The following is a 144179-nucleotide window of genomic DNA, read 5'->3' on the forward strand; positions in this document are numbered from 1 at the left end:
ATGGTGGGACAGAAGGTGAGAAAGAGAGAAGAACGAAAATTCTGACAGTTGTTGCTTCCACTCCCACCGCAACATTGTGGCATAGACAGTGGGGGCCAAGAGATGGTGGTGTGTTTGTGTCTCCCATACCATCCTGCCAAGTCCTTGCTGGGGAGGCTGTTTTCACGTCTGTATGGCATCCCAATACATTACAGGCTGGGATGCAAGACAGGGTCTTCTTTGTGGACATACCTAGACTGAACTCTCTAAGTCACATGATCCTTTGGCTCCTCCCACTTAAAAATCCCACTCTGTGTGTGTGTGTGTGTGTGTGTGTAAAAGAGAGAGAGAGAGAGAGAGAGAGAGAGAGAGAGAATGCACACACACATATATACACACAGAGACAGGCATCCAGCAGGCATTTGACTTTTCAAGCTGAGGAGCTTTTGTGGTTTGATCCATTTTCTTTATGCTACTTCTACTGGATGCTTCCAGACAGAGGGTTCCTGGTGCTACTGATCAAAAGCCATTCTTCACTTATTCTGTCTTTTCCTCCTCAATTGATTTCCCCCCCCTTGCAAAGAAAAAAAGAGAAATTAAGTGGTGGGAAAAATGGGAGGGTTACAAATTGAAGATGGTGGTGTGTGGGCCCCCTGTAAAATTCCATGAATGAGGCAGTTCAGTTTCATGAGAAAAGCCTCACTTGGATGCGCTGGCTCTCTCTGTGAATGTGTATGCTTATTGCTTTTTATTTGTAACTGTTTTGTTGTGTTAGGTTCCCCCCTAAAATACACACACACACACACACACGTACACACACATCTATCTATCTGTCATCTTTTAACGTGCCCTGAGTACAGTCACCACAGCGGAAGGATGGGATATAAATCCTCACAAATATGTACATGCATGTGTACTGATTTAAGCCATCCAGCCAATTCTGTGGCACAAGCCTTGTCTAGTATATCATCACAATTATATGACTCAGCTCTCAAATTACATAGCAAATCCATCCACACAGCACCTCTCTCCTTCTCTCTCTCTCTCTCTCTCTCTCTCTCTCTCTCTCACACACACACACACACACACACACACTTAACACCCCTCCCCTTTCTCTGTGCTAGGCTAAAGCAAAGTGAACTAGAATGAATGTTGCAAACATCCCTAAGAAAAACACTTGAGGGGTCAAAGAACTGCTGGAGAACCATTTTAAAGTGGCTGAGAGAATAACTGTTCGAGAACAGCATAAATTCTAGCCTTGTTTTCCCACAAATGGACCTTTCTGCTGGTGCCCAACCTAAGGGAAGCTTTTGAAGTTCCTTCCCAACCAGTGCAGTTAAACTAATCTCCCTTTAGCAAACAGCATCCCCTGCTAAAATAAACTTGGATTAGGCAGACAGTGGGGATCTTGTGTACTCAACACCAACAGAATCAAGCCTCAAACTTCTTGTAAGCTTTCCCTGCCAGGTTTGTGCTAGTTTTATGTCAGATTTGAATTATTTATGTCAGGAAATCAAAGACAGAGAACTGGCTGCTGCCATTCATGCTCATGCTGATGAAGTGGTTCCAGTTCTCTCTACTTGGGGATGCTCATGAGCATGGTTTGGAAACATCAGCTGCTACAGAATGCCTTTGCTCAAGAACTGATGACCATCATGTAGGGTTGTAGATGCTGAGGCCTGGGACTAAATCTGGCCCTCTGGGTTTTTTTTTTTGGGGGGGGGGATGTATTTCATTTCTATATCTCCCAATAGCTGAAGATCTTTGGGCAGTTCACCACAATTAAAACCATAAAATACAACATGATAAAATGCAATATAAATATTTAAAAGTTTAAAACTACATTATAAGATAAAAATAAAAACCCAAATAAAACCTAGCAGAAATACAAAGATTTAAAATATAGTAACAGATTTAAAGCAGCAGAAACTGAAAGACTAAAATGCCTGGGGAAATAAGAAGGTCTTCACCTGGCATTGAAAGAGCACAACATAGGTGCCAGGCGAGCCTCTCTGGGAAGCTCATTCCACAACTGGTGTTGCACAAAATGCTAGTTTTGCCCCCTGGAGGCTAGTCCAATTTGCCCCAAAGAGGAGAGTCAACTTCAGGCTGGGTTCAACTCGATTTTATTGTTTGCAAACAGTTCGACAAAGGAGCTCACGCTCAAAAGCAGAGTCGACCCTGGGCAACCCCGCGTTACAGTTTTATCACCTCAGCTTGCATTCCTCAGCCAGCGTGTCACTTTGATTGGTTGCTAGCAGTTTGCTTGGCAACCTTATCTTAGGGTTACTGTCTGCTCATTCCAGGCATGCGCAGCTCTTACAATACTACGTGCTGCTTAAGACACATACAATGGCTTTTAGGTTACATTTTTACTACAATTCCCCCCTCAAAAGGCTTTTCTCAAATTTATACTCTCTTTGGTCCCGTGGTGGACTATGCACTTAAAGGCGCAAACTATTATCGCTGTGGCATTGACGGTTTTCTCTAAACAGCAAGTGAGGCCTAGGACACCTTTGTTCTAGCTACTAGAATGTTGACAACAAAAACACTTTTTTTTTGAACTTTTGGAACTCAGTTTTGTTCCGTTCATCAGGAACCCTTGAAACGAGAGTGCCTTCTTTCTGTAGACCTACTTGGGTCCTTTCAGGGGTTCATTATTCTAACGATGACCTTCAGGTGGGTCAGCTTCTGGTGTGACCCTCTCTGGTGCAGGTGATGCCTTTATTCAGTGTGATGAATCCACTTCTTTTCTTTGGCAACTTTCATAGCAATGGGAGTGGTAAGTAGGATCTGAAACAGACCCTTCTGCTTCTTGGTAGGTGGTTCATCTTTCTAGGACTGGATTAGCACCCAATCGCTGGGATTGAGATTATGCACTGGAGTATCTAAAGGCCAGGATTGGTGCGGTGTCGCAAACCTGTGAAAACAAAACAGACTGCAAGGCAGTAACACAATCTTGAATCTTAAAACTCTTACTTCTAAATTTACATTTAAGCTGTCAGCCATAGGTAATATCCGGGGTGGGCGCTTATGGAACGTTTAAAGGGTGTCAATTTAATACTTCCCTTGGGGGTGCACCGTACTCGAGTCAAGGTGATTGGCAAGGCCTGTGGCCTTTCAACTTAATCTTTAAACAAATTCTAATGAGCATTGTCTTTAAGGTGCGGTTCATCTTCTCAACTTGACTTGTAGATTGAGGTTTCTAAGGGGGGTGTAGCTTCTAGTTAGTTTGTTATGCCTGGGCCACTACTTGCGTCACTTGTCCAACAAAATGGGGCCCCTGATTTGATTCACTCTCTTTAGGTAACAAGACCTTAGGGATTACTTTTTAACAGGATCTTGGCTACTGTCTGTGCAGTGCAGTCAATTGCTTTTATCATTACTAGCAGGTACCGATAGCCATGAGCCTGGGGCAACTCTGAAAAGTCAATTTGAAATCTCTGAAAAGGATAGTAAGCGCATGGGTGACTTCTCATTTGAGCTGGGGGCTCAAACATCTTTGAATCATTTTTGAGGCACAAAGGGCAGTCAGCCACTGTTCTCAGGTCTTGGTCTAACCTGAAGGAGGTGCTATCTGCCTCGGGCACACCCAAAATCAGGGTGTTAAAGGGGGATGATCCCTTTATTAGCTAACCATAATTTTTGAATTTCTCAATGAGCGGCTTCAAGCCTGCACAGGTGGCTTTTTTCAGAGGATACTGCCTTACGCACACAGGGCTCTCCCTTTTTAAAGAAGATTTTAACTGGTGTTATGCATTTGCTCGGGCAGGGGTTCTGTCTGCCCACACACATGGATTAACATTCTCTAAAATCTCAGTCTCTTTGGCCTCTGACACAATCTCGATTGCTTGAAGGGCTATCTGCTAATTTGAGCCCTGCATTGCTGACAGCTGTACTACAATCTGATTATCAGGGAAGAAGATTTTAGCGTGCAGTTTTGTTAACAAGTCCTGCTCCAAGAGGGCAACCAGGTATGCAGATGAAACTACAAAGGCATGTTCCAGTATGTTATTTCCAATCTTTGTGAGGAAGGGCTTACAAATGGGCAATTTAGTTTTTTTTTTCCCTTTAATTCTTTTTACAGTTACATGCTTTCCACTTTTTCTCACCGGGGGGCTTCATAGGGATCATAGAAAATGTGGCTCTAGTATCTTACTAGGGCTTTACAGTCCTTGCCACCAACCCTTACTTTTACCTTGGGATTCTCCCGAGCGTTTGTTCGTAGGGTGGTGGCCCTTCAGCTAGACTCCCCCCCACTGGAGGACCCTGCCAGCATTTGGCAGCCTTCAGGGTGAGTCTCTTTTCTCTTTTCTTTCAGCTCTGGACAATCTTTCTTCCAATGTCTCTTCTCTCGGCAATACGCACATTTATTGAGCCCCGGTCGGCCCTTTTCTTTTTTGCCCCCCTCCTCTGGTCGCTTCTGTGCTCTCAAGCTGCGGTTTATATCTCCGCCCATGGTGGCTGCCAGCATTGCCTTTTCTTTTTTCTAGGAATGGCACTCTTTTCATGTGCTCTCATGTGCACCATAGCTCTAAAAACTTCATGATCTGGGGTCTGATAAGGCTAAAGCAGGCGGTGATATTAAGGCTTGCTTCAATTTAAGAAAAGCCTTTTTTATTTTAATTGTCCACTTCTAGTGGGTAATATTTTTGTTAAAGCTTCATACGGGGGCTTCACCCCTTTTTATGGCTACTATAGCCTCCCTCTTGTAACAGGCACACTTATCTTTTGGCTTGCCTGTTCTGCAGATCATGTTTTAAATTTTCTGTGCCATGCACCAGTTTTAACTCTTTGTCTTCTCTGCAAGTTAGGCTGTTTGCCATTGCTTCGACAGAGACTCGCTTGCTTAGATCTTCTTACTAATCTCAATGACACACATTTGGGATAAGCTTTCTTTCTTTTTTAAGCCTTTTTGTCTGCTACTTTCTTCTGCCTTCTTTTATACCTTTTTTATATAATTAAAATCTAACACCATGACTGGAAAACATTTGTTTTGTATAGTAGGGCATGGTGGAGCAGATCTAACCATTATACTGCTCCTCTGACTGCATGGTCAGGGACCATCAAAATTAAGGGAAGGGTGTTCTCATACATGCAAAGAGTTCCAAGCCACCATTTTTGCATTGGCAACTCTACACTGCATGAGTTTTGGCAGAGTGTCAGGTTTGCCTCTGAGCAAATGGAACGTCAGAACAGTTCAGATTTTGAGAAAGAGCTGGAACACATGGGGCAGGAACTTTCTTAGGCTTCAGAAACACAGCTGGGCTTAGAAGTATCACGGGAGAGTGGGGGACTCTTTCCCTCTCATCTCTTAAGTTAAGAGAATTTGCTGCCCCCCTTTTTAAAGGGAAACTAACTTTCGTAGTTTCTCTTTGAACTTTTTGAAGGCTGTTCCTTTTGTAGTCTGTAAATCTCTAGCAATTGTATCTGTATGCTTCATTAGGGTAAATGAAATCAAAGCCTTGGAAATCATAGAATCATAGAATAGTAGGGTTGGAAGGGGCTTACAAGGCCATCGAGTCCAACCCCCTGCTCAGTGCAGGAATCAAAATCAGAGCATCCCTGACAGATGGCTGTCTAGCCTCGTCTCCAGTGTGGGAGAGCCCACCACCTCCCTAGGTAATGGGTTTCATTGTCATATTGCTGTAACAGTTAGGACGTTTCTCTTGATGTTCAGCTGGAATCCAGCTTCTTGTCACTTGAGCCTATTATTCCATGTCCTGCACTCTGGGATGCTCGAGAAAAGATCCTGGCCTTCCTCTCTGGGACAACCTTTTAAGTACTTGAAGAGTGCTATCAGATCTCCTCTCAGTCTTCTCTTCTCAAGGCTAAATATACCCATTTATTTCAGTCAAATGCAGCTTTTTATCTGAGTGTTGAAATCACAAATTAAACTGTACACTGAGCTGATCACAAACAAACACACAATTTACAACAACGGGAGTTTAAGGCTATGACAAGCCTCACAGTACTTTTTATGGCAAGTCTTTAACTGTCCAAAGTTCCAGTCTATGTGCAGAGTGCCTCTAACAAAGAAGGCTTTGGGCCATAAAGAAGGGATGTTTTTAACAAAAGCTCTGTGTCTCTTCATCAGTTCGAATGGGTAAGGTGTAACCTTACACCTCTTCTAGATTCCTCCACAGATAAGAACAGAGCAGTGCTGCTCAGCTTTTCAGCTGTGATGCTTTTCTTGTTTTTTTTTACAAATCTCACTCTTTTGTCAGGTCCTCACAGACACCTTCCAGCCTCTCTGCTTGCTAAGGCTAAACCAGCCACGGTGAAGGGGGGTTAGGCAAGTCCCCCTTGGCTCTGCTCTGAGTAGGCTGACAGAGATAAGCTTACACAGACCCTGATATTTTAAGAACTTGTTCTGTCTTTGTTTCTTGATTTTGCCACAGTCTTTAAGACGTCAAACAAATCTCTTTCTTCAGAAGTTGCAACGTTTTTCAACTGCTTTTGCTTCTTCTAACAAACTTGGATACGGTGGCAGACAAACTGTCTCTGGAGGGCCCCCTCCCAATCCCAACAACCTCTCCTCCCAACCTAACAGACCGAATAAGACCGGGGGGGAGCTCAGGGCACCTTGGGCAGGGTCTCCCAGTCTTCAAGCTCCTTCCGTGGGGCTTGAATCAGGGAGAACAGGGGCTTTGGGCTTCACCTCGGAGCATACCATCATGACTTTACAATATTGAACTTTATATTCAACCTTTTCTCGCCTTCAGTGGATTTTGGTTGGCACTCATCCAAATGCTGATAACCTCACTTTCCCTGAGGCAAATTTATTTCTTACTACTTGATTCAGACACCACCCGGGGTCTCTTGCCCCTGTGGTCCTTTGCCAGTAACACATTTACACATTTACACTTCTGTAACTAAGGGGGATTCTTTCCGCACCAATTCAACCAACCATCAATATAGGCGAATTGATCTCATTGCCCATTATTCACCACATTTTTAATATACAGCTTTTACAAGATTTACACCAAAGGATCCTATGTCTGGCCAACTAATTCCAAATGCTGGCCATTCCAATTGACAGAGTGTAACCAGCTTGCCTTTCGACATCTTAGTACACGGAGTCTGACAAACCTCAGACGCTTGACTTTGCTAAAGTTCTTTAGCATGCATCCCAAGGGAGTGGCAGAGCTTTCTAAACAGGAGCTACCCGCCCCCATTGTGCCTACCTCTGTTTGAAACCATACACGGAGCCTGACAAACCTCTGACACTTACACGGAGTCTGACAAACCTCAGACGTTTACACAGAGTCTGACAAACCTCAGACGCTCCGAAGGCAACTCAAACAGAAAGACAGAAGGGAAATCAAGTACTTACTCTGCCCAACACCCTAGTGCTGTCTCTTCAGACCCGTTCAGCCTGGTTGACTCAATCAATGGAGTCCACGCCTTTAACCTCCTGGGTGTCCCTGTTCTCTGGTGCCGTGGCAGACCTCAAAGGCGGTCCGGCGCGCCCCACAGGCACCTTTGCCGGTTCTGTCGTTTGACCCCAGGGTGGTCCAAGGGACTCCTGACTGCTCGCCAGTTTGTTGCACAAAATGCTAGTTTCACCCCCTGGAGGCTAGTCCAATTTGCCCCAAAGAGGAGAGTCAACTTCAGGCTGGGTCCAACTCGATTTTATTGTTTGCAAACAGTTCGACAAAGGAGCTCACGCTCAAAAGCAGAGTCGACCCTGGGCAACCCCCGCGTTACAGTTTTATCACCTCAGCTTGCATTCCTCAGCCAGCGTGTCACTTTGATTGGTTGCTAGCAGTTTGCTTGGCAACCTTATCTTAGGGTTACTGTCTGCTCATTCCAGGCATGCGCAGCTCTTACAATACTATGTGCTGCTTAAGACACATACAATGGCTTTTAGGTTACATTTTTACTACACTGGGGTACCAAAACAGAAAAGAACCTCTTCCTAGTAGCCACCCAGCTGGGTTGCCAGAAGGCCATGCCCCCTCCTCCTGGCCCCACCCCCTTTTCCCCAAACACTGATAATTTGGAGATTGTTTTCCTCCATTCTAAAAGGTTGAAGTTTCTCTCCTAAAGCTTAGTTGCTGCCAGTAATTGCTGGAAGCTAAAATATGCTGGCATTTTTTACCTCATCCTTTTGCCTTTAGCCCTGCCCACCACTGGTTTCTTGCAAGGGGGGGGGGAGGTGGGATATAAATGAAACAAATAAATAAGTGAGGATCGTATCTTCTCATCATCTTTCCCCCTGTACTTGGCTATGCACACCACCGCAAGACAGACATCCCCTTTTCTACCCTTTCTGCTAAAACATCTGAACAGGCACTGATGAATCATAGACAGACAGACAGACAAGTATCTTACAACTGATTCAGATATTATTGGGGGGGGGAGAGAGTGCAAGGCCCCAGGGCATGAAGGCACATGAGGCAGCCACCTTGCTGAAGCTAAGCAGGTTTGGATCTGGTCAGTGCTTGGAGGGGAGACCACCTGGGAACCACATGTAGCCACCTTGAGTTCCATGATGGAAGAAAGGTGGGATATAAATGTAATAAGTAAATAAATAAATAAATAAATAAATAAGATCTTCCTCTTGCCACACTTCTCCTGAATGCCTGAAGTGAAACCCTTCCTCCTCCCCAGGGCATGGACATGCCTCTTGGGGGTAGTAGGGAGAAGCAAGAGCTTCCACAAAAATGGGCCTTTAGGGTGAAAGAGGTTCAACACTCCTGACATAAGGATACTTCAAAGAATGCCTGCTCCCTTATGACTTCAGTCTCCCAAACCTCCAGAGCAGATTTTGAAGGGTGAGTGGGGGTACAGGGGGAGGAGAAGTTGCTGGGAATCATGCCTCTCCCATGTTCCCCTGACAGTGAATTAGTCTGATTCAGCCCAATAGTTTGTCGGGGGGGGGGGGGCTTGATGATAGGCCATAACAAAAGTCAAGATAATTAAATATGCAAAAAGGATCTGTGCTAAAAATAAAACATACATTTCACGTTCGACACAGTGTGCCAGCTTTCAACTATGCATGCAAGTTGTTAAACCTGCACACAGCTGTATGCACATCTAAACAACTCTGGTGAGACGTAGCCGCTGCCAATGCACAGGAGGCTATCTGCACTATGCCCTCTCTATTTCCATCATGCTTATGTGGTCCTAGGTGGATTTCACATCTAGGCCATCTTTGGGACCCAAAATGGTGTGGAAAGACAGGATAAATATAACATGAAATAAAATCAAAGGCATTCACTAGCAAATAAAATATTTGCAGCTAATGTGAGCAGTTTGGGCACTGAAGTCAATAATATCAAAGCCCACAAAGCAGTGCCATCTAGCTATTATGACTGATGATTGTTGATAAATGTCTCTGCCATTCATGTGTCTAATTCTGCTCCCACCAACAGAGGGCATCAGGGAAGGCCTGCTCTTGAGAACATTTCAGCCAGATCCCATCCTCAGGGACAAAACTTGGGGAAGGGAGACATCGTGCTGGCAGTCTTCCACACTATGGTGAGATGTACTATATTTTTATTTAAATTATAACAATTATTTCTATGTCTGTCTGTCTGTCTGTCTGTCTGCAAACCAGTGTCTTCCTTTGTCCTCTTTTTGGGTGATGCTTTACCTTCTTTTTGGCAATTCAGAAGTGGCTACATTTTAACTCTTCCACCTTCTAATGGTGGCTTCTGTCAGCATTCACTGACATCTTTGTTCTTCGGATTCCAGGGGGTGATTGTGTGGGGTCCTGTAATATAGGGGGAGTGCAGGCATGTAGCGAGCAGCCTACATCTGAGTCTATAGATTCAGCAGAGTTGATGGGTGGTGTGTCCTTAATACTGGCTGTACCAGAATCCTTTCCTAGGGGAAACAACTACTCCTGGCCCCTGTATGTACTGGGAGTTGGGGAGGGCGTTCCCCTTCCTGTTCCGAGGAAGTCAGGGAGAGCATCTTCTCCCTTATCAACCTGCCTGGTCACTGAGACCATCAGAGGGCTTGCTTCTGGTGGTTCCATGAGGACCTATGGCCCAACTGGAGGGCACCAACATTGTGTTGCTTCCGGTGGCTCCTGAAAACATGTTTATTTCAGGAAGCCTTCCTTGTCTGATCAGACCTGTTTTTTGTTTTTGTTTTTATCAGAATTATGTTTTTCTAAAAATAAAAAAATAAAAAATACTGCTGCTGCTACTACTACTACTAATTTTAACATGGGGCTTTATTTGTTTATATATTATCTTAGAGAGATCATGGAGGACGGGTGAAGTACCGGATGACTGGAGGAGGGCTAATGTTGCCCCTACCTTCCAAAGGGGCAAAAAGGAGGAACCTGGGAACTACAGACCAGTCAGTCTGACATCAATCCCTGGAAAATTCTGGAGCAGATGATAAAGCAATCCATCTGTAAGCACCTTGAAAACAATGCAGTGATTACTCCAAGCCAACATGGATGTGTCAAGAACAAATCTTGCCATATGAATCTGATCTCATTATTTGATGAAGTAGCCTCCCTTGTGGACCGTGGGAATGCTGCGGACATCATATACCTCGACTTCAACAAAGCTTTCGACAAAGTGCCCCATGATATCCTGATGAGCAAACTAGCTCAAAGTGGGCTAGATGATACAACGATCCGGTGGATCCATAGTTGGCTACAGAATCGGACTCAAAGAGTGCTTCTCAATGGGACCTTCTCAAACTGGGGAGAGGTAACGAGTGGGGTACCGCAGGGCTCAGTCCTGGGCCCAGTTCTTGTCAACATTATTATTAATGACTTGGAGGAGGAGGTGCAGGGAATGCTGATCAAATGTGCAGATGACACCAAATTGGGTGGGATAGCTAATACCTTGGAAGACAGAAACAAAATTCAAAGTGATCTGGATAGACTGGAGTGCTGGGCAGAAAACAACAGAATGACATTGAATAGGGATAAATGCCAAGTTCTGCACCTAGGAAAGAGAAACCAAATGCACAGTTACAAGACGGGGGATCTGTGGCTCAACAATACTACAAGTGAGAAGGATCTTGGAATTGTTGTCGATCACAAGCTGAATATGAGCCAATGGCGTGATGTGGCTGCAAAAAAGGCAAATGCTCTTTTGGGCTGCATTAATAGAAGTATAGCTTCCAAATCACATGAAGTACTAGTTCCCCTCTACTCAGCATTGGTTAGGTCTCATCTGGAGTATTGTGTCCAGTTCTGGGCACCACACTTTAAGAAGAATGCAGACAAAGTGGAGAGGGTTCAGAGGAGGGCAGCAAAGATGATCAGGGGACTTGAAACAAAGCCCTATGAGGAGAGATTGAAAGAACTGGGCCTGTTTAGCCTTGAGAAGATTGGACTGAGGGGAGATAGGATAGCGCTCTTCAAGTACTTGAAAGGTTGTCACAGAGAGGAAGGCCAGGATCTCTTCCTGATCATCCCAGAGTGCAGGACACGGAACAATGGGCTCAAGGTACAGGCAGCCATATTCTGGCTGAACATCAGGAAAAACTTCCTGACTGTTAGAACAATACGACAATGGAACCAATTCCCTAGGGAGGTGGTGGGTTCTCCCACACTGGAGGCATTCAAGACAAGGCTGGACAGCCAGCTGTCAGGGATACTTTGACTTAAATTCCTGCACTGAACAGGAGGTTGGACTCAGTGGTCTTATAGGCCCCTTCCAACACTACGATTCTGTGATTCTCTCTTATATTTGTATATTTTATTGTTCACTGCCCTGGAATCTGTCTAGATGTGGAGCAGTATATAAATTTTGCAAACAAACAAACAAGCAACACGACTAGCACTGGATGTACCCGATCTCGTCTGATCTCAGAAGTTAAGCAGGGTCAGCCATGGTTAGTACTTGGATGGTAGATCGCCTGGGAATCAGGCTTCCTGCTGTCAGGGTGGACACTGAGCCCATAGAATCCCAGAGTAGTTCTGATTCTGAGGAAGAGGAGTCGCTCCTGGGAGAGGAGCGCGCTCCTCTTTCCCAGGGCCAACAGCTGACGGAGATTCCTCCCACCAGCATTCCTAGCTTAGATAGTAGTCCTGGGAGTGACAGAGTGCAGGAAGCAGACTTGTTGGACGTGCGATGCTGATGCAGAGAGCGGCGCCAAATGGAGGGCGCAGAAAGGCTGCATAGTGCCCGGTTGGCGCGCAAACAACGGCTGCGCCCAGAGGATCCAAGGGAAAAGGGGAGGGACTCTCCCTAGTCCTTAAGTTCAGGGGTCTGCCAGTAATTTCCTTTCAAACGGGGACCAACTGTTCCAATGTAGGGCATAGGTACTTTGCTGCTCATATCTAGTTGCTAACAGTAGAGTTGTTAAGTTGTAAAAGAGGAATAAAGCTCTGAAAAGAATCCATTTGTCTATGTCTGGACTTGGCTACTGGATTAGACTGAGAGAGGCCTCCAAGGAGCCCTTGACACCTGCATTGAGCAGGGGGTTCGACTTGATGGTCTTGTAGGCCCCTTCCAGCCCCATGATTCTATGTTTCTAACTCAGGCCCTGATAGCTGGCAGGTCCCGAGTCCAATTTTTAATTTAAAAAGCCTTACATGACACTGACAGTTACCACATCTTGTGGCAGTGCGCCCCACAAGACAGTGATAAATTCTGAGGGTCTGCAGAACTATAATCCACTTGGTAGACATGTGTTTTAGTGTAATCCCTTTGGGTATTAGGTTGGCCCTTTCTGCTGTGCATTCATCTTTCAAATGCTGAGATTCAGTCTAGCAAGGCTTGCACAGACAAATGCCAAGATGGATGGTGAATCCAGTTTGGCCTTTGGGATGCTGTGCTCATAATTTCTCAGCCCGATCCAGGAGCCATTGTTGTGCACATACCTCTATGAAATAAGCTTCCATCATGACACCCAGGTGTTTGGGAGAACCAGGTGCTGGTATTCAGCAAACAGGGGTGGGTGGTGATGGTGGTGGTTGCATTTAGTCACGTGAATGGTATGAAATCCACATATTTCTTAGGTTTGCACATGAGCAGGCGCAGAGACTGTGAAGGCACACTCCTGGATTGTGGCCAGTCTGTAATGGTAGAAAATAACAGGAATGTGTCCAGTAGCTGCTGAGAAACAAAGGCATTAAAATTCTAACACACCCTTTCTTTTTCACAACTCAAAAGTTATAATCCACTTGAAGGTGGATAAATGGATGTAAACATTTTGAGTCACTTCTGCCTTAGCATGTTATGTAATTCAATTTAATGGAAGATAGTTGCCTTTCCATTCAATTAGTGTGGCTGTTCTTCTAATGTGCTGCTATTTTCCTTTCTAGAACACATACCAAAGACTGCCTGAGTGGCGAATGTTGTTTTTTTCCCCTTCAGTGCCAGGAGTCAATTTCGAGCAATTGCTGTGTGGTGTGTGCGTTTTTAACTTGTTTCGAAGTAACATTGCTTAATTTAGTTCTTAGTAACTCCTTTTTTCTTCTCACAACTGTTCTCATCTCCCTTCCAAGGAGCAGAGAAAAATGATAATTTTCTACCTGAAAGAAAATTGAAACAAAAATAGAGGTTGAAAAGGATCTAATTATGAGATACAGAAATAGGAATGCTCTCTAAATCTTACTCTTAGAAATCTTACTCTCTAAATCTTACTCTTTTTCGTGTGTGTGTGTGTATATATATATATATATATATATATATATATATATATAACATGTTAAGTGTTTTTAACTTGTAAGATAAAGGATAAAGGCTAGATCTCAAAACTCTTATAGGAATTAAATTCTACAAGCTAGATCAGGGATTCTTAGGGTGCAATCCCATGGCCGCTAGTCAGTGGCTAGACAGCCATAGACCCCCACCCCTCCCGCGCTGCCTTGTAGGCAGCACAGAACATCCCTGCACTCTGCACTCGTAAGAGCAGCGCAGAGCAGCAGATACGGGGCGTTCCTGTGGGTGGTGTGGGAAAGTCGGAAATCTGATATGACACATCTCTGTATTGTCCAGCTGCCACTTCCCACACTACAAGGTCCCATGGTTAGACAGCCGAAATTGGCTGTCTGGTCGCGAAAACAGGGCTGGAGGAGCAAGGAGCAGATCCGCTCCTCACCACTCCTCCTGCCCTGCACTGGATAGGTGGTCACCCCTAAGGTTGGAGGCGACCGCTGATCTTCATAGGGTTGCTCCCTCCATCTTTTCTTTGGGGGGGGGGATGGTACCTGAGAATCATAGAGTCGGAAGTGACCTCAGAGGTCATCTAGTCCAACTCCAATCAAGGAAATTTACCACTTTCTGAACTGCTCATACCATCAGGAAGTTCTTGTTTTCTGATTTAAAATTCAATGTACCATTTTTTTAACACCCACACATATTTTCTTTTCTTTTTTATTATCACAATTATATCCTGCCTTTTCCCCATCCTGCAAGTAACCCAAGGAGGCTCATATAGTCCTCCTCCTTCTCTCCATTTTATCCTCACAACAACCCTATGAGGTAGGCTAGTCAGCAACTGGTCCGAAGTCACCCAGTGAGCTTCATGGATTAGAACCCAAATTTCCCAAATCACAGTCCAACACTCTAACTGTACACCACACTGGCTCCCAGAACAATGGGTAAGAGTACCATTTGCACCTGTGAGATAGTCCCATCGATAATGCCTCCAGGCACCTCATTTTCTCCTTTGCCCAGCCAGCCAGGGCCTAGAGGTGAGATCTTGCTTTATAGGCAATGGATATACTTTTGGGACACCCACCACCACATCTGTCAGCTGTAGCACATCCTACGTCCCACTACAGGATGTCACTACCTATAGTGGTAGAGGGCATCGGTGATGAATGGTGTCTTCATCTCCAGTGGGTATGGAATAGGGCAAATGAGACCTGCAACTAAATGTTGTAGCAGGGAGTGCTCCTGATCACTATAACCAGCTAGTTATGCATATCATGTTTTATTATACTCTATTCCGTTTCCTGTCCCACACAATTTTCTGTTTCTTTTTTCTCCTCCCTAAAGTCACTCAACATTACATGGCCACTGAGCATACTCAGTTCTCATTGGGCTATTTTAGAGGTCCTCGCTCCTTAGGATTTTGACCTAAAAATGTTGTTGTTGTTGTTGTTGCTGTTGTTGTTGAACTGCAAACCTTAAGGGTCTCCCAAGTCTATTGATACCTCCCTCTTTTGTGTGGGTGGCGCCATCTCGGCTGCATAAAAAACAATGCTCACAACTAGAACACTGAAAATAGAGGAAATGGTTCTAGAAATGTGTTATGCCAAACAATTATGTGTGTGTGTGTGTGTGTGTGTGTGTGTGCACGCAAGAGATAAAAGAGGGGTTTCAATTAGATGCATGGTATTATTACTTTTCCCTATTGCATTGGGTTTTGAAGTAAATGTTAGTCATGCATTTGTTATTTGTACTTTTCAAAAATCAGTGGCACTTACATCTAAACATTGGAAATGAAAGGAATAATACATCCAACAGAGAGTTTAAAATCATTCCAGACCATTCTCCTTATCCAAAGGTTATACAACTCAGTTTGCCACTTGATCTGCTACAACTTCTCCAGTTGTCACTTTTTTAATGTTTTAGAGGGACATCTGTCAATTTTTATGTGAGCACCACTCAGACTTGCTGAAAGGCTTATGTATTTTGTTCAAATAAGAAATATGAAGTGAGAAGTTGAACAATTTGTCTTCAAGAAAAGGACTTCCAAGAAAAAAACTCCAATGTGAGACTGGTGAATTAGAACTTATCAACACATGCAATTCTTCATTTAGGACTCAGATGGAACTTCTTCTCTTTTTTTTTTCTCCCACTGAAAGAATTAAACTAGCCCAGTAAAGATAGGAAGAGTGTGTTATGGCCAATTACTGCTCTTCTGATGAAAAGAAGAAGAAGGAAGAATAATGATATATTTTAAAAAAGATTTATTAGCTAATAACCCTGTTGCTAATAACACTCAGGGTGATGTACAATAAAATATGAATAAAATCCCAAACCCATATGAACTGAATAAAAAGCAGCATAATAAAACAATCAACCAAAAGTAGCATAGGCTGAAATAACAGGCATCGCTACAAGATCTGAAAATATCACAGAGGTAAAAGTATTTAAGAAATTCAGCTGGAAACATATAGAGCAGAAATCTTCAGAGAACTAAAAGGCAAATAAAGAGGTATTTGCCAGGTGTCAAAGATAACAAAATAGGCATCAGCAGACCTCTCCATGGAGCAGATTCCATAATGGGGTATGTGTGTGTATTACTGAAAAGTGGTGCTAGAGAAGACTCTTACGAGTCCCCTGGACTGCAAGGAAGTCAAATCAGTCAATTCTAAAGGAAATCAACCCTGACTGCTCATTGGAAGGACAGATACTGAAGCTGAAGCTCAAATATTTTGGCCACCTAATGTGAAGAGAAAACTCTCTGGAAAAGACCCTGGTGCTGGGAAAGATTGAAGGCAAAAGGAGAAGGGGACGGCAGAGGATGAGATGGCTAGATAGCATCACTGATGCAATGAATATGAACTTGAGCATGCTCCAGAAAAGAGTGGAGGACAGGAAGGCCTGGTGTTCTATGGTCCATGGGGTCACGAAGAGTCGGACACGACTGAACGACTGAACAACAACAAAAATTACTGAAAATATCTGCTCTCAAGTAGCTACCTGATATACCTCAGTATGCCAGGGCACAGTCATGTTCTTAGGCTTTGATCTTGCCTCTGGTTCATGGGAGGACTTCTGAGATTGTAAGCCCTTTAGGGGCAAGAAACTGCTCTCTTGCAGTATGTGTGTGTGTGTGCATGCATGCGCGTCCTTGAATCATATAAATTGTTACCCTGTAAAGCAAGGGTTCCCAGTGCAATTCCCATGAGCACCATGGCACCCATGGGCACCTTCAACAGCATTTACAGAGCTCTTCACTCCCTGCCACCCTTCAATTCGAAAAATGGAAAAATGTTAGGACACCAGATTCTCCTTCCTGTTCTTGAACCTGCCACTGATCAGCTGTTCAGTGGGCAGGAAGAGAAAGCAAGGCAAAGAGGTAGAAGGGAGAGAAAGAGCAAGGCTAGGGGCTGGGGGGGGCATCAAGGTAAAGAGGTGGGGGGAGAAAGAGTGAGGCTAGAGGATAGGAGGGGGAGAAACAACAAGATAAAGGGGTGTGTGAGAGAGAAAGAGCAAGGCTAGGGGCTGGGGGGCATCAAGGTAAAGAGGTGGGGGGAGAAAGAGTGAGGCTAGAGGTTAGGAGGGGGAGAAACAACAAGATAAAGGGGTGTGTGAGAGAGAAAGAGCAAGGCTAGGGGCTAGGAAGGGAGAGAAAGAAGAAGGCTAGGGATGCGGAAGGGAGATAAATAGTGAGGAAAGGGGTTGGGGGAAAGGAATAGCAGACATTGTGTGCTGGCCCTTACAGCAGTTTCTCAAATTCCCAAATGTGCCCATGGGTCCAAAAAGGTTGGGAACCCCTGCTGTAAAATGTCATTTATATCAATGACAATATGTTTATTTATTGATGTAAGTATCTGCTTTTCTGCCCACCAATGCCTGCAAAGTGGTGTGCAATTTAAAACAATGGAATACCCTAAAAAATTAAAATAAGCAACAATAAAATCGACAAATGTTAACAGCAAAATAAAAGCAGAAATGGAGCCATGGTAGTGAGGCATGTCTCAGGGCCTCTGATGGAGATCACCAGTTAAGGGTAGACTTATAGAGGGGGAGGCAGCCTTTTGAATATCCCAGCCCCAGGAAATGTAGGGTATAGGTCAAAACCAACCAGCCATTTGAATTCATCTGGAAACAAATAGGAAGTCAGTGTGATTGCTTTAATATCAGTGATATAAGTTCTACAAATCAGATGCCAGACAATAGATGTGTGCTAAATTTTGCACTAAAATTTAAAATTGGTTATCTCCCCTCCCACAAACAAGCTGATTCTTGCTAAAATTACTGAGTCGTATATCAAGTGGCTATGTACAAGTTAATGCTATGGATGTGCAGGCGGTAGGGCTTGTTCTCCAGGTACCATTACACTGAGTCAGCTAGTGTGGCTAGTACAGATTTATCAGGAGTGAAAAATGCAGGCATCTCCATTTAAGGCTGTCACGTACACAACATTACAGGTGAAAATGGTCCCAAGCCATTTAAAACACTGTTACATTGTTTGATTTCTTGTGAGCCAAGAGATTGTTGTGAGAACTTTATTACAGGATGCCCCATAAATGCTGTTAATAAACAAACTAATAAACAAACAGATAATGGGACCTGAGTCTTGCGGCTGTCAGCTGAATTCCACTCTATAGAGCTTCTAGTATCCCTGCTATGTAGCACAGTGTCATTTCTGTCAACAGATGAGGAATATGGGAAGCTTACTGTCTTGTGCCTAGATTAGCTTTAAAAATAAATAAATACCAACTACACAACACAGTGAAGAGAGATAAATACCAAACACACCCAAAGCTTATTCGTATAAATCCCCTTAAATAAAAGCAAAGGGAATACAGTGTAATCAAGCCTTGGAAGGTGTTTGACCATGTAATTCGGCTGCATTATCATCTTGCATCCAAGTTGAATTATAGTTATTTCACAGTCACATCACTGCCACATTAGGAACTGCACAGCACAGCCCCATATGTCATGTGAGTGCTTATTTTCTGGTCTGATCTCCAAGCTGCTGGCATACACTGTGTTGCCCTTATTAATGTATCTGAAAGGACACAAACAATTCTTGAATGCCTTTGCAGATAGTCACATGGGGAAAATGTGTTATATATATGAGACAGACAGACAGACATGCATGTGTGGTTGTATTAAATGAACAGGTGGTGAACTCTAGGAAGCTGCTTCCAGTAATTGGCATAATTCATGAATGCGGGAACGGTAATAGAAGAAAGAATGGGTTGACATGTTGTTTACAGATGCTAAACGTGCCGTGTGCCTACATGTATCTCAGTGTAGTTCAAACGTCTGTCTTTTCATCACTGAGACTGATTATACAAAAGGGCAAACCACAAACAAGTCCTGAAGAAAAGAGGAGTCATGGCCCCCAAACCCACCCTTTGTGCTGCTCCAAGGAAGACCTAGATGAGGAAGAGATACAGACTGCTCCTCTCAGCAGCAGGGGGGAGGGGGTTCCTAGCCTTCCTCAGACTCCGAAGTCCCCAGTATGCTCTTCTGCTCTTCTGTTTTGCAGAAGCCAATGGTCAACCAGACTCAGGCCCCTTAAGAAGCACAGCCAGCTCCTCCAGAGACATGGGATGAACTGCTGAACAGGTCTTGTTAGACTGTATCAGGATTTACCCACTTGCTGAGACAACATCTCTCTATTGCTTACAGTAACAGGGAGAATGATAGCCAGTGGAGCACACTTGGAGCTTTCTGTGGTTCATTTGCTGAGACAACAATCTCAGCATCAGTCATCTATTTTTCAATTATCTTCAGCTCGAGCAGTGTGTGGATTAAGAACATAAAGGCCCTGCTGCATTAGATCAAGTTGCACCCATTCTTGCTCAGAAATGAGCTTTCTAGTCTCCCCAGGGAAGGAGCTGAGCCCTAAAGAACCGCAACTTTAGTAACTCCTGCTGACCACCTTTTAATGTGGTTGGTGTCTCCTAATAGGGATGGTGATGTCCCTTTGGGAGGCATGGGGGAAACTACAGACCATGTCTTGACTACAGCCTGCAAGGGTTCCAAGTCTGGCCTGACAGTCTTCTTCCCCAGCCCCTGTCCTTTATTTCCCACATGTCCCAGAGCCAAAAGAGGGGACATAGCTTATCTCCACTCTGCATCAGGTTGGAGATTCGCCCTTTCCCAGCAAAGAGAAGGGGTTAGTTCTTCTGGGGCAGAGAAAATGCCTCCGCTCAGCTGATCTGCATGGATCAGCTGGAAGAGGCATTTTCTCTGCCCTGGCAGAGAAATATACGTATGTGTACAACGTGTGCAAGTGTGTGTGGGTGTGCAAGGATGGTGTGGTCTGTGTGAGTGTGTGAATGGAGTATGTTTGTCCGTGTGTGAAAATGTGTGTGGGGTCGCATGCCAATAGTGTCCCCATCCACTTTGGTGGGTGGCTCCACCCACTGCAGGAATGCCGTCTCCGACGTCCCAGCCCAGGGCTGAAAATGGTTCCCCACCTCTGCCCTACAGTAAATGGGGAGAGTTGGATCATAGGAGTTTCTTAAAACATATTTGGGTGGTAGCAGTGCTAGAGGGAGTGTTGTTATGGTAAAGGATTCACTCTTACTTAAGTTCAGGGCTGCACTCTGGATCTTGAGGTCTCCATGGGGGAGGACAGGTGTCGTCTCTCTCTCCATTGTGCTTTGTGTTAAATACTTTCTCAAACAATGGCAAAGATGGTGGGGTGTGAGAAGTATAATTTTGCAAGAAACAGCAGCTCTCTACATGCATTAGCCTTTCACTGCTGACAGAAGAGTTCAGAAGGTCCTTCACAGACTGGATTCTGAGCAGTTGATAAAGGTTAATAAAGCAGATGGTTGGGTTTTGAAATGCTTTACGTTCTGGAAGGTTAGTTCTCTACTTGTTGCATTGACCTAGCCAGTGGATTCCACTCACATTCAATGGACTGGTTATTATCTCATCAAGACTTGCCATAGAAGAGTAAATGGCGACCTTTCTTGTTATTATTGACCAGTGATATAAAACACACTTTCTAAAATAAGCTGATGTTGGTAAATATTTTAATGAGGAATGCACAGGCCTCCCAAGGTTTGACTGAAAAGGGTCACGCTTCTGGGAACTCCTGATCCAAGAGCTTACAAAAGGGTCAGAAGTAGTCACGGAGTGCCTGCCTCTGCAACACTGTTTCCCCCTGCTCTGGCTCCTGGGGGGCCAGCAAATCACCTGTGGTTCCAAGGAACAGTGTAGCAGTGGGTGCTCACAGATCTCTGGCAGAGTGTCTTCTAATGAGCTTGAAACTTCTGGTGGCCAAATGATGCTATTTGCAACATGTCTACCAGGAAAAAGGCTCTCTGAGGGAATTCTACAAGTCAGAAATGGCACTAATAGCATAACCTTCCTGCCAGGTATTCTGGAACTGGTAATCCCAGCAGGGCTGGCATCAAGGGTAGGAATGTTGGGCACCTGCTGGGGGCCCACCACTGAGAAGAGCCCCCTGCACTTGCTCCTCATCTTCACAATTGCAACCTGCTTGTCCACTTGTCTCTTTCTCTGGCTCAAACAGGTGAGAAGAAGGAGCAGTAGATGCCACTGCCTACTTGCTCACTGCCTGCCTGCCTGCCAAGCAAGTAAGTGGTAGCAATGATGGGAAAGGGGATGAGTAATGGAAGTGAGAACTTGACTCACTGAGGGAGGGGGCCCTTGGAGGGTGTCTTGCCCAAGAGCCCTCAAAATGCTGGAGCATACTCCGGTATGCTCTTCCAGGGTCCACAGAATGCCTGCCCGTGTCTCAGCCTTCTTGTTTGCCCAGGTAAGTTACTGTACTGAGAGCCAGCGTGGTGTAGTGGCAAGAGTGTTGGACTAGGATCTGGGAGATCTGGGTTCTAGCCCCTACTCAGCCATGGACCCCTTCATGGATCACTGCCTTGTTGTGGCGAAGGGGCTTGCGTAACTCAGTGAAGCCATAAGCTATGCCGTGCAGGGCCACCCAAGATGGACAGGTCATGGCAGAGAGTTCTGACAAAATGTGGTCCACTGGAGAAGGAAATGGCAACCCACTCCAGTATTCTTGCCAAGAAAACCCCATGGAACTTATCACAAGGCTAAAAGATATGACGCTGGAAGATGAGCCCCTCAGGTCGGAAGGTGTCCAATATACTACAGGGGAAGAGCAGAGGGTATTTCCAAGTAGCGCCAGAAAGAGTGAAACGGCTGGGCCAAAGCCGAAAGGACACTCAGCTGTGGATATGTCTGGTGGTGAAAAGAAAATCCGATGCTGTAAAGAACAATATTGTTTAGGAACCTGGAATGTAAGATCAATGAATCAAGGTAAGCTGGAGGTGGTCAAACATGAGATGGCAAGACTGAACATCGACATCTTGGGAATCAGCGAACTAAAATGGACAGGCATGGGCGAATTTAATTCAGGTGACCATCATATCTACTATTGTGGGCAAGAATCCCTTAGAAGAAATGGAGTAGCACTCATAGTCAACAAAAGGGTGGGAAAAGCAGTACTGGGGTACAATCTTAAAAATGATAGAATGATCTCAGTACAAATCCAAGGCAAACCATTCAACATCACAGTTATTCAAGTCTATGCCCCAACCACTGAGGCCGAAGAAGCTGAGGTTGAACGGTTCTATGAAGACCTACAACACCTTCTAGAACTAACACCAAACAAAGATGTCCTCTTCATCATAGGGGATTGGAATGCTAAAGTAGGAAGTCAAGAAATCACCGGGATAACAGGCAGGCATGGCCTTGGTGTACAAAATGAAGCAGGACAAAAGCTAATAGAGTTTTGCCAAGAGAACACGCTGATTATAGCAAACACTCTTTTCCAACAGCACAAGAGACGACTCTACACATGGACATCACCAGATGGTCAATATTGAAATCAGATTGATTATGTCCTTTGCAGCCAAAGATGGAGAAGCTCTATACAGTCAGTCAAAACAAGACCTGGAGCTGACTGTGGCTCAGATCATGAGCTTCTTGTTGCAAAATTTTGGCTTAAATTGAAGAACGTCGGGAAAACCACTAAACCGTTCAGGTATGACCTAAATCATATCCCTGATGAATATATAGTGGAGGTGAGGAATAGATTTCAGGGATTAGACTTGATAGACAGAGTGCCTGAGGAACTATGGACGGAGGTCCGTAACATTGTTCAGGAGGCAGCAACTCAATCCATCCCAAAGAAAAAGAAAGCCAAAAAAGCAAAGTGGCTGTCTGATGAGGCTTTACAAGTAGCTGAGGAAAGAAGGGCAGCGAAAAGCAAGGGAGAAAGGGGAAGATATATCCAACTGAATGCAGAGTTCCAGAGAATAGCAAGGAGAGACAAGAAGGCCTTCTTAAATGAACAATGCAAAGAAATCGAGGAAAACAACAGAATGGGAAAGATTAGAGATCTCTTCAAGAAAATTGGAGATCTCAAGGGAACGTTTTGTGCAAAGACGGGCATGATAAAGGACAAAGAAGGCAGAGACCTAACAGAAGCAGATGAGATGAAGAAGAGGTGGCAAGAATACACAGAAGAACTATACAGGAAAGATCTGAATGTCCCTGATAGCCATGATAGTGTGGTCACTGAACTTGAGCCGGACATCCTCGAGAGTGAAGTCAAGTGGGCCTTCGGAAGCATTAGTAACAACAAAGCTAGCGGAGATGACAGTATTCCAGCTGAGCTATTTAAAATCCTAAAAGATGATGCTGTTAAAGTGCTGCATTCAATATGCCAACAAATTTGGAACACTCAACAATGGCCGCAAGAATGGAAAAGGTCAGTTTACATTCCAATTCCAAAGAAGGGCAACACCAAAGAGTGTTCAAACTACCGCACAACTGCGCTCATTTCACATGCCACCAAAGTGATGCTCAAAATCCTACAAGCTAGGCTTCAGCAGTATGCGAACCGAGAACTACCGGAAGTACAAGCTGGGTTTCGAAGAGGCAGAGGAACTAAAGATCAAATCACCAACATTCGCTGCATCATGGAGAAAGCAAGAGAATTCCAGAAAAACGTCTATTTCTGCTTCATTGACTACGCTAAAGCCTTTGATTGTGTGGATCACAACAAACTGTGGCAAATTCTGAAAGAGATGGGAGTACCAGACCACCTTACCTGTCTCCTGAGAAACCTGTACAAGGGTCAAGAAGCAACAGTAAGAACCAGACATGGAACAACCGAGTGGTTCAAAATTGGGAAAGGAGTACGACAAGGCTGCATATTGTCACCCTGCTTATTTAACTTATATGCAGAGTACATCATGAGAAACGCCGGGTTGGATGAATCACAGGTCGGAATTAAGATTGCTGGGAGAATTATCAACAACCTCCGATATGCAGACGATACCACCCTAATGGCAGAAAGCGAAGAGGATCTCAAGAGCCTCTTGTTGAGGGTGAAAGAGGAGAGTGCAAAAGCTGGTTTGAAACTCAACATTAAAAAAACTAAGATCATGGCATCTGGCCCCATCACTTCTTGGCATATAGAAGGGGAAGAAATGGAAGCAGTGACAGATTTTACTTCCTTGGGCTCCAAGATCACTGCAGACGGTGACTGTAGCCATGAAATTAAAAGATGCTTGCTCCTTGGGAGGAAAGCTATGGCAAACGTAGAGAGCATTTAATTTAATTTTTTTAAAAAATTAAATTTTTAAATTTTAAATTTTAAAAAATTAAATTAAATTAAATTCAATTAATTTTTTTTTTAAAAAATAAAAAACCGTGCATATGCAAATGGCGGCGCCCATGGGTGCCACCATTTGCATTCCTTATTTTGGCACGTCTAGTCTATGTAAACATTTACGTAGACTACGGCGAAAATAAGGGGAACGCAAATAGCGTAGACGCTACGCTATTTGCGTTCCCCTTATTTTCGCCGTAGTCTACGTAAATGTTTATATAGACTAGACGTGCCAAAATAAGGAATGCAAATGGTGGCACCCATGGGCGCCGCCATTTGCATATGCACGGTTTTTAAATTTTTTTTACTCAGCCGTGATAGGCTACGTAAACATTTACGTAGCCTATCACGGCTGACTGCAGGGACGCAAATGGCGGCGGCCATTTGCGGGCCCGGCCAGCCAGGATTCGGGGGTGGAGGGACAGAGCGCCTCCTCCCTGGCCAGAATTTCGGGGGGGAGGGACGGGGCGCCTCCCCCCACCTCGAATCACATTTCGTTAAAAGGTGAGTGACTGTCGTACATCCCTAGGTTGGATGAATCACGGAATGATTAAGAATGCCAGGAGAATTATCAACAACCTCAGATATGCAGATGATACCACCCTAATGGAAGAAAGCGAAGAGGATCTCAAGAGCCTCTTGTTGAGGGTGAAAGAGGAGAGTGCAAAAGCTGGTTTGAAACTCAACATTAAAAAAATGAAGATCATCGCATCTGGCCCCATCACTTCCTGGCATATAGAAGGGGAAGAAATGGAAGCAGTGACAGATTTTACTTTCTTGGGCTTCAAGATCACCGCAGATGGTGACTGTAGCCATGAAATTACAAGACACTTGCTCCTTGGGAGGAAAGCTATGGCAAACCTAGACAGCATAGTGAGAAGCAGAGACATCACCTTCCTGACAAATGTCCGCATAATCAAAGCTATGGATTTCCCCGTAGCAACGTATGGCTGTGAGAGCTGGACTATAAGGAAGGCTGAGCGCCGAAGAATTGATGCTTTCAAACTGTGGTGCTGGAGAAGACTCCTACGAGTCCCATGGACTGCAAGGAGATCAAATCAGTCAATCCTAAAGGAAATCAACCCTGAGTGCTCATTGGAAGGACAGATACTGGAATCTGGCTTCCTGTAACTTGAGCCCATTATTCCGTGTCCTGCACTCTGGGATGATCAAGAAGAGATCCTGGCCTTCCTCTCTGTGACAGACTTTTAAGACTTGAAGAGTGCTATCATATCTCCCCTCAGTCTTCTCTTCTCAAGGCTAAACATGCCCAGTTCTTTCAGTCTCTCTTCTTCACAGGGCTTTGTTTCCAGTCCCCTGATCATCTTTGTTGTCCTCCTCTGAACCCTCTCCACTTTGTCTGCATCCTTCTTAAAGTGTGGTGCCCAGAACTGGACACAGTACTCCAGATGAGGCCTAACCAGTGCTGAGTAGAGGGGAACTAGTACTTCCCAGGATTTGGAAGCTATGCTTCTATGAATGCAGCCCAAAATGGTATTTGCCTTTTTTTCAGCCACATCACATTGTTGGCTCATAGTCAGCTTGTGATCGACAACAATTCCAAGATCCCTCTTGCTTGTAGTGTTGTTGAGCCACGTATCCCCCAACTTGTAACTGTGCATTTGGTTTCTTTTTCCTAGGTACAGAACTTGGCATTTATCCCTATTAAATTTCATTCTGTTGTTTTCTGCCCAGCATTCCAGTCTATCAAGATCACTTTTCTGTCTTCCAACGTATTAGCTATCCTGCCCAATTTCGTGTCATCTGCAGATTTGATCAGCATTCCCTGCACCTCCTCCTCCAAGTCATTAATAACAATGTTGAAGAGCACTGGGCCCAGGACTGAGCCCTGCGGTACCCCACTCATTACCTCTCCCCAGTTTGAGAAGGTCCCATTGATAAGCACTCTTTGAGTCTGATTCTGTAGCCAACTGTAGATCCACCGGATCATTGTCATCAAGCCCACTTTGAGCTAGTTTGCTCATCAGGAGATCATGCGGCACTTTGTCGAAAGCTTTGCTGAAGTTGAGGTATATGATGTCTACAGCATTCCCACAGTCTACAAGGGAGGTTACCTCATCAAAAAATGAGATCAGATTTGTCTGGCAGGACTTGTTTTTGACAAATCCATGTTGGCTTGGAGTAATCACTGCATTGTTTTCAAGGTGCTTACAGATGGATTGCTTTATCATCTGCTCCAGAATTTTCCAGGGATTGATGTCCGACTGACTGGTCTATAATTCCCAGGTTCCTCCTTTTGCCCTTTTGGAAGATAGGGACAACATTAGCCCTCCTCCAGTCATCTGGCACTTCACCCGTCCTCCATGATTTCTCAAAGAGAATAGACAGCGGTTCTGAGAGTTCTTCTGCCAGTTCCTTTATTACTCTAGGATGCATTTCATGTGGCCCTGGAGACTTGAACTCATTCAAAGTAATTAGGTGTTCCTTGACCATATGCCTATCGATCTCAAGCTGCAATCCTGCCCCTTCAGCCTGTACTAAGCCTTTGCCAGGGGGGTCATAGACCCCCTTTTGGGAGAAGACTGAGCCAAAGTAGGAATTGAGCACCTCTGCCTTTTCTTTGTCATCTGTTATCATTTTGCCATCCTTCTTTAATAGCTGAACAACCATTTCTTTCCTCTTTTTTTTTGGTATGCATGTAGCTTTTGTTGCTTTTAGCATCCCTCGCTAACCTCAGCTCATTCTCAGCTTTAGCCTTCCAGATGCCATCACTGCAATTCTGTGCTACCTTCCTGTACTCTTCCTTTGTTACTTGGCCTTCTTTCCACTTCCTATATGTGTCCTTTTTTGTTTTCAGGTCCTCTCTAAGCTTTTTGTGAAGCCACATTGGCTTCTTCTGTTGTCTTCCACCTTTTCTTCTTGTTGGAATTGTTTGTAACTGTGCCTTGAGAATTTCCTTTTTTAAAAGCTCCCACCCGTCTTGGACTCCTTTTCTCATTACAGTTGCTTGCCATGGGACCTTAGTGATCATTGTTCTAAGTTTATTAAAATCGTATTTCCTAAAATCCAGGGTACACGTTCGACTATACTTGGCTTTTGCTTCCCTTAGAACTAAGAACTGAAGTACAACATGGTCACTTTCCTCCAGAGTTCCTGTAACTGCTACTTTATCCACTAAGTCATCTCTGTTGGTTAGGATCAAGTCAAGGGTAGCCAATCCTCTAGTTCCTTCTTCTACTTTCTGTAGGAGGAAGTTATCTGCCACACAAGTCAGGAATTTCCTGGAGGAGCCATGTTTTGCAGAATTTGTCTCCCAACAAATATTGGGGAAATTGAAGTCCCCCATTACTACTACATCATGCTTCCTTGAAACATTGGCTATTTGCTTTCAAAAGTTTCATCCTTGTCTTCTCCTTGATTGGGTGGCCATGGTAGACCCTGACCATCAGGTTCCTTTTATTCTTTGCTCCATTTATTTTGATCCAGATGCTCTCGATGGGGTACCAAGCTCATCCTCCTGCATCTCTGTGCAGAGATAGGTATTTTTCACATACAGTGCAACCCCACCTCCCTTTCTGTTCCTCCTGTTCTTTTTGAACAAGTTATATCCTTCAATTGGTGTATTCCAGTCATGAGAGTCATCCCACCAAGTCTCAGTTATACCTATCAAGTCATAATTTCCCTCTTGTATTAAGAGTTCAAGTTTATTCTGTTTGTTTCCCATACTCTGGGCATTAGTATATAGACAACGAAGACCATGTGCTTCATGGTCTGGCTTTCTTCCTGCATGTATCTGAAGACTATTATTGGGAGCTATTACAGCTGTTCTCTCTGTTGAGGTGCATGAGCCTTCATCCATTGTTACTCCCGACTTTACATCTCCCTTCCCCGTAGGATTCAGTTTAAAGCCCTCCTGATGAAGTTATTCACGCTGTGGCCAAACACATTCTTCCCATCCTTTGTGAGCTGAAACCCGTCCCTTGCCAACAGCCCATCTTCCAGGAAATATAGCCCGTGGTCCCAGAATCCAAATCTCTCATGTCAGCACCACCTTCGTAGCCAGTCATTCACCCGGAGTATTTTTCTTTCCCTTTCTAGCCCTCTTCTCACTACTGGAAGGATGGTTGAGAAAACTACCTGGGCCCCAAAGTTCTTGAGATTCCTTCCCAAAGCTTCAAAGTCTGACGTGATTTCTTTGTAACCCTGCTTGGCTGTATCATTTGTTCTCACATGGATGAGAAGAAAGGGATACCTGTCAGTGGGCTTTATGAGTGCAGGCAACCTTTCAGTCACGTCTCTAATCCATCCTCCCGGGACGGGAGACAACATACCTGGCGAGTTCATGGGTCTTTGCAACATACTTGGGTTTTGATCCCATGCAGCAAGGAGTCTCCCACTACTACTACTCTTCTCTTCTTGTTGTTGTAGGCCTGGGTTTCATTGCCTCTGCTTGACTGACTTTCAGCCTCTTGCTCACTCTCATGCAGGTCCCCTGTGATTCTTCCTCTGCAGGCTGTCCTCCAGTCTCATCCTCAAGTACCTGGAATTGGTTCCACAGCTCCACTGCTTCCATTGGTGCAGAGTGGCGTCTAGTTCTCCTCCTCCTAACTGTCACCCTTCTCCAAGGAGTATCCTCTATTCCATTTTTCTTCACCTCAGCATTTCCCACTGCCTCATCTTGCTGTTGTTCTTCAAGCTTCTGGTCTGCCCTTTGCTGCTGTAGTTCCCCCATTCTGTCCAAGAACTCTTCATGTTCTCTTATTCCCCGGAGGGTCAACAGTTGCCGCTCCAGTCCACTTTTTCTTCCAGCAGCTTGATCAACTTGCACTTGTTGCAGGTGTAGGCCATGTTGTTCTCAGGCAAGAAAACAAACATTGCACACACCTTGCAGGTCACCACCACTGGAGAGTCTTGTCCTTCCATAGCCTCTATTCCCTTTTTGTGTCTAGCTTTCTGATCGTTCTAGACTAGCCTGTGCCTGCTCCTCTATTCAGTAGAGGTTAAAAACGGAGTCCCACTGGTGTGGAAGTGTGTGTTACAAGACAAATAAATGAAAAAAAAGTTTGTTAAAAAAGAAAATAAATGTTAGGGGCCTCCCCCTTGTCCTTCCCTGCCCAACTCCTGTTTGCTCCCCCTGTTCACTCACTCTGGTCGCTTGCTCTCTGGGAGCTTGCTTGCTTCTGTAGTCCCTGGACCAGCTGGAGCAGGCGTATGTAGGTTTGGAGTTTTATTTCTTAGTAAATGTGCTCAGAGCTGCAAACTGTCTTATCCACCCTGAAGTTAGTTCCAATATCTGGATCTAGAGAGAAACCTGGCAATTGGCGACTTTGGATTTTTATTTTTTTTTTAAAGTAGCCTGTTAGTCCATGAGAAATAAAAACCCAGAATGTTGGGGAATATCTTTATTAGCAGTTTTGGTTGGTCCTAATAACGGTATCCAACTATACATTTTGATATTTTAAGGGCACAGTCTTATGGCCGTAGTCAGCAGCTATATGGCCATAGGATAGGTCGGTTCCCAGGAACCAACCTCGGAGCCCATGCTCTGAGGTTGGTTCCTTGAGAACCAACCTTCACCCCCTCCAGCGCTGCCTCGTAAGCAGTGTGGAATGGCCCTGCACTCTATGCTCAGAAGAGGAGTGCAGAGCAGCAAAAACGAAGCGTTCTTGGGGGCGTGTTGGGGCGGGGAACTCAGAAATGCCAGTGCATCACATCCAATGTGTTATCTGGCCTCCACTTCCCCCATGCTGACTTCCTGCACCTAGACAGCCTAAGTTGGCCATCTAGGCACAAAGACAGGGCAGCTGAAGTGCAGAGGGGATGATCCCCTCTGCACTTCTCCTGCCCTGCACTGGATAGGCCTCCGAGTTTGGAGGTGGCCACCTATCCTGGTAAGATTGCTCCCTCTGAGTCCTATGATGATGAGGTTGCTAGAAACTTAATATTGCAATGTTTGGTGTAGATTTTAGGATTGCAAGAAGTTGGAACCTTATCTATCTATCTATCTATCTATCATCCATCCATCTTGGTGGCTCTTTCTACTTCCGTGCCTGGTTTAAGGGCCAGGAGCAGCAACACAACATCCTCCAGTCCTGAAGTCTCTATCAGGCTCAGTTGTGCTTGCTGGTGATGGGTATGGGAGGCAAGTGAGAATTTACTAAGAAGTAAATCCCACTATATTTAATGGTTGTTACTCTCTAGTAATTGTGTAAGTTTGCAGCCAGAGAGCATCGTTTATTATAGTCTGCAATACATTGCCACAATACATTGCCTAGCCTGTGTACTAGGGGCTGATGGACTCACCTTCATTTGTGCCATGTGCACCATGCCGAACCCCTACCAGCTGGCAGGCCCTGTTCACTGTGCCGTGCGAACCTCCACATAGCCACCCAATCCCTTGCCGAGCTTCCATTTTGCAAAAAAATGGTGGCTCATGTTTTTGTGTAAATATAAAGTTGCAGAAATGGTGGCCATAAAGGGGACATTTATGCAACATTACGTTTACGGAAAAAACAGGAGCTACCATTTTTTGGCAAAATGGTAGCTTGGCAGACCAGTGGGGAGTGCTGCGCTTGCCCGACTAGGCACGCATCAAGTTATGCAAGCACGGCGGTCCATGGATTGGAGTCCGGGACACTGAGTGTGTGTGTGGGGATTCCAACAGACTTCTCTGACTCCCACAACATCTCTACCGTATGCCATTTTCATTTTGCAATTAATTGGCAAATGTTTAAGGTGCCATACAGCTCTTTGCTTGTTTGTTTGTTTGGTCCTAGGGCTTCTCCACAGAGCGGCTTTTTATCTCACAATTTTACTGGGCTTCTGCTTTGAGATTCTTTGTGGGATTAGGATTGGCCCTTTACATGTGATTGCCTTCCCCACCTTTTATTCCCTTTATCTGTGAGTTATATATGCTCCATTATACAGCCACTAGATGGCACTGTTGTTATAGTGCCACTTCCTCTTTTAATGGACAAATTCAAACTGATTCAAACCAGTCCTTTTTATTAGCTCATTATTTCCATTTTAAATTAAGCTGCAGAAATGGTTGAAAACTACGGGAGAGATGCTGGAGATTGACAATGTCATGTAAAGGAAGTGCAAACTTCCATGAGTAACTAATCTCAGTTGCAGGACAAAAGCCCAATGTGGAGAAATTTGTATTCATCCACACTTGGTGAACCACAGCATGGAGGGGAGGACACAGACTTTTTTCTTCTCAGAGGCAGATTCAATTGGAGGGCACATCTTACACATTTACTGATAAGCCCTTATACTTGGAAAAAATGGGATTTTAAAACCGCCTTTGAAAAAGTGGAGATGCTGTGCCATAATAAAAAAAAAAACTTATATCTGAGGCATGCTCCAGAATCTCCCCCTTATAGTTCCATGATGATTAGTTTGTAATTCATTTGCAAATGTTTAAGGTGTCATACAGCTCTTTGCTGGTCTCAGGCACTCCATCCTCCCCATCTGGATTTGGGCCTGAAAGACCAAGGAAAAGTGTGGGTGCTTCAAGTTGTAAGCAAGCATGATTTGTGACATCACACCATTCTGTCCTGAAAGCAAGCAAGAGGTGAATTAACTTGCCTTCAGTACAATTTAATTACAGTAATCATTTCTAATTATGCAGGTACATTTGCATATGTAAATTAGCATGTCCACATTTGTGCAATTTTGCATCATATGGGCCTGTGCCCCAGATCTTCTAGGTACCTAACACCACCCATATTCAGTGGTATTTACTCCCAGGTAAGTGTGTATCGGAATACAGCCATAGGCATAAGAAGCATCTTGCTAGGTCAGGCCAAACTCTATTGTTTAGACGTTCTGCTTCTCACATTCTGGTCCCTGCTGAAAAATTCTAAAGACTTTGAAATCCTAAATCTGGAAATTGGTGAGGGCAAATCATGAAACTCTGTGCAACAGTGAATCTCTGTTTACCCTTAGCCATCACAAACTGAATTCCATGGGCACCAACATTTAATTGACATTTTGCAATAATTGCTAACTTTGTACGCTAAATGAGCAATTAACTGAAATGTCAGGTCTTCCCGTTACTTGCCTATACCTCATGAACAACAAAAAAGAAGGTAAAATGTCAGCTCTCTGTAAAGCTTGTACAGATATAGTGATTATGTTCATTTGCAAGAATTGGTAACATCTTTATTATAATTATGTTTCCTAAGACACAGAGTTGAAAAGTTCTCTCCCCAGTGAAAACAAATTAGAACACATAGCTGTACAAAGCATAATAGCCAGGGTGGGTTTAATGAATGGATGTTCTTTCTGCACTGGAAAACTCACAATGAAAAAGTCCCAGAATGTTAACTTTGGACAAACAGGCAAATATTTTCTTGTGGTTATTAAGATAAGATCACAATTAATTAATGGCTGACAGTAACTGTTGGGAAATAAATGGTATGGGCATTGTTTATAAAGTAAAGTTGATTGCTGATTTTATGTTATGTGTATGTATGTTTATTGGGATCATCATAATCATTTCTATACCACCCCATAGCCAAAGTTATCTAGGAGGTTTACCATGAATAAAACATGCAGCAGCAATATTACTCCCCCCCCCCATGACATTATGATAAAAACAGTCTAAGAGTTTTTAACACAAGATTATTTAAACAATTTAAACAGCTAAAAAAAAAAATAAAAAAATTGGTAAACATTTTCCCCATAACAGCTGTTCAAGATAGCAGACAGAAATGCCCCATCTTATGCCATTAAATGCCTTGGAGTATTTCTGTTTATTAGTGGTTCTGTTTATTTTATATATCTTACTTCATCCTTGTTTTATTTGTTCATCTTTTGTTTATTTTTAATAACTGTTTTATGTACCAACTTGTGACAATATCAATGGACCAAATAAACACAAGTTCGGAGTTCGGTTTTATTCATTCATTTATTTATTTAGGTTCAGCTGATTGTCAGTGACTGGCCCAAATGTCACCCAGTGAGCTTCATGATGGAATGGGGACTTGAACCTGGGTCTTCCCAGTCCAACAGTCTAACTACTATGCCACACTGGCTCTCCAGTTATCAGCCTTATATCATCTAGCTCAGTGTTCTCTTTGCTGACCGGCAGTGACTCTCCAGGGTTTCAGACAGGAGTCTTTCCTAGCACTACCTGGAGATGACGAGGACTGAATCTGTAACCTTCTGCATGCAAAGCAGGGGCTCTACCACCGAGCTATGGCCCCTCAAACTGGGAATGTCCAGTGTGAAGGTCAGAGGACCACAGAGGCAAAGCGGGTGAGAAGGTCAGGCTTAGAGGCCTAGAGTTTTCTGTTGGGAGGTGGTAATCCTCAGAGTAGTTTCATTTCTCTGGTTAAGTGTCAGTTTCATTTCCTCACCTAAGTTTCAGTTCTTCAGGTTTGAAGCGGTACTTTTGATTTTGAGGGAGGAGGGTATATAAACAGAGCAAGAGAGCCAGTAAGACTCAGAAAGACCAGGCTGCAGCCAGAGCAAGAGAGACACAGACAGAGCCTGTGTCTGTATTAGATTCAGGCTAATCAGAGCCTGAAGTGAGAGCAGAGTCTGAAGAGTGAGCAGGAGAAAGAGCCTAGAAAGGTCTAAAGACAGCTAGTATAAAAGAACTCACATTTTTCAACTTTTATTTTCTTTTATGCCTTTTGTATCACTCAAACTCTATTGTGTAAATACCTTAGTTGCAATTTGTTTGCTTAAAATCTACTAGTAAACTGTTGTGGCAAAACCCTGTGTCTTTGTCTGTGACATGTGTCAATCATGTCATGTATACAGCCTAAAGCCCGCATTACTGGGAAGGTGAAAGAAGGTGGGACTTTAAGGAGACAAGAGATACTTAAGGGGCTGCTCAGGGGGTCCAGGTCATAAGTGGAACCTTGACAGCCAGAAAACTCATTTAGGGCAAAGGAGTAAAGGAGGTGAACAGTTCAGGGTTTGGGGGTGGCAGTGGGAAGATGAAAAGGCGGAGAATGTGGGAAGTAGGGCAAGAAAGGGTTGGGGCTGAGAAACTGGTGATGCAGGAAGTGCTTGGGGAAAAACCTCACACAGGGCCAAGGGACAGGTGACTCTTCATCAAGAAATCAGTGCAGCTGCATTTCAAACATCCAGTTATACCTTTGCCTGTAGGCCTCTAGCTTTTAAAATTAATTTCTAATCACAGAGTTTAGCAGAGGTTCTGGAACTTTAGCCCTGAATACTAACTGCTCTAAGTGGGGGTGGAAGGAAGGGGGAGGGGAATGGCAATATTTAACTGTTCATCTTTGGAAGAGTATTGGGGGCATTCTTGACAGTCTGCATCCCCTTGCCTAATCTGCAAATGCACTGGCATCATTTTGTTTAACACCCAGCATGTGTGACACTTGTTCTTGTCGGTTTGTACCACAACACGTCTTGATGCGATTCATTATCTGGGAAATAAATTGTAAAGCAAATGTTCAAGCCCTCTCCATTTAGCTGTCAAAAGGATTTCCAAAACCGCCAACGTCATCCATATAAATACAAACAAATGACATTTATAAGCCTATAACTTCTCAAATGCCCGATTATCATGTGCTATTTAGCATGCTCTCAGACAGTTGGGTAATTAGTTCACCACAGAGATTGGGAATAAAATATTTTCCAATCAATTTCCAGCCTGTTGTTATCAAAATGATAAATCATTTGTCATAAATCCAGATGGCTCCAAAACAAACCTCCCCCCACAACCCCCTCCAATATTAATGTGTACAAATTCCTTTCCTATGACCTCCAAATGGGTAGCTCACACAGATTGGAGGAGAAAGGGGAAGGAGACAAGGCTTACTGTGATACCCTGACTGTGGGATCCTTGCCCAGGAAATACACTCAAATAACTCAAGCAAACAGGCCAAATCATATGCTGAAGGAGGGCTCTTCAAGTCACTAGCCCATATGATCTAACGGAAGATTATTTCCAAACTGCAATCAGGCAGAACCCAAGTACAAGTGTGCGCGCGTGTGCGCACGCACGCGCGCGCACACACACACACACACACACACACATTTAAGAACAACAACAATAACGACTAAGGGTAGATACACACTACGCAGTTTTGATTTAATTATCATGGTTACTGTACCAAAGGGATTCTGGTAATGATAGTTTGGTAGAGTTGTTGAGAATTCTCTGAGATCCCTGGCTACCCTCTTCAAGTAACTACAGATCCCAGAGTTCTCTGGGGAAAAGAATTGATGCTTAAACCACCTTAGGTTGGTGGAGTAGTCATTACTGATTACATTTATGTCTCACTTTCCTCCAAGGAAGACAAATCAGCACATAACTTTCTTTGTTCAGTTTTAGGTTGACTGTTAAAATTTTGCTGTTGTTGTTGTTGTTCCATATGGCTTCTTAGGGCGCAATCCTATCTAGATAGGCGGCCGCCTCCAAACTCAGAGGCGACCACCTATGCAAAGCAAGGCAGGAAAAGCATGGAGGAGATCATTCCCTCCACGCTCCTCCTGCCCTGCTTTCTCTGCTAGACAGCCAATTGCGGTTGTCTAGCTGCAGGAGCACGGAGTGGGGAAAGAGGCTGCTATGCTCTCCCCGCCCCGGAACGCCCCCAGCCACGCTCCTTTCCAGCCACTCTGCACTCCCCTTGCGTGTGCGGAGAACAGGGCTGTTCTGCGCTGCCTCCGAGGCAGCATGGAAGTGGGGTGAGGTCGGTTCCCAGATAACAGCATATCCTAAGGCCATCTAGCTGCTGTCTAGCAGCCATAGGATTGCTCTCTCTGTATATTAAATCTCTTAACCCCACACTCTATTTTGAAGGGTTTTTTTTAAAGTTTTCAATTGTTTTTAAAGTTTCCAAATCATATTTAGGTTTTATTTTATTGTATTTGTATAACTATTGTACATTCTAACTGTCAGTCGCTTTGGAGGCCCAATTTGGACCACAAGGCAACTCATGCATTTATAAGAAATAATAATACAAACATTTTTCTCCCCACCCATCATTTTATCCTCGCAAGACCCCTGTGAGGGAGATAATGTCAGGCCTTAGGTGACCCAGTGAGCTTCATGGCTGAGAGGGAATTTGAATCTCAGTCTCTATGTCTATTCCCAACTTAATATTTTATTGGAACACAATTGTGTTCACTCAATATTCCATTTGGAGTTTTGCTAGTCCCTTTTCCCTTAGCTGAAATTAGATAGTAAGATAGTCTAGCTGGTTACCTATTCCTAGAGATAATGTATCAAATCTCAGCACTGTACATTAATGTTGGGCAGAACAGCATTGAATGAGGTCCAAGAGAATCAATAGGGTTGCACTCCCCTTGTTCCTTTTTCAGCAAAGGTGATCCCACAGTGTGACCAAGGCAGTTTTCATCCCAAAACTGGGCCTGAAACCCAATTGAAATGGATCTAGATAATCCGTTTCATTCAAGAGAGGCTGGAGACTGCAAGCAGTCCTAGCTACAGCAGTGGAGGTGGTTTGGTGGTCAGTCCTAACCCTAGATGTGTGGTTAACTGCTAGATCAAATATAGCCCAAGAAAGTGGTGTGTTTGTGCACGCAAGTGTACATGCACGGGAGGGAAGCTGGCTGGCTCCATGCAAAGGGGCTATAAACAGAAATGATTAATCATTGATTTCTGAGGGCTGGCATGAAACACATATGAAAGGAAATTATCCCCACCTTATCTTTGGGGCAAATAAATAAAGCTGCACAACTGTATGCATTTGTCAACCTTGGCTTCCTTCCGGCATTACAGCTAGCAATGCAGAGATGGAGAAGGTGATAGAAGAGGAGTGCAGGATCTCCTGTTGGGGGGGGGGCGGAGAGAGAGAGAGAGAGAGAGAGAGAGAGAGAGAGACTCTTTAAAAGTCTTGCGGAAGGAGGCAGCTTGAGCAATGGGTTCCTAGAAAGGAAGAGGAGGAGGCTACTGCTGTCTGGAGAGGAAATGAAATACTCAGAGGGAATTAAAGGGGACAGAGATTATGAGGTTATTGGAAAGAGCAAGGAGCCACTAATCTATACATTGCAGCTGGGACACTGAATATTTTCTTGCTGTCTCTCTCCCTGCCCCCCCCCCCCTGTTTCTAGGATGTTATAGATGAGGGGTGTTGAACCTCTTTCAGCTCAATGGCTGGATTCAGTTTTAGGGGTGCTCTCAGGGGCCACAGTCCAACAGTGGGCAGAGCCAAAGGCAAAAGGGAGCAGGACCAAAAATACTACATACATCAAAATGCCAGCACAGATGATCTTAAAGCTCTTACTGCCGGTAATGAAGCCTTAGGAGAGGTAGTTCTTTAGAACCTTTTAGAAGGGTGTGTGTGTGTGTGTGTGTGTGTGAAGCTGAACAAAAGCCAGGAAACCACCAAACAATGGACAGTGGGAAGAAAATGTCTGGACCAGGAGAAGGGTGTGAGGTTGTCAGGGTGGAAACTGAGCCCAGAGAGCCTCAGAGCAGTTCGGGTTCTGAGGAGGAACAGCAATCCGTTGGAGGGGAGCCAGCTCATCCTTCACAGGCTCAGCACCTGGCAGAGATTCCTCTTGCCAGCATTCCTGAGAAAGACAGCGACCCTGGCAGTGAGGGAGTGTGGGAGGGGGGCTTGCTAGATCCTCGACGCAGACACAGAGAGCGACGAGCGATGCAGGGCGTGGAAAGGAGGCGTAGCACCCGTTTGGCACGCAAGCAACGGCCGCCTCCCATGGACCCAAGGGAAAGAGGGAGGATCTCTCCCTAGCCCATAAGTTCTGGGTCTTTAAGTGACTCTCTTTCAAACGGGGATCAACTGCCTACTTGAAGCTTAGGCCACTCTGCTGTTCCTTGCTTTAGTCGCTGGTGATTCGCATCTGAAAGAGTCATTAAGTCGTAAAAGGATTAAAGCTTTGAAAAGAAATCCTTTTGTCTGTGTCTTGAGTTGGCTATTGGAGTGAACTGAGAGAGGCTGCCAAGGCGATCCTGACAGAGGTCACCTGTGGACCCCCCGAGGGCTGGATTGTGCACTGTGAGCAATTCCAAATATGCAATGCATATAAATGGTTGATGGGGACAATAAAAGCCTTCTCTGCAGCTGCATCCAAATTGTTGAATTCTTTTCCCTGGAGGGCTAGCTTATCACTTGCGCTGTGCCAAAAATTTCTCCCACATCCCCCCCCCACCATTCTCATTCAATTTGATGGAAGATAAATGGCTTTCAAAAAGAAATTCAATACTGAAGAAATTTCAGAGAAATTCTCAAGGTTTGGGGATGGGTTTCTTGGGCTTACCTTACTTAGAAGGTGGACGAGGAGTGGGCACAAGTGTCCTGCCTTTCACTGTACAATCATCTCTCTGGCCGCTTGTCACCTTCTCAGCTCTCTACACTTCAACTGAAGCCCAGTGAAAGGCACCATGAGCTAATTCCTTCCTTAGGGCTTTTTCAGAACAAGGGCATGCAGGCAGCCTGGGAGTCTATCTGGGATTAGGTAAACTCAAAAACACCTCCAAAAGAAATTCAACATAAATTTTAGACTGTCCTGAGAATGAGGCAGAACAATGGAAGCCCCTTTCATGGGGAAGAACATTTTCTGGAAGTTGGAGGACAGATTTTGGCAAAGCACTAACTCTACCTTATCCCTGGATGAGGGACACAACACTGCCCCCTCCCCTCACACCTGCATTGTGGTGGGTGCAAAATGGGGGCCAGCCTGCCAACACAGTTGATGCTGTTGCAGCATGAAAAAACTCCAAAACCATTACCAAAAAAGAAAGAAGCTATGCTACAAGCCCTGCCGATGGGGAGCCCTACCTCGGAGAAACTGTGGAGAATTTCTGCGCCCCCTGGAGAAATCTGGTGAAATCATCTCCCAAATTTCTCTGCCCACAAATAAGGGGGCGAATTTCAAGAGGCCATTTGTGCACAGCTCTAGTTCACCCACTTTAATACTATTTCTCCATATGGCAAACCCCCTTTTTGTTTAGGCAGGCATTTGCTCTATCAGATGGCTAAGTTTAATCTGTTGTCTTTGTTTTATCTGCTGTATCTACCTGCCAGTGGTTCCTTTTCAAGTAGCCACCTGCCCACAAGTCACCACCATGAAATGGTCCAAATCCTTTCAGGAACACCATTCCCCTCCTGCAACAGCGTATGTTCAACCAAGCAATATTGCTGGTTCTGACGGAGTCACTGTAGGCTGTCATGTCAATATGTAATTAGGGTGAATTACCCCCCCCCCCCACACACACACCGATAGCAGACTATATTATGTTTACCACCTGGGCTGCAGCGGCTGCAATGAAGTCATCAAGGCCATGATAGAAACTGCTGTTTAGGCATTCACAGAAATACCACTCCAGCAGCAATATGTACCTGGCAAAGCACCTGGATGGGCCCAGCGGGAACCTGTCAGATAAATTTGCATCTGGGATTTGGAAGAACATTTTAGCATGCTGCAAGATTATTGGGAAGGATCTGAAGAAAATCAACAACAGCAACAACAACACTGAGATTTAAAAATGGAGACATAATTATACTGATGAACTTCATCATTCTAAAAAGGGATTCTAAGGGCTGGATTGCACTTGTGTTTAGCATTCATTGGGTGAAGCATCAAGTCACAGGATATACAAATAACACAGGGTGGGCAACACATGGCCAAATTTACAATGGCCAAATTTAGCTTATTTTTAAAAACTGATGACAATTTGAAGTTGTTGGTTTTTTTTGGCCAGTGGTTACCTATTATTATTATTTATTCATTACAAATATATTCCACCTTTTTTCCTCCGTAAGGAACCCAAGGTGGCCTACATAATCCTCCTCCTCTCCATTTTATCCTCACAACAACAACCCTGTGAGGTAGGTTGGGCTGAGAGTCTGTGACTGGCCCAAAGTCACCCAGTGAGCTTCCATAGCCAAGGGGGGACTTGAACCCAGACCTCCCGACTCCCAGTCCAGCACTCGAACCACTACATCACACTGGCTGTCACACTACACCACACTGATTTGAGTGCAGCCTGTCGGGGAAGCGTCTGGGGGGATGGAAAATCAGTGAGCAGTGGAAAATTATCATGAGTGGGCTGATACAGCCTCCAGCTGAGGAAGCTTCCAAAATGAGTGCTTAGCATATCCCTTTCTTTACTGAGGGTTTTTTTTAAAATACTTTTTAAAGGAAGCTTAAATGTATTTTACACAATCCATACTAGGGATGTATGGATTGTGTAAAATACATTCTGTCTGTGATTCGTGGATAGTCAGGTGCCCATTGTCTGCCCATGGACTGAATTGGTTTTGTCTGTTTGTGCATTTGTGCAAATTCACATGTGCGAAAATGCACAAATACCCCCCCCCCCCCAATGTGTGTTTTCACACTTTAGCCTGTGGGGGAAATGCACATTTTTGGCCTGCTTTTAATTTTTTTTTTTTTGTATATTTTTCTATGACAAATTTGCTCATAATCAGGAAAGTTAGAAAACTGGTCCACAGTTCCATTGCGGATTTCTCCGACATCCCTACTGCGCATATGCACGCATGCACACACACACAGTGCACACACATCCTACACTTGTTTAATCAGAAGAAAATCCCATTGATTCTTTAATTCTACCAATGGCCATTGCATCAGGCTGCAGCACAGGAAAAGATGGGAAGCAAGGACGCTCCATCCGTTCTGTTGAGAGACCAGCTGCCTTGGCTCTTCCTGTCCCTGAACTGTTTCCACTCCAGCAGGTCATTCTTAGAGCTACTATGTAACTTTTCAGAATTGGTACCTGACTTTGCTCATTTTGTTTTCTTTGCTTTCTCTGCCCTCCTCATCTATTTTTCCTCCTGTGTTGTGTTTTAGATTATAACCCTGCAGGCAGGGCTGTTGTTGTTGTTGTTGTTTAATTGATTTTATCTAAACTACTCTGACAGCTTTGTCTTTGGAAAAAAGCAGAATAAAAATGTTTTAAATAGAATATTAAATAGAACATTAAAGGTGCAATCCTATGCACGTTTTGTTGTTGTTGTTGTTGTTGTTCAGTCGTTCAGTCGTGTCCGACTCTTTGTGACCCCATGGACCATAGCACGCCAGGCCTTCCTGTCCTGCGCTCTCTCCCGGAGCGTGCTCAAGTTCATATTCATTGCATCCGTGATGCTATCTAGCCATCTCATCCTCTGCCGTCCCCTTCTCCTTTTGCCTTCAGTCTTTCCCAGCATCAGGGTCTTTTCCAGGGAGTTTTCTCTTCGCATTAGGTGGCCAAAATATTGGAGCTTCAGCTTCAGTATCTGTCCTTCCAATGAGCACTCAGGGTTGATTTCCTTTAGGATGGACTGATTTGACCTCCTTGCAGTCCAGGGGACTCGTAAGAGTCTTCTCCAGCACCACAGTTCGAAAGCATCAATTCTTCGGCGCTCAGCCTTCCTTATAGTCCAGCTCTCACAGCCATACATTACTACTGGGAAAACCATAGCTTTGATTAGACGGACCTTTGTCGGCAAGGTGATGTCTCTGCTTCTTACTATGCTGTCTAGGTTTGCCATAGCTTTCCTCCCAAGGAGCAAGCGTCTTTTAATTTCATGGCTACAGTCACCATCTGCGGTGATCTTGGAGCCCAAGAAAGTAAAATCTGTCACTGCTTCCATTTCTTCCCCTTCTATATGCCAGGAAGTGATGGGGCCAGATGCCATGATCTTAGTTTTTTTAATGTTGAGTTTCAAACCAGCTTTTGCACTCTCCTCTTTCACCCTCAACAAGAGGCTCTTGAGATCCTCTTCGCTTTCTGCCATTAGGGTGGTATCATCTGCATATCGGAGGTTGTTGATAATTCTCCCAGCAATCTTAATTCCGACCTCTGATTCATCCAACCCGGCATTTCTCATGATGTACTCTGCATATAAGTTAAATAAGCAGGGTGACAATATGCAGCCTTGTCGTACTCCTTTCCCAATTTTGAACCACTCGGTTGTTCCATGTCTGGTTCTTACTGTTGCTTCTTGACCCTCGTACAGGTTTCTCAGGAGACAGGTAAGGTGGTCTGGTACTCCCATCACTTTAAGAATTTGCCACAGTTTATTGTGATCCACACAATCAAAGGCTTTAGTGTAGTCAATGAAGCAGAAATAGACGTTTTTCTGGAATTCTCTTGCTTTCTCCATGATGCAGCGAATGTTGGCGATTTGATCTCTAGTTCCTCTGCCTCTTCGAAACCCAGCTTGTACTTCCGGTAGTTCTCGGTTCGCATACTGCTGAAGCCTAGCTTGTAGGATTTTGAGCATCACCTTGCTGGCATGTGAAATGAGCGCAATGGTGCAGTAGTTTGAACACTCTTTGGCGTTGCGCTTCTTTGGAATTGAAATGTAAACTGACCTTTTCCAGTCCTGTGGCCACTGTTGAGTGTTCCAGATTTGTTGGCATATTGAATGCAGCACTTTAACAGCATCATCTTTTAGGATTTTAAATAGCTCAGCTGGAATACTGTCATCTCCGCTAGCTTTGTTGTTACTAATGCTTCCGAAGGCCCACTTGACTTCACTCTCGAGGATGTCCGGCTCAAGTTCAGTGACCGCACTATCATGGCTATCAGGGACATTCAGATCTTTCCTGTATAGTTCTTCTGTGTATTCTTGCCACCTCTTCTTAATCTCATCTGCTTCTGTTACGTCCCTGCCTTCTTTGTCCTTTATCATGCCCGTCTTTGTACAAAACGTTCCCTTGAGATCTCCAATTTTCTTGAAGAGATCTCTAGTCTTTCCCATTCTGTTGTTTTCCTCGATTTCTTTGCATTGTTCATTTAAGAAGGCCTTCTTGTCTCTCCTTGCTATTCTCTGGAACTCTGCATTCAGTTGGGTATATCTTCCCCTTTCTCCCTTGCTTTTCGCTTCCCTTCTTTCCTCAGCTACTTGTAAAGCCTCATCAGACAGCCACTTTGCTTTCTTGCATTTCTTTTTCTTTGGGATGGATTTCGTTGCTGCCTCCTGAACAATGTTACGGACCTCCGTCCATAGTTCCTCAGACACTCTGTCTATCAGGTCTAATCCCTGAAATCTATTCCTCACCTCCACTGTATATTCATCAGGGATATGATTTAGGTCATACCTGAACGGTTTAGTGGTTTTCCCGACGTTCTTCAATTTAAGCCGAAATTTTGCAAGAAGCAGCTCATGATCTGAGCCACAGTCAGCTCCAGGTCTTGTTTTTACTGACTGTATGGAGCTTCTCCATCTTTGGCTGCAAAGGACATAATCAATCTGATTTCGATATTGACCATCTGGTGACGTCCATGTGTAGAGTCGCCTCTTGTGCTGTTGGAAAAGAGTGTTTGCTATGATCAGCATGTTCTCTTGGCAAAACTCTATTAGCTTTTGTCCTGCTTCATTTTGTACACCAAGGCCATGCCTGCCTGTTATCCCAGTGATTTCTTGACTTCCTACTTTAGCATTCCAATCCCCTATGATGAAGAGGACGTCTTTTTTTGGTGTTAGTTCTAGAAGGTGTTGTAGGTCTTCATAGAACCGTTCAACCTCAGCTTCTTCGGCCTCAGTGGTTGGGGCATAGACTTGAATTACTGTGATGTTGAATGGTTTGCCTTGGATTCGTACTGAGATCATTCTATCATTTTTCAGATTGTACCCCAGTACTGCTTTTCCCACCCTTTTGTTGACTATGAGTGCTACTCCATTTCTTCTAAGGGATTCTTGCCCACAATAGTAGATATGATGGTCACCTGAATTAAATTCGCCCATGCCTGTCCATTTGAGTTCGCTGATTCCCAAGATGTCGATGTTCAATCTTGCCATCTCATGTTTGACCACCTCCAGCTTACCTTGATTCATTGATCTGACATTCCAGGTTCCTAAACAATATTGTTCTTTACAGCATCGGATTTTCTTTTCACCGCCAGACACATCCACAGCTGAGTGTCCTTTTGGGTTTGGCCCAGCCGCTTCACTCTTTCTGGCGCTACTTGGAAATACCCTCTGCTCTTCCCCAGTAGCATATTGGACACCTTCCGACCTGAGGGGCTCATCTTCCGGCGTCATCTCTTTTAGCCTTGTGATACGTTCCATGGGGTTTTCTTGGCAAGAATACTGGAGTGGGTTGCCATTTCCTTCTCCAGTGGACCACATTTTGTCAGAACTTTCTGCCATGACCTGTCCATCTTGGGTGGCCCTGCACGGCATAGCTTATGGCTTCACTGAGTTACGCAAGCCCCTTTGCCACAACAAGGCAGTGATCCATGAAGGGGATGCACGTTTAGACAGAAATAAGTCCTACAACTCCCAGCATCCCCTCAGGCAGCCATGCTCAGTGGGGCATGCTGGGAATTGTAAGACTTTTTTTTTCTGTTTAAACATGCATAGGATTGTGCCCTAAATAGATAGAATCATTGGGTTGGATCCAGACATGCACATGCTTAGAGTAGATCCATTAAAATCAATTGGACTTAATTTAGTCATGAAAATCCTGTCCCACTGATTTAAATGGGTCTACTCTAAGCTTAACTAAGTCTGGATCCAACCCACTGAATTGGAAGGGAACTTGGAAACCATGTAATACACCATCCTGGGTAATGCAGCATCTACAATGTGGGATGCAGCTGCAGCATTCCTGGCAAATGTCAGCCTGTGCTTAAATGCCTCCAGTGAAGGAGAACCCATTCCCTCCCAGAGCAGGTCTGTTCCACTGTCAAACAGCTCTTACCATTACAACAATCTTTCTAATGTTTAGCCAAAATCTGCTTCTCTGCAATTGTTCACCCATTGGTTCCAGTCCTGCCCTCTGGAGCAACAGAGAAAACTCTGCTTCTTCTTCTGCTTGGGAGTTCTTCAGATATTTGAAGAAGCTCTCGGGTCTCCTCTTAATCTTCTCTTCTCTAGGCTAAACATAGCCAGCTCTTTCAACCATGCCTCATAGGATGTAAACATTTATGTATTTATTATGTTTAACAACCACCTTTTAGGGCCAAGCCCTCTTAATATGGCTTATGAAAAAGTTTAATAATAAACTAATTCCTGTAAAATACAATAACATGAGACAGCAGTTAAAAACATCCCAGACTGGAATAAATAAATCGACTTCAGTGGAACTTGCAGCCTAGCAAGTCAGTGTGCTGAAGAATGCAGCCTGAGAGTAAAGCCCCATTGAAATAAAAAAAGGCCTGACTTCTGAGTAAACATATGTAGGACTATACTGTATGGCTGAAATCTCATGCACCTTTATTTATTTTTCATTTATTTGTTACATTTATATCCCACCTTTCCTCCAAGGAGCCCAAGGTGGTATACATGATTCTCCTCTTCTCCATGTTATCCCCACAAGAACCCTGTGAGGTAGGTTTGGGTGAGAGTCAGTGGCTGGCCCAAAGTCACCCAGTGGGAGAGTGGAGATGAGAACTTAGGTCTCCCCGGTCCTGATCCCAAACTCTAAGCACTACACCACACCGGGGTTCTACTTGAGAGCAAGCCCCATTTCCCCAAGAGTAGGCCCCACTGAACAAAGCATGGCTTACTTCTGAGTAAACATGCATAGGAAATGTAACCGTAAATGCGTTAGTCTTTCAACATGGCTACTCCTCTGGAATCTATACACAAAGTAGTGTCTGATCTATGCTAATATATACCAATAACCTCTGGGAGACCAAATTCCCAATAAATTACACAGATGTTTGAACTATATATTTAATTTACCATGAGCCAAAAAAAAGAAAGAAGGAAAGAAGAAAAAACCAAAACCAAAACCAAACACAGCATATAAATATGTCCTATCATCTTGGTTTCTCCATTGCCTGTAGCAGTGACAAAAAATTGCTTTATATTTTAATCTAGAGATCTGGATATGAAAGGCATCCCCACAGCAAAGTAATCATAGCAGACAGTGCAGTAAACTCGACACTTAATCTCAATGATGTTGCAGATTTTTTTTTTAAATCTAGGCTTTACAAACTGTAGATATTGCTGCCGTTCCCATTGAATCTAATCATTAACTTGGAGAAATTTCTTTGGGAGGGAGGGGGAAATATTAAACACTTTCAAGAATGTAAGTGATACAGTACTCCAGAAGGCAACCCATACTGCTACTTTCTAGCTTGGGGATATGAATAAATAAAAGCCTAATGGGATAATCTTCATTTGCGATGGATTTAAATTTCACTCATTGTTTCATGCTGTTCTCCCACCACGAGGCCAACTTTTAGGTCTTGTTTGCTCCCTCTTTCAAAATCCTTGGCATGCACTGCTGTTGAACATTGTGCCTTCCCATGTTACCATATTGTGTATGCTGAATATGATTTGTCAACAAGAATGAATGCCTGGTTATGTTTGCTTATTTGTTTATGAAAATGTATCTGCACTGCCTTTTGTCTCAGTGGGTCTTCATGAAGTCTCAACATCTCCCTCTCCCTCTGTTTCTCTTTAATAAAGTGAAACACAAACATACCACATATTTTTGTTTTGTTTTGTTTTTTATATTGTGCCCTGGCTCTTTTTCTTGTATCACTATTAAGAGGAAGAAGGAAAAAAAAAACATGATAGCATTACTTATAGTTATTTGTTTATGGTTAGCACTATATTTGCTTGTAAGTTTATTTTATTCATTTCAAAATCAAATCTTTCCAAGGAAGCTTGTAATATAAGCAGTAAAAACAGTAATCAAAGCAATTTAAAGGGGGCAGTTCAAACCCCCCCAGCTGCTAACCAGTACATGGTACTGGGTCCATATTACTCCTGTACCACTGGTTGCCAGTTGCTTTCCAGGCACAATTCAAGGTGTTAGTTTTAAGTGTTAACTCCCTAAACAGCTTAGGACCTGGCTCTCCAAGGGATCGCCTGTCTCAATATGAATCTGCCTGGTTATTAAGAAACCCTTCTGAGGGCACCATTACCCCCAGAGACCCATGTGTAGGGGCGTATGGATTTTATAAAATCAATTTCATCTGCATTTCACAGATTGTCAGGTGCCTTTCGTTCCATCATCCGCTCACTGGTGGAATGGGATTTTCCCCAGTTTCCTGATTTGTGCAAATTTGCACTTGCAAAAATGTACCATACCCTGAAAACATGCAATTTCCTGCAAAATATGCAAATCCCCCTGCAATTGTCCTCCTTTAGCTTATGGGGAAAATGCACATTTTTGGCTGGGGTGTGTGTATGTGTATGTGTGTGCGTGTGCGTGTGTGTGTGTGTTTATTTTACATAATTTTCTGTGATGACATTAGTGCAAAATTTGGGAAAGTTAGAAAAACAGTCTGCAAGTCTGAGAAATCCACTTGACAGGGGGAAAACCGGTCTGCTGAGGAATCCATGGGTCAGATTCATGAAAATCTGAACTCATTTGGTTCTGTTGAGGATTTCCTCAACATCCCTACCCATTTGTCAGGCACACAGGAAAGGACTTCCTTCTGTGTTGTCCCCCAAACTAAGGAATGTGCTCTCTCAAGAACCACGATTGCCCTCCACTCTCTTGGCCTTTAGAAAGGATGAGAAGATGCACCTCTTCAATGTAGCCTTTTAAAAAGTGTAGTTTTAATATATATTTACTGTTATTAATATTTTTAACGTTTTGTTTTAAATTGCTGTACACCACCTTGATAACTTTTTATCAGGTAAGGCATTAGATGATGAGGATGAAGATGAGGATATTAAGAAACAAACAAAATAAAATCAGATCCTAAGAGCCACCACAAAGACAACAAAGACTGATCATGAAAAGCCTTGTGTCGTACAGCAGCCTCCTTCCCCGCTCCATCCTCCCACAGCTAGACAGCTGCAATTGGTTGTCTAGCTGAAAAAGCAGGGCAGGAGAAGCCCAGATCCCCTCCATGATTCTCCTGACCTGCTTTAGATAGGCGGTTGTCTCCGAGTTCAGAGGCAGCTGCCTGTGTATATAGGATTGCTCCCTAAGGCAATTTAAAAAACACACAAAATAACCCTGCTAGTGTCCCCTTAGTACACATATCAAGTTAGGTGTCACAGTCTTGGAGCTATGGCACTGATGGATTGTCAGGAGCACCCTAGCTGCCTCTCGCAGTCCCCTCCAATAGCCAACTCAGGACACAGACGACAAGGATTCTTTCCAAGGTTTTATTCCTTTATGACTCTTTCAGATACTAATCACTAGTGACTAAGCAAGGAACAGCACTGGGGAAAGATAGCAGAGTAGCCTAAGCTCCAGGTAAGGCAGATGGTCCCCGTTTGAAGGGGAACCACGGGAAGATTCTGAACTTATGGGCTATGGAGAGATCCTCCCTCTTTCCCTTGGGTCCTTGGGATGTGACTGTTGTTTGAGCGCCAAACGAGTGGAATGCCTCCTTTCAGCACCCTCCATCTGTCGTCGTTCCCTGCGTCTGCACCGAGCGTCCAGCAAGCCACCCTCCAGCGCTCTCTCACTGCCAGGGTCACTATCTATCCCAGAAATGCTGGCAGGAGGAATCTCTGCCAGCTGCTGTGCTTGTGAGAGATGAGTGAGCTCCTCTCCCATGGATTGCTGTTCCTCCTCAGAATCAGAACTGCTCTGGGGCAATATGGGCTCAGTTTCCACCCTGACATGGATAGACAGACAGACATCCTCTTTTATTATTATAGACTAGAAAAGTATGCATTCGCCCATATCTACTAGGATTAAGACATGCTCACTCCTGGAAAATGAGTTTTTGTCACTAAAGCTTTTTTGTTAAAAATTGAAAAGACTGATGCTTCTCCACCCCCCACCCCCAGTCCATAGCTAATATATGAATATTGTGTCTGCATTTACTCAGTTGTCTGGGGGAACCATCAAAACACTGGAATTATCAGGCAGTTACCATTAAGTAGAAGTGCTGTTTACATAAGGTGACATTGATAGCTGGTTATGGTGCACTGTATTAAGAAGGAATTCTAGGGTGTATTGTGGCATGGTGACTTGGCTGCAGTTCAGTGGTAGAGCAAATACTTTGCATGCAGAATTCCCAAGTTTAATCCCACGAATCTCCAAGAAGTGCAGGAAAAACTGTCTGAAACCCCACAGAGCCATTCATTCATTCATTCATTTCATTTCTATACCACCGAACAGCCAAAGCTCTCTGGGCAGTTCGCAAAAACTAAAAACACAAGGTGTAGCATAAAACAATATAAATATGAAAACATAAAACCACAAAAAGATAGTACAACCAGAAAAAAAACTAGCAGAAATGCAGAGATTTAAAATACATATTTAAAAATCAAAGCTAAAAGACTAGGAATATTTTAATTTCTTTATTTATTAGCTGCTGCTAGTTAGAGATGTAAAACTTTTGTAAAATCTGTTCCATCTGTGTTTTGCCTTTCATTCCAGCAGTCGCTCATTGCCAGAATCAGACTTTTTTTTCCCAGTGTCCAGAATTTGTGCAAATTCTCACTTGTGTACATTTGTACTTGCACAAATTTGCACTTGTGAAAATGTGTATATCCCCCCCCCCAAATGTGCACACACACCCGTGCATTTTCATACTTTAGCCTATGAAGGAAATACACGTTTTTGGCCACTTGATTTTTAATGCATTTTTCTATAACTAAATTTGCATAAAAATCCAGAAAAAAAATGGTTCACAAGGCCACAGAATCCGTGCAACTTCAGTCAGTCAGTTTTTATTGCCTGGGCCACAGGCCATTCACATAGAAAACAGCTAAAACAAATTAGGACAAATACAGCTTAAAAACAAACATCTAAAATACTTGGAAGCTAAAATAAGTTTGCAGTGTAGAATTTAAGAAACATTTAAATTGAACTGCATCCAATATTAAAATGGATAATTACAAACTAAAAATTAAAATAGTTAAAAAGATCGTTAAATCAAAGTGCACCCAAAACAGTCAACTGCATTATCAGAAATACATTTTGCACGGATTCTCGATGCTGCCAAAGCAAAAAGAGAGACCTTGTGAGTTACAGTGGTGTCTGTATCAAACAGGAGGTAGAATATCTTCTCTGATTCTGGATCAGGGTTTCCATGTGACTTCAGAAAAGCCATTCCATTGGGTTGGAGTCACAGAAATCAAAACTCATATGCCGTTGTGGATTTCTCAAGCATCCCTACCGCCAGTTAGTGCCGATAACAGACGGACCAATGGTGCGACTCAGTATAAGATAGCTTCCTATGTTTCCATGGCTCTCTAATGCTCTTCTGGAGGCAATCGACATTTCCCACTGTACTTTCCAATCTCTGCAGTACACGAGCAGTGTCAATAACCACCTGGTGGCATCATCCCTCTGGGTCCTTCTGAAGTCACCACATCTCTCCAATGCTCAGCTGATCCCAGAAGGTCGAGCAATGGCCACCTGATGTGAGAATCACAGAGCCTTGATAGCATAATCCTCCTCCCTCTTTCTCCCTCTGGCACTTGAGTGTAACCACCTCAATCTTAGATTTTCTCCTCATGTTATTATTATTGAGCAGACTTATGTGTACAATGGGAGGATTATTTTTCCCAGTGCCACATCACTCTGCTCTGCTCATCTTTGCATGCACATGTATTTTTGAGATAAATGAGTAACAAAATCCCTCTTGCAGGTTTGTTCAGGTGCCTTCGAATATATATTTACCAAATTCTAATGATGCATAGTTGTTCTTGTTGTTTTTGGAGGGAGGAGCGAGTGAAAATCCGCATTGCTGCACAGGGAACAAAACACTCAAATTGGGGATTGTTGGTGTATAGTTGTTTTCAGGGTTTATTTTGCAGGTTGGTTTCCCTGCTCCCTCCTCATTTGATTTTAATTTCATTTTATTTATTCATTTCATTTCTATCCCACCCAGTAGCTGAAGCTCTCTGAATGGTCCACAACAATACACTCCACAATACAAGATCATAAGAACACAATAGAAAATATCTAACATGCAAAATTTAAATCAATTTCTACAGCGAAAATAGGGATGGACGGACTAACCCCCATCCAGTTTTGGCAGGCGCCCACTGAAGCACTGCCCCCACTAAGCCCACTTGTGCCACCCAGACCTGCTCTTGAGCCCCCATGAGTTTGCCAAGCCACCCACACTTACCTTGGATCCCATCTGCGAGCACCTGCCATTTTCCCAAGTTTGTTGATACCAAAAAAAGAGGCCATTAAAAATGCAAGTATTTAAATATGAGCAAATTTGGGCTGGGAAAAGGTTGATAAAAGTAATATCAGAGGCATAAATGGGCAATTTAGGCCTCTAATATTGCATAGAGCAGAATTTCCAAGCTTGAATTTGCACATATTTAAATATGCACATTTTTTGTGATCTCCTTTTTTGTAAAAACAAGCTTGGGAAAATGGCGGGCACTGCGGATGGGTCCAAGTGAGTGCAGGGAATGTCCTGGAGGGTGCGAGTGGGGACAAATGAGGCCAGGGGCTCAGCAGGCACAATCCAGGGTGCAGGTGGTGGGGTGGTGGAGCCCAATGGACTCCCAGACCCAGTTGGACACCTGCACCATCCCTAAGCTAAAACATTTACAATAAGATACTGGACTTCATAGAAGCAACAGACATAAATGTGCCATCATATGCCATCAAATGTCTGGGAGTAGAGGACCTGTCACTGAAAATATGACAGTGTTGGCACCAGGCAGGCCTCAATGAGGAGAGCATTCCATAATCAGGGGCCACCACCAAGAAGGCCCTCTCCCTTATTGCCACCTTCTGAGCCTCCCTTGGAGGGGGCAGTCAGAAGAAGGCCTCTGATGTTGATTGCAATATAGATAGGTTCAGGTTGGGAGATGTGCTCCATTGAGTATTGTGGTTCTGAGCTGTGGGAGGCTTTACAGGTTAAAACCAGCCCCTTGAATTGGACTCAGAAACATACAAGCAGCCAATGCAAGCAAGACAGAATATGTGTTATGTGTTCAGAGACACATATCTCTGCCACATTTTGCACAAGCTGCAGGTTCTGAACAGTTTTCAAGGGCAGCCCCATGTTGAGTGCACCGTAGCAATCTAAATGACTCTTTTTGGAGTGGCTGAAGAATGTACATTCATCATTCATGTTTAGGGAGAGACGAAAGAACAGTGACAGAACACATTAGTTGCATGCAGACAGTCCCCTGTCCCATCCCTGTTTATCTTCAGTTTAAAAGATCTGATAGGAGATGATGGGAAATACATTTTTGTGCCTGAGACCTTGGAGAACCAGGGTCTCAGGCACAGAAACATCTTTTCCCATTATCTCCTACCAGATCTAGAGACAATACTGGGCTAGAGAGACCAATAGTCTGACCTAGGGTTGGGGGAGAAATTCTTCTCTTTTAAAATGCAAATGTCCCTAATTTGCTCTGTAAATGAATACTGGAACTGAGATGTGATGGTACCACAATATTTGCACTTTTCTGGACTTTGCAATGCAGTTCTGAAATCATAAGAACATAAGAAGATTCATGGTGGATCAGACCAAGGGTCCATCTAGTCCAGCATTCTCCTCACTCAGTGGCCAACCAGCTGCCCATGGGAAACCCTCAATCAGCACATGAGTGCAACAGCACCCTCCCACCCATGTTCCCAGCAACTGCTATACATAGTCATACTGCCTCTGATGCTGGCTTGTTTGACTGAAAGCCAGCTCCCTCGGCGTCATAAAACCTGATCCTTGCCAAGGCCTGACAAGGAGACAATCCACAGTTTGATATCCCAAATCATCATATCCCTCTTTTGGTAAATGCTTTGCCCAGTGGGGAGAACAGTTCACAAAATTTCCTTCCTCTGAGGGAGAACCTTTCCATCAAAACTGTCACACCCCTAAAATTTCTTTTTCACTGCAAGAAACAAACTCCACAAAAATATCGGTGCAGCTCTATGAGAAGCCTAAGAATGCCAAGCTCTTCCACCCAGCTGTTTAGATAAAACTTCTCCTTGTATGGAACTGCAACATGGAGCTGTCTATTTTTTTCTGAAAATCAAGTCCCCACCCGCCACCCACCACAGAAGAAGGTGGATCTAAGTTTCCTTAGAGATATGCTAAGCACAATTAGGCAAGAACATTAGGGTAAATGTGATGGTGTATGGTATCTGATACTCTGTCAAGGATTCAACAGTGTTTTGTAACTGTAATGCAATGTCTGGTGGGATTCTTTTTCCCAGCTTCAGTAATTTTTACTCAAGGTACATTAAGCATATAATTAACTGTGATTAAATGATAATTGCAGTCTTCTTCTTTTTCCCTGAGCAAAACTGGTTGTTTATACTTTTACAGTTTCTTCATGGTGTTTATATTTTATGTGCCATGGGGGGGGGGGAGTTGGAAGGGTGTTAAAAAAAAGTTCCAAAGAAATAATTGCCATGCATTTACAAAGCAATTACAGGCTAATGTATGTCCTGGTTTAAAGAAGGTTGTATATGAATTTCAGTGAGATACAATTCTGTTCCAAAAGACAGAAATGACCCAGGAGGTGGGGGAGACCCCCCCAACATCTGTACAGAGTCATAGCAATATATTATTAACACATTTTAAAAACACACACACACAACAACAGCAGCAGCAACAACAACAACAACATTGTGATGTCCATTAAATCCCATTGCAAGAGAGAACAAACTGGTACGTCATAGCATAGCTGCTTTTGAAAGATCTACTTTTGAACAATCAATGCAGGAGTATCATAGGACGTTGCCTTATATTGAATCAGACCATTGGACCATGCTGAGTCCATCTCATTGAGTATTGTTGACAATGATTGGTAGTGGATCTTCCACAGCCCTACCTGAAGATGCCAGGGATCGAACCCGAATTGACTAGTTCTTTCAAATTAATATACGTATGAATTCCAATGTTCTTCATGTTTGTACTCATAGGACCCTATACTTTCTAAACATTCTCTCTGCCAATTTTCTTTCCACTTCCTTCCTTCTCATTTGTTCTTCTGGATCATTCATTCTTCTGTTTCAAACTATGCTGACCTCAGATTACCCTGTGTTTCTTGGCCTGGTGAACATAGAAAGCTGCCTTATAATGAGGAATGTCCAATCAGCAAAATTTGAGTTTGTCAGCATTCTCAGAATTTCATCTCAAGGTTTGTTCTGACTCATGTCCATCAGGGCTGGCCTTAGGGGTAGGCAAGTTGGGTGGTTGCCTGGGGAACCAAGACTGAGGGGGGGGGGGCATCATGCTGAGCTCAGTGGCTGTGTCATTTGAATTAGTGCTGTGCTGAACATTTCTCCCACATATTTTTTCTCAATCGATTTGATAGAAAAGAAATTGCTTTTGAAAAGAAATTCAAAGGAGAAGACATTTCAGAGAAATTCTCATGGGTTGGGTTTGGGGTTCTTGTGCTTACCTTACTTAGGAGGTGGCCAAGGAATGTGCCCGAGTGTCCTGTGTACAATCATGTCTGTGGCAGTCTGTAGCCTCCTCAGCTTCTCACACTTAAAGCCCCTGGGAAGACATCATGATGTAATTCCTCCCATAGGTCTTTTTTTCAGATCAGGACATGCAGGCAGTCTGGGAGGCTACACAGCTATTGGGAGATGTGTAATAGAAAGAACACACACACACACACACACATGCAGCACCCTTCACCACATCACAGACATGGGTAAGTGCAAAAACACCACTAAAATGGATTATAAAATGACCTGAGAATTCTGCAGAAAAGTGGAAGCCTCAGCACTTATGGTGGCAGCAGAAAAAACACCCCAAAACCCTTAGGAAAAAGAAAGAAAGAAGCTGTGCTACAACCCCTGCCAACTGTGAGTCCTATCAATGAGAAACTGTTGGAGAATTTCTCCTCCCCTTGGAGAAATACAGTGAAATCCCCCCCACACACACACCATTTATCTGCCCACAAATACTCTGGAGAATTTTGAGAGGCTATTTTCACACAGCTCTAGTTTGAATGTATGGTCTACACTGAGCTAGGGTGGCAAAAAGCAAGTGTCTGTAACCTTTCTTTCAATGCCCTACAGCTTGTTTGGGTAGTAGCTACAAAAATATCTTCCTTCAACTAGCTTTATGTTGCTTTTTCAATTTCCACTCTGATGTCATTTGTGCTAGATAAAAACCAGTGGAGCACAGCTTTACTTTGAGGCAATGTTACCAAGCACTAAGTACTTCAAACAGTGTGAACACTATATATGATATACCGTATAAAACAAAGTATGCTTTCTTCCTATAGGATTATTGTTTTATATGCACATTTATGGAAACTTGATTGGTTGATGAATTGATGAACTGATTGATTCAAACCCAACTTTTCCATGTATTATTTAGTTGTTGTAAATTATGAGCTGGCCTGGGAGATTTATACTCAATTGTTGTTCAGTCGTTCAGTCGTGTCCGACTCTTTGTGACCCCATGGACCATAGCACGCCAGGCCTTCCTGTCCTGCGCTCTCTCCCGGAGTGTGCTCAAGTTCATATTCATTGCATCCGTGATGCTATCTAGCCATCTCATCCTCTGCCGTCCCCTTCTCCTTTTGCCCTCAGTCTTTCCCAGCATCAGGGTCTTTTCCAGAGAGTTTTCTCTTCGCATTAGGTGGCCAAAATGTTTGAGCTTCAGTTTCAGTATCTGTCCTTCCAATGAGCACTCAGGGTTGATTTCCTTTAGGATGGACTGATTTGACCTCCTTGCAGTCCAGGGGACTCGTAGGAGTCTTCTCCAGCACCACAGTTCGAAAGCATCAATTCTTCGGCGCTCAGCCTTCCTTATAGTCCAGCTCTCACAGCCATACATTACTACTGGGAAAACCATAGCTTTGATTAGACGGACCTTTGTCGGCAAGGTGATGTCTCTGCTTCTTACTATGCTGTCTAGGTTGGCCATAGCTTTCCTCCCAAGGAGCAAGTGTCTTTTAATTTCATGGCTACAGTCACCGTCTGCGGTGATCTTGGAGCCCAAGAAAGTAAAATCTGTCACTGCTTCCATTTCTTCCCCTTCTATATGCCAGGAAGTGATGGGGCCAGATGCCATGATCTTAGTTTTTTTAATGTTGAGTTTCAAACCAGCTTTTGCACTCTCCTCTTTCACCCTCAACAAGAGGCTCTTGAGATCCTCTTCGCTTTCTGCCATTAGGGTGGTATCGTCTGCATATCGGAGGTTGTTGATAATTCTCCCAGCAATCTTAATTCCGACCTCTGATTCATCCAACCCGGCATTTCTCATGATGTACTCTGCATATAAGTTAAATAAGCAGGGTGACAATATGCAGCCTTGTCGTACTCCTTTCCCAATTTTGAACCACTCGGTTGTTCCATGTCTGGTTCTTACTGTTGCTTCTTGACCCTCGTACAGGTTTCTCAGGAGACAGGTAAGGTGGTCTGGTACTCCCATCACTTTAAGAATTTGCCACAGTTTGTTGTGATCCACACAGTCAAAGGCTTTAGCGTAGTCAATGAAGCAGAAATAGACGTTTTTCTGGAATTCTCTTGCTTTCTCCATGATGCAGCGAATGTTGGCGATTTGATCTCTAGTTCCTCTGCCTCTTCGAAACCCAGCTTGTACTTCCGGTAGTTCTCGGTTCGCATACTGCTGAAGCCTAGCTTGTAGGATTTTGAGCATCACCTTGCTGGCATGTGAAATGAGCGCAATGGTGCGGTAGTTTGAACACTCTTTGGCGTTGCCCTTCTTTGGAATTGGAATGTAAACTGACCTTTTCCAGTCTTGTGGCCACTGTTGAGTGTTCCAGATTTGTTGGCATATTGAATGCAGCACTTTAACAGCATCATCTTTTAGGATTTTAAATAGCTCGGCTGGAAGACTGTCATCTCCGCTAGCTTTGTTGTTACTAATGCTTCCTAAGGCCCACTTGACTTCACTCTCGAGGATGTCCGGCTCAAGTTCAGTGACCGCACTATCATGGCTATCAGGGACATTCAGATCTTTCCTGTATAGTTCTTCTGTGTATTCTTGCCACCTCTTCTTAATCTCATCTGCTTCTGTTAGGTCCCTGCCTTCTTTGTCCTTTATCATGCCCGTCTTTGCACAAAACATTCCCTTGAGATCTCCAATTTTCTTGAAGAGATCTCTAGTCTTTCCCATTCTGTTGTTTTCCTTGATTTCTTTGCATTGTTCACTTAAGAAGGCCTTCTTGTCTCTCCTTGCTATTCTCTGGAACTCTGCATTCAGTTGGGTATATCTTCCCCTTTCTCCCTTGCTTTTCGCTTCCCTTCTTTCGTGAGCTACTTGTAAAGCCTCATCAGACAGCCACTTTGCTTTCTTGCATTTCTTTTTCTTTGGGATGGATTGAGTTGCTGCCTCCTGAACAATGTTACGGACCTCCGTCCATAGTTCCTCAGGCACTCTGTCTATCAAGTCTAATCCCTGAAATCTATTCCTCACCTCCACTGTATATTCATCAGGGATATGATTTAGGTCATACCTGAACAGTTTAGTGGTTTTCCCTACGTTCTTCAATTTAAGCCGAAATTTTGCAAGAAGCAGCTCATGATCTGAGCCACAGTCAGCTCCAGGTCTTGTTTTTACTGACTGTATGGAGCTTCTCCATCTTTGGCTGCAAAGGACATAATCAATCTGATTTCGATATTGACCATCTGGTGATGTCCATGTGTAGAGTCGCCTCTTGTGCTGTTGGAAAAGAGTGTTTGCTATGATCAGCATGTTCTCTTGGCAAAACTCTATTAGCTTTTGTCCTGCTTCATTTTGTACACCAAGGCCATGCCTGCCTGTTATCCCGGTGATTTCTTGACTTCCTACTTTAGCATTCCAATCCCCTATGATGAAGAGGACGTCTTTGTTTGGTGTTAGTTCACGAAGGTGTTGTAGGTCTTCATAGAATCGATCAACCTCAGCTTCTTCGGCCTCAGTGGTTGGGGCATAGACTTGAATTACTGTGATGTTGAATGGTTTGCCTTGGATTCGTACTGAGATCATTCTATCATTTTTAAGATTGTACCCCAGTACTGCTTTTCCCACCCTTTTGTTGACTATGAGTGCTACTCCATTTCTTCTAAGGGATTCTTGCCCACAGTAGTAGATATGATGGTCACCTGAATTAAATTCGCCCATGCCTGTCCATTTGAGTTCGCTGATTCCCAAGATGTCGATGTTCAATCTTGCCATCTCATGTTTGACCACCTCCAGCTTACCTTGATTCATTGATCTGACATTCCAGGTTCCTAAACAATATTGTTCTTTACAGCATCGGATTTTCTTTTCACCACCAGACACATCCACAGCTGAGTGTCCTTTCGGGTTTGGCCCAGCCGCTTCACTCTTTCTGGTGCTACTTGGAAATACCCTCTGCTCTTCCCCAGTAGCATATTGGACACCTTCCGACCTGAGGGGCTCATCTTCCGGCGTCATCTCTTTTAGCCTTGTGATACGTTCCATGGGGTTTTCTTGGCAAGAATACTGGAGTGGGTTGCCATTTCCTTCTCCAGTGGACCACATTTTGTCAGAACTCTCTGCCATGACCTGTCCGTCTTGGGTGGCCCTGCACAGCATAGCTTATGGCTTCACTGAGTTACGCAAGCCCCTTCGCCACAACAAGGCAGTGATCCATGAAGGGGTTATACTCAATACAATGGGTAAAATTCAACATAAGTCCTACTTAGAGTAGACCCATTGAAATGAATGAGACTTAAGTTAGTCGTAACTTAATAAATACATTTAACACATTTATTAAAATAAATAAATGCAATGAATAATCAACTGCCTTACCCAATGTAGTGTTTTTGAGATCTTTTGGACTACAATGCCTATCATCCCTGACAATTGCCCTTACAGGCTGATAATAATGAGAGTTATAGTTCAACAGTATCTGGAGGGCATCACACTGGGGAAGGGTGATCTAAGATTTCTTTAATCAGGTGACAGCCTTAGTTATAAAAGATGCAATGCAACAAAGATGCAGATTTCATGTTATTGCCATGGGGATGCCACCAAATATGGCAACAAATACCCTTCCTGCAAGGGGCCAGCAAGTCCTAGATACCTTATTTCTGCAACACCATGGCAATGTGCAAGCAGAGAGAACTTCTGGCCTGATCTCTGCTGTTCCCATAGCACCACCACTGTAATTTGTCAAAGAACCTAAGTATAGGTCATAGGTGAGGCTTGAGCTCCAAAACACAAAACCATTCTTTTGAACCCAAATAAAGATGGCCCTTGGTGGCAGAAATCCCTTTGCAGGATGCCAGGCTCCCAGCTGTTGTTACTTTTAAAGAAAAAAAAATCAGGAATGGAACCTGGCAAGCACCAGGAGAGGTGCCTGCAGGCCGAGGGACACCATGATGGAGGCCCCAGGATCCTGGCCATGGCAGATGCCATCTTTTGTTGGTGTCCTGTTGGCACATGTAATGTGTATCCCTGTTCTGAATCTCATAATATTCCTTATTAGGAGGATCTATAATATGCTCCCAAACCTCATCAGAAAGATGACACTGCTGTTTCTGATTAGAACGTCCTGTTAGTGTCAAGGATTTATCTTTCTTTTCCTCTCAGACATAAAATGATTAGTTTCTGTTTTCCATTTTCTTTCTTTCTTCTTTCCATTTTTTTTGTTTGCTTTGTTTTTGGCTTTACAGATCCCCCTCCTTCTTCCTTCTTGTGCCTCTCTGCATTTTTGAAACACTTATTTATGATGGCATTTGGTTATTGCTCTAATATAATACCCTGGAGGGTCAGATATATCGTGTTTACATCCAGTGCTGCACAGTATTGGATGTCAAGTGGATTTACTTGGATACCTCCAAGTGGCCTAGTTTGTTGTCATGCTTCTGTCAGTTCTTATAAAAGAAATAATGAACACAAGGATTCCCTCCTGGGCTGAGAACTTACTTCAACTAGGGCTGAGCTGAAACCACACACTGTACTTTGGGAACATGTTAAGTTATGAAAAGTGTCCCCAGTTTCAGCAATTCATATAGCATTCCCTGTAAGAATCTTCACCTGTTCATTTACATTGTCTGTTCTTCCCATCTCTCTCAATCAGTGGAGGTTGGTGGCTCTGGTTTCAGTGGGGCTGTGAATCCATTCTGAGTTTTAGCCAGAACCAGCCAGAACTCTAAAGGAGCTGTCTGGGATTTGATCCCCAAAGTAGACTTAGCACCTTGGATAGCTCCTTGAGAGTGCTGGCTGGTTCTGACTGAAACCCAGGATGGAATCCCAGCCCCAATGAACTTGAGTCACCACCCTCCACCACTCTCAATTGATATAATGTGTGCTCAGTGATATCTTTGCATGGCTGAATAAGATGGGATACACAACATTGCAACATCATTCCAGTCCCTAAGTCAGCCTACTCTAACCTGATGGTGTTCTGGACTTTAACTCCAATCAGACTCAGCCACCATGGCCAATAGCCAGGAATACTGGAAGCTGCAGTCCAACACAACTTGGTGGCCACCAAGAAGGGGAAGGCTGCTCTAAGTAATCCCCATTTGGTTGGGGATCACCCTTTTATTTCTGGGATTTGTGAGTAATCCAGGAAGCATTGATCTCATGCTTAGTTGACTTCGTTAGACCTCCCTGACACCATCACATAGTAAAATGTGATTGGCTACAATTGTCATGACACCATTCTGTTCACAACATGACCCTCAATTGCAGTGGCATAGCGGACAATGATGAAGTCTAGGAACTCTTTGTGACAATCCCAATAGCCCCCAAGGAGTGTCCAGAAATTCAGGCCCCGAAGGAGAGTCCCCATAGCCAGGCCCCCAAGGAGAGTAGTTATGTGGATTGATATAAAAAAACTAGTTCTAGGTAGTGCTGTGCTGAAAATTTCTCCCATGTTTTTTGACCATTCTCATTCAACTTGATAGAAGAGAGATTGCTTTAGAAAAAAAGATCAACACTGAAGAAATTTCGGAGAAATTCTCAAGGGTTGGGTTTGGGTTTCTTGGGCTTAACTTAGTTGGAAGGTGGATGAGGAATGAACAGAAGTGCCTAGTCTTTCATTGTACAATCATCTCTTTGGCAGCCTGTAGCCTCCTTGGGTCTCTACACTTCAACTGAAGCCCAGCGGAAGGCATCATGAGCTAATTCCTCCCTTAGGGCTTTTTCAGTTCAGGACGTGCAGGCAGCCTGGGAGGTTAGCTGGGATTTAGGGATGTCAGAGAATTCCGCGACGGATCTCGGTGAGGCCGAATGCCAGTGCATTCGGCCCCCCGAAATCCATCGTGGAACAAAGCCCCCACCCCCCCAACCCACAAAAGGTGCGCAGGACAAAGTCCCCGCTGCCCCCACCCCACGAAAGGCACGTGAAACAGAGCACTTACTTGCTCCTGTCCATGCTGCTTTGCAAATGGCGGCTGTCGTGCGGCCGCCATTCACTTCCTCCTCTTCATAGCTGTGATAGGCTATGTAAATACTTACATAGCCTATCACGGCTAATGCAGGGACACCATTTGCATCCCTGCAGAGGCCGTGATAGGCTACGTAAGTATTTACGTAGCCTATCACGGCGGGGGGGGGGGAACCCAGCGTACGCAAATGGCGGCGGCTACTGCCATTTGCGTATGCTGGTTCCCCCCCCCCCCAGTGATAGGCTACGTAAGTATTTATGTAGCCTATCATGGCAGGGGGAAAAAAAACCCCAGCGCATGCAAATGGTGGCGGCTACCGTAAATATTTACGTAGCCTATCATAGCAGGGGGGAAAACCCCAGCGTACGCAAATGGCGGTAGCCACCGCCATTTGCGTATGCTAGGGTTTTTCCCCCTGCCGTGATAGGCTACGTAAATATTTACGTAGCCTATCATGGATCAATACAGGGACGCAAATGGTGGCGGCTACGACAGCTGCCATTTGCATCCCTGTAGGGCTGCCCAGCAGCTGGATGTCTGGCTGCAGGTGGCTGGAGCTGGCCGGCGGCTCCGCGGCTTGGCTGCGGAGTGGAGCGGAGCCAGCCGGGCAGGATTCCGGGGGGAGGGATGGAGCGCCTCCCCCCCATCGAGGATTCTGGGGGGAGGGACAGAGCGCCTCCCCCCCACTGCGGATTGCCTGGCGCAGAGCCAGGTAGGTGTTTCGTACATCCCTAGATTAGGTAAACTCAAAAACACCACCAAAAGAGATTAAACATAAATTATTGACTGTCCTGAGAATGAGGCAGAACAATGGAGGCCCCTTTCATGGGGAAAGAAAACTTTCTGGAAATTGGAGAACTGATTTTGGCACAGCACTAACTCCACCTCATCCCTGGAGCTAGACACCACACCTCCCCACCCACTGCCCTGCATTGTAGTGGATGCAAAATGGGGGCCAGCCTGCCAAGACAGTTGATGCTGTCGCAGCATGAAAAACACAAAGAACTCTTACCAAAATGAGAAAGAAAGAAGCTGTGCTACAAGCCCTACCCACGTGGAGCCCTACCTGTGAGAAATGGTTGAGAATTTCTCCTCCCCCTGAAGATTTTTGGTGGAATTGTCTCCCAAATTTCTCTGCCCACAAGTAAGGTGGAGAATTTCAAGAGGCCATTTGCAGACAGCTCTGGCTTATATATGTGAGTAAGGGGATGGGCCACACATGCCAAACCTTTCCTCAATGTCCTCATGTGTTGACATTAGGGATGTCAGAGAATTCCACCACGGATCTCGGTGAGGCCGAATGCCAGTGCATTCGGCCCCCCGAAATCTGTGGCGGAATGGCCTGCCACCCCCCCCGCCCCCCTGCGGATCCCCCCCGGGATGAGACTTACCTGTGGCGGATCTTCCGGGCAGCGGCAGCTCCGGCGGCAGCTCCGGCGGCGGCTCCGGCGGTGGCGGCGGTGGCCGGTCTTCCAACGGGCTGCCGCTGCGGCTGCCACCATTTCCAGGCTTGTGGGAGAAAAAACAAAGATGTGGTAGGCTACATAAAGATTTACGTAGCCTATCATGGCTAGTTTAAAAAAAAAAGAAAAAAAAGACGTGATAGGCTACGTAAATTTTTACGTAGCCTATCATGGTTGGGGGTGGGTTTAAAAAAAAAAAACGCATACGCAAATTGCGGTGGCTATTGCCGCCGCCATTTGTGTTCCTTCTTTTTACTGTCTTAATTTACATAAATATTTACGTAGACTATGACGGCGAAAATCAAGGGGAACGCAAATAGTGTAGTGGGTGCTATTTGTGTCCCTTTTTCATTCACAGTTTTAGCCTACGTAAATAATAAGAATAATAATAAATAATTATTCTACGTAAATATTTACGTAGGCTAAAATGGGGAATCAAAAGGGGACACAAATGGCGCCTGCTACGCTATTTGCGTTCCCCTTGATTTTTGCCGTCATAGTCTACGTAAATATTTACGTAGATTAAGACGGTAAAAAGGAACGCAAATGGCGGCGGCCGTTGCTGCTGCTATTTGTGTGCGCGTTTTTATTTTTTTTTACCCAGAGCCCTCCGCGGCCAGAAATCCGGCTGCGGACGGCTCTGGCTTGGCCGGGCCGGGCCTGGCCGGCTGCTCTGCGGAGCTGCCGCGGAGCACAGCCGGCTGTTCGAGGATTCCGGGGGGGGGGGAGGAACGGAGTATCTCCCCACCTGCCAGGATTCCGGGGGGAGGGACGGAACATCTTTCCCCCCACCATCAACATAATCCACGAAAGGTGGATTATCCCTAGGACATAACACTAACACAACACTGCCCCCTCCCGTCACAACTGCATTGTGGTGGATACAAAATGGGGGCTAGCTTGCCAACACAGTTGATGCTGTTGAGCACGACAAACTCAAATACCATTATCAAAAATGAAAGAAGCTGTGCTACAAGTTCTGCCATTGGGGAACCCTACCTGGGGGAAACTGCTGAGAATTGCTTCTTCCCCTGGAGAAACCCGGCAAAATTATCTCCCAAATTTCTCTGCCCACAAATAAGGTGGAGAATTTTTGAGAGGCCATCTGTGTACCACTCTAGTTCTCGCATCTTTATCAGGAGCAGAGTCTTTGGTAGGCTAAACTTGGAGGGCTCTGGAAAAATGGTATATATGGGGTTGCCAATACACCCATGCCACCAAGGACAGTCCAGAACTGTAGGTAGCTGTGCTGATCCATATCAACAGCCAGTTCTGGCATTTTTCATCTCCACCAGGAGCAGATCATTTGTAAAGCTAATGGATCTTATTTGCCTATTCAAGACCAAACCACCCCCAAATACTTTGCATCACAACAGGGAACCATAAATTGTTCGGAAAATTCAACCCTCGCCCCCCAGTACCTGTGATGATTGCAGCTAAGCTCAGAGGAAACAGGGAATTATAGACAGGTGGTGGTGACAGATAATCCTGGCTAATTAGAAATGTGCTGGCACCGTGTTCCTGCAAGCCCTGGCTCCTCTACACCACAGCCTGATTATCTATGGTTGTGCCCATGACGACTCCAGAAAGAAAAAAAGAAGCCACAATTTGAAGGAGAAAATTGGGTCCAATACACCAGCAGATAAGGGAAATGGGGTGGGGTGGGGATTTGGAACAAGAAAGGCGAGTATTTTCACCATTACAGGGCTTTTCAGGAAAGATTCCTCCCTGGTCCATCCCCTGTGCTGTTGAAATGGGAGAATATTCAGAACATCAGAACATTCCTTTGGCAATACAATGTGTGGGGTGTTAGTGGCTGAGCCATCCCTAGGCTAACTGAGTCAAAGGATGAAAGGGTGCCCCCATTCAATGCAGGTTCCACCAGACAGGTAGTTGGACCATACATCAACACTGATGATGAGTCAGCATCAGCTATGACCCCTGAGGTCAGTAGGCTATCTTGGAGGGCTCAGGAAAAAAGGTATGTGTGGGGGCTGCTACTACTCTCACTCCTAAGTGGCTGAACCACCTGAAGTGGCTGCCTGCATCACTCTACTTAATATTAGGGCCAGCCCTGTGGTTCCCTCGTTCTGAAGGTGCTCCAATGAACACTGCATATGGTCTTCTTCCACACACCTCATGCCCTGGCTCTGGAGAGTTATAATAGCTATTCTGTGGAGGCACAGATGCAGAAAGCAAAATATGCTAGTCTTTTATGAGCCACTATTTCAGGGTCCTCTTGTAAGGAATTAAATGAAATGGCAGCCAGCATTCCAACAGATGGCTGATAAAATTACTAATATTGGAAGCACTGTTTTGAGAACTCTTGTTTGTGTTTTCTGCCATTTTGCAGATGTTCTGTGAAATGGCCTGTGATGGTGTTTCACAAAGATAGTTCTGTTGGAGAAGAATTCAGAAATGGAAGAGTTTGGAATTCCAGGCAACATTATGGGTTGAATCTAGATAGCTCCAAATGTGAGCAAGGCATGGAATGGGTTTCCTCCCTTGCTCTTTCCAATCAGACCTCTGTGTCAATCCTACTTCCTTCCCAAGCAAACTTATGCTTGCAAAATGGGGAAAGAAACTTGGCGGAAAGGCCTTGCTAGAGATGGGAAAGGCCTTGAAAGTCATCTTTGATTGGCCTGGATGGTCCTGAGCATGCTCACAAGTGTCACTTCCTGCCATTTCTTCCCAGGGTTTCATGGAAGATAAATGCATTTATTTAATTTATAAACCAGGGGAGCTGAACCTCTTTCAGCCAAAGGGCTGAATTGCATTCCAGAGAAACTCTCTGGGGCTGCATTCCAGCTGTGAGTGGGGCTGAAGGCAAAATGGGTGGGGCAAAAAAAAAACAAATACCAGCATATGTTAGGTTAAAGCTCTTATTGTCATCAACTAAGCCATAGGAGATGCATTGCAATCTTTTAGAATGGGGGGAAAAAACTGCACAAAAGCTAGAAAACAACCAAACCATCTATGGTTAGGGACAAGGGGGTGAGGCTACGGAAATGGGGACAGGGTCAGAGTTAAAACCAAATTATTAAAACATGGTCTGCCCTATAAAACAAAAGCGTGACAGAACACATACACGCAGGGAGAGGGAGAGGAGGGAGAGGGAGAGGGAGTGGGAGTGGGAGTGGGGGAGAGAGGGTTAGGGGGAGGGAGGGAGAGTCTTCTGTGAACAAAAGTGAGGGAGGAGGCCAAACAAACCTCATGGGCCAAGGTGCAACCACTGAGTAGGCCCTGTATCTTGCCCTACCCAACCATACCTCCTTGGTAGGCAGTTTCTATAGAAATATAGGTTTCTCTGCCTCCCAATTCATTGCAACTTCTGTTGAATTCAACAGGTCTAAATTCTGAGATTGGAATGGGGGGGGAATCAATTTTATTTTTTATTTTATCGTTTGGTGAGGGATAGATTGGTTTGCCTGTCACTTAAAACAAACAAACATTATGTTGGATTCAAAGGGTTTGCTTGCTTTTAGTATGCCAGTGTGATGAATTGTCCCACACATCAAGCAATTCCATGGATAAGTAATTGCAAGAGAAGAGGCGGAGCAGAACAGCATGCAGCCCCATTCCTCACTGAATGGATCCTTGGAGCCAGGACAAATCTCAAACATGACAGAAGATGAGCCATTGCTGTACATGCCAAATACTTCCAGGATCACCAAAGGTGACAGCAAGCTTGTATAAAATCCTCTTCACAAGGGTTGTGTGTCTTTCATCTCTTCTCAGGAAAAGATGTTCAGCATTTTCTTCTACTATTTTGGGCTTTGCTTCTGCGATTGACTCTATGACAGCATGTGCAGCAGACTGACTAAGAGACTGAGTTGTGAATCAGACATTCCTCAGTGGACCTACAGCTCAGAGGCAGAGGACGTCTGTTGCAAGCAGGCGGTCCCTGGTTCAGCACTGTCACTTAAAAGAGAAGGTAGCAAGTGATGGGAAAGATCTCTGCCAGATATCTTGGAGAGACACTGTTGGCCATAGTAGATAGACTTGGTGTAAGCTTCATATGATTCAGAGGGTCCAAAGTGGCACCTGAAGTGAAGCTGGAGGCGGTCGCACAGCCCTAGGTGCTACAACAGGAACCAAAATGAAGTCCAGAGGGCAGAGCCTAGGAAAACCCATTGAACTCCACCCTCCAAACAGATTTATCCAACATCCCTATTTTCCACCCAGGGTGATTTAGATCGAAACATCTATGCACACAACCCTTGTGGTCAATGCAAATTATACATGCCTCATTAGCTCTCATGCTTTTGTGGATCATGTGATGCTTCCATTCCAGAAGAACATCCTCCCAACCTGCCCCAGTTATGGCCACATGTCATAATTCAGAAGTATAATCCCACTGCAGTATAGGGGGACTAGTGTGTATGAACAAAGCCGTCTGAGATTCAATTACTTTATGAACAAGGGTGTACTTTTTCTATAATCTACACATCACATTCCTGTTGTGAAGAAGAGCTGATGACATTTTTTACCATTAACCTTCTGTATATATTGATACCATTTCCTGTTCCAATAAACAACATGTTTTCTTGCCAACGATTTTCCACTTTAATCCTTGTCAAATGTTTATATTGGAAATATAGGTTAAACATTTGAAAGACCAGAATTATCAGCATAGTAAAAAAAACAAAACAACACGTTGCAAGTACCCTGTTTCTGTCCATAGCCTACTTATTATGTTGTGAAATAGGATTTCATAGATACAGATGATATCAGCGCTGTACAGTACATCTCCATGCTGCTTAAGGGTGTCAGAGATTGGAAACAGATATGCTTGATTTACTCAGGCTGCCATTTTTAATATGCTTTTTCCTTTCTCCCCAAGTCACATTGTGCATCTGCATTGATTGGGGAAAAGGGGAAAAAAATGATTCAAGGAGAAAGGAGGACATTGGTGCCTGCTTGTTCTTGGAGCTGTTAGCAAGAGCAAGTTGCAGCTTTATTTTTCCGCATTTCACACACTTATATACACTTCATCCTCAATGGCTTTATCCCAGATGCCATTTGGTATTGCATATGCCTATAGTCAGGAACGGGGAGCTGGGGGTAGTGTGCCCTGAAGATTGGTAGCTTATACTTAGGACACAGGGACCATCTCTACCTGCCAGCCACACTCTATAAATGTAGAATACAAAGAATCCTGTCTGAAACCCTGGAGAGCCACTGCCAGTCAATATCAACAATACTGGGCTAGGTGGACCCATGGCCTGACTCAATGTAGGGCACCTTCCTCGGTTGTTCCTATGTATAGTTATCTGAAGGGGGTTCCAGATTTAATAGTGGTGCACCAAGCAACGGGGGGAAGCAAGCATTCTAACTGCAGTCCCTATATATGCCAAAACTGCCAGGCTGGGCTTGTGGGCAGACATATCTGAACCTAGGCTTGGAGGATGTAATTTCCAGGCTGGATTTTATGCTGAGTCATAAATGAAGTGATACTGCTCTGTTGACCATGCAAGGGAGGGAAGCTAAACTCCTAGTATTTATACCAGCCCAGACCATCCTGGAAAGTTCATACTACCTGCCTGCCAAGGATAATGCTGCATACCTCTTGTCATTCCCTCTAATATAGAATGTAGGCCCCCTAGCACCCATCAAATTTAGAAGTCAGACAAGGGCAGCTGAAAATAAGGTAGTAGTTTCTACACACTCAGGGGACTCCTTAGGTGTGCAGAAGTAAATATGTTCGTCAATTTGAAGAAAAGTAAATGCTTTTTAAATGCCCCTATGACCTTCCAGGACCTGTGAGCTGCCAGGACCTACAGAATGTTGAAGCCATAATGGTCGGACAATTCTGGAATAAGTCATCACATTGCCTGGAGAAGTAACTTTCAAGTGTTTATTGAATGCCAAAGGAAGGGATTATTTTCTTTGCTGCATTTTTTTTTTAATCATGTGAGACATGTTGATGCCCATTTATACCTATGTTAAAATCCTGAATCCCTCCACAGTTTTCTTTGGACAACTCTCACTCCTACTCTAGGAAGGGTGGGGAACGTGAGAAGCAGGGTTTCTAGAGGAATTGGTTTTTGCTCAGACTTCATGAGTATAGCTGAACCATGCAACTTTACAGTTGTAAGCTGGTGGCTGGGGGTGGGCAGAGAAAAGAGAGAGGAGATTGGCCTCTTGGAACCCGTAATGTATGCCATATGTATGCCATAATGCTAGAAGGCTCTCTCCCCATTCCTATAGTCACCCTCCCTGGTTATAACACAATAATGCCCAAGTTCTGGGCTGGTAGCAAACCTCAGTCTCAGCCGTTAACTCTTTATAATAGCGGAGCAGGGGAAGATTACGGCCTGAGGATAAATTTGTTTTATATCAATGTTTTATTGTGGGTCCCCACCTGTTCCCTTCTGTACCCAAAGAGGCCGTGAAGCCAGTCAGTCCTGTCTCCTCACAAGGCTTCCAGTTCAGGACTCAGAGTCCCCGACAACATTATTTTTTCACCCAAATAGCTATTCATGTCCTACTCTGCTGTCTTGTGTATTGGCTCTTCACTGCATCTCCTCAGCCAAGTGCTTATTTCCAAATAATAAGATGAGCCTAATAGGATAGTAAGAGACAGCACAGCATTTGGAGGAAGCTTAGCATGCCATTTTAGCTTTTTGATTCAAACACAAGCATTTGGCAGACATTAGTTCAGAGCCAGAGTGGATGATAAGGTTAAAATCAGACTGAGCAATTTAATTTACTCCTTTGGCAAGGCTGCTTCTAGGGCCTGATGGTCATATTAAAACAAAAGGCATTTGACTGCGATCACTTCAACTGCTTTGGATTTGTAAGACTGGCTTTGGTTCCAAACTGTTATTTGGTGGTTCATCTTCTCTATTTTAAATTCAGTACTTAAAAAAAGAAAGAAAAAAAGGATTGGTTGCCAGGGAAACCACTGGCTTAGAAAAGCAAGAGGAAGAGAGTCTAACCTGATGTGTTGAACATTCTTAGGAAAGGCGGTATACACATGGATAAAGAAAGAAAAAATAATTGGATTGATACCTGTGGACAGGTTCTGCCCTCTAGAGCAATGCAGTCTGGTTTATATTAATTTCTTTTTCTTTTTAAGCTCATGGTATAAATTCCAAAATGTGAAATGTTGACATGTTTAAAACATTCCATGTTTTCTTCTAGTTTTGGAAAGAGAAGAGGAAGAGGAGGAGGAGGAGGAGGAAAATGAAGAAAAGGTGAGTCTCTGGTTTTGCATGTACCTGCATCCCCACCCTCACAATTAGGGAATCCTTCCTGAAGGGGAATCCCCCCCCCCCATTATCTCTGATCAAGGAATCAGAAATAACTGTGGGGATTCCTCCAGGGTGTGGGACTTGGAGGCCAAGGCCCATCTCCTGGGAGAATCCAACGGAGCTCTGAGGTCTGGATAGTGAACCGGCCTGTGGGCTGGAAGTTCATGTCCTTGTCCAGGAAGTATTTTCCTCAATGGACTTCATTTGGACTTAGAAATATTGATCTGGTTTGCACTTTAAATGACCCATGGATTGTCAGGGACAAGTGGGGGAGAGAGAGAGAGAGAGAGAGAGAGAGAGAGAGAGAGAGAAAGAGAGAGTTGCCTGCCATGCACCCACCATTTCTGCTCTTACTGAACAACCTATGATGCACTTGTTTATAGATGGTTGAGCATGAAGTGTGAATCCTGAGTGTTGGGTTGTTTAGGGACTAAGCAATCCAGTGGTTAACCCTACAACAAACCATGGGTTAACCACTGGGTAGTGTGTTTTTTTTAATCCGCTAAACAATTCAGCATTCAGGGTCTGCACATCATGCTCCATAACCTATGAATGGGGTGACTGTAGGTTGTTGATTAAAGGCATAATCGGCTGGTCTGCTGCAGTCAGCCCATCTCCTCTCTCCCACTTGTGCACAGCTCATTTGTTGCTTAACCCATGGGCTCTCATTATGTGCCAGTTGGGCCATCAGAAGCCCTGAAATGGAGTGATAGGAGCTCTTGTTCAGTTCACAAGGAGCTGAGGGCTGGATAGTGTTTTTACCTTTACTTCAAAAAGCATCAAGATGTCTCCTGTTCCATGCCATATCTTGTTCTATGTGTTCAATGGCTATATAGAGCCATGATGTCATCCCATTCACTACATAATCCCCAATTGCCTGGTACCCCCCTATGTGGCTAATTGAGGAAGACAAATTCACAATAATGTGAACTTTAAAACGAGGAGGAGGAGGAGGAGGACGACAACAACAACAATGATGAAGATAAACTATTGGCAGAATGGGGGAGTAGGTGAACATTCTCACAAATTAATCCCAGGAAATATCCCTTACCAAGCACTAGTTTTGACCCCTCACATAGAAATGGAGAACATTTGGTTCAGCCTTATGTAGTTAAATATATCGTGAGATGATTGGGAATGTTACTCTTCTTTCAAAGGTAGTTATAGAGTTCTCAAAATTTTAAAGAAATGAGATCAGAAAATGAACAAATTGAGAGAGAGAAAAACCCCTGAAAGATTTTGATTTGAAAGAGGAGCTTAGGGAGAAACTGGCAAAATGCCCAGAACATTTCACTATGCTACAAAAAGAAAGGCCCTGTTGATTAGACTCTTCATCTGTTCAGTGGCTGCTTTCATTCTGCATGTAAGGCTAAGTGTTGGAGAGGTGGCTAATGTATTTGTATTTATTTACAAAATCCATCAATTAGCAAGTCATGGAACAAAGTGGCAGGTGCTCTTGCTAAGGTCAAATGGAGTTGATGTCTGTCTTCACCTTTTCTTCGGACAGAGGCATGGTGTCACCTGTATGGTGCCTCCTCTTGTTCCATGCCTTGGCGAAGCAAAGCCAACCTTCTTTTAATAGGAATTTTAATACATTTCCATGTATGTATAAGTTGTTGACCTGGCCTAAAAAAGAAAAGGCCTTTCTTACTGGAAAATATCAGCCAAGAATGTTAGTAAGACGTTGGTAAGATTCTAGGGGTCATTGGGCAGTATCCAATGGTGTAGTTTGGCAAACTCAAATAGTGCTAGTGGAGCTCTGCTGAATAGTTCCATTCCACAAGCAGCTGGTTACTAAGCTTGTGTAACTGGTTGTGCAAGCAGTTGGGCAACCAGTTTCACAATAGGTTGAAGGAGTGGAATGTGCAATAGGCTGTACAATGGGTTGCACAAACATAATGCACAACCACTTGTGCAACTGCACTTGCACAAATGTAACTTTAATTGGATTAGTTGGATTCTTCTATTGCACATAGTTCAGAACCTCCTTTCTGCTAGTGCAACATCATTTATGCTAACAGAATGATGCAGTTGGATACTGCCCACTGCTTCATAGAATCATAGAATAGTAGGGTTGGAAGGGGCTTACAAGGCTTCCCTCCTACATCTCTGCAAGGTCTGTTTAAAGAAGGAACTGCAGACAGTTCAAGCCAGGACACTATTGCCACAGCCCCTAAGCTTCCTTCCCCTGGGACTCAGGTGAAAACAGAGGACCAAGCTCATGCAATCTTGAAAAACATAGTTAGAAAATGCGGTACAGATACTTAGGGATGAGCAGATCTGTCAGTTTTGCTTTCAATAATGTTCACAGTTTTTCAGTCATGAATTGATTCTGTATTTTCTGCATCAGTTTGCGAATAAATGCATATTTAAGTGAAAATTTATATGCATGTTTGTATGCGTGAAAACTCAAACACATTTGGTAAGCTATTTCCCTCAATATGCATATTTTTGCAAGCCTTGATGTATGTCTCTTCGTGAGCAATTTTACCGAATGTATGCATTTTTATACACAATATTCCCCAACGTACAATTTGTTGTTGTTGTTGTTGTTGTTGTTGTTGTAGAACTGCATCATAAAATTTGCAGAAGGGGAAAAACCTGAAGGATAATTGTTTTTGATCTGTGTATCAGTTTGGGAAGTGTGAATTAGATCAACTCATATGAAATTGTGAAACAAACACATTTATTTAGAATATTTTTGGATCAATGAGTGCTTGAGTGCAATAATTTCTCTGCCAATATTACAAATATCTCGCATAAATCAATGAATACTGCTGGCTGCTACCAGTATCTATTAGCCTCAAGAGAATCTTGAGATTTAGAGAGAGTACACCATTGAATAGTAATGCTGGGGGCAACAGAGGAGGATGCCTATTCATTGTCAGCTCCATGTTTTGAGGGCCCTTGGGAAGACACCCACCATGGGCCCCCTCCTTCACCACCATTGCGATCAGTTGCTATTGCTCCTCTTCTTCTTTATCATCACTACTAGCACTTGCTTGCTTGACAGGCAGAGAGCCAGGGGGGAAGAGGACAGCAGCTCCTCCTTCTCACCAACACCATTGTCTGTGCGAGAGCAAGAGACAGGTGCACAAACAGGTTTCAACAAGAACATAAGAACATAAGAAGAGCCCTGCTGGATCAGATCAAAGGTCCATCTAGTCCAGCATTCTGTTCACACGGTGGCCAGCCAGCTGTCCACCAGGAACCCACAAGCAGGACATGAGCGCAACAGCACCTTCCCACCCTGGTGTGCATAGGCTCACTGCCTCTGATACCAGAGGTAGCACATAGCCATCAGGACTAGTAGCCATTGATAACCTTCTCCTCCTGGAATTTGTCTAACCCCCTTTTAAAGCCATCCAAATTGTTGGCCATCACTACGTCCTGTGGCTAGGGATGTTAAAGAATTCTGCCACGGACTCCAATGAGGCCGGATTCCAAAGAATCCACCCCCTGGAGTCCGTGGCAGAATGGAGCAATCCCCCCTGCCATCCCACAAAATTTCCCTGGGATGGACCCTACCTGTTGTTGGCCGTCTGGCTCATCCGCTGACCTGGTCTGTGCCGCAAATGGCTGCCCCGGTCTGCGGCCACCATTTGCCTCCCTACTGTAGCCGTGATAGGCTACGTAAGCATTTATGTAGCCTATCACGGCAAAGAGCAGGGAAGCAAATAGCACCCGCTATGCCATTTACATCCCTGTGTTAGCTGTGATAGGCTACGTATATATTTATGTAGCCTATCACGAAAAGAGCAGGGATGCAAATGGCGTAGCGGGTGCCATTTGCATGCCTGCTCTTTGCTGTGATAGGCTACATAAATATATACGTTATGCCACGGCGGCTGCCATTTGCAGCTGCAGCCCGGCAGAGGACCGAACAGAAGTCCGGCTGCGGGCAGGCCCATCTGGCGGCTCTGTGGGCTTGCCGTGGGGCGGAGCTGGCCAGGAAGGATTCCAGGGGGGAGGGATGGATCGCCTCCCCCCTCAGTGGATGGCCCCCCCCCCGGAACAGGGTGAGTAATCCGTACACCCCTACCTGTGGTAGTGAATTCCATAGTTTAATGATGCATGGCATGAAGAAGTACTTCCTTTGCAGCGATAAAGAGGGGCCATAACTCAGTGGTAGGGCACTTGCTTTGCATGCAAAAGGTTCCAGGTTTGATCCCCAGAATCTCCAGGCAGAGCAGAAGGAATCCCAGAGAGCCATTCCCAGTCAGTGTTGACAATACTGGGCTAGATGGACCCATGGTCCAACTCAGTATAAGGCAGCTTCCTGTTCCTATGTTCCTAAGAGGAGGAGCAAGTCCAAGGGGCTCTTGTCAGTGGGTCCCTGCTGGGGTACGGGCTCTCGGCAGGTGTCCAACCATGTCTACCTTTGATGTCAGCCCTGCCCCCCCACACACTCACACAACTTTTGTAGTGGATCGACCTCTCTGCTCAGCCCTGACCTCACTTTTTATTGCTCTTTCTAGATATACCAGAAAAGGGACCAGGGCTTCCACAAACTGAAGGGTGGGCAATGTGTGCCCATTCGTGCAGCCCTGGTCCCTGCCACCACCACTGCTACCACCACCATGATTGCTACCAAAATCCTGAATCACTGATTCTGCAGAGAAATAGGGCAGCAGGGGATGGCTCTATTTGTGCACCTTCTTTCTCTGAAGAACGCTGCTCCCAACAGCCAGCATACAGCTGTTTTGTGGCCGCTGTTGGAAGGCCCATTCTTCTGGGAAACAACAAGACATGTCCTTCCAGCAAGGTCTGCAATTTTAGCAGTCCCCACTGGAAAATTTGGATTGTGAGGGTACATTTTCTGGTTCAAGACCAGCCTCCCCTGACAGTCAAAGAGAACAGGATTTGTCCAAACATTTAGGGTTTTTGTGCTTTCTCCCTTCCTAATTACTATTTAGAATTAAAGTGTGCTTTGGGTCATTAACATGGTCATCAACACCTGCCAGAAGTCTGTCTGTCTGTCTGCTTGCCTGCCTGCCTGCTTGTCTGTCTTTCTTAAAAGCCAGACAAGTTGTTTTGTTTTGTTTTCCACTTATCAAAATTGGCGACCATTAATAGAAATGATTACAGTGACCAAAAGGAGACAAATTGAAATATATTCTATTATAACCGGTTTGTTATGATGGGAAATAGGAGGTAGGATACTTCCACAAAGATGTTTTCAGACTTGAACGGGGGATATGAAGCAAGGGAAAATGGATGGTATCAATATAGTATTACAGCAGAGTTAATTAATGTGTGTGTGTGTGTGTGGGGGGGGAATCTTACAATTCTAAGCCGTCCGACAGGTCAAATTACTTATAAGAATCTCCTGGCATGGAATGGGCTATGCTAGCTAAACTAAGCTCAGCCCTCTTTCTTCCCAGTCATGTGTGTTGTTTTTAGTGACTTTTAGAATCAATGTCAGTTATTGCTTCCCACAATAGATGTTTCAGAAATCAAAGCTAGAACTGTGTTGAAAATGGAAATGAAGACAGAAAAAGTATATATGACAAGCAAGCTGAGTGAGTTAGGCAATGGAAAATGAGAGAGAGAGAGAGAGGGAGAGGGAGAGGGAGAGGAGAGGAGAGGAGAGAGATACTTGACCTTATTCTACACTTAGAGGCCATGTTGGTAACTACAGAATATTATATCAGACCTGATTTTTGCTTGCTAGATGATTCATTTTGTGTCCTCCCCCCGCCTTTTTTTTTTTGCAGTAGGCCACAAGCTGCTAAGAAAGAAGGCATTCTGTTAGCAAACAACTCAAGCAATGAATTCAAACTGTTCCTACCAGGTGCAACAACGTCTTTTCTGAACAACAAGACAAAGGATTTGCTTTGTTAAGAGGGCTGAACAGGACGCATGAGGAAACAACAATCAACCTGATGTGAGGCATTCCAAATCACTTAATTAGAAACCTGGAGGTTACAAGCAATATTTAGTGAGGGACATGCTATGCTGATATGGGACCTTGCTTGCTTTTGTTCATTTGCAAAGAGAAATGAAGGAAGCTCTGGGCGCTTTCAGGTGCTTCAGTTTTTGCTTGAGCCTCTGCAGTTATTGACTTCAGCTCTTGAGTACTGTGAACTTCACAGTGTTGGAGACAGTGAGAGAGTTGTGGAATAGTTTCAACTGCAGGTAAACAAATTATCTCTCCTAGGTTACTGAACCACATTCCTGACAGCTCGAGGATCAAGTCTGTATCTATCATACACGCACTCACACACACACCATTTTCACTTATTGTATTTAAAAGATTGATATGCCACCCTTCAATTAAATTATTATTAACAACAACAACAACAACAACAACAATTATTCCAGGACAGTTCACAAAATAGCATTAAAGCACAATGGTAGATAAATATCTCTCTTCCTTCTCCCAACTCAAGGTGTTTAACAGATAGCACTAAAACCACATTGATAATGTTGGTTACAAACATTGTAAAACCAAAGGGTCTGTCTATTTCCTTCCTTCCTTCCTTCCTTCCTTCCTTCCTTCCTTCCTTCCTCTCTCTCTCTCTCTCTCTCACACACACACACACACATCTATCTATATCCCCTTTCCCCAGATATAACTTAAAGGAACAGAAATAAGGTTTCCAGTAGAGCTGTGTGCAAATGGCCTCTCAAAATTATCCAGCCTATTTGTGGGCAGAGAAATTGACCGAATTTCTCCTGGGAAAGAGAAATTCTCCAATAGTCTCCTACAGATAAGGCTGACTATTGGCAGGGGTTATAGCACAGGAACTTTCTTTTTTTCCCTAAGAGTTTTTGGTTTATGGCATGAGAATTAACCCATGAGAATTTCTCAGAAATTTCTTATCCTTTGAATTTGTTTTTGAAAGCAATTTCTTTTCTATCAAATTGAATGAGAATGGTTGAAAAAAATGTGGGAGAAATTTTCGGCACAGCTCTAGTTTCCAGGTGGTTTCCAATCCAGACACTGTTGTAAAAGTGTTTCATTTCAGAATGGTTTAAATTATGTTCCTTTACTGCCTGCCCTAGACTGGTGTTCTATTGGGCTTGACTGGAAAGAATATTCCATTGCAGCATAGATCCTCCTTTATGTGCCATATAGTTTTTAGTACAATCCTATACATGTCTACTTGAAGGTAAAGTCATTAAGTTCAATGGTGCTCACTCCAAGAAGAGTGGGTATAGAATTACAGCCTTGACTTCTTAACCAGATGGCATTCAGAGCAAGGCCTCCCACATAGATTCTAATTGGTGGAAGTATTTTCACAGGGTAGATAAATAGATAACTCCCAAAGAAAAGGGACAGGGACTATTCAATTTGTCCATAAACCTGAAACATATACATAGGTACATATCTATGAAACATATACATGTGTATGCATGTGTATGCATTCACACACACACACACACACACACATGCATATATCTATCAACATAACAAGACAAAGCATAAAGTCATAGATAAAACAGAGTGCATGATCCAACTAAACTTACTCATGCTTAAGTCACACTAAAAGCCTGTAAGGAAGAAAACCACCTAGAAGAACACGACGACTCACCACTCAAGGGCCAATCAGAGCTGATACAGAAACATCTTTTTTTTCCCCAGTCCCCAAGAAGAACAATCACCCAGTCAGGGATGGTCAATTGCTTAGGATGGGCAGGGTGGTGACCTCCCACCTGCTGCCAACTGCCCCCACACCCCTGTCCCAGTAAAAGCCCATATCCTCTTTCCATCTTGATGCCCCAGACCACAACATGTTCTATACATCCCATTTGCAGCTATGCACAGTTGCCACTTCTTCTGTCTATTCTTTTGTACTGTCCCATCCATTCCTGATTCCCTCAATCATTCCTCAGAGATCTTGTTTCCCCACCTACATGTCATCCTTTAAGAACCTTCTGTTATCAGCCTCAATTCTGTCTCTTCAGTCTATCTTCATCTCATGTAGACATCTCAGGAGCAAAACTAGAAAACAATATTCCTACTGTGGATTTGGTACTCTTGAAAAAATAGGTTGTGGATGGTGCATACCTTTGGGAGCTATCCTGCACAAGGAGCTGTTGGCACATCCACTCGCAATGAGAACTTTCTGATAAATCTCTTCTCCCACAAATAAATAATTTAAAAACCCTGTTCTCTTCTGTAAGGATTATAGCTACTCCCCTTTGCTTTTAGTTTAGTGTTTGCTTTTCTTTTGCTCGTGTGTGTGTGTGTGTGTGTGTGTTTGCTTGTGCTGTTTGGACAAGCAAACAGTGTGTGTCAAAGGAGTTGACACATTTCCAAAAACAGTGGGCAAAGCACTACACACGTTAACAGTGATTATTTAAATAATACAATACTACACTGTGTGTTGCAAAGCAAGCAAGCCCAATATGAGGCATCTTTGGGGTCTTGGCAGGGGCAGAGGTAGGCGAGCTGCTGCTGTGCCCTCCTGGCAGGGTTGCCGTACTTCTTCCTGCCTCTGTCAGTCCAGAAGACAACTGTCATTGGTCTTTGTTCCAGTCAATGTGCCCACCTGGCAGGTTGCTGTCTTTGTTTGCTTCCTGCCCACCAGCCAATGTTTTCCCAGGCAATTCAGCCAAAGAGACCCTGAGGTTATTGACTGTGAATAAGTAGTACTTACTAGAGGAAAGGGGTAATTTGTACTTCAAAGAAACCTACAGCATTGTTTAGGGATAGTGACCTGCTCACCACTTCAACACTTAACATGACAATCCCTTTATGAACTTTGGTTTGAGTTTCTGAGAACAGCACAGAAGTCTGTTCTTTTACCAGAGTCTAGGAACAAAAACTCTGTGGCCCACTTGTCTAAAATTTGGCAAGTGGGATGGCCTCCAAGGGTGCTGTACATTCCCCAACATTCATGCACTTCTGTGTAAGCAGTGAAAATCTATAGTTCTTTGCTTTGAGAGATTTCCTTGAAAAAATCAAATTTCACCTGCGCCTTTCACAAAAACTACTGGGCCAAACTGTCTGAAATTTGGCAAGTGGGATCCCATGCAGGGGGGCTGATAGTTCTCTATATATCATGCTCTTCTGTGCAAGCAATGAAAAGTTATAGCTCTTTGCTTTGAGATATTTCCTTGGGAAAAAAAAAATTTCACCTGCCCCTAGCACAAAAACTACTGGGCCAAATTGCCTGAAATTTGGCAGGTGGACACCCCTCCAGGCAGCTGAGAGTTCCCCAAATTTCATGTATGTATCATGAAAACTGAAAAAGTTATGTCTCTTTGTGTTTTCCCATGTAAGTCAATGAGAAAATGTCAAAAGACGAGTGGTTCAGATGCCCAAATCTTGCTTCATATTCAGATCCGAGTCAAAGTGGATGGGGTCCAAATTGGTCCAAAGCCAAGAGAGGCCACTTCAGAAGGTCTGAAGCAGCATCTGAAGTGAAGCGAGGGTCCATGCATAGACCTAATTATTTAATTGCACAAACTTAGGTTTAGTTACAGTAGGGCAGCCTTCCTGAACCTGATGGCCTCCAGATATTTTAGACTACAGCTCATGGCATTCTTGACCATTAGCCATGCTGGCTGGAGATGATAGGAATTGAAGCCCAAAACATCTGGAGGGCAGCAGGTTGGAGAAGGCTGCAGTAGGGTGTGGGTTGGGTTGCCCTTCCACAGGCCTCATGGAAAAACTCACAAGGGATCCTAAGGGATGAATACATGTGATCTGAAATATGTCTGAAATACAGTATGGTGTTGGGGTTGAAAAGGTATGCCGAGGAGATAGCATAGCGTGCCAAGTGTGTGCACCTCATCACAGAAGGGAAGGGACATTACCTCCTGATACGAGTACATCTATTATTGTCATCCTAGGCATAAGATTTGTAAGTATCTGAATGAACTCCTTTTTAAAGAAGTTCTGGAATGTCAGGGGGTTTTCCAGTTGTATCATAGGCTAAAATCTCAAATTGCTGTCTTGAAGATCATATCTAACTATAAGAGCACTTAGATGAAAGCGATTTGGGTCCCAGGGAATAGCCGATATTTCAAAACAGTCTGAAAACTTGGCACAGTGAATGTCGCAGTGACACTTTTTGTAGTGGGGAAGGAGAAGGTGTATTTTATTCAAAAATTAAATGGGAAACAACGTGTTTTACTTATGAAATAAAGACCGATTTGTGGGTAGATGCACAGACTTCCAGGTAGGAGATGTGGCTCAATTTGCAGAGTGCTCTTCCCATGCCAGGTTTTGCATATAAGTTCCCAGTCAAACCTAAACAACACATTGCAATTTATTGCTTAGAATTGGATAAGTAGGGGCTCTTCCAGCCCAGGATTTTCTTGCATATGGGGGGGGGGGATTTGTGCTCTTCTCATTGCCATCATAACTTTTTAACCCTCTTGGGTAGCTAGAGGAGCATAGAAGGTTGGCAGCTGGTAATATAATTACCAGTTATGAGTTACCCACAGGGCATTAACCTGAGAGACAAAAGAGAATCCAGGAACAGATGTGTAGCCATTTTTAGTAATCACTGAATCTCTTTCCAAGCCTCTTGGTCCCATATCGTGCCTTTATGACTACTGTTCCTGGGATGGAATCTTTCATCAGAAAACAACCACAATCCTGTCTTTCAGGAATGTTTGTTCAGCATTATGATTCCTCTTTGAGGAACCTTGATAAGCATTTGAGACACCGAGGGATCCTGAAAACACAGTCGGAAAGCCTCTGATCTGACTAAACAGCTACTGCAGTTGGCTTGAGGCTTTCTTTAATCTAACAGACCCCCCTAGTGAATTTAGGGCATACCACTGCTATTTCCTTAATCCTGTTGACAAGTACCCCTTGTAAGCAATTGTCTCTAAATGATACATGCTACCTCTACAAGCCCTGATGTGCCTTTCATGAGATATGGATGAGCGCCTCAACAGTATTTCTAAAGTGCTTAAGCACAAGTCAATCAAGTAAGCAATCTGCACCAGGTATAACTGCTCATTTAATATCCAGCTGTGAAGTTGTGCGTCTATTCCCCTGTATAGACTCTAAAGAACACTTGATTAGTTCCTTTCCTTTTCTCCCCCATCCCCTTTTTTTTGCATGTGGCAAAAATAGCTAGACATCTCTAATCTAATCTACCTACACAGAAAGGGAAGGGTGGGTGACATTTTTCTCAGTGGAATCTTCAGCTTGACTCATACGAGGATGGGGGAATGAAACTGATCCGTCAGCAAGTGGTTTTTTTATTAAAAACCATCAGAGAGATTCAGACAGTGATTTGCAAAGAAGGATTACATTGAGAACAGGAGATGAGGGAATGAGCATTAATCATCACCAAATCCATCTACCGCTCCCATTAGCCATGCAATGCCTGAATAGCATATATGTAGATGAGAGTAGGAGGGTTAGGGTTGCACATACTGCCCCTCTTGTCTTCAGCCCCCCCAACCTCCCCATATTGAATGGGCAGCACTGCAGAGGGCTTGTATTCAGATTTGCTTGAATGGGAATGAAACACTTTTGCCGGCGGGGAACCCTGATAAAGAAAGGTTTCCAGCTGTGCAGTGGCATCTACTCATGTTCCTGTGAATGCAAGAAGGCTCATGCTGACTTCTTTGGTCAACACATGAGGACGCTGAGGAAAGGTTTGGCATGTGTGGCTCATCCCTCTTACTCACGTATATAAACCAGAGCTGTGTGCAAATGGCCTCTTGAAATTCTCCACCTTGTTTGTGGGCAGAGAAATTTGAGAGACAATTTCGCCGAAATTCTCCAGGGGGAGGAGAAATCCTCAACCATTTCTCACAGGTAGGGCTCCCCATGGGCAGGGCTTGTAGCACAGCTTCTTTCTCTTTTTTTGGTAAAAGTTTTTTGGTTTTTTTGTGCTGCAGCAGCATCGACTGTTTTGGCAGGCTGGAACCCATTTTACAATGCAGGTGTGTGTGTGTGTGTGTGTGTGTGTGCTGTCTCTAGCTCCAGGGATGAGGTGGAGTTACTGCTGTGCCAAAATCTGTTCTCCAATTAGGGATATCAGAGAATTCCGCCACGGATCTTGGTGAGGCCGAATGCCAGTGCATTCGGCCCCCCGAAATCTGTGGCAGAACGGTCTGCCCCCCCCGCCCCCCCGGGACGGGACTTACCTTGGGCGGATCTTCCTGGCAGCAGCGGCTGCGGTTCAGCGGCGGTTCGGCGGTGGCGGCTGCGGCGGCTGGTCTTCCAACCGGCTGCCACCACCGCCATTTCCAGTTAAAACAAAAACAAAAACGTGATAGGCTATGTAAAGATTTACATAGCCTATCATGGCTAGATTTTAAAAAACACCGTGATAGGCTACGTAAATGTTTACATAGCCTATCACAGCTGATTTAAAAAAAAAACAAAAAAACACGTGTACGCAAATGGTGGCGCCCATGGGCGCCACCATTTGCGTTCCTTATTTTGGCACGTCTTAGTCTATGTAAACATTTATGTAGACTAAGACGGTGAAAATAAGGGAAACGCAAATAGCGTAGATGCTACGCTATTTGCATTCCCCTTATTTTCGCTGTAGTCTACGTAAATGTTAACGTAGACTAAGACGTGCCAAAATAAGGAACGCAAATGGCGGTGCCCATGGGCGCCGCCATTTGCGTATGTGCATTGTTGTTGTTGTTTTTTTAAGTCAGCTGTGATAGGCTATGTAAACATTTATGTAGCCTATCACGGCTGACTGCAGGGATGCAAACGGTGGTGGCTATGGCTGCCGCCATTTGCGTCCCTGCTAGCCAGCGGCCGGATGTCCGGCCGCTGGCGGAGCCGGCCGGCGGCTCCACAGAATCCCTGTGGAGTGGAGCTGGCCAGCCAGGGTTTGGGGGGGAGGGATGGAGTGCCTCCACCCCCGGCCAGAATTTCAGGGGGAGGGATGGAGCGCCTCCCCCCCCACGAATGTCACCCTTCGAAAAGGTAAGTGACTTTCGTAAATCCCTATCTCCAATTTCCAGAAAGTTTTCTTTCCTCATGAAAGGGGCTTCCATTGTTCTGCCTCATTCTTGGGACAGTCTATAATTTATGTTGAATTTCTTCTGGTGGTGTTTTTGACCTAATCACAGCTAGCGTCCCAGGCTGCCTGCACGTCCTGATCTGAAAAAGCCCTGTGGGAGGAATTATGTTATGGTGCCTTAAACTGAGCTTCAGTTGAAGTGTAGTAAGCTGAGGATTCTACAGGCTGCCAAAGAGATGATTGGACAATAAAAACAACAACAACAACAACAGGACACTTGTGCTCATTCCTCGGCCACTTCCTAAGTAAGGTAAGCCCAAGAAACCCAAACCCAACCCTTGAGAATTTCTCCGAAATTTCTTCAGTATTGAAATTCTTTTTGAAAGCAATTTCTCTTCTGTCAAGCTGAATGAGAATGGTTGAAAAAAGTGTGGGAGAAATTTTCAGCACAATACTAGAAGAAACCCTATTTAGGCATAATGCCCAAGCAGAGCTGCAATTCTTCTTCCCCCAGAGCGGGGTGCAAAAAATGTGGGCCATGAGCCACAGGTGGCACTCCAGTCCTGACTGGTGGCTCCCAGACTCCAAGAATCTGCAGCTGCCAAAAAACCAAAACAAACAACCAAACAAAAACAGAGGGGAAACACTCCAGGAAAAGGCTCAATGGTTTCTGCCAATGCCATAGGGTAGGATCTTTGGTACTAGAGCATCCCAGGAAGCAGTGGTTGAAGGTTCCTGCCTACTTCCTGGAATGCTTTAGGAAAAAGGTTCTGAGTGTACCATACAGGAACTATGCAGACTTTTCCTAGTGTTTTGTTCCCCCCCCCCTCTCTTTTTTTGGTGATTGTGTTATGGTGGCTGGGATGAGGCAGAGGTTTAGTACTTTGATGTTGGTGCTGATGGTGTTGAAAGACAAGGTTGTGTGGCTTCTGAGGTGAGTGTGAGAAGGGTGTGAGTGCGAGAAGGGTGTGTGCATTCCATGCACATGCATGTGTGTGTGTGTGTGTGCATGAATGCGCAGCCCCCGCCACCCCAGTAGACACCTACTGTGTCTACTGTTGTGCCCCTTGGGACTGGAAAGGTTGTGCACACCTGCTCTAGAATGTGGAGGGAAGATCCTTGAAACTGCAGTGTGTCATTAGCTACCAAGAACGAGAAGACTCTGCAGATCAATAGAAGAGTTTCCTCTGTAGGTTGGTATCTTTACCAGTGGAGGCTGTTGGCTCTGATGTCAGTGGGGTGATGAACCCGCCCTGGTTTTCAGTCAGAACCAGCCAGAACACTAAATGAACTACCCAAACTGCTGGTTCAAAATACAAAATGCAAAACTTCTGAACTCAGAGCTAAGGCTGGGAGATATGTAGCTTGGCTGAATGCAAATATCTTTAAAATAGAATAAAAATTAGGAGGGGCAGGGAACCTGGCAGATACTAAGAAGTGTCTGTGAGTACACTGGTGCCCATAGGCACCATGTTGAGACCCCAAGTCTAGAATGTCCATCCCCAGTCCCACCTCTTACTCATATCCTCACCAATTACAATTATCTGCCAGTATTAAAGTTCTATGTTATATCCTAAAACAGACAATCTATTAGCGGCTTCAGAACAAAATTAACCAAAAATGTCCAGCAAACTAATATTAGTCCCGTAATACATTTACTCTCCTCTCATTTCACTGGAGGCCTATTGCCAAATAAACTTACACTTACCCCTCCTTGAAGTGATGTCATAAAGGGACATGGTCCTTTGTGGTCATGCCGTTGGGGAAGGTCTGCCAGCAATGACCCACCATGCCTGTCAGCCATGAAGAAAAAAGCCCAACCCTGAAAAATGTGCTTGCAAAGTGGACTCTGCTCTTTCGACTCTCTGGGAAGTTTGTCGTGCACCTGCTGGCTTTGCTGGTCTTCATTTGTGGTGGCAATGGGAGTCACAGGGGGATTGATGTTGTTACACAGAATCCTGCCCCTGGCTTCCTGTTCTTTCTTGCTGTGGGCTGTCTACACCTACTGCTCATCATACTGCACACATCAGCCCTGAAGAAAAACCCTCCAACCCAGAAAGAACACTAGTACTTCTACTGTTCCTACTTTGCTTCCATTTGGAAGGAAGACAGCCTGGAATTAGGAGTATTTTGAGATGGTGTGGAAATAATTAGCATTCTGTTCCCACAGTGATCAACAAGCTGCCCAAAGAAAACCCACAAGCAGGACATGAGTGTATGAGCACCTTCCACCCATGTTCCCCAGCAACCGGTGTACATAAGCATACTGCTTCTGATACTGGGGGTAGCAAGTAGCCATCAAGACTAGTAGCCATTGATAATCTTGTCCTCCAGGAATTTGACTAACCCCCTTTTAAAGACATCCAAATTGGTGGCCATCACTGCATCTTGTGGTAGCGAGTTCCATAGTTTAACTCTGTGATGTGTGAAGAAGTCCTTCCTTTTACCTGTCCTGAATTTCCCACCAATCAGCTTCAATGAAGACACCACTGGTTTGTAGTATTATGAGAGAAGAAGAAAAATGTCTCCCTATCCACTTTATCCACACCATGCAAAATGTTATACACACCTCTATCATCTCCCTTACCACCTTACTCATTTTTTTCCTAAGATAAACACTCCCATCTGCTGTAACCTTTCTCCTAGGGAAGTTGCTCCAGCCCCTTGATCATTTTAGTTGCCCTTTTCTGTACTTTTTCCAACTCTACAATATCCTTTTTAGGTGAGGTGACCAGAACTTCACACAATATTCTAAGTGAAGTCACACCATAAATTTGTATAAGGGGAGTATGATCTTGGCAATTTTGCTTTCAATTGCTTTTCTAATTATGCCTAACATGGAATTTGCCTTTTTTTATAGCTGCCACACACTGGGTTGAGATTTTCATCAAGCTGTCCATCACAACCCTATGATCCCTTTCTTGGTCAATCACCAGTAGCTCAGATCCCATCAGCTTATACCTAAAGTTGGAAGTTTTTGCATCTCTTTACACTTGTTTACATTGAACTGGATTTGCCATTTTGATGCCCATTCTCCCAGTTTTGAGAGATCCTTTTGGAGCACCTCACAATCCCACCTTATTTTAACCACCCTAAATAATTTGGTGCCATCAGAAAACCTAGCCACTTCACTGCTCACTCCTAATTACAGATAATTTATGAATAAGTTGAAAAGCATTGGTTCCAATAAAGTTCCCTGTGCGACCCCACTGTTTACATCCCTCCGTTGCAGATTGTTGTGGGAATCTGAGAGGGGGTGGAGTCCAGCAGATTCCCCACCACCACTTGGCCTCCTGGCCCCCACTCACTGAGCTGCTCTACACTTACTGGCCCATTCGCCGAGCACTGCACAGTCCATGAATGCCTGGCTGCCCGTCCCCTTAGCAAGCCACAATTCAGCATAAAAACAGCAGCTCATGGTTTTCTGGAAATGTAATGTTGTGTAAATGGCGGCCATATAGGGGCCATTCTATGCAACATCACAGGTGTAATTACACCCTTTACAGCTGCCATTCACACAACATTACATTTCCAGAAAACCCCGAGCTGCCATCGTTACACAAAATGATGGCTCACTAAGAGGACTGCTGGCTGCTAGACACTTGCAGATGGCACAGCACTTGACAAATGGGCCAGTAAGTGTGTGGCAGATCAGCAAGCAGGGTCCAGGAGGCCAAGCAGGAGGGAGTCCACCAGATTCCACCCCTCTTTTGGACTCCCACGACATCCCTAGGTACCAACAATGTGGAGCATCATCAGGGGAAAACTCACATGAGGACAGCACATCATGTGTTTTCAAGTGGGATAAGGTGAACAGGTGTACTCAACTAGGTGAGCAGCGCTACTCAAAAGGCTGAGAACAGAATCAAAGTGTACCTTGAATGGACCTCCTCCTACACAGTAGCTCCATATACATGGTGTTTGCAAACTTATCTACTCCCAAAAGAAGGAAGGAAAGGGAGGGCCCACATCCTAAAGTTAATTCCCCCCCCCCCGTTTCCTCTAAAAGTTGGCAAAATGTTATGGGATTTCTTCTCTTTTTATATATGAGAACTGTGGTTTTTTTAAATGTTATAGCTAAAGCACACCTCTACCTTCCAATGAAGTACAAAAAGTGCATAATTGAACATAAGAATAATACTTGAGAAGAGTAAGTGATCCTTCCCGATGCTGTTTCTGATCAGATGGAGTGGAATCTCCAGACACCAGAGAGCTAAAAGAAGAGAAGGATATCATTTTCAGGGGCTTTGCCAGCAGTAATTGGTACATTCTGTGACTGTAAAGTAGCTCTTAGGTAGATTAAGTTTGTAATCCCTTTCTCCAAAATACACACATGGACACACACACGCAGTAGTCTGAATTGGCACAGCTAGAGCCGCAAAAGCTTTAGAAATTTGACTGTAAAATTCTGAAGGGAGTTCTCTCCATCACTACGAAGCCGGAAGATCAGTTTTTTCTCCTCATAATAAAGTATGCTGTGGGAATTGGGGGGGGGGAATATTAATTCAGTTTACGTTTTAACATGAACTTGCCAAATTTCACAATTTTGAACCATTATATGAGCCAAACAGACGCTGACTGAAGCCAGGAAATCAGAAGACGTTTACTTCTTGGGAGGAGAGCAATGACAAATCTTGATAAAATAGTGAAGAGCAGAGACATCACACTGACAACAAAGGTCTGCATAGTTAAAGCAATGATATTCCCCATAGTAACCTATGGCTGTGAGAGCTGGACCATAAGGAAGGCTGAGCAAAGGAAGATAGATGCTTTTGAACTGTGGTGCTGGAGGAAAATTCTGAGAGTGCCTTGGACTACAAGAAGATCAAACCAGTCCATACTCCAGGAAATAAAGCCAGACTGCTCACTTGAGGGAATGATCTTAAAGGCAAAACTGAAGTACTTTGGCCACATCATGAGAATACAGGATACCCTGGAGAAGATGCTATGCTGATGCTAGGGAAAGTGGAAGGCAAAAGGAAGAGGGGCTGACCAAGGGCAAGATGGATGGATGATATTCTGGAGGTGATGAACTCAACCTTGGGGGAGCTGGGGGTGGCGACGGCTGACAGGAATCTCTGGCATGGGCTAGTCCATGAAGTCATGAAGAGTCGGAAGTGACTGACAAAATAAACAACAACATATGAGCCAAAACACAATTGTCCTTTGAAATTCGCTCAAAGGGATGTGCGAAACGACCCCATCTGGGATTGGTGGGGACCTGCTCTTGAGCCTCCATGAGCTGGGTGAGCTACCCACGCTCATCCCAGACCTTGTCCGGAGAGAACCCACCATTTTTCCGACTTCTTTTTTCTACAAAAAAAGGGAGCTCACAAAACTGTGCATATTTAAATATGCACACATTTGGGCTGGGAAAGCTTCATCTACACAATATTAGAGGCATAATAGGGGTGCATGCGGGGGGGGGGGCTGACAGACTCCCAGACCCAGTCAGGCATCTGCAACATCCCTATTCTTCTCTAAAAATTTTAGTGAGTTCCCCAATCAAAAAATATGTACAAAAATGCACATATGAAGCAAAACCCATTCAAAATGTTTTATTTTTGGGAGACATGCTCAAAATTCTAGATGGCCTGACCTTAAGATTGGAGAAATGAGAAACTTTGGAACAAAACATTTATGGATTGTGCATTCTTAGTGGGAATTGCATGGGTCTGATTCATGTTTTCCTTGATGTCTCCTTCATTAGAAGTGGGAGTATGTGGTCCTCCAAATGTTCAGAGAATCAATAAAGTAGGAAAGGGCCTATAAGACCATCAAGTCCAACCCACTGGCATGGGTTGGACTTCTATCAGCTGGGTGGAGCTGATAGGAGTTGGCATGTTGTTGGATGCCACTCTTATCAGCTCCACCCAGCATGATCAGTGGTCAGGAATGATGGGGGTTGTATTAAAAAACCGTGTGGAGGGCAATAGGTTCCCCAGCCTTTTCCTTCATAGGGCAGTGTCAGGAGCGCCCTAGCTGCCTCTTGCAGTCCCCTCCAATAGCTAACTCAGGACTCAGACGACGAGGATTCTTTCCAAGGCTTTATTCCTTTATTCCTTTATTACTCTTTCAGATACTAATCACTAGCAACTAAGCAAGGAACTGCACTGGGGTAGATAGCAGAGTAGCCTAAGCTCCAGGTAAGGCAGTTGGTCCCTGTTTGAAGGAGAACTGTGGGAAGACTCTGAACTTATGGGCTATGGAGAGATCCCCCTGCTTACTCTTGGGTCATTGGGACACAACCGTTGTTTGAGTGCCAAAAGAGCAGAGCGCCTCCAGTTGGCACCCTCCATCTGTCATCGCTCCCTGCATCTGCATCAAGCATCCAGCAAGCCCCCCTCCAGCACTCTCTCGCTGCCGGGCTCACTATCTATCCCAGAAATGCTGGCAGGAGGAATCTCTGCCAGCTGCTGTGCTTGTGAGAGATGAGTGCACTCCTTTCCCACAGATTGTTGTTCCTCCTCAGATTCAGAATCAGAACTGCTCTGGGGCTCTATGGGCTCAGTTTCCACCCTGACAGGCAGATGGAGAGAAGATGCACAGATGTAGGGATGTATGGACTTTGTAAACTCTGTTTGATCTGTATTTTCTGGATTGTCAGGCACATTTTGTTCCATCATCTGCCCATTGACAGAAACATTGATTTTTGTTTGTTTGTTTCCAAATTTGCACAAATGTGCATGTGTGAAAATGTGCAAATTTCCCCAAAATGCACATCTTCAGGCTTTAACCCATGGGGGAAATGCACATTTTTGGCTGTTTTTTGTTTGTTTGTTTGTTTGTTTAAATTGTAAATTTTCCTACATGAAATTTGTGCAAAATTCAGGAAAGGTAGAGCCAGTGTGGTGTAGTGGTAAGAGTGTTGGACTGGGAGCTGGGAGATCTGGGTTCTAGTCCCCACTTGGCCATGGAAGCTCACTGGGTGACTTTGGGCCAGTCACAGACTCTCAGCCCAACCTACCTCACAGGGTTGCTGTCGTGAGGATAAAATGGAGAGGAGGAAGAGGATAATGTAAGCTACCTTGGGTTCCTTGCCAGAGGGGGAAAAAAGGTGAGATATAAATGCAATAAATAAATAAATAAATAAATAGGTCTGCAAGTTCACGGAATCTGCCCGACAGGGGAAAAGCCTGTCTGCTGAAGAATCCATGGGTCAGATTCATGAAAATCCCATCTCCTTTAGTTTCATTGTGGACTTCTCCAGCATCCCTACACAGAAGTGATAGTTCTGATGGTGGCATGATCCACCTTAGGCTAGGATGTGATCCAGCTGAGGCTTTTGACCCACCAGTTGAAGACCTGATTGCATAAAGTATGGAGGTCCAACAAGAATGCAAGGCAACTTTGTTTGTTTCTTGTTTGAAATTTATGGAAGTGATGGGCTATATGCTACCTCCAGTATCAGAGGCAGTATGCCCATTTTGCTGGGGAACTTGGGTGGGAGGGTGCTCCTGCACTCATGTCTTGCTTGTGGGTTTCCCATGGACAGCTCGTTGGCCATTGTGTGAACAGAATGCTGGACTAGATGGACCCTTGTTCTGATCCAGCATGGCTTTTCTTATGTTCTGATGAGGTCTCAGCCTCTGTGAGACTTGTGAGTGAACAATGATAAGGGTAATTTATTTATTATTTCATTTGTATGATGCCTTTCTGCCAAAAATGGTAACCAATAATACAGTACAGGAAAAACAAACAAATGTAATTTTCATTAAAGCATGAAATGAAAGCAATTAAAAACACAGAATTAAAAGAAACAAATAGCACCCAACCAGTTAAAACCCCTTCAGCACCAAACCTGCTTACATGCCTGAATAAAAATGTATTTCCCTGCTGGCAGAAGAAAAATAAAGAGAGCCAACCTAGTCTCCGTCCTTTGGTAGGGCGCTCCAAAGGCTGGGAGCAGTCATTGAGAAGGCCTTGTCTCACGTCCCCAGCCAATGGGGCTCCAATGGTGGCTGGACGAAAAGAAGGGCCTCCCCTGAAGATCTGAAAACCTCAGCAGGCGCATATGGGACAATGCAGTTTTTCAAATAGCCTGAATTGTGCTATTAATCGTGTTAAATATGTTTTAGTGTAATTGTTGTTTTAAATCCAATCCATTTTTTTTTTCTGGAAACGAACAGCAAGTAAGCATAAATTATCTTCCAGCTCATAGCATGTCTGAGCAATGCACAAAGTGTTGGTTAGTAATTTCTAACTGAAAGATGTATTTTTTTTTAAACCAGATGTAATGGCATTGTTATTAATTTTTTAAAAAATCACTGAGTAAAGTGTAGCAAAAATAAAATAGAAATGCAGCAAGAAACAAATGGGTTATTTGGGAGAAACAACATTCAAAGAGGAGTGAAAAAGACCAGAGGACATAACAAGAATATTTGAAGAACTAGGAGCTGAAGAAAGAGGTGTTGTATGTTTCCCCCCTCAAGTAAACCTCTTAGGTCATTTTTATTTTTGATCTTCCATCAAACCTGCATGAATAAAAGATCATCTGAACTTGGCGACTTCAAGAGAGATTATATCGTGTGTGTGTGTGTGTGTGTGTGTGTGTTCAAAGCAATGAATTGAAATGGTATTTGCAAACAGAAAAAGAAAAGGAAAAGATCTCTATATATGGAATGTCTGATGCACATTTCATTTAGGCATGTCCAGCATATTTACCACATTTTATAGAAGGCTGAGGAGAATCTAGGTGTCAGTTTATCCCTCTGGGGACCTTATCTTTCCTTCAACCTTACACCTATGTATGAAATATACAAATGGTGGACCAGGTAGGATTGTTTGCCCCAATCATTTCTGCCAGAATATCTGTCTCCCTCCCTCCCTCCCTCCCTCCCTAAGTTACACTGACTCAGTTTGGACATAACTCTGAACACTACACAAATGAGCCTTCCTAAGCCTCTGGTTCCAGGACTCATCTTCTTTAATGTGCACCAAAGGAAGAGCTCTAGCTCCTCATTTAAACAAACCACAGTTTATCATTACACCCTAACTAGAAACTGCAGCTAGTTTAAACCAGCCTTCCCCCAACCTGATGGTCTCAAGACGTTTTGGACTTCAGCTTTCATCAGTGCCAGCTGTCATGGGCAACGCCTAACTACTCAAAAAGTCTGGATGGCATCAAGTTTGGGCAGGCTGGTTTAAAAACCTTCACTGGTTTATTCCTTCATTGGAATAATCCAGGAGCAGAAAACATCACCTTAACATGGCTTATTTCAATAAACCACAGTTTAAACTAACCACAGTTTGTCTTTGTCACACATGATGGCAAACCATGGTTAGCTTAGACTAGGAGTGGGGGAGAATTCTGCCATGGACCCCAATGAGGCCAGATTCCAAGAATCCAGCCCCATTGGGGCCCATGGCAGAATGGAGCACTCACCTCTGCCTCCCTGCAGAATCTGTCCGGGTCGGATCCATTGCTGCCTCGATCCTGCAGAGCCAGCTGCCTGCTCCATGTCCCTGGTGAATGTCGATATGGCCGGCAGTCATTGCCGTGCTGTATCATTGTAAGTCAGTCTCCGGATGCAAATGGCATAGTGGGTGCCATTTGCAGCCATAAAGCTGATAGATTAGCCTAAATGCAGCCATTTATGGCTGCAAATGAACGCCTCTCCCCCCATCGAGGATTCCGGGGGGAGGGACGGAGTGCCTCCCCCCCCACTGCAAAAGATTCCACGAAAAGGTGAATTTTGTACATCCCTACCTGGATTCAGATGCTTCTGATACTTGTGGATAGGTCAGAAGAGGGGGAGGTTGTGAGCATAAGACTCATTCAAGCTAATTTGTAGTTATGTCAGAGAAATCTGCAATGGATTCAAATGAGTTTGGATTTCTATGAAACTGACCTGAGGATTCCACAGCAGGCTGGTTCTGAGTCATGAGGATTCCGCCGACCTGAGCACCGTTCCCCCCACACACACTTTGAGCGGATTTATGCAAATGCACATGATGTGCACAATGTGCTAATGTGATTAGTTAATGTGAATAAGTGCTAATTCACATTAAGCAATGTGCATTAGCATATTTGTGCCCCCCCCACCCTTAACTCGGGGTCTAATCCCCATTTTGAGGATCTTTTGTTAGCTTCTTTGAGATGTTGGGTGGGGTATAGAGCAGGATATAAATATTCTAAATAAATAAAGTCAGGATCAGAGGACAAACCAGGAGGAAAAACCAAAGAGCAGATCAGGACTGGGGGACCACCGAAGGATACAGGGTCATGTCAGAGCTCAGGAATGCTTTGTTTTTGAGCAACCATTTCACTGGAACAGGAAGCCATTATATGCCTTCCTGTCCATGATGGTCTAATTGCGATTCTGGGTGGATGGGGTCAGTCCAGAGCATGAGGACAATGAACTGTGTAGGAAAGGAAGATACTGCAGCATGCAGTTCAGCAACTCACCACATGGGGTAGCTGCATCCAAACCCTAAGCTTCCCGTTTGCCATGACAGCTCAAATGGTCCTAGGTTCAATCCCCGGCCTCTCCATGTGGGGCTGGCTGGGAAAGATTCTTTGGAGCGCCACTGCCTGTCAGTGTAGACAGTACTGAGCTAGATGGACCAATGGTCTGACTCAGTATAAAGCAGCTTCTGATGTTCTTCTGTTTGTCTGTCTAGGCTTGCTTACAGTGAAGGAAAGGGAAGGTTCCTCCTGTGCAAGCACCGGGTCATTGCTGACCCCTAGAGGGACGCCGCTTGCGCTGGCGTTTTCATGGCAGACTATAGCGGGGTGGTTTGCCATTGCCTTCCCCAGTCGTGACTACCTTTCCCCCAGCAAGCTGGGTACTCATTTTGCCGACCTTGGAAGGATGGAGGGCTGAGTTGACCTGAGCCGGCTACCCGAGACCCGGCTTCCGCTGGGATCGAACTCAGGTCGTGGGGAGAGTTTCAGTTGCAATACTGCCGCCTACCGCTCTGCGCCACACGAGGCTCTTTGCTTACAGTGTGGTATAAGGAATTGTCCTAAAGGCATTATGGAAAGGGTGGGATTATAAAATGGTAATTCTCAGAATCTTGGAGGAATACTTCCATCTCCTCACTTGTTCTGCAGCAGGTCATAGTCCAAATAAATGTTTTATTTAAAAAAATTCCATTGTGAAGCTGCTGGATGTAAATTCATTAGCAAATGTGACTCTGGGAGTGGCTAACTCATCTTTTCAGAAATCAGAATAATTGTTTATTATTCATAATCATGGGGTTGCTATGCCAATGTATCAACAATGGCCATTAGTTGGGAGTAGGTCACACCCATTCCGATGGAACGCTTTAGCCATTTGTGCTGTGCATAGGAACAGGGAATGCTGTCTTGGGCATTGCTAGGGCTTTGGGCCTCACTTTTACAGATAAGGGTGAGGTGAGCCAAAGCAGTCTGGTTCCAGAGCAGGCTGGGGTCAGACCAAAGCGTCCCAAAGTGGATCAGCATCAGATTGATCTGAAGTGCCTTGGGGCACTTTGGCCCAATCCAGACAGCTGCCTGCCCAGCCGTGCAAGCCCCCTGCTCCTTACCTGGACCTGTGGGGAGTGCCTGCAGATGTTGTTGCCTTGATGCCTTTCTTCCTATAATTAACTGTTGTGGCCATAAAGGGGCCTTTTATGCAACATTACAGGCATAAATGGACAACTTACACCTGCAGTGTGGCGTAGATACCCCATTTACAGCCACAATCTATGCAACTTTTAATTATCAGAAGAAGAGTTGCCATTTTAAAAGAAAATGGTGACTCCCTCCAAGTCAGCAATGGGTGTGGGCTCTCCCTATGGGTCCAGGTAAGGAGGAACAGGGGGCTCACGTGGCTGGGCAAGGAGTGAGCATGGGGCTTATGCAGCTGGGTGGGGGGCGCTTTGGCTGGCTGGATCTCACTTTGGATGTGGAGGCCGAAGTAAGTAAGCTCTGGATCAGGCCAACATGGGTAGGGGCCTAGTCAGAAGCTCCAAACTGCCCTCTAAAGCAGGTCAGGGGGTCCCTGCACAGCCCTGCATTTGAGCCCTGCTCTGTGATCACTTACGCTACAATAAATGTATTAGTCTTTAAGGAGCCACAAGTCTACTGTGCTATTCTTTGCTACAACACAGCTACCTCTCTGAAAACTGCATCCTGTGGCACAATCAAATTTCTTGCCCCTTGGGAAACCCAATTCCACATTCCTGATTTTCATTACAGTTTCTTCTGGATTACCACTGATGCTACAACCACCCCTTCTTTTTCTGTTCACCCATTAAAGCCATGAGGCATGCCAGTATATTAAATCTGGCACCCCTGCTTTGCCTTGACCTGCAGTAACCCTTCTATTCTGGCTGCTCCGACGTTCACAGGCATTAGATGTCAGCTCAACTAAACAGCAAAGCTTTATGGGTTTCTGCTGCAAGCTAATGCCCTGTAGACTGTGTTTTATCCAATTAATTTCCACATATAGTCCAAGTAAGCTGTAAACCACCACCCTTCGAGACAAGAGATTGTTCTAGTCATGCACTCTGACATGTAGAGTCAATATCTTGGAGTAAGAGGTTTTCCCCAACAACACCTCTTTGGGGAGGGTGATAATTGGCTTAATGTGCTAATTAGCTAGATTGAAGAGCAGGTGAATAGCCACAGGTTGGTACAACATTTGCTTTGGTTTTTCAGCCTACAATCAGTCACATCAGCAAATGGATACCAAACAATCCATTCATAGTAGGGTTTTCCAACTCGCTAATCAATGTTCACATTTTTTAAAAAAATTCTTTCCAGTAAATTGGTGGGCATAAGACACAGGGCCTTTTCAGTGATGGCCTCATATTTATGGAACACCCTCCCCTGAGAGGTACACTTATCTCCCTCCTTCTTTTCTTTTAAAGGGTCCAAAAGGCATTTTGATTTCAGTCTGCTTTTAGTTAAACATGGTAGGTTAATCTCTCTGTTGCTTACAGTGATATGGATGGCCAGAAATAGTATATATTGAGCTCTTTGTTTTATTATTTTGAATGTTGATATTGACATTTGTCTTTAAATGATTTTACTGTATTTGTACACTGCCTTGGATTCTATCTATCTATCTATCTATCTATCTATCTATCTAGATATATAAAGGTGGTCTAGAAGACCTTGAAATGAACAAAGAAACTTCAGGGGAGGTCACATTTCTCCATCCCATTGGCATAATTGGTTGCTGTCACTAGTACTTGGGGTAGTAAATTCCATAGTTTAACTATGTCCTGTCTGAAGATGTCTTTCCTTTTCTCTGTTCTGAATCTCCCACCAATCAGCTTCATGGGATGACCCCAGTTATAGTAATATGAAAGAAGGAGAAAAATGTCTCCCCATTCACCTTCTCCATATCATACATGGTTTTGTACACCTCTATCATGTTTCCCCTTACTTGCCTTTTTTCTACTGTGGGTTTCAGTCAGAACTAGTCAGAACCCTATCCAAAGTTCTGAACCTATTTGGAGGATTTGGTTAAGCACCTTGGATAGCTCCTTTTGAATTCTGGCTGAAACCCAGAGTGGATTCACAGCGACCAACCTCCACTGTACATCACTAGTGAAACCCTGTCGGGTTGGTGGTGGTTGTTAAGCAGTCAACCTGCCGATCTCTTCAGTTGCCCATTTTCTGGCATTTTAGTCTGAATGTGTTTCATCTGCTTCTTTATCTTGTGAATTTGCTATCCATTTTATTTCATTGTCATTTGGATTGATTTGCTCTAAGCAGCCTTGAACACTTTTAGAGAAAAGGTGGGGTAAAAATATTTAAATAATGTTCTTTAAAAAAAAGAAAAGAAAAAGGTAGCCCTACAGCATATCCACATTCCATGATAACACAGAGATCAGGGAGTGACAGTTCTCTCCTCCTTCTTCCTCTGCTTCTGTCCTCTATGTGTTCAGCCAAAGGTTCTGAATCTACAAGATACTTGTCCCTGGGCCCCAGCTGGCCCCAGATGTGGTATTTGGAGCTAAAAAGGTTGCACACCCAACTTACATCAAGCCATTAGACCATTTCTTCCTTTCCTTCTTCCCAGCTTTTCACAACTACCCTTTCCGGCATGATCTTGTATGTACAAGCCAAGAATCAATGTTGTGAATAAAAGATATCCCTATTTTAAATATTACCATGACATAGAATGCCATGCATTTTTTCAGATATTGTAAACATTTTTGAAACTCACCCCAGGATAACACAGAATCATACATTCCCTCGCAAGAGTAGGACTTCTTTATAAAGTGCCAGGTCTCCACACTTCTCAACACCTTTTTTAGGATCGCTCAAAGAAATACATCTGATGGACCTTTATTCATTCCATATTAATAAACTGCTCATCGTGATCAATGGTTAAGGGCACAGTCACAGGGCTGGTTGAAAAGCTGGCAACCCTACAATGATAAAAGGGACTGTGGTTGTTGTAGAAGGGCCTAACCTCCTTGCATTTTTGCCATCCGCCTTAGTTACTGGTTTTAAAAGCTACTATGGGGAAATGCTCTATCTAAAATTCAGAGAGTCAGGGGCTGGCCTTGTGAATTCCATTAAGTCCCTCCATCTTCCCTGCCCCTCCATAATTTGAGCACTGCCAAAAGCCAGGCCCCTGTGACATCAAAGACAGACTCTTTGACTAATGGCTTAGAGCTTTTCTACATGAGACATTTATTGTGCACTCATTATTCTTTACTCAGGGCTGTTTTGGGGTTAATTAGACAACACAGTGACCCTCCAGCTCTTCTTCTTCTTCTTCTTCTTCTTCTTCTTCTTCTTCTTCTTCTTCTTCTTCTTCTTCTTCTTCTTCCATATCCCCCTGCCCTTTTTAGAACATGGGAAAATGAGTTTTATTTTTGAAAGTGAGAGAAAACATATTTTCCTATTTGTGTAATTGTGTTCTTCTGCTATAGCACATCACCACCTAGATGTTATGTAGAGGAAAAGCAGGAAATGCAACACTCTCTGTGTAGAGCTTGGATCTCAATTCTGCGATGAAGCCAAAAGTAGACACAGGGAATGAATAGCCACATGTGGAAAAGTTCTTATAATAATAGCATAGGGCTCTAAGAAAAGAAGACCCTCTCCATTTCATGTTGGTGTATTTTGAGTGAATCTGGCAGCTTTAACTCTTCTACCATCTGTCCCTTAAAAAAAGAAGTTCCAAATAACTGTCATAAATCTTCCTAAATAGAAATAACTTACCCTCCTCAATTCCCAGTTTGCTGTCTCCTCAGCACTGCATTAACAGGAGAGTAGTTTTCTTTTGTTCATTGTAAAGAAGTACATAATAGGAAAGCTCTAGTGGAGAAGAATAACAAAGAACATTTACCATTTAGTAAACCAGACACATGAGAAGACAGGATACCCTGGAGAAGATGCTGATGCTAGGGAAAGTGGAAGGCAAAAGGAAGAGGGGCCGACCAAGGGCAAGGTGGATGGATGATATTCTGGAGGTGACGGACTCGACCTTGGGGGAGCTGGGGGTGGCGACGGCCGACAGGAAGCTCTGGCGTGGGCTGGTCCATGAAGTCATGAAGAGTTGGAAGTGACTGAACAAATAAACAACAACAAAAACCAGACACAAGACTCTGCCTTGATCCCACACTGCACAAAGAAGCCTATCAGAAGATGCCTTACTAAATAGGCTAATGGCACCATTCAAGAAGCCACAGCATGTCACCCTTACATTTGGGAGCATGCCAGGAGTGCATGGAATGTGGTCTTGAAAAAAGGAGAACTGTTCTTGAGCCATGAAACCTACTGCTTTGCGATCTTTACTCATGTATAAGCGCCACTGATTTCTATAGACTAAGTTGCAAGTAAGCATGCGTAGGACTGCAGTCTTAACATCACAAATGTCCCCAAGCCATAGAAGTAAGACTTCCTCAAATGGAATCCTAGATTTGTCTACTCACAAGCAAGTCTCATTGAGTTCAGAGGGGTGTACACCAAGGTAAGTGTGTATAGGGTTTCAACCTTAGGGATCTATTTGTGAATGAACGTGCATAGGATCAGGTTACAAGTCCACATATCCTTACCAGGATGGAATTCCCACTGAAATTAATAGGCTTTATTTGTTTTGTATGAGTGCAGTTCTGGTCATGCTCTCAGCCTGCTTTTCTTGGTCTCTTCTGCCTTGTCTCCCTTTATCTTTGATGTTTAATAAAACCAAAGGGCAAAGGAAGAGCAGGCTGAGGGAGAAATACACATAGCTCTGCTCTACACTGTGATCAAGCAGATTCATAGATGAAAACTTTTCCTGCCTTATTTATTTATTCATTCATTCATTCATTCGTTTGTTTATTTATTTATTATATTTATATCCCACCTTTTTTTCCTCCTTAAGGAACCTAAGGCAGCGTACATAGCCCTCTTCCTCCTCCTCCATTTTATCCTCACAACAACAACCCTGTGAGGTGGGTTGGGCTGAGAGTCTGTGACTGGCCCAAAGTCACCCAGTGAGCTTCCATGGCCGAGTGGGGACTAGAACCCGGATCTCCCAACTCCCAGTCCAGCACTCTAGCCACTACACCACACTGGCTCTCAGCTAATAAAACAATAAACAAAGAAATAAAAGCACATGAGAAATTCACCATAGGCAAGTTTTGCAAGATCTTCTGCTTGCATACTTGGCTCCATTTTGCCAACACAACAAAATGGTATGGGATGGTAGAGGAATTCCATTTATGTCCAAGATGTCTTCCAATGCACCACCAGCAACATATCTTATTTATTTATTTGTTTGTTTGTTTAATTTCTATACCACCCAATAGCCGAAGCTCTCTGGGCAGGTCACAAAAATTAATCTATCTCCACTCCTTAAGCATACCCATAAACATCCAAAAAAAAGATGCAAACACAGAGATGTTTGGGACACTCTCCATTTTCAAAACAAAGGGACCCATGGAGGGTGTCTTGCCCAAGGACCCTCAACAACCTGGAGACACCATCACAAGTATGTTTTACGTATGTGCACACACACATGCCAAAACCAAATGACACAGAGATTCTTTTAGCATGGCCATTTGTGAATTGCCAAAAGAGAGTACAAGAGCTGACTTATTAGCATAAAAATCGTATATGCTAATTTATAGACAGACAGATTCAAATTTAAATAGAAATAGATTAGATCTCCCCAAAGTGTGGAAGACTGTCACCAGGTGACCTGTACGCCTTGCTCAGTCTGCTGTCCAGGCGCTGTTAATGGGCAACTTCAAGGCCTCTTTGCTCTTCCTTCTGATGGCTTCTTAATCTTTAAACTGGACTTGGACTGCACAGCCATTCAAAGAGGGGACACTTTCAAAATAGAGGCAGTCTTTCAAAGAGAGGATTGTCCTATGTAAGAGAGATGATATGGCCGCCCTAGCTATCTTGCTCTTCTTCTTGTGACTCATACTCCGAGCATGCTGTTTTGAACAAGGCTGAATAGAGCTGGTTCAGCAGTTCACATGGAATTTATGGTCTATAAAAACACTGTCCATTTTCAAAACCTACACCCACACCCAGTCCTACTAATGCTGAATGGAATGGAACTCAGAGTAAGCAAAATCCAGATCACTTTACTAATTTGCAAAATGAAGAAATTACAATAATACTCGTTTACCTGCTGAATAATGGTCTGCATTTTTGTCTTTAAGCTGAAGGCCACATCCATATTGTTCCCCATCTAGCCTTCCCCAAGGGAGAAAAAAAAAGAGATTTGATGAAAAACCCAGATATCAACGTATAGATGGGTGGACAGATGGAGGACGAGGCGAAATTTAAAAAGCAAGGCTTACCCAGGCCCAATCCCATACACACTTACCTGGGAGTAAGTCTCATTGAACTGAATGGGGTTGACTTCTGAGTAGACATACACAGATCTGCACTGATAAGGAAAGAAAGTGATCCCCCCCCCTTTTAAGTCTGGGTGAATGCATGAATTTGTATTCCCCCTTTGCACAATTCACTGAACCTCATTTTCAGAATGTCAAGGGGAAGTATCCTTCATATGCTTCCATTAGATGGAGGATCATAATTGTGTGACACTGCTTCCTTTGCGCTTGGATTTCTCCACATTCTTTAATCTGTGCGCTGTTCTTGCAACAAGCACTACTAACTAGATAAAAATAGCAAAGAACAAAATGATGAGCCAGAAAATGGGTGGCATGTGTGGGTGGAGATGGAAGGAGTTTATTCCTTGTGAAGTATCACCCTGAAAGCCATGGCATTTTCAGTGCTCAAATATTTAATCCCCTTTTCTTGGCCTACACCAGAAAGGTACGTGGAATTAAGCAAGAATTAACATTGAACCTAATAGTTGCAACACGGATATGTTATGCAGATGTCAGAATTCATCAGAAATACCCCAGTTACCTGAATTGGAAAAATAAGCCTCATGACTATGTGATTATGTCAAAACAAACAAAATACATTCATGTACAAGGACAGAGGTGAACACACCCAAATTTTGTTCAAAATTGCACAACATTTCTTGACTACTGGACAAACAAGTAACACTTTTCAATCAATATAATTCATGCTTTTTTTACTATGAAGTTTATATGTAGGTAGCTTTATAAAAAGAAGAAATGAATTAATAGAAATTAAACAAACTTTATTAAACAGACAGCAAATATTTAACCCTTGGATGTGCATTATGCATGAGCTCATCTGCTGTCACTCATGTTTCTGTTACATGCAGTTTCTCAACAGTCTTCAAGGGCAGCCCCATGTACAATGCATTACAGTAGTCAAGTGAACCTCAGAAGAGTCCTGCAGATCAAATCAAAGGTCTACCAAGCCCTGCATCCCTGTTTCCACAGTGACCAACCAGATGCCTCCAAGAGACCATGAGAAGGACATTATTATTATTATTATTATTATTTATTGCATTTATACCCCGCCTTTTTTCCTCTTGCAAGGAACCCAAGGCAGCTTATATTATCCTCCTCCTCTCCATTTTATCCTCACAACAACAACCCTGTGAGGTAGGCTGGGCTGAGAGTGTGTGACTGGCCCAAAGTCACCCATTGAGACAATACCCCCCCCACACACACACCAGTAACAGGTCTTCAGAATTATAGATACAATATAATAAATAATTTCTCTTTATTCTCCTTCTTGATCCCTCTACTTAAATCCTAATCTTCAGTGGAGGCTGGTGGCTCCAATGTCAGTGGGGTGATGAATCCACTCCCTGTTTCAGTCAGAGCCAGTCAGAACTCTAAAGGAATGATCCAAGGTGCAAAACTCCTTTGGAGTTCTGACTGTGTCTGATTGAAATCCGGAGCAGATTCACCGGCCCACTGACATCAGAGCCACCAGTGTCCACTGCTAATTCTCTTATACCCCCCCCCGCCTTTTTCCATCTGTCTCATAGACCCTTATGTGTAGACTTTTCTCCCTTTAAATGTGTATCTTTGTCTTGCTTTAAGGAAGCATTTAAAATCATGTCTTTTTTTGGGACCCCCCCCCCCAATGTGGGCAAAGAGACCAGTCCACCCTAAGTCAATGCATGTTCAATCAGTGGGTCATGACCCACAAGTGGAAACTTGGCATTTTAAATCCCAATCCATAAGAAGACCAAAAAAGGCTGGGTAGTTTCATCTCTAATTTGATATGGTCCACTTTAAGTAAACTCACATCAAATGAAGCTGTATCACCAAGAAAGGGACACGTTATTGTTACAGGCACAATTCTCACTATGGTGGGAAAACCTGTATTTGGACTGCAACCTTTCAGACTGCAGGTGAAGACTCACATAACTGAATGTTCCCCCATACAATTTTTTTTTTTTAAATCCTACATATAAAAATAGGAATGGGTGAACATCTTATTACTTGCCCTCAAAGGGTGAGGTTTTTGTAAGCATTTGATTCAGACACATGCAAATGCTTGGGCCTCTGAGTGCTTGCGAAAGGCTTGCAGTTGCTTGCAAAAGGTTCAACCTGGCCACCTCCATGCAGTGCATCAGTTAGGGCCAAACCTTCAGGCTGAAGTCCAGGTCCCCGCAGCCCAGTTCCCACCCTCAAATATCCACCTAGAGAGCGGCAGGTTAAGGGGAAAGGAACAGACAGACCCAGCATTAGCAACAGGGCACAGATTTTCTTTCATCCACTCTGTGACTGTTTCATCCATTGGCAGAATCGGATTCCCCTCCCCCCCATTCAGAAAAATACACAAAAACATCCAGCACAATTTATGTTACTTTTGCTGGTGCACATTTTTTTTTTTAGTGCTATATAGCAGAGCTGACGAGAGATCAGAGTTGTGTAAAATATTGCATGTGATGGTAGGGGGGGATAAACACACACACACATACACACACACACACGTGTGTGTGTGTGTGTGTGTATATATATATATATATATATATATATATATATATATATGCATATAATATATTTTCTCTATGTAATATTGAGAGCCAGTGCAGTATAGTGGTGAGAGTGTTGGACTGGGAGGCGGGCGATCCGGGTTCTAGTCCCCACTTGGCCATGGAAGCTCACTGGGTGACTTTGGGCCACTCACAGACTCTCAGCCCAACCTACCTCACAGGGTTGTTGTGAGGATAAAATGGAGAGGAAGAGGATTATGTACTCCACTTTGGATTCCTTAAGGAGGAAAAAAAAGGTGGGATATAAATGTAATAATAAATAAATAAATAAATAATTTTCCACTAACTTTTGTACAACTAAATTTACGTACAATTCTTGAAAGTAAAAAAAAAAAAAAAGGTCTGCAAGTCTGTGAAATCCATGTGACTTGAAGGATGCTGGTCTGGTGCAGAATCTGCTGGTCAGATCCATAGAAATCAAATGTCATTTGATTTTGTTTTGGATTACTCTGACATTCCCGGCATGGGCTTGCTGGGACCACCAGGGCTGACTACTTGCTTTGTCATTCTTATTTTGTCATTCTTATTTTGTCAAACAGTTTATAGTCAGGGACAGGTGGCTAGACATGTACATGGTTGCAGTTGCTCAATTTAGTATTTTTAGTTTACAAGTACATTGTCAGGGTGGACACTGAGCCCATAGAAGCCCAGAGTAGTTCTGATTCTGAGGAAGAGGAGTCGCTCCTGGGAGAGGAGCGCACTCCTCTTTCTCAGAATCAGAACTACTCTGGACTTCTATGGGCTCAGTGTCCACCCTGACATACATTATCTCTTTCCGTGAAATAAAATAAAAATGCCTATTCCCATGTAAATCTGTTTAGCATAAGGGCTGGTTGAGCCTGGTGACTCCTATGTCAGTGGGGTAGTGAATCTGCTCTGGGTTTCAGTCAGAACTCTAAAGGAACTATCCAAGGTGCTGAATCCATTTTGGAGATATGGCTCAACACTTTAGATAGCTCCTTTAGAGTTTTGAATGCTTCTGACTGAAACCCAGAGCGGATGACCGCCCCAGCTGACATAGGTGCCACCAGCCTCCACTGACTGGGGCAGCAAAAACGAACACAATTTTATTCTTATAGTCATGATGGTGCTATGATGTAAGTGAGTTTAAAATGAAAACCTGTACATGCTCAGAGCACTTTTCTTCCTTTCTTTATTTTTCAACCAGAGTTGGCTTTTTGCCCTAGCATATCATATGTGTAGAAACAGCTAAGAAATGTGTTGTTTATTTCACAATTAAAATAATACACATGGCTGTTGAAAGGCCCCCCCTCCCGACCATTCAACCCAGCATCTAAACAGTGGCTAACTGCACCATTACTTCCACACCCTTCCTTTATACCAGTAACTTTTAGGGGTGGGGCAAGAGAAGGGGGTGCCAGAGGCTGTTGCTCCATAGGCCTCTGCAGAGTGGGTTTTCTCTCTAGGGATGAGATTTGGACTATCAGCCCCAGAATTCCTGGTAGAAAATTATACTCTACCTGTATTGAGAGCCAGTGTGGTGTAGTGGTGAGAGTGTTGGACTGGGAGCCAGGAGAACTGGGTTCTAGTCCCCACTCAGCCATGGAAACTCACTGGGGGACTTTGGGCCAGTCACAGACTCTCAGCCCGAACTACCTCACAGGGTTGTTGTTGTGAGGATAACATGGAGAGGAGGAGAGGATTGTGTATGCCGCCTTGAGTTCCTTGCACAAGGAAAAAAGGTGGGATATACCTGGACCTGGGCATCTGAAGCACCCATTGCCACCTTCTCTTCCCCTGCTCCATAGGGGAAGGGAGCAGGGATCTTTTGCAAGTATTCAACTCAGGACTATTGCTTTTAGGGATGAACTTGTTTCAGTTTGTAAACTACTTGAAAATGCCCCATTCATGACCCCTGTTACAAACGGGAGCACGTGTTCTCCAAAAATGTCCACAAATTCCTGAAATTGTGACCACATTCAAAAAATGCACATTTTTTTAAAGTGCACTTTGTCATGCACATTCACACACACACATGCTCACACACACACTTTCATGCTTTAATCGGTGGGGGGAAATTAACACTTTTGAAAAAAATAAATGAATAACAGAAATGTGCACTTTCCCCATTCAGATGAGCTGAAAACAGGTCAAAATGAAAAAAAAGGAGATGAGTCAAAATGAGCATCTAAGTGATTTGGGGATAATTTAGCTCAAAAGTTGCAATTTCCCCCATCCCTAATTGCTTTTGTCTCCATTTTGCCAATTAATTATTACTTTATCCTGACCTTCTTCCAAGGAGTTCAGAGTGCTAGATGTTGTTCTCTTGCTTCATCTCATCCTAAGAAAAGCCTTGTCAGGTAGGTTTGGTTGAAAAAATGGTTAGAGGTCTAAGCTCACACAGTAAGTTCTTCACAATGTGTGGATTGGAACCTGATTCACTCTGACCCTAGCCCAATACTCTACCCTCTACATATACTGGCTCTCAAATTTAAATACTGCCTTGCTTTCCTGTCCTGTCCTGTCCTGTCCTGTCCTGTCCTGTCCTGTCCTTTGGGGGTATGTTTGAAATTCCCCTGGTGCTTTTGTATGAACAGGGCCATCCAAATCACCTCAAAATGTTCTATAGGGGGGAAAAAAGAGAAACAATAAGAGTGGCAATTCTGGTTGAGAGACATATTTGTTGAAGTGATTGTACATGTTGGTGGAGAAAGGGAGGAGAACGCCACCTGTAGTGTGTGCTCAAGGAGGTAATTATAGCCATCTATTTCTGTTGTCTTAATTCAGCTAGAAACATGAAAACAAGTGGGACTACTTGAACTTGAATAATGCTCAGAGCAATTTATCAAGGTAGTTATTGCTGGCTACCAAGCCAGCAACAGAGAAGTATTGTAGGGTATATATAATGGATACTTTGCCATGGATGCACAAGTTTGCCATTCTAGGAAAATGCACAAGCCATTCCTCTCCAGTATGACAATAAGTTCCTAAGTTTTAGATGCACATTTATGTATGTATGTATGTATGTATTTATCACATTTATATCCCTCCTTTCTTCCAACATGGAACTCAAGGTGGCTACATCTGGTGGTCTCCCCTCCAAGCAGCGACCAGACCCAAACCTGCTTAGCTTCAGCAAGGTGGCTCCCTCATGTGCCTTCAGACTATGCCCTGGGACCACATTCATATTGTGTAATGCAGGAAGGTGATTGTTTGGTAAGGATGAAGCTTCTGGCAGCAATTGGGTGAGCTGGCAGTGACTGGATTTCCTGTTCTGATGTCATGGAGAAGCACCTGCAGGCAGAAAGGTCTCTGACTTCTATTGGCAGAGGTGTTCTGATCTTAGGGCTTCCATTGGTTAATGTACTTAGCTCAGGCAGTAAGAAGCCTAGGAACAGAGCAGCAGATGTAGTGTGAGCCTAGCCAGGGAAGTCAGCTATGCATGGAAATCAAAATTGCTTAGGAAATGAGGACTGGGGCTTGAGAGAGGAAGTGTTCCAGAAAAAGAAAAAGTTAAAGAAGGGAAGCAGAATCCAAGGGAGAAGGAATCTGATTGAGATAATAATGCAAGTAGCATCCTTGGTGGCCCTTGGGTAATTGTTTCCTGCTTTCTAATGCTGTGGTCACTGCTTTCGGACCCCTACAAACCTAACAAACCCCTACAGTCTTTCTGGGATGAGGACTGTACCTTTTGGTGAGGGACCACAGCTTGGTGGTAGAGTACATGTTTTGAATACAGAAGTTGCCAGGTTCAATCCCTGGGATCTCCATATCAAATGATTAAGTAACAGGTGATGGGGAAAAAAAACCCTTGCCTGAGTCCCTGGGGAGTCAATTGCCAGCTTACCTAGTGTTATAATAATTAGAGAGGACGACTACGATGAGAGTAGGGAGATCACATGATTATCCTATACCAGGTTATCAACATACACCAGTAGTTGTAGAGGCTGTGACACTTCAACAGCTGTATGTTTCTTGATGCTTCCATGATCATGTCAATGAGAAACAAGATGCTCCCATTCCCCATGCAGAGATTTAGTTTCTCCTGACCCAGGGGTGGGAGAGGAACTTGAACCTTGAAGAATGCCAAGTCTCTCATGAACACAATGTTAACAACAGCAACATCCGGAAAGAATATGGGCAGTAATTTACCCAGGATTGAGGTTTATTATTATTATTATTATTATTATTATTATTATTATTGGACCATTTTGATAAACAGGGACAACTGGAACATATGGAAGGGCTTCATATAGCCAGGAGCTTCAAAAATGAGGAACTACATTGATTTAGCTCAGTGGTAGCAAACAGCCCTTGTGTGCACAATGAACCAGGTTCAATCCCTAGCATATCCAGTTTAATGTTGTGTTGTTGTTGTTGTTGTTGTTTAAAGATCAGCTATCAGTTGATGGGAAAGAGAGTCGTTGCTTGCCAGAGTAGACAAAATTGGACTTGATGGGCAAGTCCATGTTTTACATACAAAAAGGACCCAGTTTCAGGCCATGGCATATCCAGGTAAGGCTGGGAAAGTCCCCTGACTGAAACACTGGAGAGCCACCATGGCCAGTCAGTGTGAATGATACTGACCATTGGTCTAACTCAGGCTGAATCTACACATAGCAGTTATACTGCTATCATACTGCAGTGATAACGATTGGTGCCCATTGGTGTCATGTGCACCGAGAGTTATCACTGCAGTGTGATAATGGTAAAACTGCTATGTGTAGATTCTCTGCTAGTATAAGGTAGCTTCCTATGGTTTGAAATGACCTGCAGGCCTGTCATGATGATGAATTGGCAGTGCATCCCCACCTCAGTTAGAAGGTGGCATCATGTTATTTAGGCTGTGCTGTGAATATACCCATTTCTCTGTCCTGTTCCCCCTGCCCTTTTAAACTTCATCCCTGTAAGTAACTCTGGTGGTTTTCAATCAGGATGCGGAACTGAAGAGCTAGAATAGAACTGTCGTATAAGATTGCACTGAACATAGCTTTTGTTAACTGCCCCACATGGGGCTGCTTACTGCAGAAAGCATGAATGTAAGGGGGTCAAATGAACAAGGATAACATGAAAGCACAAGCTGTGTGTTCCGTATCATTTGTCACTCACAGCTAGTACATTTTCATTATTTGGCATTGCCACCAACATTGCCCCAGTCAAACAAGACCAAAACTTAGAGGGTGGGGAGGGAGAGTTTATGGTTTGGTTGGACGGTCCACTGCTTGGGTGGTATTGGGCAACCCACTGGCTGCTTATAGAAATGATGCTTTCTCATCTGATACACTTCCCCCTCCCTTCCCAAAATCAGACCTTAACAATGGAAACAAAGATAAACATGCAGAAGAACATTTCACCACCACCACCCCATCGATTTCTGACCTCCTGGTCTTGGTCCTGGCCACTGCTGGAGCTGCAAGGCTCAGATTCCCCATCTACTGGTGAAACAAGGGAGGTGGCAAAACACAGGTTTGGGGGCAAGCTTCTTGTGACAGCGAGGGAGCTGTCTGGCCAGGTAACTAGAGCAGACAGTCTAGTGTCAAAGAGTGATTTCCAAGAGAAAGTTGCACCAGGCAGATGTGAAAAGTTTTATTGGTGTCCCTGCTGCCCCACCACTTCCTGGAACCTCAGTGAGAGCCTGGTCCAGTGGGGGCTTGATCTAGAAGCTACTTAGTTTCATGATTCTTCTTCAGAATTAGGGCTCATGTGCTGTGGCCATGTCTTATGTCTTCTGGTCTGGGTCTCAGCTCAGACTATTAGTGTCTGTAGTCATGACGTTCTGGGGTGATTTTGCCAGTTGGGGTAACTCAGACTCTGTGATCTCCCTGGGTATGGCATCACTAGGGACAGTATCCCAAGGATATGGATGATGTGACCAGTTGGGGTAACTCAGACTCTGTGATCTCCCTGGGTATGGCATCACTAGGGACAGTATCCCAAGGATATGGATGATGTGACCAGTTGGGGTAACTCAGACTCTGTGATCTCCCTGGGTATGGCATCACTAGGGACAGTATCCCAAGGATATGGATGATGTGACCAGTTGGGGTAACTCAGACTCTGTGATCTCCCTGGGTATGGCATCACTAGGGACAGTATCCCAAGGATATGGATGATGTGACCAGTTGGGGTAACTCAGACTCTGTGATCTCCCTGGTTATGGCATCACTAGGGACAGTATCCCAAGGATATGGATGATGTGACCAGTTGGGGTAACTCAGACTCTGTGATCTCCCTGGGTATGGCATCACTAGGGACAGTATCCCAAGGATATGGATGATGTGACCAGTTGGGGTAACTCAGACTCTGTGATCTCCCTGGGTATGGCATCACTAGGGACAGTATCCCAAGGATATGGATGATGTGACCAGTTGGGGTAACTCAGACTCTGTGATCTCCCTGGGTATGGCATCTCTAGGGACAGTATCCCAAAGTTTCTACAAGGGTGTTTCAGTTCCTCGATGCCTGCCTCTCCTGGGGCCTACAGTGGGTCCTCCTCTACAGCTGATACTGCAGGGTTCAAACTGGGGTTCAAAAGCCCCATTGGCTCCTCCTCCTCTTCCTCCTCCTCCTCGGTTGGACCCTTCTGGATAATGTTCTGGTTGGTGAAACATGACAACAGCCAAGTAAAATATGATTGTGGGATTCATAGAATGAGGTATCCAAGAACCATCATTTCTATTGGCTTGAACAGCAATCAGGGGCCGGTACACATGCATGTACATCACTTGATGTCTCTATGATAGAAGATAGGAAACTGAATGTGGGAATGGACTCCATCAAAAAGCAATGCATTTGAGGTGATGGGAAAGTTCTGTATTTGGTGTTATATCTGTATTGGGCCATTCACACCACTGGTTTCTATAGTAATGAAATGTTGAATGCACGTGCGCAAACCAGCTACTTAGCTGATGAAGTCATTGCAAAAGGCTATTAGTGCTGTGCTGAAAATTTCTCCCAGATTTTTTTCCCGACCATTCTTCTTCATTTTGATAGAAGAGAAAATGCTTTCAAAAATAAATTTAGTACTGAAGAAATTTTTGAGAAATTCTCAAGGGTTGGGGATGGGTTTCTTCTGCTTACCTTGCCTAGGAGCTGGCTGAGGAGTGAGCAGAAGTGTCCTGCCTTTCATTGTACAATCATCTCTTTGGCAGCCTGTAGCCTCCTCAGCTCCCTACACTTCAATTGAAGACCAGCGGAAGGCATCATGAGCTAATTCCTCCCTTAGTACTTTCTTAGAGCAGGACATGCAGGTAGCCTGGGATGCTGGCTGTGATTAGATAAGCTCAAAAATGCCAACAAAAGAAATTCAACATAAATTACAGACTGTATAAATGATTGACTGTCCTGTGAATGCGTCAGAAGAGTGGAAGCCCCTTTCATGGGGGAAGAAAACGTTCAGGAAATGGGAGGACAGATTTTGGCAAAGCACTAACTCCACCTCATCCCTGGAGCTGGACACAACACCCCCCCCCCAACACACACACACCCCTGCATTGTGGTGGATGCAAAATGGGGTCCAGCCTGCCAACACAGGTGATGCTGTTGCAGTGCCAACCCCCCTCCCCAACCCTTACAAAAAATGAAAGAAGCTGTGCTACAAGCCTTGCTGATGGGGAGCCCCACTTGTGAGAAACTGGTGAGAATTTCTCCTTCCGCCAGAGAAATTTGGTGAAATTATCTCCCAAATTTCTCTACCCATAAATAAGGTGGAGACTTCTGAGAGGGCAGCTCTAGTTATTATCTTTCATGCAGTGGCATGTAACTTGAGCACCAACCTGCAAGAGTTCTGGTCTGTTAAACTAGCACTAGGGTTCAAATCCCCACTCAAACATGAAATACACTAGGTGACTTTCAGCCAGTCGCTATCCCTCAGCCTAAACATTCCCAGAGCAGAGAGTCATTATGGGTAGATCAAGGAGAATAGAGAGAATGAAGTATGCAGACATGATATCCTGGAGGAATGATGGGATACCAGTGTCATTAAAATATGCCAGCCCCAGAATCTCACTGACTTGTAAGGATTGATTCATATCTAGTTTGTTAATCTTTAACATGCCGGGAGATTAAATGTCAGTGTTATTATAACAATCAGCTCTTGTGTCTAACAAAGTGTGCACTCATCCCCCCCCCCATATCTCCTACCTGCTGGAACTCCTTAAAAGAGGGGACACATGGCATCATCACTGAATGAACACTTCAACAACAACAACAACAACAATAATAATAATAATAATAATAATAATACTCATTAACTAAAATTCTGGGTTAAATTGTGTAATTTATAATACATTTGCTTGTTAATGGGATAATAATGACTTGCAATAACTTTGATCTCAGCAACCATCAGATTCCCCAAAAGCATAACCATGTTGTTCAGTCAACATTCTCCAGAGCCCCACCAGAATTAGATATACAGTGATGCTAGTTATTAAGAAATCATTCAAATTTAATGAATGTGACTCACAAGCTGGCTTTAATTAACTGTTATATATTGTGCAGTGAATTGCTTCATCAATAAATCATTGTGCATTCATAATTGTAAATGAACATTTCTGAAATATGTATTCAGGTAATTAACAATTGAAGCGCCAGCTTTTCCCTCTCCTATTTCTTTCATTGCCCCACCTCCAAACAACAAATAATTCAAGGAAATTAGTTCATTCTGAGCTACCAGTGCTGAAAATTATCCATCTCCTCATTTAGCAGGAACAATGTGAGCATTAAGAAGAGGAAGCCATGGATTAATTGCAAATGTTCTTGAATTTAGTAGGAAGATTAATAATTATTTTCCATGGACTTCAGAGCAGACTTTTTCCAAACCAACTGATCATAACCTTATGTGCTGTTCAGCCATGTTCTGTAAATTATTTTCTATTATATAAACACATGAATCTGCCTTATACTGAATCAGACCATAGGTCTGGTACTGCCCGCTCCAACTGGCAGCATTTTTCCAGGTTCTCACACAGAGATAGGGAGGTGGTGGTGGTGTTTTCCCCACAGCCCCGATACTAGGGATGTCAGAGAATTTCGCCACGAATCTCAGGAAGGCCGAATGCCAGCGCATTCGGGCCCCCGAAACTGGTGGCGAAACAGTCTGGCCCCCCGCCCCCCCCCCGGGATGGGACTTACCTTGGGCGAATCCTCCTGGCGGCGGCGGCTCCGGCGGCAGTTTGGCGGCGGTTCGGCAGCGGCGGCTGCCGGTCTTCCTACCGGCTTCCACCGCCTCCATTTCCAGTAAAAAAAAAACAAAATGTGATAGGCTACGTAAAGATTTACGTAGCCTATCACGGCTAGATTTTTTAAAAATGCCGTGATAGGCTATGTAAATGTTTACGTAGCCTATCACGGCTGATTTAAAGGGGGAAAAAAACACGCGCGTACGCAAATGGCGGCGTCCATGGGTGCCGCCATTTGTGTTCCTTATTTTGACATGTCTTAGTCTACATAAACATTTACGTAGACTAAGACAGCAAAAATAAGGGGAACGCAAATAGCGTAGATGCTACGCTATTTGCGTTCCCCTTATTTTCGCCGTAGTCTACGTAAATGTTTACGTAGACTAAGACATGTCAAAATAAGGAACGCAAATGGCGGTGCCCATGGGCGCCGCCATTTGTGTACGCGTGTTTTTTTCTTTTAAATCAGCCATGATAGGCTACGTAAACATTTACGTAGCCTATCACGGCTGACTGCAGGGACGCAAACGGCGGCGGCTATGGCTGCCGCCATTTGCGCACCCAGCCGGCCAGGATTCGGGGGGGAGGGACGGAGCGCCTCCCCCCCCGGCCAGAATTTCGGGAGGAGGGATGGAGCGCCTCCCCCCCATCTCAAATCAATTTCGTGAGAAGGTGAGTGACTTTCGTACATCCCTACCCGATACTAGATCTGTATGCAAATGGCCTCTCAAAATTCCCCAGAGTATTTGTGGGCAGAGAAATGGGGAGGGGGGATTTTCACAGAATTTCTCCCAGGGGAGGAGAAATTCTCCAACAGTTTCTCACAGATAGGACTCACTATTGGCAGGAGTTGTAACATAGATTCTTTCTTTTCTCTTAAGCCTTTTGGGTTTTTTCCACTGCTGCTACATGTGTTGAGGCTTCCACTCGTCTGCATCATTCTCAGGGCATTTTAGAATTTATTTTGGTGCTGTTTTGGAGCTTACTTAATTACTACAATGTGGTGAAAGGGTGCTGCTGCTGCTGCTGCTGGTGGTGGTGCTGCTGGTGGTGGGATGTGTGTGTGTGTTCTTCCAATTATACATCTCCCCATTCCTCTGCAGCCTCCCAAGCTGTCTGTGCTTCCTGATCTGAAAAAGCCCAATGGGAGGAATTACTTTATTATGTCTTCCCTTGGGCTTTAATTGCCATGTGGGATGCCAAGGAAGCTACAGGTTGCCACAGAGATGATTGTACAGTGAAAGACAGGACACCCATGCATGCTCCTTGGCCACCTCCTAAGTAGGTAAGCACAATAACCTTGAAGCCAACCCATGAGAATGTCTCCAAATTTTCTTCTCCTTTGAATTTCTTTCCTAAAGCAATTTCTTCTCTCTCAGATTGGATGAGAATGGTCAGGGGAAAAAAATGGAATAATTGCACAATGCACGTGATATACTTCTTAGTGGGGGATGTCAGCGACTGAAACTGAGACATTCTGCTCACAAAGCTTAAGTTCAACCATTCAGCAGCAGGCCTTCCCTCAATGCAGCATTAGGAGAAGGGTTGTAGCTCATGAGGACATGCTTTCCCTGTGCAATGTCCCAGGTTTGATCCCCGACTGCTGCCCATCAGTGTCAACAATACTGGGCTAGATGGACCATTGCTTGGACTCAGTATAAGGTAGCATCCTAAGTCCCTAGATAGGTAGCATCCTAAGTCCCTCAGTATAAGGTAGCATCCTAAGTCCCTAGATAAGTAGCATCCTAAGTCCCTCAGTATAAGGTAGCATCCTAAGTCCCTAGATCTACTCTTAAGGTGGCTATTTACATGCCAACAAAAAGGAGGAAATACTTCACCAAAAATGAAAACAAAAGACTTACATTTGCATATGCTAATTTATATGTGAAAATTTACATAATTTATATGTAAATCTAGAAACAATGGCTATAATGTATATAGAAATACAACATATCTCACTATAGTAGATAAATTATTGTCGTTACTACTACTACATTTATATCCCACTTTTTTCTCCCTCTTGAAAGGAACCCAAGGTGGCTTATATGGTTGTCCTCCTCTCAATTTTTTAGTGGAGAAGATTGTGAAATGTGCACTGTGGGGTGTGCCTGCTCAGGCTGCTGTCCCTGTGCTGCTAACTGTTGATGGACAACATCAACACCACTGCTCTCCCTTCTTCTGGTTCTTTGTCTTTAAACTGAACCTGGACTGGACAACCATTCAAATAGAAGACAGCTTCAAATAAAAGACTATGCTCTGACAGCCCTTGAAAAAAATGACTGTCTTCTGTGAAGTAGGACATCTGGCCACTCTTTTCCAAACATATCCCAGTTAACAAAACAATTCTAATCCTCCTTGAAGACTGGAGAAGGGAGGTTTGGATGGATCAAAGGCGTCTTCTGCCAGGGGAGATGGGCTCTGCTGGTGGGGTAGCACATCCACCCCGGGGACCCCTGGTATACTCCCCAGAAAAAAGATCTACTACCAGCAGTGTTTCCACTGGTGGAAGGAGCCTAAACAGGATGCAAACTGAACAAATGTATCCCCTATCCCCTAACGTGGAGTGCTCCAGTCAGTTAGCCATGCAGATCTCCATAATACTCCATTCCATTCCCTTTCCCCCACAGTTTTTCATCCCCCCTCCCCCATAGTCTATCAACATTCCATAGGGATGGCAAATGAGTATTGTTCAAGATCAACAAAATCCTCTGAAGATCGACCCATTGCTTGTGTCTTGCCTGATCCCCATTCGCATTTGCGATTGCTACTCACATTGCGCAAACTGGAAACTTACGCAAATGGACCAGTGAACAAACAGGAGATTTGTACAAGTTTCCCCAAATTTCCCCAAGTTTCCTCCATAGGCGAAAGTGGGCTGCTTTAGTCTACAGATAATTTGCACAAATTAGGCAAATTGATCAAATAGACCTGGGAACTGAGAACAACACAAACTTGAGTACGTGATTGACAATTGATGAATATGTTTGATGGACATATGCTCATGCTGTCATTCAGAGCAAGCAAAAATGAAATTCTCATACTTTCCTAGCATTTCATGGCCTTGGAGAACCCTCAATCCTCATCAGGTTGTTCTTAGGGTTTGGTCCTTTATGGTGCTGTAGTGTGTGTGTGTGTGTGTGTGTACATTTACAAACCTCAGGGCTCCCTGAAACCTGCTCATACTTCCTTTTTGTGCATGGGTGGTGCTGATTTGGCTACATAATATAAGCAATAACAGTCATGTTCTGAACATCAGAAACAGAGTTAGCTCCTATGGAGGTCTGGGGAAGAATACAAGGGGAATTAAGTTGGTGCATGGTAACACATGTGATATGTACGATTGAAACTAAAAACACCACCTTGCAAAAAAGAACAATATCTGCAAATGGAGCAGCTTCTTCTTCTTTTTTTTATCTGCTACAATCAGGAGCCTTTAATTAATTATTACATTCCCCCCCCCCCGCCATCAATGCATACAAGTGGAGCACTAACAAACAATTGCCAATTCATGTAGTTTGCTCTTAGAGAAATATTCAGAAGAATATGAAGTGCTAGAGGAGATGAAAGGTACATTTGCAATATAGGAGGAAATTCATTATCTGAAAATCATTTTTAACCAAATGATTAAAGATGCTGTGAGCTGGTAAGTGAATCCTTCTGTAGTCTCAATCTCCTGTTCTTGGAACTAAGACACATAACTGGGAAAAAGTAGATCTTATTTTTGAATCAAAGTTGTTATTATTACTAGTAAAGTCCCAAAATCTGTCCTCTAATTCCCTGAAAGTTTCCCCCCACAAAAGCAGGCTCTGTGTTTCTGCCACATTCTTTTTGTGGCATTTTTTTTTCAAGTTACCTTATCACTGAGAGGTGGCCGAGGGTGCTGAGTGTGTTTTTCCTTCTTTTTATTACACATCTCCCCATCAAAATGCACCCTACCAAGCTTCCTGACCTGAAAAAGCTTCATGGGAGGAGTTGAGTCATGATATCTTCTCCTGGGCTTTAATTGAAGTGTGGGAAGCCAGGGAGGCTGCAGACCACAAGAGATATTATTGTAAATGAAAGACTAAGGCACACCCCTCAGCCACCTCATACGTTCACCATAAACACATCTCCACCCATGAAAATTTTCTTCTCTTTTGATTTTTTTTCTCCTGAAAGCAATTTATTTTCCATTACATTGAATGAGAATGGTTGGGGGGTGGAGGAGTAGAAGCTGTTTAAATATATATTTTGGCACAGCACTGTTCTTTCTTTCTTTCTTTCTTTCTTTCTTTCTTTCTTTCTTTCTTTCATTTCTATACCACCCCATAGCCGAAGCTCTCTGGGCAGTTTACAACAATTTATAAAAATAGAGTGTTACAAAAGCACATAATAAAGACCATCTAAAAAATTTAACACAGAAAAATTAAAATAATGTAAACAGCTAAAAGCAATCTGAGTAAACAATATTTTTCTAATAGACCTTTTCAAAACAGCAGACATAGATGCCCCATCTTGTACTATTAAATGCCTTGGAGTAGAGGGTGGTCTTTACCTGGCACCGAAAAGATGATGAGCATTACAGTACCTAGTTAGATAGCAATCTTATGGTCCCTGGGAGGTTGTCCCAGAGACTGTAGGTTTGCTCAGAAAAATCCTTCTGAGGTTGGAGACAGTGCTCCAACCTCAGATGGGGGCAGTCAGAGATCCAACCTCCTTCCCATCCCTTCACAGCTGGTGTGGAAACAACTGTGCCAGCTGCCCTCCAAGGTTGGAAAAGTGACCTCAGAGGAGGAGGAGGAGGAGGAAAGGGGTCATTCCAGTGGGTGAGGAGGGGAGGAGACCAGAGAGTCCAGGATATGAAGTATCCTGACCTGAGCCCCCTCCAGGCTCCTTCCCTCCCCCTCCAAAGTTCACAGGCTGAAAAGCCCCTCTAGTAAAAATAACTTTCCCTCTGAAATCCGTTTTATCTGACACAGCAGGGGAATGGATCTTGGAGCCTTTAGATGCAAAGCAGAAGCTCTTCCACTAAGCTATACCCCCTCCCCTGAAATAACAAAGAGAGAGATAATATAGAGAGATACCCTACACTCAAGCGCTCTCTATTTACCAGGGACATCCCCCATTTTCTGATCCTAGTAAATCACAGTCTTTTTTTTTATGCTGTGATTGCCCTTTGGGAATGCCTGGTTAAAATGGTGTTACTGTGGGGTTGCTAGTAGGGATTAGGTGAATCTGTCCATTTTTTCTTCCTCCCACATTCAATTTAAAATAAATAAATACATCTCAAGGTCTTTCTCTCCTGAATATGAACTTCTCAAATGTTAATAAATTCTTCTCAAACGGAAACAAAATTCTCACCCAGCCCTTCTTGCTAGAATGGTCATTTTTCAGGGTTCAGCTTAGTGCTGTGTCAAACCCCTCCCTGGTCTTTTGCAACTTCTTCACTGTCCTGCAAAAGAGGCAGGCTTTTTTTTCCTGCTTCCTTTGCAGAGATTGTGAGAGTTTTGGAGCCATTTATCAGCACGCAAGGCTTCAAGGCTTTGCTGTTGTTGTTGTTGTTCAGTCATTAAGTCGTGTCCAACTCTTCATGACCCCATGGACCATAGCACGCCAGGCCTTTCTGTCCTCCGCTCTCTCCTGGAATGTGCTCAAGTTCATATTCATTGCATCGGTGATGTTATCTAGCCATCTCATCCTCTGTCATCCCCTTCTCCTTTTGCCTTCAATCTTTCCCAGCATCAGGGACTTTTCCAGAGAGTTTTCTCTTCGCATTAGGTGGCCAAAATATTTGAGCTTCAGTATCTGTCCTTCCAATGAGCAGTCAGGGTTGATTTCCTTTAGGATTGACTGATTTGACCTCCTTGCAGTCCAGGGGACTCGTAAGAGCCTTCTCCAGCACCACAGTTTGAAGGCATCAATTCAGCTCAGCCTTCCTTATAGTCCAGCTCTCACAGACATACATTACTACTGGGAAAACCATAGCTTTGATTAGACGAACCTTTGTTGGCAAGGTGATGTTTCTGCTTCTTACTATGCTGTCTAGGTGTGCCATAGCTTTCCTCCCAAGGAGCAAGCATCTTTTAATTTCATGGCTACAGTCACCGTCTGCGGTGATCTTGGAGCCCAAGAAAATAAAATCTGTCACTGCTTCCATTTCTTCCCCTATATGCCAGGAAGTGATGGGGCCAGAAGCCATTATCTTAGTTTTTTAAATGTTGAGTTTCAAACCAGCTTTTGCACTCTCCACTTTCACCCTCAACAAGAGGCTATTTAGACATTTATCAGCACACAAGGCTGCAAGGCTTACCTTACTGAAATGAGGTGGCTGAGGTGTGTGCTCTTCATTTTCCAACTTAAGTCCTGTTCTCCTGTGCTTTTGCAGCCTCTCCAGTCTCCACTCCTTGTGCATTCTGAAAAAGCCTCCTAGAGGACTTACTCATGGCTTGTCCCCTTGGGACTTTCCAGTGCTGCCACCTGTTGAATGCCTGAAAACTGAGTGAAATGGTGTTGGTGGTGGTGGTTTTTAAAAGGACTTCACGACCACCACCTCACTTGGTTTTCAGGCACTGAAAGACTCCATATCTGGGGAAGCAATTTGGTAGTGGGTAATGTTCAGAACTGAGAATCATCTTACAAAATACACAGCCAATGCCATCAGAACAGCTATTTCTGTTAGGAGCCTGGTAACACCTTCTTAACTTTAAAGACAGTAGTTTGGAAACAGTGTGCTGGTTAACCCTGGGGTTCCTTAGAAGTGATCAGGGTTGTCCAATCAGAAAACCAGTCATGGCAGATTAACTTATTGAAGACAGTTGATCTTCTCCTGAATCATGCAACTCCAGGAGAGTGTTGAGAGCCAGTGTGGTGTAATAGCTAGAGTGTTGCAGTGGGAGCCGGGAGATCTGGGTTCTAGTCCCCACTCAGCCATGGAAGCTCACTGGGTGACTTTGGGCCAGTCACAGACTCTCAGCCCAACCTAGCTCACAGGGTTGTTGTTGAGAGGATAAAATGGAGAGGAGGCAGATTATGTACAACAGCATATGCTGTACAGTCCCTTACGGAGGAAAAAAAGGATATAAATGTAATAAACAAACAAAGAAATAAATAGGTTCAAGGGTACCACACAGTTCATGTGGTATAACAGTGAAGTCTGGCAAATCTAGCCAGACCCCATTTTTAGTTTAGTTATATGCTGCTTTTCCATGGACTGTGCTCAAAGCAGCTCATGATAACCATCAACCTATCAAAATGCAATATCTGCATTTTTTTGGGGGGGAATATAAGGGGGAAAATCAGATTAAAATATGGGAAAACCATCCATTCAATGAACATAGCATCAATTCAGTAATCTAGACCTGAGTAGAAAATAAAAATAAAAATGAGCAGACTACAACAGAATTCTTTGTTTAAGGAGTGGGGTGGGGTGGAGTGGGGTGGGGGGAACCTAAGCCAACTATCACTGCTAGTGCTGGTCTTGCTGCTCTCCAAGGTTCAGCGATCTTGGGGACAAGGTCTACTCACAGGTCTGACTCACGGATAGTATGGAGATCTTGGAAAAGGATCTTATTATTTATTTATTTATTTATTTATTTATTTATTTCTATACCGCCCAATAGCCAAAGCTCTCTGGGCAGTTCACAAAAATTAAAACCAAACAACACACAATAAAACAATTTAAAATATATAGAACATTAAAACCACAATATAACAATACAACCACAATAAAACCTAGCAGCAGTGCAAGAGTTTAAAATATAGATTTAAAACAGCAAAGATAAAAATTTAGAAAGCTAAAATGCTAAAATGCCTGGGAAAATAAAAAGGTCTTCACCTGGCACCGAAAGGAATACAATGTAGGCGCCAGGCGAACCTCACTAGGGAGCTCATTCCAGAGCCGGGGTGCCACAGCAGAAAAAGCCCTCCTCCTAGTAGCCACCCGCCTCACTTCCTTTGGCAGGGGCTCATGAAGAAGGGCCGCTGATGATGACCTTAAGGTCTGGGCAGGCACATATGGGAGGAGGCGATCCTTCAGGTAACCTGGCCCCAAGCCGTTCAGGGCTTTGAATGTTAACACCAGCACTTTGAATCGGGCCCGGAAATGGACTGGCAGCCAGTGCAGCTGGAAAAGTACTGGTGTAATATGAGCTCGCAGGCCAGTCCCTGTTAACAATCTTGCTTCCCTATTTTGGACCAGCTGAAGTTTCTGGACTGTTTTCAAAGGCAGCCCCACGTATAACGCATTGCAGTAATCCAGACGAGAAGTTATCAGAGCATGGATAACTGTAGCTAGGCTATCTCTGTCCAGATAAGGACGTAGTTGGTATACCAGCCTAAGCTGATAAAAAGTGCTCCATGCTACTGAGTTCACCTGTGCCTCAAGTGACAATTCTGGATCCAAGAGCACCCCCAAACTACGAACCTGATCCTTTAGGGGGAGTGCAACCCCCTCCAGAACAGGTTGAATATCACCTAGCCGGGCAGACGAACCACCCACTAACAGTGCCTTCGTCTTGTCTGGATTGAGTTTCAGTTTATTGGCCCTCATCCAGTCCATTACCGTGCCCAGGCCCTGATTCAGAACAGCCACTGCCTCACCTGGTTTTGATGAGAAAGAGCAGTAGAGCTGGGTGTCATCTGTATATTGATGGCACCTCAGCCCACACCTCCGGATAACCTCCCCCAGCGGTTTCATGTAGATGTTAAACAGCATGGGGGATAAAATAGAGCCCTGTGGAACCCCATGGCATAATTGCCATGGAACAGAGCAATAATCCCCCAGCACCACCTTCTGGAATCGGCCATCCAAGTAGGAGCGGAACCACTGTAGTGCAGTGCCTCCAACTCCTAACCCAGACAACCTATCCAGAAGGATACCATGGTCGATGGTATCGAAAGCCGCTGAGAGGTCCAGGAGAATCAACAGGGTCGCACTCCCCCTGTCCCTCTCTTGGCAGAGGTCATCCCACAGGGCGACCAAGGCAGTTTCCGTTCCAAAACCAGGCCTGAAGCCCAATTGAAATGGATCTAGATAATCCGTTTCATTCAAGAGTGCCTGGAGCTGTCCTACAACCATCCGCTCAAGCACCTTGCCCAGGAAGGGGATGTTGGCCACTGGCCTATAATTGTTAACATCCTCTGGGTCCAGGTTAGGCTTTTTCAGGAGTGGTCTAATTACTGCCTCTTTTAAAGCGGCAGGCACCACTCCCTCTCTCAAGGAGGAATTTACAACCTCCTGGGCCCAGCCGGACAACCCCTCCTTGTTTGATTTAATAAGCCATGAAGGGCAAGGGTCAAGCACACAAGTGGTCGATTGGACTTGGCCAAGCACCTTGTCCGCATCCTCAGGCCTCAGTAACTGAAACTCATCCAATAAAACTGGACCAGACGGTGCTCTGAACGCCTCTACCAATGGAACTGCATTAATGGTGGTGTCCAATTCATGACAAATCTGAGCGACTTTATCCTCAAAGTGCCATGCAAACTTGTCACAGCATGCTACCGAGGGTTCCACCATCTCTCTCCCTGGCCCAGAATGTAACAGGCCGCGAACCATTCTGAAAAGCTCCGCTGGACGACACTGAGAAGATGCAATGCTGGTGGAAAAGAACTGTCTCTTTGCCACCCTCACCGCCACAGAGTAGGCTCGATAATGGGCTCTTACCTGTGTTCGGTCAGACTCAGCATGAGTTTTCCTCCACCTGCGTTCTAGCCGTCTCCCCTCTTGCTTCATTGCCCTCAGCTCAGGTGTATACCAAGGAGCTGGCCGGGCTCTGCTCAGAGGGAGAGGGCGCTTGGGCGCGATCGTGTCAACTGCCCGAGTCATCTCTGCATTCCACAGAGCAACCTGTGAGAACATGGTGAGACAGAATCATTTGCAATGCATGTGGGTTCACTTACAGATACATCAGTGAGAGATTGGTTCTCCGAGGGTAGGGAACTTCAGGGCAACTCTGTCCTAAGAGAAGAATGCTAAATTAAGGGAGTATTTCTTTGCCACATAGAAGCACAATTTGGGCAGAACTAATGCTAGGAAATTGGAAGCTCCACTATCTTTTAACCAGATTAGAGGAGTGGGTTGATTCAGATCATATACTCTGTTCCAGTGATTTGCTGTTAATAAGACTAATTTATTAGGGCCCAGGTATTGGCCATAACCTATTGCTTGGATAACAAAACCAAATACACCTTGAGGAACAACTCCCAAGCCTGGAAAAACTGAGGCACGTAATTTCAGAAGGCACACTGTGTTTAAGTAATAGCGTGTGTGGATTTAATCGAGGATAATAAGAAAATTAAATTGCAGGAAATGGAAAGTTGAACCCTGCCACTGCTTGGAGGACTGCGAGTCTATAATTGAAGCAACCTTCTCTTCTGCTTAGGTGTTTGGTCTTTGATCTTTTAAGAATTTACATTCTCTGGTCGCTCTGAATAACTCTGGATGAAATTGAAATTTAAGATCTCTGAAGAAAACTGACATAAGACCCATGTTGATCAGATGCCTTGACTTAAACAGTCTGAGTAAGAACTCTAAAAATATGAGTTGTCCAAGATGTTCATAGAATCATAGAATAGTAGAGTTGGAAGCAAGTTGTCCAGCCTAGCCTTGAAGGCTCCGTGGTCATGAATTATGGGAATTGTAGTCCAAAATATAGAATCATAGAATAGTAGGGTTGGAAGGGGCCTACAAGACCACTGAGTCCAACCCCCTACTCAGTGCAGGAATCCAAGTCAGAGCATCCCTGACAGATGGCTGTCCAGCCTCATCTTGAATGCCTCCAGTGTGGGAGACCCCACCACCTCCCTAGGTCATTGGTTCCATCGTCGCATTGCTCTAACAGTCAGGAATTTTTTCCTGATGTCCAGCTGGAATCTGGCTTCCTGTCACTTGAGCCCATTATTCCATGTCCTGCAGTCTGCGATGATGGAGAAGAGATCCTGGCCTTCCTCTCTATGACAGCCTTTCAAGTACTTGAAGAGCGCTATCCTGTCTCCCCTCAGTCTTCTCTTCTCAAACCTAAACATGCCCAGTTCTTTCAGTCTCTCCTCATAGGGCTTTGTTTCCAGTCCCCTGGTCATCTTCATCACCCTCCTCTGTGTCAGGAGCGCCCTAGCTGCCTCTTACAGTCCCCTCCAATAGCCAACTCAGGACACAGACAATGAGGATTCTTTCCAAGTCTTTATTCCTTTATGACTCTTACAGATACTAATCACTAGTGACTAAGGAAGGAACTGCACTGGGGATAGATAGAAGAGTAGCCTAAGCTCCAGGTAAGGCAGTTGGTCCCCATTTGAAGGAGAAGTGCGGGAAGATTCTGAACTTATGGGCTATGGAGAGGTCCTCCCTCTTACCCTTGGGTCCTTGGGATGCGACCGTTGTTTGAGCACCAAACCAGCGGAGCGCCTCCTTTCGGTGCCCTCCATCTGGCGCCACTCCCTGCATCTGCGCCGAGCGTCCAGCAAGCTCCACTCCGGTGCTCTCTCACTGCCAGGGTCACTATCTATATCAGGAATGCTTGCAGGAGGAATCTCTGCCAGCTCCCAGCTGCTGTGCTTGTGAGAGATGAGCGAGCTCCTCTCCCACGGATAGCTGTTCTTCCTCAGAATCCGAACTGCTCTGGGGCTCTTTGGGCTCAGTTTCCACCCTGATACTCTGAACCTCAAGGATCAACCATATTCGCCATGATACAGAAGAGCACTGGCATAGCTGCAGATGGCACTCCTAATGACTGTGACTGGATGCTTAAAATAACCTGCTAACTTGCTCTTTCTCTCAGGGCAGCTTGCCTATAGCCCCAGATGGTCTCCTATCTAGATCCTTTAGGGGCAATCCAATGGGCTGAGCCCTCATAAGATGGAAGCTTCTCAGCATGGAGGCTTCTGTGTATCCAGTGCCCTCCCAGGCTGAAGTCTGCCTCCCAGGGCAGGACCAGCAGCCATCTTTGCCTCCCTGTCCTCTGATCAGGGTTTTGTTTGTTTGTTTTGCTACATGGGCTTTTTTGCCTGTCTAGCAACAACACTTTGGAGGGGGAGGGCAGGAGGCTGAAAGAAGCTCAGGATAGCTTGTATCCTAGCTTCTCTGGTCTGCTGTCCTCTCTGTCCACTGGAACACACCTCCCTGTCCACATTCCCCCTTCTCTGAGGCTTTTTCTGACCTTGGAGGCCAGCTGGCATGGCTCTTTCTGTGCTGGCTGTGAGGGTGTGTGGAAGGGAGTCAGATCTTCGACTCCCACTTGTAAGGTTGGGATGCTGTTTCCAGCCTCAGAGGGGGAAATCCACACTATCCTATGGCCCCTCAAATGATGTCCAGAGGCCACAGGATTGCTCCCAAAAGGCCAAACCTGTTGAACTTTGGTAATAGAGCTGCATCATGCATCAAATCATTCCCTAGCCTTATGCATGGACTTTTGCATAGACATTTCTTAAGGTTTTGGATTTGTGACACACACACACACACACACACACAGAGAGAGAGATACACAGTCAGCTGAACATAGTAAACATGTTGTATATGTTTATGCAAGTAGAATATGTGGATGGTGCAAGCTTTTTCCCTGTCCTCCCATCTGTTTAATTGCTGCATTTATATGCCACTTTCTGCCAAAATTTCAAGGCTGTTTACATTTTTATATAAACAATTACCACCTAAGAAAATTCAAAAGGGGAAGAATAATAGGGAGGGTAGAAGAAGATGAGCATATTAATGAAACAAATGTTCATGCTGTTATACGATGAAAGCACATAATTACCAGGTAGAGAGGCCACTGAGAGTGAAGGAGCCAAATGGTTATTGGCGCAAGTCAGGCTGATGGAGGGGGACTCACTGGCTCATCTCTCCCTTTGATACAGCCAAGTGGATTGGCGGCTGGTGGTGGTGGGTCTTCTCAGAATGGAGGGGCCAAGTGGAGCATTTCCCCAGCTGAGCCAGTGAAGGGGAAGTGGCTACTGATGCAGGCAGCAGATGCTGGGGAAAAGCCAAACAAGAGTTGGTGTGATTCCTCCCTTGGACTCCTCCGAGGTCAAAGGGGAAGGGCAGGTTCCAGACCCGGGAGAAGGAACTAGCACAGAAGCAGCTTGAGACCCCTTACCACCAGTCAATGAACAATGCCCTACTGCAGCCCACCATTGGATTCAGAGGGCGAAGTTCCACTAACCCCAGCAGAGCAAAAGCAGCTTCATGTGAAAGAACAACAGAGGTGAGCCTCTGTCCATTTAAGATGGAGAGGCTCCCAGAGGCCAGAGGACTGATTGCCAGCCGCTGCTCTAGGATGCTGTAGTTAAAAGCAGGCAGGGGCAAAAGTGCTGGAGAACAATGATGTACCTACACATATTATCTACTCAAATTTCTCAGTTAGAAGCCTTCATATTTCTTCCTAGAATATTGTAATATTTGAAATGGAGGATTTTAGAATATGTTGTTATATTTTTATTTTTTATTTTTTTTGGCTTTGTTCTGTTTTGTTTGGTTAAAACTCACAATAAAAACATCAAAAAAGATGTACCTACATGTTGGATTGCATCAGCCTCACCTTTGACCATGAGCCTGGACCTCACGCTATGCTCTTGAATCCCTGGAGTTCAGCTCTGGACTATTGACTCCTCTCTGCCTCGCTGACTCCTCTCTGTGGAATTAGTAAACTCCCCAGCTCTGGGCATCCTCTGTCTTTCCCCGGCCTTGGGCAGGTTTATGACCCAGCTTATCAGCAAGTGATTTATTGCAGCCGCTGTATAGCAGCTGCGGTCAGCCAGCAAGGACTGACAATTGGTCCCATCCCAGCTGATGAAGGAGGCCAATGGCTCACCACCAAAAAAGAGGACCAAAGGGGATAGAGATGGTCATAACATGTAGCATGTGTTCATTGATATATCAAGGTGCACATTTAGAAATTATGACTATCATTTATATAGAAATGGAATACATCTCACCATAGTAGAGAAGACCGTGAGCAGGGGACCTGTGTGCTTGCTGCTCAGTCTGCTGTCCAGGTACTACATGTGGATAGGGAACTTTTCCTTTTGCCCAAAACTCAACCTGGACTGGTCTGGACAGCTCTTCAAACAGAGGACTGTCATCTGTAAAGTAGGACACATGGCCAACCTACCTGCTATATGTCCCACCACCAAAAGAGGTTTGGTTGGTGGGAACACAACATAGGGCCTTTTCTGGGGTAGCACCCCAGTTTCAGAAGGTGAGGCTAGCTCTGTCCTTGAGGGTGTTTAGGCAGGACGTTTAAGCATTCTTATTCCACCCCAGAACACTTCTGGTAACAATGTCTTTCAGAGATATTTTGCATCTCTGTCTGAAGGTTGGTTCTCTTTTCTAAATCTTCAGCTTCATCATATCAATGGATTATCCATGGATCTTTACATTCATTGCACAGTGACTGTCAATGGGTTATAGCCAAAATTAGCCTCACTTTATATGTATATTTACTCTCTCTCTCTCTCTCTCTCTCTCTCACACACACACACACACACACACACATGTTCACTCTATGTAGGACAATCATTGGATACAACCGGTATTTTGCAAAAAAAACAAAAACACTTTTTGGGGTAAATAAATAAATAAATCCACAATCATTCGTCCCTTGTTTCATCATGCTTCTCTCTCTCTCTCTCTCTCTGTATGTGTGTGTGTGTGTATCTATATCTATCCATATCCATATCTATATCTATATCTATCACAGATTAATCAGGCTCCAAATCTCCACTGTGCTGCTAGCAGAGAGCCTGCTTTCCAATGTCAAGGAGTTGTGCATATGAATTATTTAATAGTATTCAAGTTGTTTATTTTGCCAGTGGGATTTGTGGGAATGTCTTCCTTAGCAATGATCTAACATTTACTGTTTGGATGTTGGCTTTTCCATGTCTTAATCAATGCAAATTGGGTCATAAAAGCTGCCAGCAGCACAGAACATGAAGGTAAGGCGGGTAGTTTTGTTAAATGTGATATAAGACAAACTTTGTGTGTTTTCTGGTACATGTATAAAGAAAAGAAACAAATGATAGCAAAGTTACAGATGCAATCTCTTTTCCCTTCCTTCCTTCCTTCCTTCCTTCCTTCCTTCCTTGCTTCCTTTTTTTTTCTTTCCCAGAGGGCTATATTTGTGTTAACTTTATCTGCAGAATATTTTTATTGATATATATATATATATTTGGAGCTGTGGAATTCAGGAATCATCTCCATGGAAGAGTGAAGGGAGCAAAGATTGTTATCAGGTTCCTGACACATTAATGGCAAATATCTTGTGTTTTCTGTTTCCATCCTTCCATTTCTGACAGACAAGGGAGAGTCTGCTAACCAATCCTTGACAACAAACTGTAGTATGACTAGAAGTAGCTTTTGGAAAACTGGCCATTACACTGAGGTGTAGGATCATCTAATTCATTCTTGGACCTGAAGGGAAGAATAGTTGGGCTATGGAGTATGGATATGTGTGAAGGGATGGATGGATCAGTCTATTTCCTGTACACACCACTTTTTTAAGAAGTGTTCCTTGGTGTCTTTCTTTGGTGGTTGTGGGGACAGTTGAATTTCCAAGGAGCCCTTCCTATTATTGTGTATTCTATGAGGCTGGCACAGGGCAGGGGAAACCAAACTAGAGTTGCCACCAAGTAATATGAGACCCAGGGAAGGACAAATATGTTTTGGTTTCTCTCCGTTTCTTATTTTTTTTTTTTCCCCAATCTGAAGTTCACTTGTTTTGAACTTTGAGAATTTCTACAGTCTTAAGTTCAGTTCATTGTGAACTTTGAGAATCATTCTTTCTAAAGTTTATATGGAAATTCATTAGCAGCTTTGTGCACGCTTCCTTGAATACATGCATTTTTGTATGCATTTTGGCCTAATATGCACATTTTTGCAAGCAAGCTTCCAATATAATGCATTTTTGAGGTATTCCCCCTAATATAGACATCTTGTATGCATTTTATTTTTAATTGGAGAACTCTATTGCAAAATTTGGAGAACTGTGAATTTTTGAGGCATAAGTGCATTTAGGTTTGCATATTGTTTGAAAGTGCAAAATTAGCTACATTTGCATTTAAAGGTGAATTGAACTAATTTCTCCCCCATCCCCAATGATATTGAGAATGTATGCAGCACCATCAGCATTCATGAACCAACACTGAAAGTTTGGAGAAACCAGACAAGCTTTTTTCAAATCCTCACTGAGAAGGCTTGTGAATATCACACTGATTCTGAACTGAGCTGAATGGAGCTTTCCTACCACCATATTGTCCCCTTCTTGAATGACAGAAATATTCTCTTTGTGCCACTCATTCTCCAGAGGAAATGCATTCTAATCAATACTTCAGATGCAGCAAAAGTGGATGATCTATGGTTCCTATTTAGAAAACGTGAGCCAGTATTGAAGAAATTAAATTAAATTGCTTGGCTATTTAGTTTCCTTCTAATGGCATCTGAACCATCTAGGTTCTTTTGAAAGAAAGACTGGGGAAAAAACACCACCAGCCCTCTTTCTAAAGAACGTTGTTTCCCAAAGCACTTACAATAAGGGCTGATGAATGCCTGGGAAGTCAAGAAATAGTGACTTTTCTGCATAATTTTCAGAGAGTATTTCATCACTGGGTGGGCAGTAAACAATCTGGTGGCATTGTGACAGTATTTAAAAAAGATGATTGCACACACCATGTATAAAGAGGGTAGTGGTCTCTTTTCACTTCTCCAAATAGCAAATCTATACCCATGTTCAGTACATTTCTCCATTAAAAAAATAAAATAAATAAATCGAAACATTTATATACTACCTTGCAGCATTAAAACATACCCCCAAGACACATTTTTTAAACTCATTAAACACTTTAAAAGAATTGCGTCAGCCACCCTTTTGTTTCCCTGACTATATCCTATGTCAATCTTTCATAATATGGTCAGGATGTGTGATTAAGTCTATATGCCTGAGGGGGCTTTGGAGCTGTGATGCTTGAACAGCATCTCTCCCTCCCTCCCTACAACATGACATATCAGTTGTATGGAGTAGGAACCTCTGTCCCAGCTAAGTGTCCAATTCACCCCTTGGAGCTTAGCTGCTGGACCAGAGAAGAGGACCCTCCCCCTCTCACACACACACAGTGCAATGGCAGCCGTGGAAGAAGTTTGAGTAGTGCAGCCAGATAAGGCTGAATTGGGCAGGAAGAGAGTGACAGTGACAGTGACAGTGCGGGATGCCTTGGTGACTTGGGGGTGAACTCCATGAGTCAAGGAGCATGTGGTGCCTGAGATGCCCTCTTTATGGCTGCCTGGACCATGGACTAGTAATGGTGATTTCACCAAACTGCCTAATTAGTTGGCTAATTGGTCAAAACTCATCCATTTGCACTGCTCATGTTTGTAGCCAGCCTGGATGGATGTATTATGACTTTGCTATTAAGTCTGGCATAGATTGCAAGCTTTGGAACGTGCACAGCCTGCATCTCAACAGTGCCATTTCTGTGCATGCACCGAGTTGGTAGGTTTGACAACTCTTGAATGATTTGGTATGTCTACCACTCCTTCCGTTGTCCTCACCACTGCCACCGCAGCTCTGGCTCCACGAGGAGGAGGACTCTGCAGGTGCATCTTCTTCTCTCCTCAATATACTGACAGTCAGTGATGGTGATTACACATCACATCAGCCAGGCAAGCCATACATAATCAGCCAATGAGGAAGGGGGCACATAGTGTGATGACGCATAACATCATGTCACACTATAGAGTTCCAAACCACAGCTCCCCAAATATACTTTGATATTGTGCATGTGCAATTAGGGATGTACGAACCCCCCACTGTCCAGTCCAGGGGAGGTGTTCATGGAGGGGCAAATTGGGCTGCTTGAGGCCTTGTGGAATCCTCCAGAGCCCAGCCACATCCTCTGGAGTTGGTGGAGTGGCTCTCTGGCTCCCTATATGACACGATATGCTGTATGTTGCAAGGTTTTATTCTTTAAATTGTTGCACAACACCTTGATGGGTTTTATTTATTTATTTATTTATTTATCTGTTTCTTAGCAGATAAGGTGGTATATAAATGATGATGATGATAATAGTAATAGTAATAGTAATAATAATAATAATAATAATAAGGAAGGGGCACAACAGGTTGTGCAAAGGGAAGACCCAGACAATCTTTGTGGTGGACACAGTGACAGCATCAACATCCAGAGAGGTGGCCGCAATCTTGAAACTGCCAGCTTGGGGAAAACTAGAGATGAGTGAACAAGCAATGCTTATGTTTGCCCAGATTCTCTGAACATCAACCCTCCTTGATTTCTGCAAGTATTTACGATCTCTGTTTGCTTTGCACAGACAGAACATTGCACAAATTGAATGCAATAGAATAGGGGAATTGTGCAAAGAATGCGTGCTTGTTTGAAAATTGCTCAACCTTCTCCCATAGACTACATTGCTCAACCTTCTCCCATAGACTACAGCATGAATGTGCATTTTTAACAAATGCACAATTCTGAAATGCTTGTGCGTTAAAAATTGTAGTGTTCATTAAGAATTGTGCATTTTCCCAGCACGATCGTGTGCTTGGAATTTGCAAACATTTTTGGAGCACGTGTTCTTCTGCTCATGTTCAAGATTGCAAATGGTGCATGTTTGAGTGTTTGTCAAACACAAACAATGTACTCATACATCCATAGGGGAAACCTGACAATTCTTTCCCAACACCAGAGATTGTCACTGAGTGGTCAGAGAGGTCCAGGGCATTGGACTGAAAAGGACCCAAGAAGAGAATTATATTCTGCTACTTTCATTTGTGAAGAATAGTGAGCTTGCCAGTGTTTTCATATGGACTGTTGATAAAAACCCTTGGGTTATCTACATTGTTTTGTTGGACTGTTTCCAAGGCAAGTTCCATTAAACATTGCCCCTGGAATTCACATTGACTGCTTGGTTGTTATTTGACACCATGCTTGACATCACATCTCTGTTTGTTAAAGGACTAATGCGGGGGGACTGGACTCTGTTTGAACCTTCTCTTTTATTGCAGGGAGGTATATTCTACCAGCCAATGACACAAAACACATCTTTTCATTATATTTTATTTACCTTGTTGAGGATGGAATTCAGTCTATGTGAGTAAAGTATTTTCCTCTGTCAAATGGCAGGGCTTTTACTCAACTGGCTAGGTCACTTTTCTGTACAAGGTACGAAGATCTCTGCAAGCTGCTGGGAGGTAGAAGCCGTAAATCAATTTAGGTACGTATCAGGCATCTTTTAGTGGAATTAACCAGCATGCAATCCATCATTCACAACTTCCAAGTGTGCTGATGCATCAAGACAAACTGTTGTCAGTTACTGCTTTGACCAATAATAATTTCAGCATTCTGGACATCGGGAGGTTTGTTGTCAGTATCTTAAACAACATTGCAAAATGAACCTCTCCTGATCTGTTGTTGGGCATAGACACAGTGGTATGCTTCACTAGCCCTAACCACATATCTTTTATCACCTATATTACTGCAGTATACAAAGTTTGGAAATAAGGAGCTGCTGTATACCAAATCACAACAACAGCCTATCTGTGCAGCTCAGAAGTGTCAACCCTATGCTGGCTCATAGATGATTACTATACAAAATAGACTTGTTCAAAAAGAATAATTACAGTTAGAACATAAGAAGATAGGAAGAGCCATGCTGAATCAGACCAAAGGGCTATGTGTCCCAGCATTCTGTTCCCACAGTGGCCAATCTGATACCCATGAAAACCCAGAAGCAGAACATGAACAGAATGGCACCCACACACACACACACACCCTCACAGCCATATCTTCCCCAGCAAATGTCATACAGAAGTATACTGTTTCTGATTCTGTAGGTAATATATAGGCATCATGATGTGTAGCCATTGATAGACTTGTCCTCCATGAATTTGTCTAACCCCCTATTCAAAACCATCCAGGTTGGCAGCCACCACTCCAGGCTGTGGTAGTGAATTACATAGTTTAAATATGTACTGAAAGAATAAGTACTTCCTTATGTTTGTCCTGAATCTCCCACCATTCGTTTTCATTGGGTGGTGAACCCATCAGGTTCTACTATTACAAGAGAAATAGAAAAAAAGTTTTCCCTATTTATTTTCTCTTTACACCATACATTCTTTTATACATGTCTATGATGTCCCTCCTTACTCACTCCTCACACCCCAAGCTAAGAAGTCCCAAACATTGTAGGGAAGTTCCTGGAGCCCCTTGATCATTTTGGCCATCTTGACCATCTTCTTCATCTTTTTCCAGCTCTGCAATATCATTTCTGGAGGTGCCATGAACAAAGCTGTACATAGTATTCCAAGTGTGGCTGGACTTTAAATTTGTGTAGAGGCATTCGGATATTGGCACTGGCAGTTGCCTTTGTTTATTCCTTTCCTAATGTGGTTTTCCTTTTTCGCAGCAGCTACGTGCTAGGCTGATGTTTTCATCAGCTTGGATCCCACCAGTATATGCATGAAATCGGGATGATGATTATGATGAAGATGATAATTTGCCCCAATGTGCATCACTGTAGGCTTGCTTACATTGAACCGCACTTGCCATTTTAATGCCTGCTCCTTGTCCCTTTTTTTGTCCTTACCACTCTGAATAATTTGGCGTCATCAGCAAACTTGTCCCCATGTTCAGCTGGACCCATTTCCAAATCCATCAGCAGACCATGGTCAGCAGGTGTATAGCTGTTAGTGTCATTCATTACCCTACTCAGTCTTCACGCACTCAGTGGACACACAAGAGTTTTGTGTGAAGAGGCTCCTCATCTAGTGCTGTGCTGAAACTTGCTCCCTATTTTTGGGAACTGTTTCTCTCCCTGCAAAAGATACATTGTTTTTCCTGCCTCTTTTGCAGGGAGGGGGGAAATGTTTGGAGAATTTTCACCTTGGGGAGGGAGACAGGGTGTCCACGTACCGTTTTTATGTGTTGGCAGTTCTTGAAGGGCCTTCTGTCTATTTTTCTGTTATTATTATTTTTTAAAAACCCGCTGCACTTCCAGGACCTGAAGCCTCTTCACCAGCTGGGAGTTCTTCCTGGATGCCTATTGGAGAGGGCAAGGTCACATGGTCTCCTGGGAGTTCAGAAAGAAGTGCTGGGCTGGAGAAGAGGCCTGGGCCCTGGGAAGTGCAGGGGGTGTTTTTACAAAAATAAATTAAAAAAATAGAAAGAAGACCCCTCAAGAATCACCTACACTTAAAAAAAAAAGTTATGTAGAAACCCTGTCTCCCTCCCCAAGGAGAACATTCTCAAAAGTTCTCACCCCTCCCAGCCTCTTTCTCCAGAGTTTTCATTCCCCCGTCCCTCATGACATGCCAAAAATGGAAGAATCAAAATTTTTGGCACGGCACTATACTCATCTGATGTTAGGTTACTGGTTCACACACACTGGTCATCACTTTGACTGCTCCTAGGGCTTAGTAGGGATGTCAGAGAATTCTGCCACGGATCTCGGTGAGGCCGAATGCCAGTGCATTCGGCCCCCCAACTCCGTGGCGGAATGGCCTGCCTCCCCATGGATCCCCCCCGGGACAAGACTTACCTGGGGCGGATGTTCCGAGTGGTGGTGGCTCCAGCGGCGGCTGGTCTTCTGACCGGCTGCCACCGCTGCCATTTGCAGTCTTGTGGTTTTTTTTTTACAAGACGTGATAGGCTACATAAAGATTTACATAGCCTATCATGGCTGGGTAAACAAACAAACAAACAAACCCGCATATGCAAATGGCGGCGGCTACGGCCACCGCCATTTGCGTTCCTTATTTTTGGCCGTCTTAGTCTACGTAAATATTTACGTAGACTATGAAGGCGAAAATAAACGGGAACGCAAATAGCGTAGCGGGCGCTATTTGCATCCCTTTTTGATTTGCCATTTTAGCCTATGTAAATATTTGCGTATATTAAACGTAATTTAAGCTGCCATTTGTGTACGCATTCCCCCCCCCGAGCCCTCTGCGGCCGGAAATCCGGCTGCGGACGGCTCTGGCCTGGGCTGGGCCTGGCCTGCTGCTCTGCGGAGCTGCCGCAAAGCACAGCTGGCCGTGGAGGATTCTGGGGGGGGAGGAACGGATCGCCTCCCCCCGGCGAGGATTCTGGGGGGAGGGACGGAATGCCCCCCCCACCATCAACATAATCTGCGGAAAGGTAAGTGACTTTCGTACATCCCTAGGGCTTAGTTACTGGCAGTAAGAGGTTTAACCTACAATATACTGTTACTTTTTGTATTTTGGCTCCTCCCCTTTTGCCTTTGGCCCTACCTACCATTGGAATGTGGCCTCTGAGAGCTTCTCCAAAACTGAATTCTTTCCTCAGGCTGAAAGACGCTGAACACCCTGTCCTAAACCCATCCCATCTTCCTGCATGTCCAAGAACAATTGCATGTCAAAGAGCATAAGAAGCACCAAGAACGTAAGAAGAGCCATGCTGGATCAGACCAGCGTTCTGTTCACACAGTGGGCAACCATCTTCCCTTCCTGGGACTAGGGATGTATGAATCCCTTACCTGGTTCCGGTCCGGGGCCTTGGCAGTGGGGGGGAAGGCGATCCGTCCCTCCCCCCAGAAACCTCCCCAGCTGGCTCTGCTCCATGGCAAGGCCTGCTCCATCGTAGCAGCCGCCATTTGCATCCTTGCATTAAGCCGTGATAGGTTACGTAAGTATTTGTGTAGCCTATCATGGTAAAAGGCAGGGACGCAAATGGTGTAGCGGCCGCCATTTGCGCCCCTGCTCTTTGCCGTGATAGGCTGTGTATGTAAGAATTTACGTAGCCTATCACAGCCTAATGCAGGCACGCAACTGGCGGCCGCTACAACAGCTGCCATTTGCAGCCACAGCAGCCCGGCAGCGGCCAGAAGACGAGCCGGAGCCGTTGCCACATCCACCGCCAGGTAGGTCCGTCCCGGGAGGAATTTCGGGGGGGGGGCGGCGGGGGGGAGGCCGTTCTGCCACAGAGTCTGGGGGGCTGGATTCTAAAGAATCTGGCCTCACTGGAGTCCATGGCAGAATTCTCCAACATCCCTACCTGGGACAGAGCAAAAGTTAGTGCTATGGCTGACAATTTCTCCCACATTTCATAATGCTAATGCTTTATAGCATCATCAGCCACCCATGTGGAAGTGCCAGTTCATACAATCCACACCTCCATGCAACCTTGGGGGTTTCTCCATGACAGAGGAAGGAACAGAAGGAGAAGCCAATCCTGGCTTACTCAGATGTTTCAAGGAGATGGCTTTGGTCTGTGTAGGTCTCCACAAGGAAGTATATCACAGTCGCTTCACAGAACATACTTCTGGGTGGGGAGGGGAGTTGGAGTGAACATCATCTGACTGGCAGGAACTGCTTAACCTATAAGAGAGGCTCCCCCCCCTCCAGGCTCTCTCCCCCTCCAGGCTCTCCCCCCTTTCTCCTTGGATAAAATCCTGGGAGGTTTCTTCCCCTGTATCCACAGAAATCTCTCTCTCTCTCTCTCTCTCTCTCTCTCTCTCTCTCTCTCTCTCTCATTCTCTCTCCCACACACACCCTCCACCGACAATCATGAAAGGAACACCGTGTTCTAGCCGCCCTGCTGCAATCAATTGAAGCTTTGAAGCCTCAAAGCTTTGATGTTAAGGCTCTCTAAATGCATTCTTTCAATTCATGGGAATCTCGGGAGTGTGCAGGTCGGGGACAAGCTTCATTGACCACAATGGGCATTACTTCTGAGTTGACACTAATTGATTTGTGCAGGGATGGGAAGCACACAGGAAACACTCCTTGGCCGGGGGTCACGGTGAAAGGCACACCCCTGGGCAGGGCTAGCATGGCCGAGGTAAATGCAGGGGTTGGGGCACCCAGCAACTATACCGGGGAGAACCTGACTTAAGGAAAAGAAGCAGACTTTAAGCAGTCTCAGGAAATCTGGTTTCTCCCTGATAGGCTCCGGTGTGGCTGCTGGATGGCCATGATGTCATATACCCCTAACAACCTCTAAACGCAGCCTGCTGGAGTAAATCGCTCATGGAGTACCCCCCTGACTGGGTCACAAGGCTCCACACTTGCCTGGAGACTATTTCATGGAGCTCACCAACTGTATGACTCACCTCTATGTCTTATTCACTCAGTGGTTACTCTTCTTCTGCATTTTACAAACAAGGCAGAAAGAGGAGAAATATCTTTCTGGTCCTGCCTGATGCGTTGCTCCATTATGTTAGGAACTAATCACAGGATTCCTAATTTATTTGCTGGAGAAGGGCTCGCCCATCTATTGTAATCTGTGCCTATGAACAGCTGTTAATCATGAGCCACTCAGCTCATATTTCTTTGCGTCAGTCCTGCAAATTGTGGTGTACTGCTGCTCCGGGGCAGTGAATGAGGCATTTTGCATTCACAGAGAGTGTCCCACTACCTGCATGATGATTCCTGCAAAATCAGCCCCCTCTGTGTCAAATTGCAGGTGAGCATCTTATTAATTCAATAGCATCTGATTTTGATTATGAAATGAATGCAGAGGGAGAAAAAAAAAAGATGCAAACCCACCCCCCACTCCCACCATACAACTGCTGGAGCAGGTAAAAGGAATGCAGTGTGAGTATGTGGCTTCAAATTGCTCTTCTTCCACTGTTCTGTATGAATGTTACAACAGTACATTTTAGGGATGGACAGACACCATTCCTGCCTATAACGTTGCATAGATTATCCTTTATGGTCGCAATCTACGTGATATTCCCTTCCCGGAAATGCCTGAGCCGCCGTTGTTGTGCAAAATGGCAGCTCAGGGAAGGAGCGGGTGGGCTGCTGGGCCCTCGCAAATGGGTCTGATGAGTGGCAGGTGGTCTCTGAATATCAGGATTGATTCTGAGTGCAGGGAGATAGTTAGCAGCTCATATTCAGAAGAGGAGCAGCCAGAACTGGGGAATGCATTTTCAGATATGGGTAGGCATGCTTCTCAGGTTACCAACTCCCTGATGGCAGAGCATGAAGCTTCCTCCTTACCCCCCTCTGTGAGAAGCAGCAAGCAGAAGGAGGAGGGGATTGAGGAATGTGACCTAAGAGATGTAAGGCGGCGGCACAGAGCTAAGAGGGAAACATCAGGGTGAAGCTCAGATGGTCGAGCTGGTTAGAGATGTCTGAGAGGCGACACAGGGAAGCAGCACACGAGGGGCGGGACCTCCCTCCCTAAGTTAGCCTAGCCAGATAGACGCCCTTTCAAACTGCAGGCAACTTTCAGTGATCCCATTTGAATCCCCTGGAGGCATTCCTTTGTAGCCAGAGAGTCTTCGAGGATTTGCATCTGTAATGAAACTGCAAATAATGAATTAAAGGAGTGAGACTGAAACCTCTCCTTTTGTGTGTGTTTGAGTGTTTAAGGAAAGAGAGGCCCAAGAGGTTTTGTGACAGTGGATGGCAGTCCAGTTCATCAGACTCCACCACTGAATTGGGTGCCCACAACATCCCTAGTAAGTTTTGATGAAAGAGAAACTCTGGCTTCCTCTTTTAAAAAGAGTGGGCAGTATTCAATGCTGCCCATGCACCAGCATGATCCACCACTCAGGCATTCTGAAATTAGTGCTCCTTAACAATGTCCATCACTGGGAAATCCAGCCCTTTTTGGTCTCACAGGATTGTTGTGGCATCCCCAGCTCAGCTTGCATTTATGAGCTGAACTGCACCCCCCCAAAAAAAATAATCCAGGAATTGTTTTGCTTTTTAAAAATCTGCGTACATAGAAAATTGTGCAAATTGCAGTTGCAATTTGCATGAATTATGCAAATAACCACCTTTTTCCCCCCACAGCTGAGACTATGGATAGAGAAATGCCATATCTAGAAGGACAATAAAGACATAAGTATATAGGGTACAAAAGGTCATGGTTAATTTTGCCTGATTGGAGTGGTTAAAAGGGAAAGTGTGGTGATATCCTGAAAACGTCAAGACTGCCAGTTCCAGATTCCTAGTCAGCTTCATTCTTCAGCTCCTGTCACCCTTAAGCCTAACTGAATGTTACCAAATCATCCACTTTCCTGGTGTATCTTTACCCATCACTTAACTCCCCCCCCCCAGCCTTGGTCTCTTTCTCTTCTGCATTGCACTGCATTATTCCCTGTTGATCTCCTCTTGGTTAGGAGCTCTGAAACATGGAGTCAAACATTCTCTTCACTATACACGTCTGAAGCTTTTACCATAGTCTGGCATCAGTTGCTCTAAGGCTGGAGAGCAGAAGCAAAGCACACTCTGCTTCTGCCAACAGCCAGGAGTCCAAGGGACACTGGAAGACTTCATCCCTTGCTTCCCAGGAATAACATCAAGCCAAGAGGTGGACAACATTATGCATGCTGTGGAAAAAAGTGGATAGGGAGAATTTTGTCTCCCTTCCTCAGAAAACTGAGGGCTACCCCATGAAACTGTTTGGTGTGAAATTTTGGACAGATACAGTAAGGATGGCCAAACTCACCCCTGCCCATGCTGCATGCTCCTCACTGGACCCTCACCAGCCAGCCTCCCCTGCTTGCTGCCCCTGTCCTATGTCCCACTCCCAGCTGCCATTCTACACAAAATGGTGGCTTGGACTTTTCCATAAAGGCCAATTTTACAAAAGCACAAAATGGCAGTTCCATGGAGGAGTGAGGACCTCCATGCTTGCCCGACTCAGTGCTCACCAAGTCGGGCAAGCATAGGAGTCACAGACTGGCATCCAGGACCTGGCAGAAACCCACAAAGCTCGAGCCCCCAGCCGGATGTTCACAACTTCCCTAAGATACAAGGAAGTACTTCTTCACACAGTGCAGAGTTAAACTATGGAATTTGCCATCACAAGATGTGGTGATAGCCACTAACTTAGAGAGCTTTAAAAGGGCATTAGGCAAATTCATGGAGGATTATGCTTTCAATGGCCAGAAGTCCCGATTGCAGTATGCTACCTCCAGTATCAAAGGCAGTAAGTGGAATATATCTGGCTGGGAGGAAAAATATGTCTGGGAGGAAAATATGGCTAGGAGGGTGCTGTTGCACTTATGTCCTACTTGTGGGTTTCCACAGGCAGCTGGTTGGCCACAATGTGAACAGAATGCTGGACTTGATGGACTCTTGATCTGATCCGGCTCTTCTTATGTTCTTACATCCTTAAGGGGGAGATCAACCTGGCTCATCTATCAGAAGGACCAGTAGCAGGGAGCTTGCTTCCTCCTCCCTGCCAGGGGGAAACAACAACAACAACAACAACACTTTGCTCCAACTGACAGGTGTGCCTCTGGGACTGCAAAAGAAGGTGATAAACATGTTCTGGCTCTATCCATCAGCCTAAGAAACAAGAGTCACATGCAAGCAAGAACACCAGCAGAGGAAAGATCAGTCTGGCCTGAAGAGCATTTCAATGCTCGTTTATAGCTCACCCCACTTGTTCCGGCCTCAAAAAATTGATCTTCCTCTTCTTCCTCCTCCAACCCCTCTTGGTGTGAGCCCCTTGGGAAGACAGTAATAGTCTGAAAAGGAGGATAACAATGCAGTAACCGGATACATAAATAAATCTATGGCAAGGCATCATGGAAACTGTAGAGACACCCCGCCCCCCGTACTGTAGAGTTGCATTCAATTAAGCATGGTCTTGTCACAGAGTTGCATCCTCCATAAGTTCCTAGACTGGCTCACTTTGCTGTTGCCATTGTACTTTCGGCAAAGAAAAAGCTCAAATTCTTAAGGAGAGGCAGTTCAGGAAGCCTCAGCCTCCAGTTTCCTCCCAGGTCAGTACCAGTTAGGGATGTGATGCCAGATTTTGAACTGGCCCATGCAGCTGTTCATTTAACAGCAGTTTGATACACAACTGTTTGCAGATCATCATGTTTAGCTACCCCACCACACGCGTGCATGCACGCGCGCGCGCGCACACACACACACACACACACACACAACATCACCTGCTGATTTCTGCTGGCCAGTCCATTCTTTCTGGTCAGGTGACAATTACAGTAACAGTTGGTTATGGATATGGTATGGGATACAGAAGGAGAAGGATGGTCATGGAGTGGAATAGAAAGAATACCCCTTTGTAGTCCTTGGGAATTACTTTATGCTGGATGTTACCACCATCAAAGAATGAGGAAGGGAGTTTAGGGGATCAAGATTCCAAGTACGTGAGTTAGACAGTTACACAGGTTAGGTAACACATTTATGGTATGAGCCAAAGGCCATGGCAAAAGGAACATCACAAAAAATAATTGTGAAAATGAGAGAGAGAGAGAGAGAGAGAGAGAGAGAGAGAGAGAGAGCAGAGCTGTGTGCAAATGGCCTTTCAAAATTCTCCATCCTGTATGTGGGCAGAGAAATTGGGGTGACAATTTCACCCAATATCTCCAGGGGGAGAAGGAATTCTCAATAGTTTCTCACAAGCAGAGCTCACCATTGACAGGGGTTATAGCACAGATTGTTTCTTGTTTCCTAAGTGTGTGGTTTTTTGTTGTTGTGTTGCAAGCAGCAACAGCATCACACATATTGGGAGGGTGGCCCCATTTTGCATCCACCACAATGCAGGTGTGAGGGGACAGTTTTGTGTCTAGCTCCAGGGAAGAATTGGAACAAATGCTGTGCCAAAATCTGCCCTCCAATTTCCTGAAAGTTTTCTTCCTTGATGAAAGAGGTCTCCATCGTTCTGCCTCATTTTCGGGGTGTTTTTTGAGCTTTCCCAAATCACTGCAAGGTGGCCAAGGGTGCTGTGTCTGTTTTCTTTCTATTACACATCTCTCCATTACTCTGCAGCTCCAAGGCTGCCTGCACTTCCTGATCTGAAAAAGCCCTATGGGAGGTGGTGGTATTATTATTATTATTATTATTATTATTATACATTTCTATACCACTCCATAGCCAAAGCTCCCTCATTATATCTTCCTCTGGGCTTTAATTGAAGTGGGAGAAGCCAAGGATGCTGCAGGCTGCCGGAGAGATGATTGTACAATGAAAATCCTCAGAGCCAGTGTGGTGTAGTGGTTCAAGTGTTGGTTTGGGAGCTGGCAGATCCGGGTTCTAGTCCCCACTTGGCTATAGAAGCTCACTGGGTGACTTTGGGCCAGTCTAGGGATGTCAGAGAATTCCGCCACGGGTCTCGGTGAGGCCGAATGCCAGCGCATTCGCCCCCCCCCGAACTCCATGGTGGAATGGCCTGCCAAACCCCGCCCCCCCGCAGATCCCCCCCAGGACGAGACTTACCTGGGGTGGATCTTCTGGGCGGCTCCGGCGGCGGCGGCGGCTGGTCTTCCGACTGGCTGCCACTGCCGCCATTTCCAGTCTTGGTAAAAAAAAAAAAAAAAAGACGTGATAGACTACGTAAAGATTTACGTAGCCTATCATGACTGGGTTTAAAAAAAAACACCACGACATGATAGGCTATGTAAATGTTTATGTAGCCTATCATGGCTGGGTGGGTTTAAAAACAAAACAAAACCCGCGTATGCAAATGGCGGCGGCTACGGCCACTGCCATTTGCGTTCCTTATTTTTGCTGTCTAAATCTACGTAAATATTTACGTAGACTATGATGGCGAAAATAAAGGGGAACGCAAATAGTGTAGTGGGTGCTATTTGTGTCCCCTTTTGATTCGCCGTTTTAGCCTACATAAAGATTTACATAGGCTAAAACAGTGAATCAAAAAGGGACGCAAATAGCGCCTGCTACGCTATTTGCGTTCCCCTTTATTTTCGCCATCATAGTCTACGAAAATATTTACGTAGATTTAGACAGCAAAAATAAGGAACGCAAATGGCAGTGGCCGTAGCCGCCGCCATTTGCGTACACGTTTTTTTTTCTTTTTTCCCCAGAGCCCTCCGTGGCCGGAAATCTGGCTGCGGACGGCTCTGGCCTGGCTGGGCCTGGCCGGCTGCTCCGTGGAGCTGCTGCGGAGCACAGCCGGATGTTCAAAGATTCCGGGGGGGGGAGGAACAGATTGCCTCCCCCCCCGTCGAGGATTCCGGGGGGAGGGACAGAACGCCTCCCCCCCCACCATCGACATAATCCGCGAAAGGCAAGTCACTTTCGTACATCCCTAGGCCAGTCACAGACTCTCAGCCCAACCTACCTCACAGGGTTGTTGTTGTGAGGATAAAATGGAGAGGAGGAGGAGGATTATGTACGCTGCCTTGGGTTCCTTGGAGGAAAAAAGGTGGGATATAAATGCAACAAATAAATAAATAAATAAATAAATAAATAATAAAAACAGGTCACTTGTGCATAGGGATGCTGCAGAAATTCGAGATGGTTTAAAATGAGCTTGGATTTCTAATAATCCAACCTGTGGAATATGCTGTGGAGTGACCCCTTCAGGCCATACAGAGTCCACAGACTTTCAGATTATTTTTTTTTACTTTCCCAAAATTTATGCATATAAATCCATAGAACAATACGTAAGTTTCTGCTAAGGAAACATTGAATGGAATGGGGGACAATACACTAAATGCTACGTACTGAGGTTAATTACATAAATACTTACGAAAATATTTATGTAATTATTTCTGCATTTTTCTGTATGACGAAAGAAAATATTCGTATCCATCTGTGGGTGGAAGATGGAACGAAAGGCGCCTGACAATCTGCAAAACACAGACAGAGCAGATTTTACACAGTCCATACATCACTACAGTTGTGCATACTCCTTGGTCACCTCCTATGTAATGTACGCACAAGAAACCCAAACCCAACCCATGAGAATTTCTCTGAAAATTTCTTCACCATAGAATTTCTTTTCAAATGCGATTTCTTTTCTGTTAAAATGAATGAGAATGGGAAAAAAAAGTGGGTAAAATGTTCAGCAGGGCATTGATATATACAGTACTACATGGATTCTTCTGCTGGCTGGTAGTTGCCATCTTGTCCCCTCACTCCAATTCCTCACAAAACTGCATAGCATCATTCTGAAGAGAATTGCCTTGGAGGCAGATAGGAAATACGGTGGCTGCCAGCCAGCAGGAGGATCACAGGTGCCACTGTCACCCCTGCCACCACTTCTGCCACCACTGGACAGGCATTGCCCCACCCCACCCCAAAGAGGTCTGAAAAATGTTGAAGGGGCATGGCTTTGCCCCTTTTTGGCCCATGATCCCCCTTCCAATTCAAGCCAAATTTTCTCTACAGAGAACACTAATCTCAGCTTTCATGTTAGCTCCCAACCAGTTTATTATCTGCACTCCAGACAAGACAGAAGAACAGCAAAGTGCTCAGGCCTAGTACTATATAAAAGAGGTCTTATTATCCATGTACTTCAGCACAGTTTTTCAAAGTGAGCCCTTCATGTTTCTGGACAATTACAGAGAGAGGGAGGGGAGGAGAGAAGCCTCCTGTACAACTGCATCTTTGTCTGAACAGCAATTCTGGTGCGTGGATCGATTCTGGTGTATATGGCTGTTACAAGGAAGCTTGAAAAGGTCTTGAATCACAACACAATAAATACCTATGCTCAGGGAGGAGTTTACTAGGGATGTAGGGAGTGTGTGAAACCCGCTCCATCTGTGTTTCGTGGATTGTCAGGCACCTTTTGTTCTGTCGTCCGCTCAGAGACGGATGCAAATTGTAGTTTTGGTTTTTTGTTTTCGACATGCAGAAAAATATGCAAATAATTATGTAAGAAGTTGGGTAACTATTAACGTAATTTCCCCTAGTATGTAACATTTAGCATATTGTCCTGATTCCAGGACAAATTTTCAACTTTTCTTCAGCAGAAGTGTGTGTATTTTCCTATGAACAAATATGCATACATTTTGGGAGAGTAAAAAAAAAAAGCATCCAAAAGTCTATGGACTCCGCACGTCCTGAGGGGGTCACTCTGCAGCGGATTCCTTGGGTCAGATTCTTAGAAATCCGAGCTCATTTTAGTCAGCCTC

This window comes from Heloderma suspectum, chromosome 9 (genome assembly GCF_057233095.1).
Source record: "Heloderma suspectum isolate Gila_16-S chromosome 9, 16-S_ref, whole genome shotgun sequence".
NCBI classification, from domain to species: domain Eukaryota; kingdom Metazoa; phylum Chordata; class Lepidosauria; order Squamata; family Helodermatidae; genus Heloderma; species Heloderma suspectum.